Source organism: Tenrec ecaudatus, chromosome 2 (genome assembly GCF_050624435.1).
Source record: "Tenrec ecaudatus isolate mTenEca1 chromosome 2, mTenEca1.hap1, whole genome shotgun sequence".
Classification (NCBI taxonomy): Eukaryota; Metazoa; Chordata; class Mammalia; order Afrosoricida; family Tenrecidae; genus Tenrec; species Tenrec ecaudatus.
In genome coordinates this window covers 117,799,094-117,943,272 of record NC_134531.1, presented here as the reverse complement: position 1 = coordinate 117,943,272, position 144,179 = coordinate 117,799,094, and the positions used below count along the sequence as shown (strand labels likewise).

The 144,179-nt window shown below is 40.8% G+C and overlaps 3 protein-coding genes across 8 annotated transcripts; 2 read left to right on the top strand and 1 right to left on the bottom strand.

Annotated features, from left to right (window-relative positions):
* Positions 1 to 27,272: 27,272 nt before the first annotated feature.
* On the bottom strand, positions 27,273 to 96,924 carry AP3S1 (adaptor related protein complex 3 subunit sigma 1). Of its 3 annotated transcripts, XM_075541411.1 has the most exons (7): positions 96,729 to 96,924; positions 69,444 to 69,535; positions 65,352 to 65,463; positions 61,519 to 61,557; positions 48,200 to 48,271; positions 36,870 to 36,977; positions 27,273 to 27,991 (listed from the first exon to the last, which is right to left on the bottom strand). In XM_075541411.1, exons 1-7 carry the CDS (start codon positions 96,795 to 96,797, stop codon positions 27,863 to 27,865), a joined length of 621 nt encoding a protein of 206 aa, XP_075397526.1. In that variant the 5' UTR covers positions 96,798 to 96,924; the 3' UTR covers positions 27,273 to 27,862. The 3 variants fall into 3 exon arrangements, with proteins under 3 accessions (XP_075397526.1, XP_075397527.1, XP_075397528.1); XM_075541412.1 differs by lacking the exon at positions 61,519 to 61,557 and having other exon boundaries at positions 96,729 to 96,923; XM_075541413.1 differs by lacking the exons at positions 48,200 to 48,271; positions 61,519 to 61,557.
* Positions 96,925 to 97,022: 98 nt separating this feature from the next.
* On the top strand, positions 97,023 to 115,386 carry ATG12 (autophagy related 12). 4 transcript variants are annotated; one of them, XM_075541414.1, is made up of 4 exons: positions 97,047 to 97,430; positions 106,718 to 106,854; positions 112,391 to 112,453; positions 113,631 to 115,386. In XM_075541414.1, exons 1-4 carry the CDS (start codon positions 97,268 to 97,270, stop codon positions 113,757 to 113,759), a joined length of 492 nt encoding a protein of 163 aa, XP_075397529.1. In that variant the 5' UTR covers positions 97,047 to 97,267; the 3' UTR covers positions 113,760 to 115,386. The 4 variants fall into 4 exon arrangements, with proteins under 4 accessions (XP_075397532.1, XP_075397529.1, XP_075397531.1 ...); XM_075541416.1 differs by having other exon boundaries at positions 97,048 to 97,430; positions 113,672 to 115,386; XM_075541415.1 differs by having other exon boundaries at positions 97,054 to 97,430; positions 113,094 to 115,386.
* An 8,062-nt stretch (positions 115,387 to 123,448) lies between these two features.
* On the top strand, positions 123,449 to 136,789 carry CDO1 (cysteine dioxygenase type 1). Its single transcript, XM_075541410.1, has 5 exons — positions 123,449 to 123,927; positions 127,588 to 127,665; positions 131,820 to 131,974; positions 134,951 to 135,120; positions 136,057 to 136,789. Exons 1-5 carry the CDS (start codon positions 123,758 to 123,760, stop codon positions 136,084 to 136,086), a joined length of 603 nt encoding a protein of 200 aa, XP_075397525.1. The 5' UTR covers positions 123,449 to 123,757; the 3' UTR covers positions 136,087 to 136,789.
* Positions 136,790 to 144,179: the final 7,390 nt, after the last annotated feature.

Genomic DNA, 144,179 nt, shown 5'->3' with positions numbered 1-144,179 from the left:
CCCCTCCCACCGCTGCTCCATTCCCAATAGTCATTGCTTGGGAAATGGTTTCTCCTCCAGTGCCCTCCAGGATGTGGCTCTAAAATTAAAAGGAGAGAGGAAACTTGTTTAGCAAGACTGTGGTGAACATTTAGAAGAAGCAGGATTGGGGGGGAAAGTAAAATTTTAAAACTTAAAAAAAAATTTTCTTCAGTGGAAGCAGAGGAATAGCTCCCAGCAGAGATAAATTGTCAAAAACAGTTTGCCACTCTGAACAATGTTCCTTGAGAGGAAATTTGGCCACGTCTATTTTCTAACTACTGAATTGAATTGAAGTAATCTTGGTGACTAAAACCCACAATCCACTATAAAAGGTTTGTGGGTAAAGAACTGGAAAGGAGATGAGTATTTTGCAAAAACATTGCAGACTGTTTTAAAAAAAGAAATTATAAATGCATTATGGGGAAATCTTTGCCAGGGTGCGGTTCCTCTGCTTGCTTTACCAAAACACTGCTCACTTCTTCAGTTAAAAAACAAACAAATAACAGCTTACTACCATCACAGTGACCGTGCAGGACAGAGTAGAGCTGCCCCTGTGGGTTTCTGAGGCTGTAAATGTTTACTGGAGTAGAAAGTTTCATCTCTCTCCCATGGAGTGGCTGGTGGTGTTGAACTGCTGAACTTGAAATTAGTTTCCCAATGCATAACCCACTCCACTGCCATGGCTCCCTTCTTCAGTTGGGATTGGACATTATGTTTGGTTTCCTTTAAAGGCAACTCTTCGCGTACTTACTGTGGTAAGTACATAATTTCATGGCACATGAAGATATATAAAAGGGTATGGTTGGTATTCAACTTGTCAATCAGGTCACACAGCCTGATGGTACCTCCTTGTGGGCGTGACCTTCTCATAAGGAGGACCTGGAGAACCTCCCTGCCTGCCTGCTTTTCCCCTACTGCCTGTTGACCCTGAGAGTTGCTGGAGCCCTGCCAGGTTTCCATTGGCCTTGGATCCACTTGACTTGGCTTCCACAGGCCTGTGGTCTTCCTGCCTTCTGCATCATGGCATGTGGACACAGGAGTCTGAAGAGGGACTTATGGACTAGCATCAGACTTATGGACTTGAGTTGGACTCGGCTGGGCTATTTTCTCGATATGCAATTGCTTCTTGATATAAAGCTCTTTCCTATACATATGAGGCAGTATTAAAAAAAAACCTGCGCTGGACAGAGCAAAGTTCTTATGGTCAGTTCTCACTGTGAGGCGAGCATCGAGCAACTCCACAGAGTGGCATCAATTGGGAATGTTCTCTCTGGTCACAGTAAATTTTTTTTGTAAAAGGGGTTTCATTGAGCCTTGATTTTGGTGATGGCTAATTCAAGAGAACAGCGTGCAGCTGTGAAATGGTGCTTCCTGTCCGGGAAAAGTGCCACAGAAACTGTTGTGATGTTGAACACAGATTACAAGGACAGTGCTCTGAGAAAAACTCAAGTGTATGAGTGGTCTTCTCATTTCAAAGGTGAACATCTGTCCTGAATGGACGAAAATGTCCACTCATAGTGCATTTGGAGTTCATTCTACCAACTTAGACTGTGAATCAAGTTTTCTATTGAGAAGTTCTGAAAAGATTGCATAATGGTGTGTGACAAAAAGGGCCTGATTTGTGGCAGGCTGTGGACTGGGTTTGCCACTGGGACAATGCACCTGCTCACGCAGCCATCTCGGTGCACCAGTTTTGGGCCAAAAAACCCAGCATGGCTCTCTTACCCCATGCATCTTACTCACCCGGCCTTGCTCCGTGTGACTTCTTTTGTTTCCACGAATGAAGAGGGACATGAAAGGACAGCGATTTGATGACATAGAAAAGGTGAAAAAAATGAGGGCGATGCTGTCAGCCATCCAAACAGATGAGTTTGAAAAATGTTTCCAAGAATGGGATCAAAAATTGATAAATGTATTAAGTGTAATGGAGAGTACTTTGAGGTGTTAAGGTTGTTGTGTAAAAAAATTTTAAACTATGGATTGTGATAAGAGTTGTACAAGCCCCCAATAAAATGACTTTAAAATTTTTAAATACAAAGCTTTGGGGGGAAAATTCTGTGGGGTTTTTTTTGGGTGGTGGGGGGAGGGTATGTCCTCGTACATGAGTGGCTCTGGGTTTGTTTCTCTTGTCAACCCGGCCTAACACACTTATCCATTCAGTATTACTCTCAAGCATGTCAGACACTGACCAGGGGTATCAAGACAAACGAGGTAATACAAGAAAGAATGTGATATGTGTCATCACAGATGTGGGAACTATACTCAGTACCAAAGAAGGTATCCAGGTGCTCTGTGGAGAATGTTGATAAGCCCTGGTGGTGTCGGGGTTATGGGCTGGGCTGCCATTCACATGATCTGCAGTTCAAAGCCATCAGCCACTTCCTGAAGTTGGCATCGACTCGATGGCAGTGAGTTTGGGTTTGGTGTGTGTGTAATGTTAACTGGCTGCCAGAGACAGAGACCCAACTGAACAATAGCTAAGAGCACATACTGAATTCAACCTGGATCCCCTAATACTCAGCTGTGTCACCCTGGGGCAGGTTTCTTCGTTCTCCGAGATGTGGCTTCTTCAGGCAGAGGAAGGACACAGCACACTGCTCACGTCATAAAGACGAATGGAAATAAGCGAGGTGAAGAGTTGTGTAGTGTGCCTGTTCCATAGCAGCTGTTCCAGAAATATTCACACTAGTGTTGTTATGCTTGGTGTAACTTCTGGGGTTGTATAGTTTAATTAACCTGGTAATTTAGGAAGGAAGCGTACTGATGTAAAGAAGAGGTGAGGAGTCAGACTGTGAAGGGAATGGAATTAAACGCTGCATTGAGAATGAACCGGATAGAAATGAACAGAGAGTCTCTTCAGGAGACCACCATCATTTCTCAATCCTAATATCACTTCATTTATAGTCACATACCAGGCAGAGATTACAGTATTGGCTTACATCTTCGACACACAATTAGCCATCCACTTCTCAGGCAGGGTGAGAGGTGTAAAGAGTGAGAGAAGTCTTTTTGAAAGCAGTGTTTTTCTGTTTGTCTTTTGTGTCAAGGACAAGGGGGAAAGGGCCACTCACTAGGAGAGCCTTAGGCTGAGGAGGCTGAAGTGAGGCTTACTGATAGGAAGGTGAGACGAACGAACATGACAGCTTAGCCAAGGAGAAAGGATTTGTGCTGAAGTGGATAGTGAGGGCCAGATTTCCCAAAGCCGATTCGGGCTGGTGTGATAGGAATTTAAGAGACACTTAAAGAATCTGAGAATGGCTGGCCACGATGGCAAACATGTTTCTCCTACAGAACTTGGCAAAGCTGGGCAGAGAGCTCTGTGGTCTGGAAAGAGGAGAGACTGAAACCTGGGCGGTGAGGTGATGAAGTGCTAGACTGGGGTGGTTACATTTGGAAAGGAGAAACTGGTGCAGGTAAGGCCAAGTGTTGCCTTTTCTCAAAGAAAAATATTTTTTCAAAAGTCAACAGGATATGGTGGCTTAGTCTAAAGGGACATGAAGTGGAGGGAGAATACAAGTTGGTCCCAGGGCATCCTGTTTATATCAGTAAGAGAGGGCGGCAAGGCAGGGAAGCTGGTTGGGGGATACACACACACACACACACACACACACACACACACAATGGTACTACATGCTACATAAATTGAGTCTGCAGTGATGGCATTGTGAATCCATGAAATGATCTGGAAACAAAGGGCAGCGAGTGCTATTGGCCAGCTGTGGTCCCTGCTCTCTCCAGGGCCTGGCCTCCAATTAGAATAACAGAGACCCCAATTTCAAAGAGGCTATCAACTTCAAAAAGTTTTTAAGAGGTAGAAATAAAGTGTTCATTTGCTTCACAAGCCTTGATGACAGATTATTCATAATATGACTCTCTGGTTTTTACAGTCCTTTGTTGAATTCCATGTATTGATGACAGGTCTTAACTGGCTCATCTCAATGACCACATGCCCACACTCACACCCCACCTTTTTCTGAATCCACCTACAACTCTACAAAGGTATTTAGCTGCCTCTGCGAGTTTGCTTCCTCTACACCTTTTTCTCCTCCACTTACATGTCAGGGTCTCATACTGTGGTGGTTTGTGTGTTGCTGTGATACTGGTAGATATGTCACTGGTATTTCCAATGCCAGCAGGGTCAGCTAGAGTGAACAGGTCTCAGCAGAGCTTCCAGACTCTGAAGAAGAAATAGGCAGTTCACTTCTGAGGAATTAGCCATGGAAAACCTCATGGATGGAATCAAAACATCTCAGATACAGAAAAACTCATGAAAAGAAGCAGAACATTGTCACGGATGGAGACAGAAGACAAGCCCCTGAGGTTGGAAGACATTCAAAATATGACTAAAGGAGAGCTGGCTTCTCAAAATACAGTCAACCATAATGATGTAAATGGAGAAAAGCTGTGGAGCAAAGCCTTCAAGAACATCATTTGCGGGCAGGGCACTACCAAGAATCAGAAGAAACAACTTCTAATAGCCAATAATATCAGAACTTGGAACATATGTACCATGAGTCTAGGATAATTGGAAATCATAAAAAATGAAATAGAATACATAAAGATAGACATTCTAGGCATTGGTGAGATGAGGTTGACTGGTATTGGCCATTTTGAATCAGAAAATCATATTGCATCCTATGCCAGGAAGGACATAATCAAGAAGAATGGCATTGCATTCACAGTCAAAAAGGACATTTCAAGCTCAATCTTGAAGTACAATACTGTATGCGATGGAATTCTATGGTTTCACATTCAAGGAAATCCAATATGTTATGCACCAAACACTAACACTAGTGATGAAGAAAATGAAGAATTCTACCAAAGTCTTCTATCTGAAATTGAGCAAACATGCAATTAAGATGCATTGGGGGGGAAATAGGTGCAATGATAATTATTGGCAATTAGAATGCAGACATTGGAAACAAAGAGGAAGGAACAAGAGTTGATCAATATGGCCTGGTGATTGAAACACAGCTGGAGGTCACATGATAGAATTTTGCAAGACCAATGACTTCTTCACCCTAAACATCTTTTTTCAACAGCATAAGAAGTGACCATATATGTGGACTTCTCCAGATGAAATCCACAGAAATCAAATTGACTAGATCTATGGGAAGAGACAATGAAAAAGCTCACTATTAGCAGCTGAAACCAGGCCAGGGGCTGACTGTAGAACAGACCATCAATTGCTTGCAGATAAATTCAGATTAGGGAATAAAAAAAAAAATTAAGTCCATGAAAACCAAAATAAAACCTTAAGTCTATCCCACCTAATTTTGAGAACATCTCAGGAACAACAAATTTGATGCTGATGCCAAAAGACCCGATGAACTGCGGGAGGACAATCTTAGTATCGTACACGAAGAAAGCAAAAGATTATTTAAAAGAAAGAAAAGGTCAGCATAGATGTCAGAAGAGACTCCGAAACTTGCTCTTGATCTTTGAGCAGCTACAGCAAGTGGAAGACATGATGAAGTCAAGGAACTCAACAGAAATTTTCAAAGGGCAGCTTGAGAAGACAAAGTAACAGATTATAATCAAATGTGCAAAGATCTAGAGTTAGGAAATCAAAAAGAAGAACACACTCAGCATATCTGAAACTGAGGGAACTCAAGAAAAACTCCAAGCCTCAAAATGAAATACTGAGAGATTCCATGGGCAAAATACTGAACTATGCAGGAAACAACCAAGAGAAATAGGGAAAAAAACAGTCACTGTACCAAAAAGATCTAGTCAACATCCCACCATTTCAGAGGGCAGCATATGGGCAAGAATCAGTGGTGCTGCAGGAAGTTCAAGTTGTACTGAATGTATTAGCCAAAACCATGGCTCCAGGAAACGATGGAATACCAACCGAAATGTTTCAACAAGCAGATAAAGCATTGGAAGCACTCAGCTTTGCCAGGAAATTTGGAAGGCAAATTTAGTCAACTGACTTGAAGAGATCCAGATCTGTACCCATTCCAAAGAAAGTTGACCCAACAGAATGCTCAGATTATAAAGGAGCTTCATTAAGATCGCATGTAAATAAATCTTGCAAAAGATCTTCCAACAGTGGTGACATCAGTGAGTTGACAAGGAGCAATCACAAGTTCAGGCTGGCTTCAGAAAATTACACTGCTAATGTCAGACAGATCTGGGTTGAAAACAGAGAGTGTCAGAAAGAGGTTTTCTTGTGTTTCATTGACTGTGCAAAGGCACTTAACTGTGTGGACCGTAAAAAACTATGGACATTCTTGAGAAGAATGGGAATTCCAGAACACTTCACTGAGTTCATGTGGAGTCTGGATATGGAGCAAGAAGCTGGCCAAGGGAATTCTGCGTGATTTAAAATCAGGAAAGGTGTGCCTCAGGGCTTTATCCTCTCACCATAAATGCTCAATCTATATGGTGAGCAAATAAAGAAGCTGGATTGTATGAAGAATGTGGCATCAGGATCGGAGGAAGGCTTATTAACAACCTGCGATAGGCAGATGACGCAACCTTGCCTGCTGAAAGTGGGGAGAACTTGAGGCACTTGCCAATGAAGATTAAGGATTGCCGCCTTCACTATAAATGATAACTCAATGGAAAGAAAATCCAAATCTTCACAGCTGGACCAGTAGGTAACATCACGATAAATGGAGAAAAGATTGAAGTTGTCAAGGATTGAATCCGCAATCGAGGATCATGGAAGCAGCAGTCGAGACATTTTAACTGCACGGGGTTGATCTGCTGAAGAAGACCTCTTTAAAGTGTTGGAGAGCAAGGCTGTTCCTTTGAGGACTGAGGCGCACCCGAGTCAGGCCATGGGAGTTTCAATTTTCTCAGATGCATGTGAAAGTTGGACAGTGAATAAGGAAGACAGAAGAAAAGCCAATGCATGTGAACTGCCGAAGAACAATCTTTAAAATACTGAGGACTGCCAAAAGAACAAACAAATGCGTACTTGGAAGGTGTACAGCTATATTTCCTCTTAGAGGCAAGGGTGGTGACACTTAAGTCTCATGTACTTTGAACATGTTGTCAGGAGAGACCAGTCCTGGAGAAGGACAGCATGTTTGGTCAAGGAGAATGGCAGTGACAAAGAAGGCTGTATACAAGATGTCCTGCCTGATACACTGACTGCCTTGAAGGGCTCAAAGCGAAGAACGATTGGGAGGACAGCACAGGACGGGGCAGTGTTGATTCTGTTGTACACAGTGTTCCTGGGAGTCAGAATTGACTCAATGGCACCTAACAGCCACCACCAACTACAAAAACAGCACCACCTTTTTATTCATCCTGAGAGTTGTACCTGGGGAACAATATAAATGTGCCTACCTTTGGTTAACGGCATCCTTGGTGAGGCTGGTGCTTCTGTCCCTGTTTCTGGCGTGGCTTCTTGGTGAGATCTGAGTGATGAACCGTCACTCAGAAATGTCCGTGCGAGTAGGTGTGCCCCAGGGGGGAGTCCCCACGGTGGAGGAGTGAGTGGCGCCCATAGAAGTAACGTAACTACAGCGACTCTCTGCCACTTGGGGACCACAGGCTGTGTGCTCTGTCTTCTCGCTCAAATATATGATTGCTGACCAACCGCAAATGGAATACCGCCAAATAATCCACTCACGCTCTTCCCGATGAAGACTGCTCGTTTAAAAGGAAATGTAATCCATATGTTTCTGGGCTTCTTAGACTTGAATAATTAATAACACATTCTTTAGCAATCACTAGATGTCCAAATGCCTTTAAGACGTGTTTTTCTCCACTCCCCGCACCCCCCTGAGGACAGGAAGCTGCATTTGGAAAAGAGTAATCACCGAAAGGTTTGAGTTCACAACTTTAACATTCAAACCCATACGGTTTAAATTGCAAACATGCCCACTCCTTATCTTAAAAGCGCCCCAGGGAGCAATACTAGGAGGAGCTGGCAAGCTTTAATACATGAACAGCTGGAACAGGGGCAGAGGTTGAATGAGAGGACAGTGACCAATGGGGACACCACTGGGAAGCCAGGCCAGGCCACGGGTCCTTGAGGAAGCCAGGAGACATGGTGTCCTTGGCATTCCGGTGATCTCGGTGTGGAGCAGGAAATGCATAACAGCCCAAGAAACACTCCGGGGGCCCTGGGAATTTGGCGTTGGAAACAGAGCTAAGACTTCGATCCATATTTTATGTAAAACTGAAAATCTGAGGCAGAAGCCTCCATTTGCTCAAATGTCATATGAGAATATCGCAGTTCCGGCCGGCTATACAGCAAAGCCTGGGCTGGGCTGCAGAAAAAAGGTTTTAGAAATCTATTTTTCACAATGATAAGGGCAATGAATGTACAAATGTGCTTTACACAATTGATGTATGTATGGATTGTGATAAGAGTTGTATGTGCCCCTAATAAAATGATTTTTTAATTAAAAATAAATAGTATATTTAAAAAAGAAATCTATTTTTCATATCCAGCGGACTTGAGAGTAACTCCTTTGATGAGAAAGAAGTATGTAATGTGCTGTTTAATTATTTTAATCTTGATTTTAAAAGATATCATCACTTTTTTTCAGTTATAAGAAGCATCACAAAATGGAAATAAAATGTGGTTCATGTGAAAAAATAATATTCAGTTCTTAAAATTTTTGAAATGTAAATTTTTCTACCATTAACTGTAAATAATGGGGGCACTGAGTACTATATGAAATCCAACCAGATAGGCATTCCCCTGTAGAAAAATAAGTTACAGATTCAGTCAAAGGACTTGTTGTGGAGGTATATAAAGTAATGTAAAAATTTACAATGTGATTGAACTACCGAATTGTATGATATGTGAATTATATGTCAATAGGACTGCTAAAAATCTAATAAAATAAAATAAAAATATGCATATACAGTATAGGTTCCTCTATGACATCATGGGCTTCACAGAGATGTCAGTAAACATGATTATTTCAGACAAATTTCAAATTGGTATGTATTTCCTGCAGTCTCGTTTTATTCCCATTTGTCCAGTGCTACTTACTCTTGGACTCTTTTCCAAGGAAAAATGCAATGTGAGATAAGGATATGGGAGGTAGAGGAGAAGAGAAAGCTGAAGAGGTTCTAGTAAACAAGGAGACAGGTTAGGAAAACTACCTTTGGTGGGTTGAGTGGTTTCAGCATCACCTGTCTCAGGCCTGGCGATTTGTTCCCTTCTAGATTCCAATAACCCAATAGGATTCGCCTCTTGGCTTGGGCCTCACACTTCCTCAAGGCAAATGAGGTATGGGGCCATTCAGTGTCTACACATGTACAACCCGGAAGGGGGAGGTTAAGTGGATGGGCAGTTAATGTCCTACTTGGCAACTCTTTCCCAACAAAAGGCACAATATGAATCCTCCCATTTCTCTTGGAAAATAGTTTTGTAACTTGAGCATTTGACACCAAGCCATCATACACCCTCATGCTGGCTCTCCTAGGCCCCATCCCAATCCTCTTCCAATCACTCTTCCTTCCATGAACTGTCTAATAAACTATTAACACATAATCTTTGCCTGAAGCTATGTTGTGTAGGAAACCAAGTAGATATTGTTTACTTTTTAGGTTAGAATAAAATGTCTCAAGATTAAGATTTCCCATGCAGCAAAATAGCTGGTCATGTGAAAATGTTATGGCTAGCCCCATGTTCAAAGCAATTCCCTGCCCCACTCCCACCCATTAGAGGACAATATTGTGCCTTCTGATCATCCCATGTCCCCCCATTCCCCTTAAAATCTGAGTTTTAATGCATGCACATTTGCCCTGGTCTCTTAGGACCATGACTCTAAAAGTCTGTTGCCATAGTTATTGTTAGGAGCCAGTGAGCACATTCTGACTCATAACAATTTATGTACAACAGAACAAAACAGTGCCTGGCCCTGTGTCATCCTCACAGGGTTATGTTTGAGTCCATTGTTGTAGCCGTTGTCTCAATCCATCTGGTTAAAATCTTCCTCTTTTTCCGCTGCCCTTCTACTTGACCAAGCACGATGTCCTTCTCCAGGGACAGGTCTCTCCTGACAGGAGAAGTGCTGTACTTCGGGCTGGGTTGGGAATGGGGCTGCAGTCTTATTGTTGGGAAAGATAGAAGGATCAGCCCCTGGTGTCCAAAGTCGTCACATTCCAAGGACACCTAAGAACACCAACAGACACATGTGCTCCTGGACACCTAATGCATTGAAAGGTACTAATACCTTCAGTAGGCCAGTGAGGGTAACCTTCCTTGTCCACCCTCTAAGGATGAGTGTGGACCCGAAGGAGAGAGGGCAGGACTCATCAGAACTGTTGAAAGCAATGCTAACCTTCCGGTCTGTTATTACCTCATCCTCTTTTCCCTCGTCCCTCTAATATGCTGTTAGTCTGAGTAGTCTAGAGAAACAAATCCAGGGAGACTCATGTGTGTATAAGAAAGACCTTTACATACAAGAGCAGTAAAATATTGAGAAAACTCCCCAGCCCAGTCCAGATCAAGTCCATACATCCGATATTAACCCATATGTCCCATACCAATCTATAAGGTCCTCTTCAGACTCATGAAACACATGCAATGATGCCGAATGCAGGAAGATCACAGGCCAGTGGATGGGAAGTCTTGTGCATCCAGTGGTGTTGCAAGCATCTCAGCAATGGTAGGGGTCTCTACATGACAGATCTGGCTCTATCCGCCTCTCTCCATGTGTCTTCTCCACAGGGATGTCTCACAGGGAGTGAGTTGAGAGAGAGTGTGTGTCTCCCACCTCCAAGGAGGAAATACAGGCGTTCCAAGAATCCTCAGGAGAAGGCCATGCCCACACAGAGGCCTCATTGATTATATCCTGATTGACACACTAGACTCCACCCCTATACTCTTACTCCTCAAATTGACACCAGATTATGTAACTACAGCATACGCCAACATTACAGAAACAGGAATTTCACTGAAGAATTTAGCATGGAACTCTGAGGATGGAATAAGAGATTAGGAGAGCTTCCACAGTTTCAAGCTCTCTTTGTGAGGAGGCCCAAGCCAATAGCCTAGGGACATTTGGATGGGAGCCGCTCAGGACATTTGGATGTGAGCCTCTGCCTCACACGTGGGCATCTTCCTCACAGCACCGGAGCAGCCCCTACGCTTTGCACATGTGACGCCAATGTTCCTTTCACAGTTCTCCTGTGAAAGTCTCACTCTTGATATTTTAATTGACTGTACATTTCATTTTCGGCGAGTCTTTCTTGACTGTGAAATGTGAAGGTGACCAGTTTATGTGTCATTAACTTGATCTGCAAGCCTACCAAGAATCCTAGATTATTCAGGGCACGTGGAAATGGTCGTCAACTCGGGCTAAGCATTGCCTTAACAGAAGCCGAAGGGGGTTCTCTGTGAGGAAAACCTGTCTGAGTGACAGGAAGAGGGAGGGAATGGGAGAGGCTGAGATAGCAACATCAAGAGGTCTTTCCCGAAGTGGCAGGACTTGCCAAAGGACACAATAGGCTGCAAGACCTGCCAAGAATAGGGTCTTTCTCCCCTCCCCCTTTCCCTGTTTGCTGGGGGGGTGGGGGTTGGGGGGAGGGTATAGGTAGGGGAGCCCAGCCTCAGCACTGTCATCTTGGAATCATAAGGTCCATGAATTGAGAGGACAAGAACAAGTTCCAAATTCTTGGAGAATTACGTCTGGGGACCCTAACGGATTATATAAAGCTGCCTGTACAGATTGAGGAAGAAGCTCCAACATCCGCTCTATTTGTCTCGGGGCCTGGACTGGAATCTCAGGAGGCCAACTGGCAAAACTAGTGATTTCCCCTGGCCAGAAACATAACATCTTCAGAAATCTAAATTCACCTTGATTCCCTCTGCCTTTCATTAGTTGTTTTTATTGTTGGGCTTTGCTTTCCCTTCCGTCAGATTTTCTGCATTACTACTTCAACCCTTGAACTTGGACACACTCCGAAAGAACAGCGTTGCCCTGGCAGGTCAGTGAGCCTGGAAGATGGCAGTTTCAGGATGCAGGGAAGAGAATCGCAAACTAGCACGTTCTGAACATCTATTCTTTAAACACTGACCTAACTTTTATATATGCCTGAATTTAATCTCCACAGAACCCCCAATGGATATGTTTGGATCTACCTGCAACCTTGACTAGATTAGGGGTGACCCTGATCTGGCATCAGCAACACTCAACTTCCATTCAATCTACTCTTGTCCACTCTACTTTTCCCTACTTTCTTGCCAATGTGTGCATCCTTCATGAAAATTGCATGTAATCGCGCACAGCTACTTTGCTACCAAAATAAAGGATTTGGTTTTGTATCCTTTTCATTTTATTCCTACTCCTAGAGTTAAGTGATTGGCTTTGCAAACTTTCCAGGAAATGTAACCATCTGTGAGCAAATACCTTGCAGGAGGGTGGAGTGTCCCAAGACCCTGTTGACTGTGTTTAGCTGATGTCCAGTGCAGTGCAGAATACATTTCCCTTTTCTTCCAAGGAGCGTTTCCCTTCCTGGGAACATACTCCTTTGAAGAAGGCAAATGGGGGGCGGGGGTGGGAAACAAATCATAGAGAGTAATATTTAAACCCAGAATGTGTGATTTTCTGAAAAGTATGAGCCAGTCATCTGGGTTAATTTAGCATTAGGAGATGTACCACAATATAATAGAAATCCACACTCTCAGGGCAAATTAAAGAGCATATGAGAAAAAACCCTGCCGTCCTAGCTTCTAAGGAACTTCCTGGCTGTATTTCTTCTAAGACAGATCTCTTGGTTCTTTTGGCACTTCATGCTACTTTCAATATTCTTCACATACAAGCTGGCTTGCTGAAAGTGAGGAGGACTTGAAGCACTTGCTGATAAAATGAAGGGACGCAGGCTTCATGGTGGATTACAGCCCAATATAAAGAAAACCAAAATCTTGACAACTGGACTAGAAAGCAACACTATGGAAAAGCAGGAGAAATCAAGTCATCAAGGATTTCGTCTTGTTTAATGTGGCAGTTACATAATCCGTCCACTTGAGGAAGGGCTGCAGTCTGACCTGTGCATCAGGTCACCGATTGATGACTTCATTCGGAGGCGCGATGGATAATAAGCTCGCTGGAAGTGGACAGACACACTCTCTACTTGGTATCGAGCTATGCTCAAGCCCTGGAGCTGGGGGACCCATATGGAGACCCACGCCAGCGCTGAGATGCTTCCACCACCAGGGATCCGCAAGACTTTCCACCCACTGGCCTGTGATCTTCCTGCATTTAGCATCATTGCATGTGTTTTGTGAGTCTGAAGAAGAATTTATAGATTGGGATCAGACATATAGGCTAATATCAGACTTATGGTCTTGATCTAGACTGGGCTGGGATGTTTTTTCTCAATATGCAATTACTCTTTATATAAAGCTCTTTCTTATACACATATGAATGTGTCTATAAATTTATCTAGTCTACCCAAACTAACAAACTTGGATCCATAATCAAACCTCATGAAAGTAGCAGTCTTAAGAGATCCGGCAACACATTGCATTGGGTAAATCTGCTCTGCAACGGCTCTTTAAAGTGTTGAAAAGCAAGGACTAAAGTACTCCTAACCGAAGCGGTTTTTCAATTGCCTTAATGCATGTGAGAGTTGGACACTGAATAAAGAAAACCGAAACAAAATTGATGTATTTGAATTAGGATATCAGGGAAGAATGTTGAATACAAAGTTAATTTAGAATGCATTGCCATGAATCACAGAAACGATTATTAAACAAAACTATCAAAATATGAAGCTACTAAGGTGGTGTTTACATTTATCTAACCCCTCTCTGAAGAATCCTGCATTCCCTAATTTACATCATGTCAAAACATCAAAGGGCTCAAACTGAATTCCCTTTAAATGCCTTTTCAGTTTTCAGAGCAAGAGATCTGAAGGTGCAAGGCCAAAGTGATAGGATGAATGAGGCAAGGTTTCTCCATGACATTCTCCTAAGGAAGAAGTTCTTACTACTCAGAGTGAACAGGTACGTTGTTAGGATGGGCTGGCGGGTAGGGAGACTATAGTGCAGCTTTCTTACGAATGCAGGTTGTAGTTCTATTCACACTACTTCATAGCTCCCTGTGGTCACCCCGAACCCTTCAAGAAAATCTAACAAATGTGTCCCTTTGGAAATTCAAAAAGCAGCTGTCACCCTCTTCTAAGCTGACCTCTCTGCCTGGAATTTAACTGGCCCACCAGGCACCCTCAGAAGTCAGTGTTCTGACCGAACCTTTTTCTGAAGGTACCTTGACCAGACTAAAATTTGTATTACTGAGAGAATTCGTCTGCAAGCATCCACTGATCACAGAGAAGTTTACACATAAATCCTGTATGAACATAAAAACGGTCGTCTGCACTGGAACTTGAATAGCAAAAGCCTTGTGTATGATGGACTGCCAAGCGAACAAGAACAACAATAACAAATCTGTGTGGAAGCAGAGTCAGAATATCCCTGGGAAGCAAGGATGGTGAGGCTGTCCCCTTCACTCTTCACATACTATCAAGTGGGCCAGATCCTGCAGAAGAACTTTTGGTGAAGTACAGGGTCATCAAAACAGAGACAAACCCTCAACGAGATGGGTTGACAATGTGGCCGCAATAATAGGCTCAGACAGAGCGACACCTGTGAGGAGGACACAAGACTCGGAAATGTTTCCTTCTGTTGCGCAGTGCTGCTAGAGGCGTCGCTGACGTGGAAATGCAGAGCAACAGAACCAGATCTGACTCTGTGTAAAGTTCGGGGCCAATGTGATGCGTTCTTATGTCTACTGAGATAACCGCTTCAGTTGAGAGTAGGGTCGCGTTACTGTAAGACATTAGGAAGTCATTTTGTCTGTCTTAGCTGTTGGTTTGTTCAGGACAATTTGGTTGTCCCAAATGAGATCCTTACCTCTTCAACTGAGGTGAGCAGTAATAAACGGAGCGTGATGAATTCAGTAACAACACTCAACTTCAGCCAGAGCAGTTAAACTTCCATCACACTTACATATTGTAACACCAAATGAGATTATGTGTGAACAAAATGTTCAAGTATTTAGAAAACATCAGCAGCTTGAAAACCCTTGATTTAGCCCAAACTTCTCATTTTATAGATCATAAACTTAAGGCCCTTTCTCACTCAATGGCTTCACTTCTGGGATATGAGTTGAAAACCTTAATGGAGGAGTGGATCTGAATAGGTAGAGAAGAATTGGACATCTCACACTGGAGGACTGTGATGGTTAGGTGTTCTGTGCTAACATGGCTTCCATAGGAACATGTGGGCAGAGTTTAGACTGTTAATCAGGTCGCAGCTTGATTGGAGGGCAACTGAGACAAATGACTTTCTGAGCCCAGCCTTCCTTTCTCTTCTTTGATTATTGGACCAGGGTGCTGCTGCCTGAGTTAGCTCTTATGCGCTACCTGTGGGCTGAGCCAACCCATGAATCATGGTGGAGTGTGTCGCCACACTGTGCATCCCTACACCTTGAGAGTCCATCATGATCTGTTTTGCTACACTGTTGCTGCACTACTGGCCGCTGCTATGCCTGGACATCTCATCTTCCTGCATTCTCCATCACTGCATGGAGCTGCGTGAATCTGGAGAGGGATTCATGGACTAGCACCGGACTTACGGACTTGATTGGACTGGACTGGGATGTTTTCTTGATGTCCAATTACTTCTTGATATAAAGCTCTTTCTTACACGTATATGACTGTCAAATTTGTTTCTCTAGTCCATCCAGTCTAACACAAGGACCAAGGGCGGAGGCTTGTTAATTGAATACAGATAGTCCCCAACTTACAAGAGGGTTCCACTCGGTTTAATAAGTTGCTTCTCACCTAAATCTAATACCTTCATTTGATGTTTTAGTTTTCATTGCCTTTTATTGTAAATATGTTTATAAATCCATCTGTATTTGTTTAAAAGTTGGAAACATTACATATAAACTTCTGCAAGTGAACATCAGACTATGATAACATCAGTTAAGTATGTGCTCCAACACATAATTCAGTAAATTATGTAGTTGCAGCAAAGTGAATTCCGTGGTATGACTCTTCTACCAATCAGAGTTGTCCTATCACCAAATAACTGAATGCAAATTGGGTGAATGGAACTTTTTTGAGGAGATTGATTTGCTTGGCCATTCTGCTGGATATAAAGTAGCCGTCTCAGAAGCAAGAATGGAAAAATCTCACAACCATCAAGAAAGAAGAGCATATCCATGATCCCTGTGCAGAGAAATGGCCATCGCAGGAATGACCATGCGACAGTGTTGGGTTTCTGAAGGCTTCCTAGTCCACAGAACAAGTACGGTTGGTGCCTTCAGGAGAGAGACGAGCTTGCAGAGCGGGGTGCCCTCTGAGCATCTAGCAGCACTACCAAAGCTTTGGAACACTTGCCTCTGAGCAGGGCACAAGCAAGGAGCATGTTGCTGAGTGTGAGGCTAAGAGAGAGAGGGAATGAGAGAGAAGGGAGGGTGCCTGCTGGCAGAGTTAAAAGGTGGCACTTTGGGTAAAACAACTGTGTCCTTTTATAATTCCTAATCCTGACTTGTAGCCTGTTACATTCCTAAATTATTGCCCATAATCATGAGTATTGCCTGGGAACTTATGGGGCCATTGCAACGAACGATCAAACCCAGCAGAGTAGTGTTGTAAGAGGGACTGCTTGTATCAGAAAAGGTTAAAGAAGGCCAGAGGGTGAAAGTATGTCGGGCCTCTGCCTCACAGGAATAAAAACTGGATTTCCCTTTCCTCTTATGAAGTCAGATATTGTAGATGCATGAAAAACTAACTAAACAAACACACAAGTCTGTTAGCGATGATTCATCCTAATGCTAATATATTATAAATCAGGGATTAACTTTAATGGCTCTCAAATGCCCATGGCTTAATCTTTGGAATCCATCAATGCTATGTTTATTCCACAAGGGATTTTGCAGCTGTAACGAAATCAAAGATCTTGAGAAGTGGATTATTCCATATATTCAGATGGTGTCTATGTAATATCGGGTCCTTATAAGAAAGAGGCAAGAGATGAGACAGAAAACTTTGTGAAGAGAAGCAGACTGAGATTCGAAGATGCTAAACTGCTGACTTTAAAGGTTGACAAAGGGCCTGTGAGCCAGGCTATGTGGAGTGTGGCTCTAGAAACCGGAAAGTACCCTCTTGGGTGAATTATCATGGAAATACTGGGTGATAGATGCACTGGTTCTCAATCATCTTAACGCCGTGACCCTTTAAACAGTTCCTCATGTGCTGGTGACTCCCCCCCCCACCATAAAATTATTTTTGTTGCTACTTCATCACTGTCATTTTGCTACTGTTATGAATTGGGCAACCCCTGTGAAAGGGCCGTTCGACCCCCCAAGGGGTCGCGACCTCAGGTTGAGAACTGCTGTGGTAAAGTGAGTAGCACGGTCCTCTTTCTCCTGAGGCAGATGTGACTCACTGAGGCCAGCCAGCCCTGAGGGCACGCTGACTCTACTGCACTGAAACTGACCTTGGGCTTCTGGCCTCCTGGACTACAAAAGTCAACCTGGTTGTTTTCATTCACTAACTTTGTGATAGCTTGTTAGGCAGCAGAACATTAAGACGGGGCATCAGGAGAGAAACATGCTCCGGAGATACAGGAGACCGAATAGGGCTTCATAAGCTTTTGTTTGAAACTCATAAGACATCAGTGTAAGAGCTGGAAACACAGGGAACCCAGGACAGATATACCCCTCCAGACCAGTATTGAGAGCAGCCATACCAGGAGGAAAAGGGGAAAGGTGGGGGGAGAAAGGGGGAACCAATCACAATGATCTATCTATAATCCCAGGGGGATGGGCAACAGAAAAGTGGGTAAGACAAGACATCGGTCAGTGTAAGATATGAAAAAATAATAATAATTTATAAATTATCAAGGGCTCAGGAGGGAGGGAGGGTTGGGGAGGGGGGGGGGAAATGAGACGCTGATACAAAGAGCTCAAGTAGAAAGAAAATGTTTTGAAAATGATGATGGCAACAAATGTACAAATGTTCTTGGTATAATCGATGGGGTATGTGGATTATGATAAGAGTTGCACGAGCCCCCAATAAAACAATTAAAAAAGAAATAAATATATCAATGACATAAACTAGCATATATGCATATGTGTGTATACACCAGCAAACACACTAATTTTGTAGCAAAAAAAATTTAGGGATTTGAAAATCAATATTCCACAAAACATATTTTCATTTTTTCCATACTCCTTTATTCATTATTTTCTTTCCTTTTCAAAATATTGTTTTGAACCCACTAACTTCATTTCATAATCCCCTATTGATTATCTTGAAGGACAAGCTCACAAACGAGCTTGGTCCCTAAGAAGGGTAGAGAGGGATCCGATCTTAATGCCAACGAGGAACGGGGAAGTGCTTTAGTAGCTAACACGGGGCCCCAGGTCACCAGGACTCCAAACAAACTAGCTGATGCCGCGGAGTCTGTTGCTTGCTTTTCCTGGAACTCCGTATCATTCTTTCATTAGTTCTCAATTGTGAGGCAGGGGTGTGAGGCAGGCTGGGTAGTATGTGGAGACATGATTGACTGTCATGATTGGGAGTGAAGCATCTAGTTGGTGGAGCCCCGAGATACTGCTGTTACATGGTGCTGTAGTCAGCCATTGTGAAATCTCCCAGCCCGAGTATTAACAGGGCCAAGATTGAGAAATCCTGTTCTGTCTGTATCCTTCTGTCACTTACTGTTCAAAGTCTCTTTTGAAGCTCTTTCCAAGGATTGACCTCCCTTTGCAAGTTATTATGCTTTATGCTCCAAAAGCGTGCCTTTAGGACAGTGGTTCTCAACCTTCCGAATGCTGAGACCCTTTCATAGAGTTCCTCAGGTTGTGGGGATGCCCAGCCATAAAATTATTTTCATTGCTACTTCATAACTGTAATTTTGCTACTGTTATGAATTGTAATGTAAATATCTGATATGCAGGATGTATTAGGTGACCCTTGTGAAAGGGTCCTTTGACCCCCAAAAGGGTAGCGACCCACAGGTTGAGAACTGCTCCTCTAGAAAGTGCCTTGGTGGCACAGTGGATAAAGCACTTGGCTGCCAAACCAAAGGTGGGCAATTCAAACCTGCCAACCTCTCTGGGAGAAAGATGTGCTAATCTGCTCTCATATTTCAGCCTTGGGAACCATGTGGGGCAGTTCTACTCTGTGCGTTAAGATGGCTGTGTTTGGAATCTACTCAATGGGCAGAGAGTTTGGTTTTTAAGCTATCATTAAACATTCAGCTCTTATAAATTAAGCCTTTACAAGGGATGCTGTTGTAGTTGACTTAACTCTGAACGTAAACACTGTCCAGTCCTGCACCATCCTTACAATTGTTGCAGCTAAGTGTGATAGCTGTATTAGAAGAGGCAAATCTGACCGTGGAGACCAGTGGTCGGTGCAGCAGATCCCAGTGCACGGGGCCCTATTCTTGGTTGCTGCGGTCAGTGACCTCAACCACCACACCTGCACACTGCTTCAAGTTTCCAAAACAGGGAGAATGGCTTGGCACTCTCCCTCTGCAGAGTCGAATGACCTCTGGCATCGAAAAGCTGCTGCTGTAAGTTATTAGAGTTTGTCATACTCAAAGGACCCTGGAACAACATTTCAGCGGGGTGGAGGTAGGACTTATTGAAGAATGAAGCTAATGACTTCCACATGACTGAAGTCACTTGGGAGCCATTCTCACTCCAAAATAGCTGGGCCTCCAGTTCTGTAGGTTGCATTGTAGGGCACTAGAAAGCAGCTTACGTGGAGATGAAACAGATCATAAGCAGCTTGTTGTTTCTACAAATAACTTGCATAAAACCTACCATATGTTAAGGAAATTGTGTCTTGTTGAAGCCAACATGGGACAGCGAAGGGACGTTTAAGCTACATTCACAGAGCATGCGTGCTGGGGGACAGCGGTTAGTGACGATGCTTAGTGGGGAAAGGTGGAATATGAAAAGGACCTATTTTATCCAATGAGCTGAGAGCCTTTGGGGGGAAAATATCTCAGGTGTATTACTAATAATTCCAGAATAAATGGTTTTTAAGTTTGGGTACATTATCAACTCTTAGGCCTTTCATTTCAATCAACTAGTGGCATTATTATGTTAGCCATGCTGTGCACCCATCACCACTATCCATGTTCAAATTATTCGACAACCATTAACAGAAATTCAGACATCCCTAATCAATGACTTCTCAGCCCCTCTATTCCCACTCCTGTTAACCACTAATAAAATGATTTCTATATATCTGCCAATTCTATATATTTCATGTAAGTGGGATCATACAATATTAATCCTTTTGTGACTGACTTATTCCACTCATTATATAATGTTTTCAAGGTTCATCCATGTTGTATAGCAAGCATCAAAATTTCATTTCTCTTTATGGCTGAGTAATTTTCCACTGTATTTATATACCAGTTTTGCTTAGACATTTATCTGTAGATAGACATTTCAATTGTTTGAGTCTTTTGGCTACTGTGATGATTGCTACAATGAACATTATTGGTATAGAAGTTTTTGTTTAAATTCCTACTTCCAGAAGCACACTAACCTGTGAGATCACAGGCATCAAAGGGATCAGTTATCAAGCATCAAAAACAAAAAGAAAATATCAAAGCACTGTGAATGAGGGGTAGTGCTGGGTGGGGACCCAGTGTAGCAACGATGAAATATACAATTTTCCTCTAGTTCTTGAATGCTTCCTCCCCCCCACTATCACGATCCCAATTCTAACTTACATATCTGGCTGGACTGGAGGATGTACAGTGGCACAGATAGGAACTGGAAATATAGGGAATCCAGGGCAGATGAACCCCTAAGGGCCAGTGATGAGAGTAGTGATATGGGGAGGGTGGAGGGAAGGTAAGGGAGAACGGGGAAACAGATGACAAGGTCTACATATAACCTCCTCCCTGGGGGACGGGCAGCAGAGAAGTGGGTGAGGGGAGACATCGGATGATGTAAGATATTGATGGATGGTGTAAGATATTGATATGATAATTTATAAATTATCAAGGGTTCAGGAGGGAGGGCGGAGCAGGGAGGGAGGGGGGAAAATGAGGAGCTGATACCAAGGGCTCAAATGGAAAGCAGGTATTTTGAGAAGGATGATGGCAACATATGTACAAATGTGCTTGACACAAGTGATGTATGTATGGATTATAAGAGCTGTATGAGCCACTAATAAAAAGATTAAAAAGAATTCCTACTTCCAATTATTTTGTGTGTGTGTGTGTGTGTATATATATATATATATATATATATATATATATATATATATATATATATCTGAAATTGGGATTATTGGATTATAGGCTAGTTGTATGTTTAACTTTTTGAAGAACTACCAAACTGTCTTCCCAGAAGCAATTTCTGACATATCAACGGCCAAGTAAAATTACTTGGTATAGCTCTTCTATGCACAGCCTTTGTAATTCCCATCCAGTGAATTACTCATGCAAATAAGTTGTAGATAATTCTAACTCAGGAGTTGGCTAGTTTTAACATTCCACTGGATGGAAAAGTGAGTCATCTCAGAAACAGGAGAGAGAATCCTTAGACCACTAAGAAAGATGAGTCACCAGGGGGCAGCCAAGGAAAAAAGGACAGTCACCTGCAAAGGAAAACAGGTAAGGGTAAGCTTGGACTTCCCAGCAGAAATTATACCGGAAGAAAACAATGGAGTGATGTACATAAAATTCTGAAAGGAAAATCCTGCCAATGGACAGTCCTATACCCAGCAAAATTATCCCTCAAATACAAGGGAGAGCTAAGGCATTTAATATCCATTAATAACTTATGTTGTATGTGGAATGTGTGAAGTATGAATCTAGAAAAACTTGAAGTTTGTAAAAAATGTAATTGAATACATAAAAATTAATACCCTATGTATTGGTGAGCAGAAACGGACTGGTCTTGACCATTTAGAATGAGACAATCATATAGTTGACTGTGCCAGGAGTGAGTGACAGATTCAAGGGGAGTAGCATCAGAGTTGTCATCAAGAGTTATCTTGAAGTGCAATGCTATCTGCCATAGGAATAACATCTACACTTGTACAAGGAGATACAGTTAATACAATTATTGTAATTCATACACCAATCACTAAAGCTGATGGAGAAGAAAATGAAGAATGCACTAAACTACTTCAGTCAATCAAACAGGCAATTAAGATTATTAGAATTTGAAAGTTGTAACAATCGAGGAGGATCAGTGGTTGGAAAATACAGCACTGGTGATGTAAATAAAGCTTGAGATTGCATGATACAATCTTCTAAGACCAAAGACGACAAATGTTTTTTCAACAGTGTAAATCGTGACCAGATGAATCAAAAGGATTCATAGGAATCAAAAGTCCTTGGAGAACATCATGCTCGGTGAAAAAGAGGAAAACTTTTTGAGATGGACCACAACAATGGCCAAACATTATGGTGAGGATGGCACAGGGCCAGAGAGTTTTTAGTTCTGTGTTTATAGATAGGGTTGCTGAGTCAGAGATGACTTGACGGTACCTGACAATATTATGTACTATTTTGTCATGTGCTGGGGATTTAAAGAAACATTTTTGAAGATGAGTTAGATGCAGTAATCTCTACTTTCCCCTTCAGACCCACCTTGCTGAATAACTTTGGTGCAGTGGAGGCCTGGCCTGTCAATACCACATCCAAAGACTCCCCGGTCCCTTGGTTTGGGGTTGGTTCCCATCAGTGGTGGCACCATCATGAGATGAAAGGAAGGGTAGAAAGGGAGATCAGAGCATTTTTTCAATCCTTCTTTTCCTTGTATGGGGTTGTCAAGTGTTTGCTGTGTCCCTCCACCAAAAATCAGTCTCTGCTGGGCATTATTTTTTCTAGCCCATCCTCCACCCCTCTTTCTTCAGCTCCCTTCCCCTATACCTATCAGGCCCACGTGTGTTTCATGGTCTCCTCATACTGCACTAATCCTATACTAACTTAATGAATGTTCTATAACTTATCTCCAGGTTCTAATATCCATGGTAATGACTACCCAGAACTTGTGGACAAAATTCACAAGTAAAGGGTTTAAGGAAGTTAACACGTTGCAATGCCAGTGAGACATGCTCAGGGTTGAGTTGTTTTACCAGCATACGTTATAAAAGTGTTGCTAAGTCTGCTAACAAAGGGCATACCACTCTGATGGAGCCTCAATTCAAAGGAATTCAGCTTAGTTCTCCATGGGCCGGCAAAGCCCGATCCCTAATTAAGTGCCCAGAGACACCCCACTCAGCAAGCCAGCCTGCACCCAAACACTAATCTTTAGTTGGCCTGTAGGTTGGGAAGTCAATCACTCTGCCCCCCGAGGTCTGGCTCCTGGTTCTGCTGCTGCTCCTTTTCTGAATCCAGGAGGTTCACTGTGAAGGGATTTCGGGCCCAGCAGACATGGTCCTCTCCTGACTCTGGCTGGTCAAACGATCGCTGCTTTTGCTTTGCAGAGGGTTCGTTTTATACAGCAGCAGGCAAGCACTTCAGAGAACTCTTGTTCAAAATTGCTCATAGATGAATGCTTTAAGTATCTTCCCTCACCCTCCTACAAGACCCATGCAAAGAAAGAATTCTGATGGGAGTTACCGACTTTCGCTCCAACAGTCATCGGCAAACGTTTGCGATGAAGAGCCAATCCCATCCCTCACAATTTGAAAATTATCAAATATACATTTACAAACAAAATGAAATTACCATTATCTGAATAACACCCTTTACCATTTTTTTCAATTTTACTTTAGAGCCACATGTACCTACAGAAAGATCCGCATATGGCTTGGGAGCTGCCGTTTGCCAAACCTTGGGCAGGAAGAGCCTCATCAAACTCACTGCTCCTGCAATTCCCTCGATCCCCCCCCCCCCCGGAGTCCCCTCACACTTTTGCAAATAGTCTCTATATTAAACTCTCATCAACTGGCCTACACTGAAGGTCCTTATGTTTCCTGCCACCTGGACTCCATGTATTACTTGGCAAGGGTTCTGATGAAAGACAGTGCCTTATCTGGAGAAGTCCACAGTTGTAACAGAAAGAAAATAAAGATACCAACAAATAAAAGATTGAATAAAGGCAACATACTGCAACCTCCTTTCACCTGTCCAAGTTACTAGGAATGTTAGAAATAAAATTTTATTAGTGTTTGTGGTAGTTAAATGATTTTGTCAAGTTCAAGATGAAAGTCTACTTTGTCAATCAGACCACGGCCTGAGGGTACTTCCTTGGGGGTGCTGTCTTTTCATAAGATTCTGGGAACCTCCCTCTCTCTGCCTGCTGGGATTCAGGTGGCCACCGAGTTGCTGGTGCCCTGCCATGTTTCCACCAACCTTGGATCCACACAATTGTGGACCTACTAGACTGTGACTTTCCTGTATTCTGTCATTGCATGTGGCTATGAGTTTGAAGAGGGACTTACGGACCTATGGACTTGAGTCAGCCTGGGATGGGATGCCTTCTTGATGTAGTGTTGCTTCTTGATATCAAGTTCTTTCTTATAAAATAGATGAGTGTCACTGGATTTCTCTAGTCGACCCTGCCTAACATAATGTTGAAAAAGGAGAGAGGGAAAAAAAGAGGGGGATGGGAAGGAGAGAAGGAAGAAGAACAATGGAAGAAAGGAAGATGTGATTGGACAAACAAAATTGAAAAATCACAGCGTGGACCTGGCTGTTCTGCTTTGAATAAAAAGCAACATAACAAAGCCATTGCTGTAAAAAGGAGTCATAGTCACTGCAGGGCAGTGAATTGTTCCATATGGCTCTTTTAGCATAGTCTTTGCTACTCCCACCACTTTATAATTTCCTAATGAGCCTGGGGTAGGAGAAAGTGTGGAAAGACCAGCTCCTGTGACAGGACATCATGCTTGGTCAGTGAAACAAGAGGAAGATTGTCAAAGGAGATGGATTGACAGTGGCGGCAACCATGGGCTCAGTCACAATTGTGAAGATGGTGCAAGACCAGACATGGTTTCCTTCTGCTGTGCAGAGGGCCCTTCGGGTCAGAACTGACTTGATGACCTCTGGCACCACAACCAGCATTACCTAGGCTTCTTTACTTTTCATAGGATAAATTCTTTTAAAATGTTTGGTAATCTGCATAGTTTTCACAGGCCTTAACACATTGACTGGAAGCTTTGTGTGTAAAGGTTTCTCCAACAGAAGAGCTTCAGTGGAGAATGGTCTGGATGGTCCATTACAAATGAGTTTCCTTTACCCTTGCTAAAGGTCTTTGCTCAAATGCCACGGCATCAAAGACACCCTCCCCTACCTACTCTACGGAACACATCAGCAGTCCAGTTCACACCCTCCACTCCCTATTCCTTCTACCAGCTTTATTTTATTGTTTTCTGTTACACTTGTCCCATATGACATACACATACTATATCTTTATTGTTTATCCCCAACTGGAGTTTATGCTCCAATATAAAGTGATCCATTTGGCTCTCTGCTGTATCCCTTTCTCCAGAACAATGCCAGCAAATAACAGGAAGGGGGAAGGGAAGAAGGGAAAGAAGGATGATTGAGAGATTTCTTGTTTGGACATTGTATTTGGTAGAAAGTGAGGGCAGATGGAAGTCTTTTGTATGCTTTTAGAGGATGAAATAGAGTCCAGCACACACATTTCCTAATTTTGGTAACCAAACCCAAACAGAAAATTTCCCCTATTTCGTATCCCACACAATACAACCGGGGGGAAGTGGCGCTGCATGTAGGAAGCACCACGGGGAGAGGTCCTTACTCACCTGGCACACTCGGCCCTTAATAAACAGTTCCCGACTGTCTGAAGACAAGGGGAACGTCCTGCAGGTGCTTAGTTTGTACACCCTTCCTTGAGGGCTTTTCTACATCTCTGAGATGATGAAAGTTCTAACAATAACAGATTGGATCTCCTAACACTTCACAAGGATGGGCTTGAGTCAGATGCGTTTTATCTAGAAAAAACAAAGTGACCTTGTGCCTTATATGCCCAAGCTCATGGGATACATTTCAGGCATGCCACAAATCCAAGGAGGATTTCAGGAAGGATATTCGAGAAGTGGGAAGAAGCACTGTGAGGAGGGCCATGCTCTCCGTGGAACAGGAACCTCGCTCGGAGCTCACACCACCAAATAAGAAAATGGGGGCCATTGGTTTAGCTCTGCCTTTTGGACGGAACTGTGCCCAAAGCAGCCCTGAGTATTTTTGTGTTAAAATGAATCCAAGTATTTGTTGGCATGACTTTTTAATCACCGAATAATGAAGGGATGAGATAGCAATGCTTAAAACAATGTTCAGGGCTCAAGCAGAAAGCAAATGTTTGGAGAATGATGATGGCAACAAAAGTACAAATGTGCTCGACATAATGGATGGGTGGATTGTGATAAGAGTTGTAAGAGCCCCCAATAAAATGATTAAAAAAACAAACAAAACATTGTTGATAAAAGGATTTTACAATTACTGAATATATATAATGTACCGTCCAGGAGCCGGAATTCAACTGAACTGCCTTTCCTCCCGGGTCGCCCAGGTTTCCCACCTTTGCTAGCACGCTGTCACTATTCCTAAGTTCCGTGGAAAAGCACTGCGTTTTCTTTCTCTGATACTTTTCCTCCTTACACAGGTTCCACTTTTGCATGGTCCACTGCATACATTTTGAAAAGATTTGTTTCTCACTCCAGACTCCATTCTAGACAATATAGTCCGCCCTCCACATCCTTGGACCCCACGTTTGCAGATTCAGTCAACTGCAAATTGAACATATTCGGGGGTTGGGGGACTTGAATTCCAGAAGGGAAACTTGATTTTGCCGAGGCAGGCACTACATCCAACTCACGAGAATGCAGTGATGTGTAGGCAGTCTGCTGCAGCCTCCCACCTCGACACAGGTCTCTCTTCAGCACTCTTCTCCCGAGCTCTGTTCACCTCTTATCTCCTCGGTCACTACTGGTGTCAGGTGCATACACTAGGTCTGTGAAAAAAATGGCTCCCTGAAAGCAATTCTGAGGTCAAAGCAGTTCTCCCAAGGCGAAGAAGGACTGGGAAGCACTACTTACACAGCACTTACATTTTATTAGGTATTATAAAAAAAGCTCAGAGACAATTTAAATGCATGGGAGGATGTGCAGAGATAATATGTAAAGATAACACCATTTTATATGAAGGACGTGCACTAGAACTAACACCCCCTGGATATGGAGGTGAAATTATATGCTCTGACCTATACTACTTTTAATTTGTAAAATAACTGATTTTGGAGTAGTGTAGTGAGTTCCTGACTATTAAAAATGAGTTGAAGTCAAATAAATCAACACTAACAACTGTGTAACAGTGATAAAATATACTTTTATTTACTTTGTTGAATCAGAAGAGCATAAAAAAAATTATTGCTAAAGTAGGTATCAGGCAAACAGAAAGGTGCTTTATAGTCCAGTTACCTTGGCGTTTACTTAAACTAAGAATAAAGGTCACAATGTTTTCATGCAATACATACCCGGTTCTTTAAATAACAATGATGGCGAATAGCAGAAGAGTACAGGAATGCTGTACTTGTGGTCCATACAAAACACCAACACTTTGGGTTGTACATAATTAGGGAAATATCTCAAACACTTTGCAAAATACTGTAATAGCCAATACATAGAGGCATGCCTTCAGGTGGGCATAGGAATGCAGTTTAGAAAAGGAAAAACAACAAAAACACACAAAAACCATTCAATTTCTTTAAAATCAGGGAACAAGAAAAGCAACGTTGAATTTCACATACTGATTTTGTACAACTTCTATACAGTACCTTGACTTAAATCCAAGAACAAAAGTCAAGACTCTCCTCTTCTATTTTTGGTAAACAACTGCATGGTAAACTTGGATGACATTCCCCCCAGGATTTTACCTGGGAGTAGCCTTTTTATTTTGTCATTTAAAAGAGGGCAGGTTTGGCACTTTTATACTGATGTCACCAATGTTAATATTTCTTGGGATCTCAGGAAGATTCATATTCTTTACAGCTGATACCGCACGGGCTGGAGCTCCTGCTAAGCCAGCCTGTATGTAGAAGCAAATAAAAGAAAAAGAACATGTACGACTGAGGTGCTGCTCACCATCAAACATTTACCATGGCGGACAATGATCAAAAGTTTCAGACAATAAGCTTAGAGACCAGATGATAGTTTGAATTGATATGGGATGGTTACTTTGAAATACTAATCTATAAAAAGAACTCATTTGGCACATTAAAAAATATAGTGAACACATGCAATGATCAATGTAAAGATTTATATGCAAAATAACAGTTGTTACTAGGTATATAAAATATTAAAGTGATAAGAACTACAATTCACTTATATCTTGATCTAAGTAGGAAGAAAATGATAGATTTTTTTGGAGGGGGCTTTTAAAATGACATTATCAATATGTATTGTGAAATAAAAACAAAGTAAGAGATATTGCTTGTTTAGTTTCTTTACTCAGGGATAATCCCCTAAAATAATTATAAATAACAAAAATTTTTTTAAATTGTCCTTTTAAAAATCATTGGGTTCTTCCAAATTTCCTAAATCTAGAAGTTTCATGACATTTACAAAATATCAGGCCCGTAAATGTAAAAAGAGCAGTTCTGCCTACAACTGAACATACTAAAAGGGGATTCAATGCATCAGTAAAAATATAAAGACTAAAAATAGTTTATCATATAGATACAACAACATATGCTCAGTTCACAATGAACAAATTTGGAGGACAAAAAACATACATTCAAGAGGTGGTAATAAATAAATTCCAAATTCTTTGCTAAGTACCAGCCTGTATAATACTTAGCTTTCTTTTAACTAGGAAAAAAGATAATTTGTGAAGTAATACTGAAAGAATGTATAAAAGAAAATGCATCTCATTTGTCTCAATTAGCCACATCAATAGCTTTCACACTTAATAGTTTAATTTATAAACCAATCATGTCATCAGTTTCAATTTGGGGTATAAAAAAAAGCAAAGTCAACAAGCTCAGTGGCATCAACTTGCAAAAAACAGGTAGCAAAAGCAAATCTTCCAGTTCCATGTAATTAAGAAATACTAGTTTTAAAGTCACTTTTCATAATTTAAATGTTTTCTCTTATGTAACCCTACCTCATTTAGTAATTTAAAATAATAATAATAATAATAAATCTGTTACCTGAGAAAAATCTTGACTGATACAAAATAGGCCAGTGTAAACTATTTGCTGAATAAAGGATACAAACATTGTTAAGCAATGAAATAAAAGCCGTGAATTATCAAATCAGAATTGGAAGTAATAGAAAAATCAGTATAATGGTATTAATAATAAATATGGTTCACACAGGCAATGATAAGGGTGATATGGATGAAAACCTCCATAACCCATGAATGTGCGCTTAGTGCTAAAGAATGCCATTTCTATAATTTAATGGGGGATAATTATTTTTTATGTAGAACTGAAGATTTGAATGACTTGTACATTTATACCTACCTGAAGAAATGCAGTTTGGTTTAATATCCTACTTCCCCCCACTTCCCAAAAGATGTTGGAAATAAAACTGAATATTATTTAGTGTTGTATGTATCATATTCAAAAGTGTTTTTAATCTAACCATTTCAACTTCTAACTATGCAAAATTTTAAATAGTTTATGATCAAGAAAAGAATCCAGCTTAAACAGGCGTATCTCCTCATAGGCTCCCTTTTAGTGAGGAAGTATATTAACTGGCAAGTGAATACAAACTGCTTTAAAGATATCTTGGATTTTTCCAGGTAAAAGGACTTGGTGATTTTTCTAACCAAAAGACCAATTTACCACCATTTTTATTTCTGAATTTCTAAACAGGGTAACAAATGCATTGGAAGGTATTGATAAAATATGTAAATGTAAATACTTTAAAAGTCATGAACTTAATAAAGAATTTTTAATATTGACAAATAAATGATTGGAGAGAAAGAAAAGGTCAGTATATGCATGTGTATTTCTGGATGCCATGCTTTATGTTTACAAATAATCAATATCATGAACAGCTAAACTGAATTTCAGCAAATGACAACAGAAAGTGTATCTGGTGAAGTTTCTTTACATTAAGCTGTGTCTTTGTGACCAAAGATCATGTGGACTGTTGACTGTTAATGAGAATACATAAGATCATCACAGCAATTTATTTAAGTAACATATATGTGCCAAGTTCTTACTATGCAAAACCCAAAGAAGTTTCTAAGTGTAACAATTTGAAACATAAGCAGCAAACCATAGACATGCAAAGAATGATAACTATTCAGAACACGCAAATGAATTCAGAGAATCAAATTATTTCTCAAGCATGTTCAATACTTTTGTGAGGTATGTCATGAATTTACATGCTAGGAAATTTTAAAAGCTGTCACATGTACTTCAATTAGTTGAAGTAACATTCTAAGATATCAGGAATCACAGAGGAATAAAATTCTCAAAAAAACTACATGAAAAGCTGTTCATGAGTAGATGCTTCAATGAGCTATCAACGATTGTATACTCATATGTACATACTGGCTTTAAAAAGACCACAGTACTCAAGCAGTCAACACCAATACTGCTATAAAAAAGTTTCCGTCCCAGACCTTCATGAAGTGGAGCCTGAAACATTTTTATTAAAGTTTAAAATGTAAATGAGGTAACTTGCCATGAGGAAATTAGTTCACTAACAGAAGTTTAAAGAAAGTTTTACCTTGGTTTAGTTTTAGTGTTAGGGTTGTTGTGGGTTTGTTTTTTTTTAACTCCCAGAAAGGTAAAAAAGCAACAAGAAAGTTCTACTAACAATTTTTTGAGAACTAAAATTTATAGGTATTATGTTGATCTAACTTAATATTATGTACAAATTAAACAAAACAAAGCAAAAGGTGTTCCTGACAGAACAACATAGTCCTAAAGACTTCAGATTACAGAGTTGGCATACAGCAGAACGAAACAATGATTCCTACTGGAGAAATAACTTGTTTCCAACTATGTTACATTCGAGCACCACCAGGCAGGTAAACTGCAGCGACTCACTAAGAAAAACAAATAAGACTCCAAAGCAGTTAAGAATGTGAACTGGATGGAAGAATGAAGTACAGTATATAAAGCAATGATTGTGTTTTCTCTCCCATGAGATTAAATAAATTAACAGTTAAGAGAAAGAAAACAAAATGAAGTCTGCAAGTATACCAAAATGAGGCCAAACAGATAGAAGACTTATACAGACATACTCCTGGAAATTTCAAGCACTTGAATCACAAAGATAGTAATGGATGGATATGATTTGGTTTTTATTTCATTTTTAAATTGCCAGACCCAAAAATAAACAAAATATGTGCAAGCCAAACTTAAAAAAAGCAGCATTAATAAAATATATTTCAGAGAACCTGAGAGCTGCCCCACTTTTTCCATGCAAGGGCAATCAACTTTCTTGAAAGGAAAAGGAAAGCAGTAATCTAGAAAATTATTCTGTCTAGGTAAAATACCATTCTACCATCTAGAACTATCTTATTTCAAGCTTTAAATATAAGATGGTAGTTAAAATAATTTGCACTAACTGAAAACCTTTGTCTACCCCCTTCCTGCTGAAGTTGCTATATGCACATTCATAATTTTGATCTAACAGCAAAGTGATAAGAACACTAACATTAATAAACACTGTTCAATGGTTTCAGACTCAAAATCATTAACAAAATAAGGACAGACTCTGAAAGCACGTTTTTAAACAATACTAATAGTTTCAATATTTTAATGTGTGACTGTATGACAGAATAGCTTTCAGTCTGGGATTGGGGAACATATGGCAGATCTGGTTTCCACTTGGAAGGTAGCGCTTTGATACTGAAGTTATAAACAATCAGGTGAGCAATGCTGATGGTCATCAGCCACTGGGAAAGAACTACAGCATCTGAATGCTTGAAATGGAAAAATCTTTCAAATTACTAGACATCTTTTGTATACTGTCTTCTGTAATAGCATGAATTTTGAGCACAGGACTTGCCTGTAGCATATAAATACAGCAGATCAACTGTTGGAACTCATGGGATTTGGTATAACCAGTATTGTTCATTACAAGTGATGTCATAAATCCTTACCATTTTTCAAAAAGCACAAAATAACTTGGTAGGAGGGCAGAACCAATTGGTTAGTTGACCATACCACAGAAGTTTCTTCTGTTTCTGCTTCTTTTATTTTCTGCTCTTTGAAAATAGAGATTTGATTTTTTAAAGCCAAACATTAGTTCTAGTTATGTAAGTTAGTAGATCTACATGTTGATTTTTTTTGGGGGGGGGGCGCTAAACAAGACTCACCCAAATCAAAGCACCTGCCGTCCAGTTGAGTCAGACTCGTAGTGACAACTTCAACTGTCTCCCATGGAGTGGCTAGTGGGTCTGAATCACTGATACTGAGGTGAGTTTATCTGGCAGCACCACCAGGGTTACTTTAGATAATGGAAATGCAACATAAAGATTGACCCAAAGAAATTGGCAGTGATTTGGATCAATGAGGTGAATAAGGCCACAGTGTATTTTCTATATCAAAGGTAAGTACCAATATTGGTATTCCAGGTTCATGATATGGCATATAAGCTCATACGAGGAAAAGAAATTATAAAACCATCTCTGTACTACTGGTTCTCATATACATCTAGAGGACAATAAGTTAGTGGCTAAAAGAATCCATGCCAAAGTCTCACTTAATTTTCACTTATTGATTCAGATTGGGAATTTACCTTGTTTATAGATTTTGTTAGCTGCTGTTGAGAATTTAGTCAGCCTCCGGACTCATGGAGGCCTCGTTAGCAAAGGGAAGAGGCTCTCACTGGTAAGAGTTTCCGGGAGGCGCTCCTCAGTTGACAGAGCAGGGAGGCTCTGGTGAAAGCTGTTGAGCAGCCCGGCAACTTGACCGCCTGCAGTGACAGGTGAAGGCAGTGTTGTCTAGGCAGGAATGGAACTTGGGCCTCGGCGATCTAAAGTGAGAATTCTACCACTAAACCATGATTGGTCCTTTGCTAAGAGTGTTTTAAAACATTTTGGCATTTGTCAAAATGCTCTGTAAAAATGTCTAGGGTTTACAATGCAATATTTTTAATGAGCTGATTATGAGATGTTTAAATGTGAGGCAGGCTACAATAGAAATCTCTTATTTTGGTCAATGTACTTATTTGACTCAAGTTTTAAAACATTTAATTCAGGTTTTAGAATATTTCAAATTATTTGTTGACCAAGTTTAATATGCACCTGCTAGTCAAAACTTTAAAGATAATTCTGTTAAGACTTTGGAACTGAAAACCATTTGGGAAGAAAAAAAAACACCTTTTAACATGTCAACTATTTCAAGTTTTCACTACTTGCTACATTGTAGGCACCACTGTAAAGTTTCAGCTTTTTAATCTTTTAATTCATAGCTTACAAAACCCAGCAGGTAATTTTATGTTAAAATCTTGACTTAGAGTTGAGGGGAAAAAAAGAAAAGAAAATGCCTGTGAGAGTTAAGATCGGCTCTGCTGTAAAATGCTCAAACTCAAGTTATTATACACAAGGTAAATTGTCATTTCTACAAATGTGATTTGTCAGTTAAATGACAATGTTTTTAAAAAAAGGAAACTTGTATTTACAATGCAGGCAGACAAAACAGAACAAACATGACATCAATGATATGCTAGTAAAATACACTAAGTCCAATAAAAGATGAGGAAACCACAGGGAGGAACTAGAATGGAAAATAGGCTACAGGGACTATATGGGTTCATTAACACAAAGAATTTTTGAGTCTGGCCTAAATAATTAATTGTCTTTGACGTCATTTTGCTTTCCCTTTGTTAAAGCACATTTTTTTTTTCTCAAAGTCAGCAATACCTTGTCTACCTGTCCTGTCTGGGAGACTGAAAGATAAAGGTCTGTAAAAGAGAAGAATGGAAAGAGCTAGAAAGATCAGGATGTTCGGAAAAGGAGGACTGACTTTTAAAAAGTAGTGACTATGTTCAGACTCATTTACCCATCTTAAAAATAACACAAAATACATGAAAGCTATTAAGTCTCCCCAACACCCCAGTCTACACCCCCCCTCCACCCCCTCAAAGGGCCCTTTTAGTCGGCAAATTGTGGGCATTTCTTACACTTTCCCAAGCCCTACCAGCTTCCCAGCTTAAACCTTCCCGGGCCCAGAGTCCAACTGTTTCTTTCAAAGCAGAATAAATAAAAATGCACATCTTTGTTTCTCCTAGTACTAAAACTCTGGGAGATCTTGGCTTGTGCTCACCTATGGCCTGGGAATGAAACTGGTTCGCTATCATCTATCATGAGCAATTTACTCTCTTTAAGATAAAATAATAAAATCTCTGGATTTCTGGAAAATTTACATTGTACCTTAGTTGTACCCAGGTTGATTTTTAAAACATACATACTTTTCCTAAAACACACTTATATTAATTAAACATATATGTAATCAGTTATGATTATCAAGTATTACATTCTGGATCTTTCATGGGAAGTTTCTGCTTATATAATAAAATTTTAACTCAAATTTAATAAGAACCGGATTAACGAAACCTTGAATGTTGTTCTGAAATAATTTTGCATTACTCTGCACAGTCATATGTATCGATGAACTAACCAGTTACAGGACCAATACTAAATGGGCTCCAAGTGACATGGAACCCACGTTAAAACGTTTGAGCTCTCATTCTGTCTGAAATAAAGCTGCAGGCTTCCCAAGCACACCTCAAACAGACAAAAACTGCTTTGTTTAAAAAATGAACATAATTTCCACGACTTCTTAAAATATGATTAAGGCTACCTGCTGTGTGGGGACTCGGAATCCTATGTCATAGTTTGAATTTTAACACGTTACGTGCGCAGAAACACGCGATACATGCAAAATGCTGTGGTTTCCCTCCAATGAAAAGGATTCAACTCATACTTTCTGTAAAGGGCAAAAAGAAAGCTAATCTGGGAGCAGATACAGATGATCAGAGGATGAGTACTACCCCAGTATTCTAAACTACTTTAATGGTGCCGTTTATGTGAAAGGATTTTTTAAAAAGTAATTTTCATATAGTTAATAGTATTCTTATAACTGTTGCAATCCAGATGTAAATTCTGTATCTTACTGCTCTTTTTAGGTAACAAAACTGCCTCAGTAAACTTTTACTGAACAATCAAAAGGTAGAATCTATATTATGCAATTACTATAGATCCTTCATAATTTTGCCAATATATGTATCACACTAAGGAGCAAAAGAAAAGATTAAAAAGGACACCACTGATGAAATGAGCTAGTACCTGGCAATTTTTAAATCCCTGATAATATTTTTACATGATTTCACAGAAATCACAATTTATCACACATCTATTCATTTTACATCGATTATTAGTAAGTTAAGGCCCTTGGCACTTAAAACCTACAGCCACACACTTTTGTAAAGTTATATTACATTTATTATACATTCTTTAAGTTATTCATCTTTAAACTTTAAAAACCATAGGTTTATAATAAATCTTTTAATACTGTAAAACATTACAAAGCAATGATATGAAAATAATATATTGGAAATATTTGAATCCTTTTCCTTATCCTCAAACAACAGTTTTTCTATTCGCCTATTTTGTTTTCTCCACTTAAAACACTGGCCATAGACACATACATATATATAGAGAGAAGAGTTTTTCCCTTTAAGTTATAATTTTAGCTTCACCATTATGTGTCTCCCTTTGGGGAGCCAATAGGAACGCCAGATGGAGACATGCAGGACTAATTTAATTTTTTAAAAACTGGAGAAATTTTTATATAAAGTTTTAACTGCTTCTAAGCCTTAGATTTTTAATTTATTCATCATCCTGTGTTTCATTCAACCCAAATGAGTATTAGCATGTGCTCAAATTTATCTTTTAAAATGTCAACAAGACACAAATTCCTCAGAACTCACATGTAGTCGGTTAATTCTGATGTTATTTAGTACTATGCTCTTATATTAATATTTACTTTAAACAACCAAATACCTGCATCTAACATTATACTACTAAATTATTATAAGAATTACATATAAGATTCATCCTTCCAATCTAGGTTATGGCTATGAATTCCAAAGGTGGTAAGTGTGCTCAAGCTCGTACTGGATGGGACACTAAGGACTGTCTACCTTTCTTAACCTGTACTTTGGTCACTGGAAACCATCGAAATAATGTAAATTGAATGACTCAGCAACAGCACCTGTTGCTGATATTCAACCACTCTGGAGGACAAAGTCTCTACACTTCTAAAGGGTTTTACTCAATGTTTAAGCGCTAATTAGTTGGGTCATTTACCAGTTTAAGTTTCAATATAACAGTCAGTATAATCAAATTAACCAAATCTTCCAAATATAGAATTCAATAAAAGTCATGAACAGTATAAACTAAGAGTTCACTAACTCTGTCAGTGACCTTCCCACAGGATTCAAAATGGCAAATTAAAGCAGTGAAGTTCCATTTTCAAGGGTGTCCTTACTGCTAAGCACCTGCAATAGCGTTACTTCCGGATGCGCATGCCATCCCTCCAGAAGCAGTTTGTAACACTAAATTTATGTATCCTGAAATTACTTCTAGGATTTCCATGATAATGACTGACTAAAGTATTTTTATCAGCAAATATGGTTTTCATTATTCAAATACACTTTTGTAACACTAATAAAATTTGGGTTTGTACTTATTATCCAAGAAAATTAGGGTTGTACCTAAAAGACAAATACACAAAACTATCAAGTAGCCAGTCCTTACCAATTCCTAAAATTTTGCATGCTCAACTGCGTAAACTCCGTTTCCTTCAACAGAATAAGCCTGTCGGCTGTATGTAAAGGTGATGCTGAGGGACGAACAGTGAACACTACGAAATGACGCAGCATCTATGACCACGCCTGAAATCCTCGCCAATTAGAGCACCTTCCACTCTTACCTCAGATTTCTCCAGTTTATTTTGCGCATCAATTTGCGTAACAATCTCATTCATGTTGGTCTCCAATACCATTCCCCCCATCACCATTTCTGCAAGAATATTGTGAACCTAAAAGAAAAAAGGCAATGCACAACCATAAAACAATGAGAGCATTTTCATGATTCTAGTAGTTTTTGTTTCAAATAGGGCTGCACATTTCATTAACATGCTCTGTGAAAATTATTATGGCAAAAGCTTGTAATCTAGTGTAGGCAGTTATACAATCTTTTTAAGACTTAGTTTTGTTTTTTAAATCATTTTATTAGGCTCATACAACTCTTACCACAATCCATACATACATCAATTGTATGAAGCTTATTTGTACATTCATTGTCATCATTCCCAAAACATTTGCTCTCCACTTAAGCCCCTGGCACCAGCTCCTCGTCGCCCCCCCCTCCCTGCACCTCCCCCCTTATGAACCCTTGAAAATTAATAAATTATTATTTTGTCATATCTTACACCATCTGATGTCTCTCTTCACCCACTTTTATGTTGTCGTCCCCTAAGCAGGAGGTTATAGGTAGATCCTTTTAATTGGTTCCCCCTTTCCACCCCACCCTCCCTCCACCCACACAGTATCGCCACTCTCACCACTGGTCCTGAAAGGATCATCCACCCTGGATTCCGTTTCTAGTTCCTATCTGTACCAGTGTACATCCTCTGGTCTAGCCAGATTTGTAAGGTAGAATTGAGATCATGATAGTGGGGGGCAGGAAGATGGAGGAGGAAGCATTTAAGAACTAGAGGAAAGTTGTATGTTTCATTGTTGCTAGACAGATGGGCTTTGGGTCTCCACTCCGCACTCTCCCTTATTCACAATATGATTTTTTGTTCTGATGATACCTGATACCTGATCTCTTCGACACCTTGTGATCGCACAGGCTGGTGGGCTTCTTCCATGTGGGCTTTTTTGCTTCTCAGCTAGATAGCTGTTTGTTACTGCAAGCCTTTAAGACCCCAGTTGCTATATCTTCTGATAGCCGGACACCATCAGCTTGCTTCACCACATTTGCTTATGCACCCTTTTGTCTTCAGCGATCATATTGGGGAGGTGAGCACACAATGATATGATTTTTTATTCTTTGATGTCAAGTCTTAGTTTTATAGACTGTAAAATGGAGATAATATTAGTACCTCCATAATAGGTTTGTCCAAAGAATTAAATAAAGTAATCTACAAAAATGTCCAAAATAAACTACTTCTAAAAACATTAGCTACATTATTATTGTATCAAGTTTGACATTCAAAGAATAATCTTCAAGAGCTTTTAATACTGAATTCTTAGCTAATAATTATTTAAAATCAAATCTCGTATCATCAAGTTGATCCCAACTATGACCCCATAGGTGAAACTGTTCCACAGGGTTTTCTTACTGGACTCTTCATGAAAGAAAACTGCCAGTCCGTTCATCCATGGCACATACATGCGGATGGAAACTACCAACTCTGAGTTGAAAAGCTAATCAAGAGGCATTTCTGAAACCCAGGAAACTTGTCAACAATTATTAGAATGTTATGTTGTTACTCAAAGTACTTCATGAAACCATATGACACTTCCATAAACTTATTGAGAAAAGTAACCTTTTCTTTTTATTTTGAGTACTTTATGGTACTTTTAACCCAACAAAACTGATGATACACGAATATGTAATCTTCAGATTTCCTACAATCAAGCACATCTGAAAATGATTAAAAACAATGTCTTTCATTGTGGAAGGAAAAGATAACCCAGATGTTTTCCCCTAAGACACTTACTTAATTAAAAGTTACAATTCAGAGCTGAATTAGGTTTCACACTGAGCCCAATTCTTTGCTTTCTTCTATAACAACACTGAATGACACCAATACAGAAAATTCCATAAAAGGTCATGAATGATATTACATAACAATCTCAGCCCCCACTATTGCAATGTATTCAAGTTACAAACAAAACTTTGGGTACATGTCATCATACATGTCATCATTGTAATACATACTAAACACAATACTGCCACATATGATTTGCTGGTGCTGATATTATTCTCAGATATCCAATGCTATTATTCATAAAGCTATTGATAATGAAAGGCAATAATGGAACAATTTTTAAATGAAATATTCAACTTAATATCAATTGACTCACAAAGGAGTTGTACACACAAAATGCTCTAGTTAAGTAACAAACTATAACTATACATATATACATATATATATATATATACACACACACACACACATACACACACACATACTAGTTACTATGTTCAGAAACACCATGGCCAGAGGAGAGATGCATTAACTCTTTCAGAAAAAGAACCCCCTGTCTTTTAAAGGAAAATTCTCAGAAAAATGCAATTTGTATAGTTGATAAAAAGTTTAGCTCTGCCTCTCTTGTAAGATCATAATCTTCTGATCACAATGTACATGGTTTAGAAAATTTAGAAGGCTTTCCAGAAATTCTGTGGAAACACAATCTGTAGAGTATTACGTTGGCAAAAGTCATTGATTTAGTATTGTAAAAGTGTATCAAGTTTAGAGGTATCACAATATGGATGGCTTGCACATGTTGGTTATAGTCAAGAAATTTTAAGAGTGTATGACAATTCAGAGAAATTCAAGATAAAAATTTGTCCTCAAAGGGTGTAGGAGGCCTGGTAAGGCATGACCAAGGGTAATGTAACTGAGAGGAATTACTGAAACCCAAATGAAGGCTGAACATGATAGTGGGACAAGACGAAAATAAAAGGAACTAGAGGAAAGAACTAAGCTGCAAAGGGCATTTACAGAGGTCTAATTAAAGGCATGTACAGATGTAAATATATTTATATATCAGGATGTGGAAATAGATCTATGTGCATGTATAGGTTTAGTATTAAGGTAGCAGATAGACATCGGGCCTCCACGCAAGTACTCCCTTAATGCAAGAATACTTTATTCTATTAAACTGGCATTCTATGATGCTCACCTTCCCGACACAATTGCTGATAACAAAGTGAGTGAATAAGCAAATGTGCTGAAGAAAGCTGATGGTGCTGGCTATCAAAAGATATAGCAACTGAGGGCTTAAAGGCTTGTAGTAAACAAGCAGCTATCTAGCTGGGAAGCAACAAAGCCCACATGGAAGAAGCACACAGCCTGTGTGATCACGAAGTATCAAAGAGATCAGGTATCAGGCATCATCAGAACAAAAAAATCTTATCATTGTGAATAAGAGAGAGTGCGGAGTGGAGACCCAAAGCCCATCTGTAAGCAATTGGGCATCCCTTTATGGAAGGGTGGCAGGGAAGAGACGAGTCAGTTAGGGTGCAGTGTAGCAATGATGAAACATACAACTTTCTTCTAGTTCCTAAATGCTTCCTCCTCCATCCTTCTCATCCTGGCCCCACTCTCATGATCCCAATTCTACCTTACAAATCTGGCTAGACCAGTGGATGTGCACTGATAAAGATAGGAACTGGAAACACAGGGAACCCAGGGAGGATAATCCTTTCAGGACCAGTGATGAGAGTGGCGATACTGTGCGGGTGGAGGGAGGGTAGGGTGGGAAGGGGGAACCGATTACAGGGACCTACATGTGACCTCCTCCCTGGGGGATGACCATAGAGAAGTGTGTGAAGGGAGACGTTGGACAGTGTAAGATATGACAAAATAATTTATAAATTATCAAGGGTTCATGAGGGAGGGGGGTGCGGGAAAGGAGGGGGAAAATGAGGAGTTGATGCCATCAGGGGCTTAAGTAGAGAACAAATGTTTTGAGAATGATGAGGACCACGAATGTACAATTGTATTTTACACAACTGATGTATGTATGGATTGTGATAAGAGTTGGATGTGCCCCTATTAAAATGATTTTAAAAAATTGTCCTCAAATTAAAAATAATTCCCAGGAAAGCAAAGAAAGAATTCCAGAGGAGATAGAAAATACAAAAGAAGAAAGAGGCTTATGAATTAAATTCTTAAGGAATTACAACAAAAAACATAATCCCATTTGTCATAAAAGCAATAAATGCCTACAGTTTATTCTTGGTGATGAAGTATTACACATTACCTAGAAAATCTGGGAGATAAATCTGCATGTAAATGAGAATATCAAAGGTACTGGCATGCACTGTGGCTATGTCATATGAGGAAGGGAATTTGAGTGGCATAGTATGACCTATTCAGCAATAGAAGAATTAGTGTTCCAAGAATTATGACGGCTTTTTTTCAGCCTTCTCAACTCACTGCCAACTCAATTCAGACTCATCATGACCCAAAGGGTGGAAATGCCTCTGTGAGTTTCTGAGACCAACTTTTTACAGGAGTAGAAAGCACTGTCTTTCTCCCAAGGAGTAGCTGGTGATTTCGAACCACTAATCTTGTAGTTAGCAACGCAATGCATAACCACTCTGTCACCAAGGTTCTGACACCCTATTAAGATAAAAGCTTGGCTTCTAGCACAGCCTAACTTACATGGCTGACATAGTCCAGGATCTTTTAAATATTTTATTTTAAAGATTTTCATGTTAAAAATGGAAATGTTTTATTATAAATTTACTTACCACAATTTTAAAAAATTTTACTCAATTTTTAAAAAGGGGTAAACATGCTTAGAATATAATAAATCAAAAAAAGAATATAATAAATCTAATAACTACTTTGATGTTCACAAGAGTTCAATGGACAGTTGCCCTCTTGGTGGGAATTATTGACACTCAAGTGCTTAAGAAGGTCATAAATATCACATTAAAAAAATGTAGTTTTCCAGTTTTTAAATAAACATGCCTATCTAGTCACCCATGTAATTTCTTCTGGCATAGACTATGACTTCCAAAACAGCAGCCTTGCAAGCCATAAAGTTACGTATGATGAACAAATACCTTCTGCTATTGATTTTTATATCCAAAGATAACCAGGATTAACGGTATCTTATCATTTTTAACAGATCCATTTATACACACAGGTGTGTGTTGTAGCAGATGCTACTGTTGCTGTAAGTGCCGTCAACAGGAGAAACACAGCTGGTCCTACACTACCCTTACAATTTTTCCTATGTTTGCATCCAGGGTTGCAGTCCCCATGTCAATCTGTCCTTGAGAGTTTTTCTCTCTTTTTTTGCTAAGTTCCTACATTACCAATAATGAAGTCTTCACTAGGGATTGATCCCCCATGATACATATCAAAAGTCTATGAAAGGAAGTTAGAAAATCCTTGCTTTTAAGGCATATTCTGGAAATACTTCTTCTAAGACAAGCATGTGTGTCTTTTGACATTCCAAAGTATTTTCAATATTCTTCATCAATGGCACAATTCAAGTACATCAAACCTTTGTTCTTCCTTATTCACTGACCAGCTTTCCCATGCATAGTAGGCAATTGAAAATGTCATGGGTTGGGTCAGGTGCACCTGCGTCCTCAAGGTGATGTATTGCTCTTTAACACTTTAAAGAGGTCAATAGATTTTCCAATGCAATATGTCGCTTAATTGCTAGATTCCTGCTTCCATGGGTGTGGGGTGTGGGTCCAGGCAAAATGAAATTCTTGGAAATTTCCATCTTTGCTACATTTATCATGATGTTGTTTATTCATCCAGTTGTGAGGATTTTTGTTTTCTTTACACTGAGGTATAATACACACTAAAGGCTTTTATCAGTGGGTGCTTCAAGCCGTCCTCAATTGCAGCAAGCACAGTTGTACTTATAGCATATTTTTCAATGAGCCTTTCTCTAGTCCTAATGCCACACTGTTCACCAAGTGCAGCTTCTTAACTTACCATACTTTCTCAGTACAGATTGAGTAAGGATGGTGTGTTAGGGTTCTCTAGAGAGACAAAACTAGATTGCTAATATTTTATATATATATTTATACAGCTAGATATATATATATAACACAAGAAATAAACAGTTAAATTATAAAGCAGTACAAATGGCTCAGTGAAACTCACTCCCGTGAGACAGTTGTGAGACACTGACAGTTCTTCAAGTCTTGAGGGCCGCAGGGTAGTCCTCTGTAGAGCAATTCAGGCTATCTGGGCACAGGCAGCAAACAGCAAGGCAGGTCACCAACAGTCAGCCACATGACAGGGTCTAATAGTTCCCAACTCAAGAGATGTATACTCCAGTGGTGTGGCAAAGCAGGTCTTGAAGAAACCTCAAATTACAGCAACACAGTCCACGGGTTAGGTGTCCCACAGGTAGTGTAGCTTTCAAACTGAGGCACAGAACAAGTAAGGCAGCTGCACGCTGGTCCGATGATCAAAAAGCAAGAGACAAGAAAGGCGAGGCTCGCCGAGCCATTTATCTCTCCACCCTTCAATTAATCCCACATGTGTTTATCGGCCAGGATGGCACAATAAACTACCTCAGATGGTGACAAGAACACCCTGGTGCACAGCTCTAGTAATTTTAAATCCTTTGTTCTGTTTAAACAACTATCTCTTGAGATCAATCCATGAGCAGGCTTAGAAAGTCCCTGGAAAATAATCCATTTCATTCCATTTTCCCACAAACGTTTTGAAGCTCCCTCATACAGCTTTGCATAAGCACAATAAGGTGTTCTAAATCCTTGTTCTTTGCAATGTTATCCATAATGTGTATGATCCACACTATCAAATGCCTTTGCATAAAACTCATGTAAGTATCATTCTGGCATTCACCGCTTTTGGCTAAGCTCTACCTGACGTTGGTGATGTCATGTCCATGTCATGTCCTCTTTTGAATACAGTTTGAATATCTGGCAGCTCCCTGCCAATGTACTGCTACAATTGTTTTAAAATTATCTCTGGAAAAACTTTACTTGTTGGTAGTATTAATGATATTGAAAGATAATTTCCAAAGTGTGGTAAAGAGAGTAGGTGTTGCCGGCTATCAATTGGAAGTGACTGGGGTCATAAAGGTTTGTATTAAAATAAGCAGCAAACAAATGGATAGAAAGAGAAAATAAAACAAGCAGGCACCTAAGTGAGGTATTAACTAAGCCGATACAGAAGAAGCACACCAGCCTGTGTGATGCAAAGATGACAATAACAAAGTAGAAATATGAAGTATCAGAGCTTAAATTGTGAACACCCAAGTGATAGAAGGCGATGGAGGGCCGTGGGGGTCCAAAATCCATCTGCAGTATACTTATTAAATGAAGCCTCTGGCAGATCCCCTCTGACCACAGGTGAGGGGCTTGGACAGCTTTACTATCAGACCGAGACCATGGCAAACCTGGTTAAGGTGGACCAAACTGCGACATAAGACACTTGGCCAGCTGACCTCCCTCTTGATCCCATCTAAAGAGAAATTTCTTCTCTGGCTTTTCAGAAAATTATTAGTAGTCTTTTCATTCTTATACTTTATTATTATCTTTACATTATTATTTTCTTCTTGATGTTTTTGTTTCAATTATTTATATTAGTTTTCCCACTTTATGAAACACAGAATGGGAGACCAAATGATGCAGTGGTTTATTTATAGGTGATGGGGACTGGGAAGGGCGAGGGGAGTGAGGGAGCAAACTATGAATGCAGAAGGGGGAAGGGAACATTAGAATTGATTGTGATGATGTATATACAACTCTTTTAAAAAGTGACTTAACAATGGAGTGTATTTTTTATTAGGAAAACTACTGAGAAAAAAAAAGAATCCAAAGTTGACTAACGGCTACCATGGGTGAAGGAGGAAGAATTTTTGCTTAGGGAGCATCAAGTTTATGTTAATGGTGCTGGAATACGTTGGGAAAAAATAGCAATAATTGCTGTGTAAGAGAGTATAATCAATAGCACTGAAATATACATGCAGAAGGGATTGAGTTGGAGAATGCTTTCTTGTGTATATTTTTGCCAGTTAAAAATAATTACACTAAATATGAGTAAAAGAAGAAAATATGCTAAAATTGATAGTGGTAATGATTCTACAACCCTTCATGATATGACTTAACTACTTTATGTGGAAGAAGTGCCAATAAAATATAATGTATATATTTTTCAGTTAAATTTCCACATTCACTTGAGCAGTTCTTTGGAATGACACTAATTAACAGTGCTCTTCTAGTCAGTCGGCCCGGTCTTCCAAACTTCCTGACATGGACAGTGAGCACTTAACAGCACGGGATCTGCTTGCGGAATGTTTGCACTGCTGTTCTGTCAAGTCCTGGCGCTTTATTTTGTTCACCCATGCCGTCAATGGTCTGTTTCAGCTTTTTCACTTCCTTTCTTCCACGTGCCTTAGCTACTCTGCTACTAAGCGCATGTTTCCGAGTCTCTTGACTTATGTCTTGATCTTTTTTTTTCTCTCTTGGTTTTTAAATGACCTTTTGCTCTCCTTACGAAGATATTTGTATCATCCCACAACTCATCAGATCTCCCGCCATTAGTGTTCAATGTGTCAGCGCTGTTTCTGAGATAGTCTGGACATTCAGATGGCACAGACTCGAGATTGTATTTTGACTCTTGTGGGCTTGGTTTAATTCCTTCAGCTTCAACCTGATCTTACAAATGTGCAATTGATGGTCTGTTCCATGTTCAGCCCCTAGCCTGGTTTTAGCTGCTGATATTGAGCTTCTCCATCATCTCTTCCCACTTATGTAGTCAACTTGATTTCTGTGTATTCCATCAGAAGTCCATGTGTATAGTCACCATATAGTCAATGTTTGTATTCTTTGATCACCACAATCTGTATGCTGAGCAAATGATCAGAGAAGCTGGATTACATGAAGAATGTGGTCTCAAGACTGGAGGAAAGCTTATTAACAACCTGTGATATGCAGATGACACAACCTCACTTGCTTAAAGTGAGGAGGACTTGAAGCAGTTACTGATAATATCAAGAATTATAGCCTTTAGTATGAATTACAAACTCAATATAAAGAAAAATCAAAATTCCACATCGTAATAAATAGAAAAAAGACCGAAATTGTCAAAGATTTCAACTTGCTGGTATCCACAATCAGTGCTCATGGAATCAAGAGCTCAAACAACACACTGCATTAGGTAAATCTCCTGCACAAGACCTCTTTAAAGTGTTGAAAAGAAAAAACATTACTCTGCGGAATAAGTGGGGAACCTGGCCCAAGCCATGACATTTTTCAATTGGCTCATATGAATGTTGTACATGGATGAGGACAACCAAAGAAGAACAAACACACTTGAGTTATGGTGCTGGTCAAGAATACTGAAAGTACCATGGGTTGACAAAAGAACAAACAAAAGTCTTAGAAGTACAGCCAGAATGCTCCTGATGGCAAGGATGGTGAGGCTTGACCTCATGTACTTTGGACATGTTCCCAGGAGAGACTACACCCTGGAAAAGGGACATTCTGCTTGGAAAAGTAAAGGAGCAGCAAAAAAGAGGAAGGCCCGATAAAGATGGATTGACAAAGTTGCTACAGCAACAGGCTCAACCCTAAGAAGAGTTCAGAGACTGGTCCAAGACCAGGGGGCGTTTTCTTCACTTGTACACAGGGTTGCTGAGTCAGAATTGACCCGACGACACCTAAGAACATCAAAGGAGCTCCGATGGCATAATCATTGTGGATTGGGTTGCTAACCAAAAGGTCAGTAATTCAAAACCGTGTGTCACGCATCAGGCCAAGGTGACGTCATCTACCTCCACAATGAGTTACAGTCTTGGAAACCCACAGGGGCAGTTCTACCTTGTCCTACAGGATGGCTATGAGTCAACAGAGAAAAGGAAGTTGTGGCCCCAAAGTATGAGTGATCGGTATGAATAAATCTCTTTTGTTTTCCCAAAGACAAACTGAGCTGAATTAATTAGGAAATCCCTAATGGGAGGAAGGCTAGGACTGGCAGAAAGTTCAAACGAATATAACCATCATCAGGGGCTGAAAGCAAGGCTAACAATGTTTTGGACAGAGAATGGAAGGGCATGAAATAGTCATCTCATTGACTATTTCTGAGCCTTGGTTTCCTAGAACTTTTATTTTATGCAAAAAAAAAATTTTTTTTAAAACATGCTCCTAGTCCTGAGAGAACAGATACAGTTAATTTGGCTGATTCTAAAACAGTGAAAAAGGGACAGCCTATAAACCATAAGACATACTACCTGAGTCCGTATTTTTAGGATATGTACACAAAATCTAGAAATAGTTACATTCTAAATACTAATACGCAATATCGAGGACCAAACATTAGGGTGGTTTCTATTTATTTTTGCCATCCATGCTTTCTTTTTTTAAAAAAGTCATTTTATTGGGGGTTCTTATACACCTCTTATAACAATCCATACATCCATTGCGTCAAGCACATTTGTACATATGTTGCCATCATTCTTTTCAAAACATTTTCTTTCTACTTGAGCCCTCGGTATCAGTCCGTTTTTTCCTCCCTCCCCTATTCTCCCACACTCATGAACCCTTATTAAATTATAAATTATCATTATTTTCATATATTACACTGCCCACTGTCTCCCTTTACCTATGTTTCTGTTGTTCATCACCCTGGGTGAGGGTGAGTGTATGTGTGTGGGTGGGTGGGGGTTGTAGTTAATCACTGCGACTGGTTCCCCCTTTTCCCCCCACCTTACCTGTACCCCCATGGTATGGCTACTCTTTATTTTTCCTGGTCATCATTGAATGCATTTTATTTATAAAATAGAACATTTTAAAATATTGTATATTATATAAGGAATTTGTAAATGAATAGAACTCAATTTCTAAGAACATCAAGGGATGTTCTTTAATCTTTGTTCTTTAGGAAATCTTTAAGCCTCTAGTAGCAAATGGAAGAGCTTTACTTCATTTTCCAAGAGAGACCTTGATGGTCTTTAAAAATTACGAGAGGTATTACAAAGAAGCATCAAAAAGTTTATTAAGACATTCCATTATCTTTGAAGTTCATTTTCTGCAAATTTTTAAAATTCCCTTATATAAGCTAATAACCCTTGGGTTAAAGTTTTTATCATGTGCCAAAGTATCATTTTCAAGTATTAAGAACACTAATGCCCTCAAATAAATCTTCACATGTATAACAAAGCTTACATTTTATTTGTTACACATAAAAGCAATGCAATGCAAAAAACAAGACTCCTAAAAAAAAATCAAGTTTAAGTTCTTTGTCTAAAATCAGTTACTACATGAAACCAAATCACTTAGTAAATGAGAAATAGGATCTAGAGAACTGGGTATGAGAAATATATGTTCTTAATTATAAACCACTCTAATGGATGTCCTAAATTTTCTCTATAAGCATAGTACCTGGGTCACATAAAAATAACTTACAACTTGAATAATACATAAGAATGATATCATTAACATAAATTGACAATTAAAATTTAGTGGGTATTTTCTTAAATAAAAAGTTTAGAAGATCTGACAATATAGAAATAGTACCTTATCTACATGGAAAATTAAATCCAGTTCACAGACATTTTCAAAACACTTGTCTAATGTTTCCACGAATACCTATGGGAAAGGTAAAGAAAAAAGGTTAAAATCTTTTGAGAATTGTGTAACTTCATTTAACTCTATTATCTATCAATCAGACCATAGCTATGAACTAAGATATTTCTAGCTCTAATATCACATTACCCTTTATTAAAATTTTTTAAAATTGTGTAAAGTCTGAAAGGAGCAATTATAGATCATTCTTCATGGACACTAGTTTTTGATATATATGTAAAGTAAAATAAACTTTGCTGAAAATAACTAAGTACCAGAGATGTTTAGTGCCATTACTTTGGTCTTAAAAAAAAAATCCCTACCTTCATGTAAAGGAAATTTTTTAAAATCCTCATTAGAAATATTTATCAAGATAGGTGGTGTTTTCCTTTAAAAGTATACCTGTCATTCCAAAAGGTGAAATAAATATATGGCCCGGCATGGTCTAAATACCATAATAGACCTGAAGGAACCAGTCCTTGTAAAATAGCAATATTAGCATAACATTACTTGCAGACAGAGCGCAGGCTTGGAAAGGCTGACTCTATTGTCAACTCTGGGTGCTCAAACTAAGCGTACTCCCAATTCCTCCGAACTGAGCTCTGGGTTCCTGCCATATACTGTTAGGTAAGCTTCGGGCCTCTCTGTACCAGTCTAACCAGACAATTTATGCTAATAATTTGATTTATGGTGAACAGAACACCTGCTTTTACATGGTGTCAGAGGATTTTAGGTGTTTTCCTCTGTGAGTGTGAAACAAGTAACTGAAGCCAACTGCCCAAATGCTCCACGCTAAGGCGGGATTCTCTGGTTGAGGACACTTGCCACATGTCGTCAGTCCCTTCTCCTGGCTGAGGGAATTAAGCAAATTCCATGTGACTCCACTGGGAGGGGGCTTTTGAAAGTTTGCACTTGCTCTTCTTCAGACATAGTGCCTTTTCTCTTTGTTACTCCTTTCTGCAATAAATTGTGAATATGACAACTTCTGAATCCTATGATTCCTTCCAGGGAATCATAAAGGAGGTCTTGGGGATCCTTTATACCGACTTCAAAAAAATTTATCTTTTAAATTCTACCGTGCATGGCTGTGATTGAGTTTTATTAAAAAATCTATTTCTATTGCTACTACCCATCTCAGCAAAGTCCACACATAAAGTATTAAGAATAAAAAGAAGCTGGCTGTAGTGTTGCTCTTAGTTGCTATTGACGGACTATGATTCATGGCCACCTTACACTTGCGGATTAGAACGGCCTCATAAGGTATTCAAGACGGTGGCTCTTAAAATGCAGACTGCCAGACCTGCCTCCTTTCTGAAGACCTCAATAAATAGCAGAGCGCTCAACCATGTGTACTACCAGAAAACCCTAGTGCAAGGGAGCTACTCATCATTTTCATACTCTAATCGTGGCATATAAGGTTATATTTTAATAGGCAAGAACCTAAGTAAACCAGGATTGCCCCAGCACACTGAAATATTTAGTTGTCCTATTCATGGGTGATTTTATGGGGCAAGATATACAATCTAAACAGCACACTTCCCGTTAGACTGTATTTTTCTTAACAGTGCACTTCTGTAAATAACATGGGAGCATGTATAATGGGAAAACAACAAAATGATTTAAAAGGTGTTGCAGTGAGCCCACGCATACACCACACATTTTGTCACATTTTCAGAAGTGAATTTTAGCCTCATTCACACTCATTCAGTAGTTCAAAATTGCTACATTTGTTCATGTTTTTGTAAGTTAAGAGATAAGCCAGGGTGAAGAAGTCGTGATTGAGCTTGGGTACTACCCTACTAATCAGAAAATATGTGTTTGCCCTGAGCTAGTTCATGGCTGGGCTTGAGGGCAATGGAGTTCCTAATAGCCATTCTGTACGTACCCAGGTACATCACAATGAGCAAAAGGTCAGGTGGAGGTTACATGCAAGACTGCCACAGCCTGAGCTGTGGCCGATCCTGTGAGAGGTAGGGGCCAGTGCCTTTGCATCTACCATGCTAGGCCCATATGAAGTAGGGTGGCAGAAAACCATGGGGGCAGTAAAGTATTGCCCCAGCCTTCTGAGGCCCCCACGTGGCAAGGCAGATCCCCTCACGCAAGGGAGGAGAGTGCAGCTCCTCTATGCCCATGGTTCTTATGCAAACTCCAGTGACAGGAGAGGGGAGAGATCCAATGCCCTGCATGCAGTAGAATGTGCACGGTTACAGAACACTGGCCTTGCTGTGCCTACGTGGTCTCTCTGGCATGGAGTGCACAGACTGGGCTCCAGCTGCCCGGGCAAAGGCTGTCTCTGGGATAGAAAAGGGGGTTTCTTCCCACATTAGAGGACGCTCTTGGCAGGGCAGAAGGAACCCTGCTGAAGGAGGCGTAGAGATCTGAGTGTACGTTGGCAAGGTTGGCTGCTAGAAACCAAACACCACGACACCAGGTCCCAAATCGGGACTTAACATTAAATCCATGGTCAGTTAAAAGAGAGCAAATAAACTGAAGTCTGCACATTGCAAAAGGAATACTGGTATACTGAGTTCACGAAAATAATTCACATGGATCTGTGCGGTATGCCAAAAAACCTTGTAACATGCATGTTGTTATTTACAAAAAATATGATAATGTTTACATACTACATAAAATATGGTAATTATTCTAACCTCAAGCCAATTTACACAGATCTACCGTGACCCAAGGTTTCTGGAGAGGATTAATACAGTTATTCCTCATTTGTGGACTATGTCATGACCCGACAAGTGCATTTATGACAATTGTAAAAACCAAGGATCTATGCTGCACTCAATGCAGAACCCAGGGCAGTAACGGACACCAAGGTGCGGCTGATGCGATGCTGGCTATGTCAACGTGACTGGGCCATGAGTGTCAGTGGCGTGGCAGTCACACAAAGATAACCTTCGGCAGCTATGTAATAAGTAGTCATCTTCAATTTTGAGATCTGATATGGTTATTCCCCATTTTAATAGAAGGCTAGTTTTCAAATAACACCTGGTCTTTGGAATCTGTGTCAATAAGTGATTAAGATGACCACGAGTGGGACATATGAAGGTCAGCCTCAGGTGAATTTTTAGCTTACCTCAGTTTTGTGGGCAATAGTAAGTAATTACCTAGGGAGTTTACAGAGATGCATAATCTAAGGATCAATATTCACTCCCAACGTTATTTCTCCTTAAGCCCTAGTGATATAGTCCCTGAAATGACTTTAATCATTTTCCCAATTAATTTGATTATATTTTCTTTACTTTACACAATAGATGCTATTTGTTAGAATGGAATAAAAGACAATTATTAGAACACAGAGTAAACACAATACTAACATCTTAAGAAAAATAACAATGAAAGTGGAAAAGCAAATCTTTTTCTATGAAGAAAAAAAATTACCCTTGAAAGAACGTCTTTAACGGGTCTAAATACCTTTATATGAAATCATAATTGAAGTTTTGAGAGAGAAAGCCAGCCACATGAGTTCTAACTTTTTTAGTGAACTTTAATTGAACTATTATACATACAAAAACCAACAAAATGCATCGGAATCTATTACCTAATGAATTTTCACGAAGTAAATGTAAGAGCATCCAAATCATGTGAAATTACTAGCCCTTGAGAAGCTTCCCTAAGGCAACCTAGTCATTACCATCACAGGTAACTACTACACGCCTTTTTAACAGTACAGATATGTTTTGCCTATTTCTGAACTACAGACAATTCTCATTACTAATAGGTTTCATATTTATAAATTTACTTCCTAAAACTTATTTGAATTTACTTGCTAAAATGTACGTGCAACCCCATATTAGATTGTCGTTTGCAGATATGCTGTTTGAATCACCCAATGCACATCTTCCAACTGAGGTTGAGCCAAGCAACGCTCTTTTTTTCCAACTCTTATGCAAAAAAAAGTTCTTCATGCAATTTAAACAGTTCGATATTTTTCACATTTGTGTACTTTTTTGTGAATCCACTGTTTTAAATACTCCCAAGAGTACTACTGAGGGCTGTTTACTGTTTTTAAGAAGACTGTACTGTACCTTACAAAAACAAACACATATGTATTAGCTAAGCTTCATTCAACATGAGTTATATCATTTTGGCAGCTATGAGCTCAACATAAATAAAGCAACAATATATCTTCAATAAGGTGTTTTACAACAGAAAGGACAACAAAACCAAACTAAAACTAGAAAGGTACACAGAGCAGGGACACACTGATTGGCTGAAGTACACATTGTGTCCACAGGTTCACAGGAAACTAGTCATGTGTTTCCTGCAGAGTAATACTCACTAATTCAGTGTTCACAGTTTTTAGGGAATGAACCTACCATACATAATAAAATCAACTGGATATTTAAGTGGCACAGCAGGTACTCAAGTGAAATCTATTTTATTCTTTTTTTCATCATTACCTCTATCAGTTTTACCCATGTCCTTACACGATAGCGGAAACATTCTCACTGTATAGGATGTCACTGCATAAATGCACAAGGGGGAAACCAAGAAGAAACAAATCGTAATTGTGCTGGGCGGGGCAGCTTTCATATTATGCATTTTTACCACTAGGGGACAATCAAGCAACTCTGAGTTAGCACACCCAGTTGCATTGCCCAGGTGGTTCTCTCGAGTCACAGTGAATTTTTTTTTTATAAAAGCAGTTTTTTTGCTCACACTTAATTTTTGTGACAGTGAATTTAAGAGAACAGCACGTGGCTGTGAAATTTTGTTTCCTGCTCAGGAAAAATGCTCCAGAAACTGCTGTGATGTTGAACACAGCTTACACGGACAGCGCTACGGGAAAAAGTCAAGTGTACGAGTGTTTTCTCGTTTCAGAAAGGTAGTGATGACAAACGTCATTTTGGACATCCGTCCACTTCCCAAGCAGATGAAAATGTCGACTTGTAGTGCATTTGGCGTTCATTCCACCAGGTCAAACTGTTAATCACAAGCTTTCTATTCAGAGGTTCTGAAAAGATTGCCAAACAGTGTGTGAAAAAAAAGGCTTGATTTGTGGCAGGCAAGGGACTGGTTTTGCCACCAAGACAATGCACTTGCTCACACAGCCATCTCAGTGCGCCAGTTTTTGACCAAAAAAGCATGCCTCTCTTGTCCCATGCACTTAATTTACCTGACCTTGCTCCTTGTGACTTCTTGTTTCCACGAATGAAGAGGGACATGCTAGGGCAGAGATTTGATGACATATAAAGAGTTAAAAAAAATGATGGAGGTGCTGTCAGTCATCCAAGAAAATGAGTTTAAAAAATGTTTCCAAGAATGGAATTACAGACTTGACAAATATATTAAGTGTAATAGAGAATACTTTGAAGGTGATAAGGTTGTTTTGTAAAAAATTTTAAATATATAGCTTTAGGGAAACAGCCATTATATTCTTGAGAATAATTTGGGTTTTTTTCAGTTTGGGACCATTAAAATTAGTTCTGATAAGAATATTCTTATACATATTTTAGTACAGTATATATTGAGTATAACACCTCTGAGAATAAATACTGTATATACTCGTGTATAAGCTTAGTTTTTCAGTACACTTTTAATGCAGTTTTTGTGGTAAAATTAGGTGCCTTGGCTGATATTCAGGGCAGCTGATACTCGAGTATACATGGTAGTGGGTCATAAAGTAGTGTATGTCCAGTTATAGGAGATCCTGTCAATACATTTTCAAAGTTATTATACAAATTTAAGTAGCAGTATATGAAAGCTCTAGTGATTTATTTTAAATACCCTATAGCAAAATGTTTGTGAAAAATACTACTGGCTTTTCACTCACTTTTCCACAAACTTTTTGACAGTCATTATGACCACATGTTCTTAATTTATGAAAAGAATTCTTAAAATTTGAAACATTCAAATACTAAATTATTTCTGAGAGAAAAAAGCAAAGACTCAGGATAATTTCCTCCTGTAATTTGACAAGAAATAAAAACATTATTAGAAATTAAAGTTAATTAGAAATTGAGAGCTACACATAGCAAATTAAAACTATCTGTCACATGGTCAGGGCCAATAAAAAGCCAGTGATCTAAACATTGACGTAAAGAAATTGAAAGAAAATAAAATAAAAAGGCTTTCAAGGTTTGAGGCAGAACCAAAACAAACAGACCAATAAAGTTGCCGTTACAAACAGTTTTTTCACAAAAACTAAAGAGCCAAGAAACAGAAGTAACACGGTAAATAGCACCCCCTTCTGTTTCATTTTTGAAGTGATATCAAGTTTAAAAGCCAATTTCAACATGAAAGTATCTACTAAGAGGTGGCCCAGTTTGTGCTTAACTACTGAACTAAAGCTTAGTGGTTCCAACTCACCCAGTATCTGTGCAAGAGAAGGGCCGGGTGATCTGTTTTGTAAAGATTCGCGCTAAGGAAACTCCAAAGAGTACTTGTACCTTGTAACATGTGAGGTTACCATGAGTCCGAATTACTACATATATTCAAGTATAAACCGGTCCGAATAACAGCTTAGGCACCTAATTTTACTACAAAAACTGCATTAAAAATGTGCTGAAAATGTGGCTTATACACAAGTATATGCGGTAACTTGATGACAATATGTTTAGATTTTTTGTTTCTTTGTTTACTAAATTAGCTCCTGGGATAACAAGAATATAAAACCAAAGATGAATATCTTCTCTCAAGGAGTTCACAGGTTATTGAAAAATACTTTTCATTCATTAAAAGAATACCTTAAAGATTTTCTTCATTTTAATAATCACCTAGTTATTAAGAAATGAATCTAACCATGTAGATTAATTAATAATTCCATGTCAAAAGAGACACGAAAGCAGAGACACAGATACTTGCGCCCCGAGGTACAGCACTATTCTCAGTAGCCAAAAGCTGGAAACAACCCAAATGCCCACAACAGATGACTGGATAAACAAAATGTTATATACTCATAAAATGGAATACCATTCAGCAATACAAGAAAAAGAAGCTGAGATACATGCTTCAGCATGGATGATTCTTCAAAACACATCGAATGAAATTAGTCAGATATGAAAGGCAGAGTTTCGGTTTCTTATTATATTAAATATCTGGAATACACAGATAGTTTATGAATGGTTACTAGAGGTTAAGTGGGAAGAAGAAAAACGAATTATTGCCTAAGAGACACCAAATTTCAGGAGAAGTTCTAAGAATTCTTTAACTATAGTCTGAATGTACTTTCACACAAGGGGGTACCCAAAATAAAGCAGAAAAAAGCTCCACTGGGCAGAGCATTCATGGTATGCCTTAATCCCACTAGGCGAGCATCAAGCAACTCGCTCTTAGTGCACCCAGAGACAAGGCCTGGGACAGTACTCTCTGGTCCCAGTGGATTTTTTCATATAAGCAGTTTCACTTGAACCTCATTTGTTTTTTTTGCGATGGCCAATTTAAGAGAACAGTGTGTGGTTGTGAAATTTTGTTTCCAGCTCAGGAAAACTGCTGCAGAAATTGTTGTGATGTTGAACACAGCTTACAGACAGCGCTATGAGGAAAACCCAAGTGTACGAGTGCTTTTCTTGTTTCAAAAAAGGTGAAAAGTCAACTGATGACAAACCTCATTCTGGACATTGATCAACTTCCCAGGAGAAAATGTGGACTTTGGAGTTTGTTCCACCAGGTCAGATTGCTAATCAAGCTTTCTATTTAGAGGTTCTGAAAAGAGTGCGTGACGAAAAGGCCTGCCCTGTAGCAGACGGGGCTGGTTTTGCCACCATAGCAATGCACCTGCTCTCGCAGCCATCTCAGTGGGCCAGTTTTGGGCAAAAACCAGCATGCCTCTCTTGCCTCACGCACCTGACTCACCCGACCTCACTCCATGCTACTTCTTTTTGCTTCTGTGAATGAAGAGGGATATGAAAGGATAGCAATTTGAAAACAGAAGAGGTGAAGAAAAAAAACGAGATAGGTGCTGTCAGCCATCCAAACAGATGAGTTTGAAAAATATTTCCAAGAATGGAATAGCAGATTTGACAAATTTATTAAGTGTAATGGAAAGTGCTTTGAAGGTGCTAAGATTGTTTTGTAAAAAAGTTTAAATACACAGCTGTGGGGCATGTAGGGGGTGGGGGAGTGTTCCCCTCGTATACTGGTATAGAAGATTTTCACTACCTTTTATTCCACTTTTCCATGAACTTGTTGATGCTTATATACTATTCAAATAGCACTTGACCCACAGACTGCCAAGAGAACAAGCAGATCTGCCCTAGAAGTGCAGTCAGAATGCAGCTTACAAGCAGGGACGGTGAAACTTTGTCTCACATACTTTGAAAATGTTGTTAGGAGAGACCAGTCCCTGGAGAAAGATGTCCTGCTTAGTAAAGCGGTGGAGTAGAGGAAAAGAGGACGACTTTGACAAGAAGGACTGACACAGTGGCTGTCACAATGAGCTCAAACATAAGAACAGTTATGAAGAAGTGCTGGGTGGTGTTTTATTGGCTGTACGCAGGATCGCTTTCATGGAAACCAACTTCACAGCAACAATCTCTCAGGAGTGACGGCCTATTCTTCCTTCTCAGTCTGTGCTTAATCTCGAAGCTCCAAATACACTTATTCACCCTGGGTGACATTGCTGCTACCTGAAAAACTGGTGGCACAGTTTCTAGCATCACCGCAACACACAAGTCACCACAGTAGGAACAAGTGGTGGACGAAGCAGCACAGAAATAACAAAAGCTATGCCCATAATTTAAATAAATATTCAAACCCATGGTCAAAGCATTATCTTCCTAAGTCTCAAGAAAAGGTAAGCTGTTAATTGTCAATTTTTCTCTAACTACAACTTTGCAAGACTGATAACTGGAATTCAAAATTATCCAGTGAAATAGTATGCTTCCATTATCAGCTTGGCATAATAAATTAACTGAGGACAATAGTAATCCTTATAAATAACTCAAACACCCCAACATTAATATTTAATGACCTTGTATTCTCATTCTGTAAATATTTTAACACTTCCAATAAAGATATCCTACAACAGAAAGAACTCTAAAAATAACTTCAATATTACACTAAAAACAGTGCATGTTAGAATAAAAAGGCCCTTTTGCCCGACTTAAGGATTTTTTAAAATACAAAGATAATTATTCAATTGACATATTAACATAAATTTAAGAAATACTGATGATGTTTCCCTCACATTTTATATAAGATAGTTAACTCTGAGACAGCATATGTACATCTTTCATGTTGAATGGTTTCATTTTCAACACTTAAATATCAAAAGTAAACATTTAATAATTATATGTTGATTTTTTTTTCTTCTTAATTTGTTCCCTATAGAATATGCAAGGTTAAGAAGTTTTGGCCTACACTTTATTTATCATTTTCTTTTCCATTTTACTAACGTTATCTTCCTCAAAAGTAGAATTTGACAAATCAAGTAAATTAATTCTGAATAAACACTGAATGAATTGCTGTTTAATGAAAAACAAGCAGAATCAATATGCTTATTCACTTCCTTTTTGCTTTTCCATTTAATAAAAGTTCTTCAAGTGACTAGCTCATACATGCTCAGAGCCCTTTAATAAATTCCCTAACAATGCCAGCAAAACTACAGAACTTACTAACTGTAAGGTAAGTTTCAGAAATTTTCTTTATTTTTTAGTGACATGATAAACATGCAATAATTTCAAAGGGTTTCTTTAGTAATGGAAGATGGCTCAATTCTTCTGAAAGCCTCTTTCCTTATCTCTTATATCACATAATATTTGAACATCAATGGCAAAAAAAATGCAAAGCACAACAGATAACTTCCCATGAACACATAATAAAATTCACTTAATTCAGGTAATAAGTAGGTCAAGAAAACTTCTTTTTAAAAGGTGTGTTTTGGAATACAGTATATATATCTACCAGTTGTACTCTCAGTCATGAATAACTGAGAAAGTACAGGTCAATATATATATATATTTTTTAATTCTATAAAAATATAAGAGGTCTCTTGAAACAATATAATCAATTAACTACTCTCTCTAAGGGATAAAAGATATAGTTATAAACAAAGTTAAAAATTTGAAGTACCCCTCTACCACAACCAATCCATATTTTCCTAGAGAAGTCTTTGGTATCAACAAAACAGAATTCAGCAGTGCTTCTCACGCAGTCCCCAGGAGGAAAGTAAGTATTGGTATCTGATGTTGTGGGCTATGCACTGGGCTGCAAACCACAAGGACAGTCGGTATTCAAACCACCAGCCTATCTGAGAACGATGGCGTGTTCTGCTCCCGCAAGAGTTCACGTATCAGAAACCCACACGGGCTGATCTAGCCTGCCTGCAGGGTTACTCCATGAGTCAAAATTGAGTCGATGGCAATAAGTTTGTATTTTTGTTTGACTGATCTGTTTTTCCTTTTAATCATTTCATTGGGGGCTCTTACTACAATCCATATATGCAACCATTGTGTCAAGCACGTTTCCATCATCTTTATTTTTTGAGGTTTTTGAATTTTATTGATGTGGAGAAATGGTTGTAATATTAAATGGGAAGCTACACATAAAACATACACCATTCAATGTAAATTGTGTTATAAAAAGCATAACTCATACACATCCTCACACATGTGAAATTATAAAATGTCACTAGTGAATTTTTTGTGTAGTTGGCATTTTGCATCTGAGCATTGATGAACAGTTTTATTAATTTTCTCCCACATTTTCTATAATGAACGTGTCTTTTATAAAAACAAAATGTTATTTTAAAAAATATCCCATAAACTAAGTCCAAAATACGTACACTTACTAATTTTCATCATCACTGTCAAAAGGAAGGAAGCTACTATTTCTGATTTGCTTTTGTGAGCTCTTTTTAACTGAGTCCTGCTTATTTATCTCATCTCCATTCGTCGTCGTCTTCTTCTTGGAGCTTGCTGTCAGACCCGGGTATTTTTTCATCAGAGAACGCTTGACTGGTTTCTGGTACATGATTCTTCCATCGGCTGGCGCGGGGTCTTCCCCTGCTTGGGCTGCCTCATCTCTGCGTTGATTTTCATGACTTCTTCAGCTGACAGCTCCTTTTTTCAAAACCACGACTTGGGGCTGTTCGTCGTCCTTGTCGCCATCTTCTTCTGGGAGCTGAGGCTGGGTTCTCTTTGTGTCCACTGGGCCTTCTCTGTGGCCGACCTGATCCTGCAAGCGGGCCTGGACTGTCAGATCGACTGGCCGCAAAACGGCTCTGGGGAAAAACAAGCTCCCACGGCAGTCTGAGACGCTCCATCATAATTTTGAAAACATTTTTTCTACGTGAGCTCTTGGTAAAGCTCATTTTCCCCTTCTCCATTCTCCCTCCCTCATGTTCCCCTGATAATTTATCTATTTTTTCATGTCTTACACTAACTGATGTCTCCCTTCACCTACTTTTGGTTGTCCCTCCCACATCATTGTGATTGGTTTCCTCTCTCCCCCCCTTCCCCTTCCCCTCCTATTACTATTCTCATTATTGGTCCTGAGGGGTTTATCTGTCCTGGATTCCCTGTGTTTCCAGCTCTTCTCTGTACCAGTGTGCATGCTCTGGTCATTCCAGATTGGTAAGGTCGAATTGGGGGAAGAAAGCATCAAAGAACGAGAAGGAAGTTGTATGTTTCGTTAGTGCTATTCTGCACCCCAACTGTCTTGTCTTTTCCTTGTGACACCTTCTGTATGGGGATGTGTTTGAGCAATTTTAAAAGTTGCTATCTGGCACTGAATCAATTCCCACTTCAGGAGATTCTATGTGGCAGAGGAGAACGGCCCCACAGGACTTCCTAGGTTGTAATCTTCACAGTAGATCAATAGGCTTTCTCCAGCAGATCCCAAAGTGAGTTTTAATCACTGACCTTACACTTGGTAGACAAACATTTAGCAATTGCATTACCAGTGTATGACACACACACACACACACACAGAATGTTTATGATTGCATATGGCTTCGTGTACCTTTTAGATATGTAGCTCCTCCTTAAACCTCAGTTGAGAAAAAACTATGGATTTAAGAATATCTAGCACAGTAATGACTCCATTTTTCACATTTCTCTTTTAGTTTTTTTCATTAGCAATTTCAGCATCTGTCGTAATTGTCTAGTGCTATTGGAACATAAGTACTACCAGTGGATAGCTTTACCAAACAGAATTGGTGAAAATTATTATGTTGGCTCCAAAACATTTACTAAATTCTAAAGGCAGGTCCTACTTTCTTTTGAGATTCTATTCCCCAGAGATGTTCATACGGGTTGTCATCTATCTTCCTCCATCTCTGCTTATCTGCTCTATTATATCTCAAAATGATGATTTGACCTCTGAGCCCTTGTTATAACCTCAGAATAAGTTATAATTTTTTTAAGATTAAGACATCTTCTACACTGACAAGTTTCTCATTAAGAAAACCTATTCCCAAATGGGATTATAACCACAGGTATACCAAAACCCAAACCTGTTGTTATCAACTCAATTCTGACTTTTGATGACCTTATAGGACAAAATAGATCTGCCCCATAGGGTTTGCAAGGTTGTAATCTTACAGCAGACTGTCACATCGTTCTTCCTCAGAGTAGCTGTAGGCTTTCACAGGCAGCTCTTTGCTTAGTGCACCTCAAGGGTCCCTTAGTTACAGCTAGAGGCACTAGGATTTACGACAGATACACTCATTTTGGAGTGACACATCAATTCACAACACAGAGACCTTTACATTTAGCCACTTAGGACACATGTAATTTTGGGTACTAAGAATTTATTACTAAACCTTCTGCTGTGGTAAATTTTGCATTTCTTGCGTAACTCTAACAGAATCAAAACCGTGCCTCCTTCCTGCTTTCACAAATATAAAACTTGCTCGACAAAGAAAACTTCCTTTTTTCATGCAGCTTTCTCCAATTTACAACTTACCTACACCATGGCCCTATATTTTTGCACTGTCCAGGATCAAGAAAGAGAAAAAAAACATAAGTCCAGAGTATTCCCTCATGATAATCTTAACTCAATAAAGTTATTCATAACAACTACATTTTATTTTACTATGGCAGTGTACTTTGTTGCTTTGTATTGAAGTAATACGTACAAACAGAAAGGACAAAAGTTATAAATGTATATTAAATGTACAAATTTTCATAAATTAAAAGGCAATGTAGCCAACACTGAGATTTAAAAAATCATTAACAGCATGTAACAATGACTATAATTTATCTTTCTAATTAGGTCTTTCCTCTTTCTAATTAATCTCTGGGCTTTAACATCAGAGTCATTTTACATAGAACACTAACAATTAAAGCAGTAAATATATTCATTCATTCAACAATTACCTGTTGAGAACCCACTTGTTTTGGGTGTTGTTCCGGCCACTAGAAATAAATTGGTGGACAAAATATAAATAAAACCCTAGCCTCAATCAAGCTTATAATCCATTAGTGGTAGTGGTGATGGTATTAGTTGTCACCAAGTTGGTCCTCAACTATGAAGAGTTGGGTTGTTATGACCCACAGGGTTGACATTAGCTGATTTATCAAATGTAGATCACCAGGCCTTTCTTCCTAGTCTGTCTTAGTCTGCAAGATGGGCTAAAATCTCTTCAGCATCACATTAACACACGCCTGCAAGCATAGATGGGTAGTGGCCGTTCTTTAGGTGCACCGGTCAGGAATCAAACCAGGGTATCTCACATGAAGGTGAGAATTCTCCCACTAAACCACTGGTGCCCTCAACTCCCATTCTAGTTTGGGAAAATAACAAAATATAAAGAAATGTAGGTCAAATATAGAGTATGTCCGACGGTGGCTGGTGCTAACAAAATAGAGAAGTGCTGGGAAATGTCAGAGGTGAGAGAACTTTTTTAAAGAATGGCCAGGAAATATCATATCGGGGTGTCATCTTGGTCAAGACCTGAAAGGATGATTAAGGAAGCCAGGCAAACATCTACCATGTAAGAATCTTTTAGGTGCACATATCAGATCTCAGATAGAAAAATATTTCATAAACTTGAGGAACAAGCAAAAGAGAAAGGAGGGGCAGAAGAAAGATAAGTAATGGAGTGTGGGGGAGCAAGTCAAATCATAAAAGACTTCTTGGATTGTGGGAAAATCAACTTTCACTCTGAGTGAAAAGGGAAGCATCAGAATGGGAGATAGATCCAAAGTACATCAATAATATCACTCTATTGTACTAAGGAAAAACTGCTGCAATAATCCAGGAAGGAGCTGAGAATTACTTGGTCCAAGGTAGCGGCAGTGAAAAAATTAACAATGGTCAGCTTCTACATATCCAACAAGATTTGTCAAGAAGCACTTGTGAAATGAGAGAAGACTAATCAGGGAAGAATATTAGGTTTTGACTGGTTCAATTCCAAGGATGAAGTTGTCATTAAATGAGATGGGGAAGATTGTAGGAAGTACGATCTTTTGAGGAATTATCTGGATCTCAGTTTGGGACATGTTAAGTTTGAGAGCTTCATTAGATACCTAATCTGACCATTAAACAGGTAATCTGGTGATTAAAAGGGAAAGTCTGAGCAGAGATTCGAATTTGGAGTCATCAAAAATATTTATATAAAACCATGGAGTGAATAAACAGCAAGAAAATAAGAAAAAAAAATCAAGGATTGACCCCTAGGATATTATCAAAATTAGAAGTAGGATAAATGAGGAGAACTGGGCAAAGGATTCAAAGTGAAGTATCTAAACAGTTGAATGAACGTCACTTAAGTCACTAGAAGCCAAATGAACAAAGCATTTCATGGAGAAAGGTGTCATCAATTATATTAATTAAATAAGATAAACATTGAAATTTTACCCTTGGATTTACTTAGTGACCCTATATGGGATTTCGAGACTGACAACCTTTATGGAAGTAGACAACCTTAAAATTTTTTTTCCCCCTGAGGAGTAGCTAATTGATTTTAATCACTGACCTTGGGGTTAGCAGCCTAACCCAAAGCATCTCCAAGGCTCCTTGGATTTACCAATAGGAGGGCTGAATGTGAATGGAGTGGATTCAAGAGAGAACGGGAGAGAAAAAACTTGAGACAGTGTTTAAGACAATTTTTTAAAAAGCAGTTTGCTCTAACTATAGAAAAACATATTAGGCAGTAAGTGGTGAGGAAAATAGTAACAAGATATATTGTAGGCTTGTAAATACATATATATGTAAATATACATGTAAATATATATATGAACATGGGTATATATATGTATATATATATATATATGAATGAACATAGGTTGAGCTTTGCTGGGAGAGTGGTCAGTAGAATACATGGGCCCAGAAGTGGACCACTCTAGCAGACAGTAGAGGCCTGTGGAAGTTCTCTAGTGTCTCTTTTAATTTTCTTGGTGAACTAGACAGCAAAATGTTGGTTCTGCTCAAGGTCTGAGAAGAGGTATCACTGCCAGTAGTAACTGTCTGAGAGAGACTGGACCAGGAGAATATGACTACTGGACTTGCTGACGTTAGGGAAAAGACTTTTCTCGCGATCTAATTAGGTAACTCCATGGGTACAGGCAAGGAGCTGAGTAAACACAGAGCTAAGATAATTGTGGCTGACCATAGAATTTAAGTAATATAAAGGAGGGCCAGGAACTGAAAAAGACTCTTTATCCCAAAAAGCCTTGAACAATGATTAGAATAATGAAAGACTGATTACTGAAAGCTATGAAATGGTAAACAGAAAGCAGAGTATGTGCCCCTGAGAAGACTGCAGTTTGGATAACAATGTCCACAAATACGTAGAAATGAGGCATAGGATAAATTAGGATGAGAAGGGAAGTTCCAGGTTTGAAGGCACCACAGCAATGACAGACTTATCTACATGGACACTGAAACCATTAAGACGTATAGCAAGTATTTGCGTGACTGTTGGTAGAGTAGGAACTCAACCCGGTTAGGACACAACACTTCATGGCTCTGGCATTCCTATACATACTGTGAACAAAGGCACCAACTACTATATTTTTAAAGGATATATGTATGTTAAGCACTTTTGGAAAATAGCATTTTTCCCTCTAGGGCAGAGAAAAGGTTTGTTTACACCATTGAAAGAGAGTGTCTCTTTATGGGGCAAAAGAGAAAACATACTTAGTGTCTATTCTAAAAGATTTGAGATCACTAAGTGTGAAGTTCCTTTCCTGTAATCAACCCATTGTATATGAAAGATATCACCTGTTAAAAACTGAGACTTGGGGAACCATAACAAGCAAATGTTGTCACCCTGGCTACCGCTTCTGCCATTAGTCATGAAGTCCTTCGTCTCTGGTCAAGGAGGACACTCAAGTGTCCTGCCAGTCTCCATAAAACTGTGGAGGTTGGTTGGGCTGCAATTAAGGTAAAAATCTCGGAAACTTGACAACATTTTCAGTGAAAGGGAAGGGATGAGAGATGACTCAAACAGGGCAGGGAGAAGGCGGCATAGTTTATAACAAAAAGCAAACAAAAACGAACTCACTGCCATGAACTGATGCCAACCCACAGCGACCCTAGAGAGTGTAGCTCTGCCCCGATAAGATGCCGAAACTGTAACTCTCTACAGGAACTGACTTGTGGTCCACAGCCCAATGATTAACCACGGCATCGCCAGGGCCCCTGTAATACTTCTGAACTTGAGAGTCAAAATCGCAGGAATTTTAGAAGAGAAATGGTCTGGAAGAAGCAATGAGAACACCTCCAAATATGATGCAGAGGGAAGCAGGAGAGAACAAACGCTACTAGTTAAATGGTGGCAGATAGTATCACTAGGGAAGCCAGCTTTAAATCAGAGTCGCAAAGGCAATGTAGGAGAAGAAGGTGAACATAATGAGCATTTGTGATGACTGACCTTGAGTTCCAAGGTTATTATGAGGGATAGGTCGTGTGGTTATGGTATATAGAACCACATATAGTTGAAGACTCACTACTCCTGGGCTTCTTGTGACGACTTACACAAACAGGAAAGAAGGCCATGATGAAATTGTGATTAGTCTTAATTAAGATAATCTATTTGTGTCTACACCCACCCAGTACTTGTTAAGGAACACTGTACTTCTTATCTAAAATAATTATAGAAAATTTAGTACATTTTAAATGAAAATGCTAAATCGGTTATTTAAGAAGGAAAGAAAAAAATTAAAAATTGTAATAAAAAAAAAGAAAGAGGAATGTGTTAACTTACTTGAATTAGATCTAAAATGCCAAGTTCACTTTCTGAAGAATCCACACAGAAGACAAAATATAATGTTGCATAATGTCTATAGATGAGTTTGTTGTCAGATCCTCCTATTAACCTAAATGACAAAACAAAAACCTGAAATGTTATAGGGAACAAAATGCAAAAACATTTCAATTAGCTCAAGCAAACTGATAGCTTTTTAAAAACTCTTTTGTAAACTGTACGTTAACATTTAATGGCATTAAGCATTCATGTAAATGTACTTTAGAAACTAACTAAATAAAGATGCCCGTGCTACTCAGATAGTCCAGTAAAAGAAGCTGGTGCTTAGTTCATTTGTTTATTCAGCTATTTATTGAGTATTTACTATGTGCTATGCCCTGATAGTGGGTAAGAAATAATAAAGAAGAAAATTATCAAGTAGTATAGAATGCTCCATTAAGAAATAAAATAGGACAGATTTGCTACTTCAGAAGAGGTAAGAAATTAATAACATTTAGGCTCATATCTAATGTAAGAAGTCAGGCACGATAATATGTAGAGGACATTTCAGATAAAGGTAGTAATCAATTACAAGGCCATTACATCAAAAGTAAATATGTATGTTCAAGGAACAGAAGGACGCCAGTGTAAATGGAAAGAACAGTAAACAGTGAGTTCAAAGAAACAAGCAGAAATCAGATCATGGGGCATTTGTAAGTGCCCACTAGATTTTACTCTGTAAGTTATAGTAAGTTACGTGGCATATGAGTGATTATCAACTAGGGGTAAAAAAGACTGACAATATTTCTTAAGTTTTAGATAGGTTTATCATCAAGAGTTCCTGAAAAGATATTTTATTTTACAATACAAATGCACAGACACTGAATTAAGACATATTATAATTTAGGGAAAATTGCAAACATTTTCTCTTATTCTAAATATATTCCAGTAATTTCATAGTTAAGCCTATAATAATTCAGAGTCCCAAATGACCCTTTAAACACTAACATAGTTTAAAAATCAAATATAATTGTAATAAAATGAACTGAATATTCAAATAGGACCTAAAAAAATAGAATCCATTTTCTACTCAGAAAAATAACACTAAACTTAAAAACTGCTGAAATCAAACAACTTCTCTAAATATGTTTAAGTACTCAAGAAGCAAAAATAGAAATTAATTTTGACAGTAATTTATAACAAGATAACTGTTTTCGTATAAAAGATTTCACTAAAAGTGTGTGCATGTGCTTTAAATATTCCCTGGAACTGTACTTATAGGCTATGATTTTCATGTTTCTGCGACAGAAAGCACATACACAGTAGGCTTTGGGGCATCCCAAATCTAACAAGCTGTTTCGGTTCCTTTCAAAGGAGAGGGCAAATTTTTTTGTTTCAGACAGCAAAGATATCAATATGGCAAGTACATGTTTGGCCTTTAAAAAGACCTTTTTTTTTAAAAAAAAAAAAAGAGGACCTGATGCAAGTGGAGAGCAAATGCTTTGAAAATGATGAGGGCAAAGAATGTACGGATGTGCTTTATACAACTGATGTATGTACATGTATGGATTGTGATAAGACTTGTATGAGCTCCTAATAAAATGTTTTTAAAATATTAAACTCATCTATAGAACACTAAAAAAAGACCTTTTTAAAAGTTTTTTGGGGGTGATTTTAATGAATATTTACAGAGTAAATTGGTTTTCTATTCAATAATTCATACACATTTTACTTCATGACATTGTCTGCAGTAACTACAAGGTAAAAGCACTCCCCACTTCTTTTTTGTGTTAAACTATTTTCATTTGTCCTTCTTCTCTACCAATTCCTGCTTTCTAAGGTTTATCCTAGGGAAATACCATCTTTAACTTACTATAAATATGGACAATAAATACTGACATTATTCTTGTATGGTATGTAATATACCACACACAACATAGAATTTTAGAAATCCTCTTAGCCCAACATTCTCGTTGTACAGAGGAGAAGATGGAAACCCAAGAATGTGTGATCTGACCAAGGAAATCAGCCCATTAGTGATTAAACCACAATTAGACTAGATTCTGATACAACATTTATGTTCCACTTTTAATAAGATTGGAAATAAAGATCACACATTCCAGTCATAAATTCAAACAGTGCCCTATTTAGATCAATTAAGTCTTGCATTCTATTACACACACTATAATATGCTGAATGTTGTTACCTATGAGATAAGATACTGCTAACAGGCTAAACTTAAGATGACCAAACTCCTATAGAAGTATGGGAAAGAAGTAAAGTACAATTACAATATAAAACTGAAAGTTTGCACACTTATCTCAACTACTAATTGGAAGCCTTGAACTAAGGGCAGAATTTACAAATTGTAAGTGTTATATTTTATATCGGGGCTGCAAAAACAGATACCTATACTTTATGCTATATTATTAACTACATTACAAAAGATTTTAATTGATGAGGGTTGAGAATGATGAGAGTTAATGACTGTACAAATGTGCTTTATACAATTGATGTATGTATGGATTGTGATAAGTGTTGTATGAGTCCCCAATAAAATTATCAAAAAAGATTTTATTTGTGCAAAGGTGTGGGGGAAGAGATGAGTATTTTTATTTCTAAAAAGGGAGTGGTATAAGCTAAATAAGTTTGGGAACCTATGATTTATACATTTAAAATGCAACATGACATACCTTTTAAGAAATTAAACTTTCTACTGGGTAAGAAGTAACCTGTGGCTATTTAAGAATGAATCCTGTTATCTGAGCTCTTTCATTAACACGGCACAAATTCTGCAAACAGACCACAATGAAGTTCATTGCCGTCAAGTCGATTCTAATCTGAGACAACCCTAGAGGACAGGAGAAACTGCCCCCCTGAATCTCGGAGCTTTTAGCTCTTGGCAAGAACACACAGCCTCTTTCTCTGACCAACCTGCAATACATGCAGATCAGCACAGTTTTTAAACGATCTTATTAGGAATGTTAATCATATAAACATAGGAGAGGAAATTGATTCATCAAGTAGAGTAAACTGTTTTCACAGTATTCATTAATTTATAATAGTTTTATAGTATTTAGAATAGTTAGGATTGTTTTAAACCGGTACATGCATTCCATGGAACACACTAGTCGTTAGAAAAAATGCTATTGCTCTATTGTGTCTATATGCAAAAATTTAAACAACATTAAGTGAAACAAGCAATATACAAACCAGCACATATAGTCAATTATACATATACATTACCATAGGTAAAAATGTTTTCAAGTTATATTTTTATATGCAAGTCAATGCAAAGTTAATATTCTATCAGGAAATGTAAGAAACTAAGAATTTAAGGACTAAGATTGAGAGAGGGAGAATTATTTTATATTTATACTTCCCTGTAATGATTGAATTTTTATTACCTGAATATATTTCCCTTATATAAATGCCATTATAAAATTTGTATGAGACAAAAAAAGACCGCATATCTGAAAAAGATATGCCTAAGTTACATTGCAACTCACTAAGAGAGACCCCATATGGCGGGTTCTAAGGCTATAAATCTTTACAGGGCAGACAAGCTCCTCTTTCTCCTGTGGCGCCATGTAGTAACAGAGCCTGTGTGGATGAGACAGAACCGCCCCCAGGAGTTTTTGAAGCTGTGTATCTTAGGGGAGCAGAAAGCCTCAGCTTTCTTCCAGGGAGCAACTGGTGGGGGCTTCAAATTGCTAACCTTGTAGTTAGCATCCCAGAGCACAACCCACTATGCCGCCATGATGACTTCTTATATTATTTCATCTACTCAAAACAATCAAAATTAGGAAACTTTTACTTCAAACTGATTAAATAGTACCCATCTTAACCATCAGAGAGGCAGCCTGGTGGTGTAGTGGTTAAGCATTGGGCTGCTAACAGCAAGATCAGCAGTTCAAAACCACCAGTCAGTTATGCAGGAGAAAGAAGAGCTCCTGTAGAGAGTTCTGGTCTTGGAAACCCACAGGGACAGTTCTACCCAGTCTTATGGGGTCACTATGAGTTTGTATCAACTCGATGGCAGTGAATTTGGGTTTTAGTTTATCTTAATCATATAGTCAAAGACTAGAAATATCTATGAAATGCTTTACTTACAATCCTCCTTCTAGGAAATTACAAACATTTTCATCTCTTTTAGATACCAAATGGAATGTCTCCCTGATGATTTGTTGTTGTGTATCTTCACTCTGAGAAAAAATATTTCATACAAATTAGGATTGAGTTTATAAAACTTGACAGTATTGAAAATTCTTTAAATAAAAGGTAACAATATCATTCTAGGAAGAGAAGTCATTTAAGTAACACTAAGGTATTGAATAACTACCCCTTACGAGAAGTAGATCTAACAGTTTTTCATGAAATGAAAAAAAAATCATTGCTTCAATTACCACCACAATAAAACCACTTTCTCTCTAGTTTCAGAAAAACAGAAAATATTGAAGGGATGAATTCCAAAACTTGGCTTAATTACAAATCCTCTGCCACTAAGTCGAGTCCCACTCACAGCGATTCTATGAGACAGAGGAGAAATGTTCCTCAAGTTTCCAAGACTAACTACTGATGGCAGCAGATTACCCTCTTCTTTCACCCCAGAAGCAGCTGGTTTTAACTGCCGACCTTACAGTTTGCAGCTCAATGTTTATTCCGCAGCACCATGCGGAATCATTAAACGGAATATATTACCTAATCCAAGGTCTCTTGTTTAATAAGAAAGCAGAGAGGTAAAGTTAAAAATTATTATGTAGCTAATCTATATTTGAATGGAAGAGAGAGATTTGGAGCTCCAATTAAGTATGTTTAACCATATTAAGGAGCTGGGTGGGGGGCCTATGGCTAAATAGTTGGCTGCCTTTGGAAAGTTTGTCTATTTTAATTCACCCAGTGGCGCTACAAAAGAATGACATGGCAATCTGCTCCCATAATGAAGGCAGCTAGGAAGACCTTGTGGAGCACTTCTTCTGTCACATGGGTGTTATGAGTCAAAATTAACCCAAAGGCACACAATAACAATCACTTTTACTAAATGCAAATTAAACTCAAGGTTATACATCTTATTCACCTTTACATAAGCATGCCCTAAAACCCAGAACAGACTCAAATATTTAATTCAACCATGAAATTAACAACCTAGTTTGTTTTTTAAAAGTCACTTTCCCAAATATCACAACAAAAAATGAGCAACAATCATGAACAGGAATTTCACAGGAATGGATATATGAAGAAGCTTCAAAACATTTGTGGGAAAAAAAGATACCTTTTAATTCCATTTTTCCTGAAGCCCCCTCATAAAACGGTCCAGAAAAAAAGAAGAGATTCTCAGCTTTGTCACTAACAAGTGAAATAACAAATAAAAATAATCATGATAAAGTGCCATGTGTGACCAAGATGTGGACCACTGATTGTGGATCCAAGCAAAATAAATCTTTGACAACTTCAATCTTTTCAGTTTATCATGAGGTTGAAACTTAGTGTATTGGTGAGGATTTGGGTTTCTTTACAGTGAGTTGAAATCCATACTGAAGACTGCAATCCTTGATTTTCAACTGCTTCCAGTTTTCTATGCTTTCAGCAAGCAAGGTTGTGTCATCTGCATATTGCAGGCTATTAATAAGCCTTCCTACAACCATGACGGCAAGTTTGAGCTCTTCTTCATATTGACCAGGTTCTCATCTTATTTGTTCTAGTCATACAATTGCCTCCTGTTCTATGAACCAGCCCCACATGAGCACAATGGAATTTCTATTCTTCTCAATATAATCCACAGTTTGTTATGATTCACATAGTTGAGTGCGTTCGCATTGTCAATAAAACACAAAAGCATCTTCCTAGTATTTTCTGCTTTCAACAAAGGTCCGCCAGACAGCAGTCATGATAAACCACTACTTTACAGGTCCTCTTCTGAGTCTAATTTAAATTTCAGGTAGATCCCTATCAATGCACCACTTCAGTCACTGTTGAACCATCTTCAGCAAAACTCTACTTGCATGTGATATTAATGATCTTGCTCAATAATTTTCACATCTTGCTTATTAGTCATCTGGATGTGAGTCTCAGCATGATTTTGGGCTTGGCTAAGCAAGCGAGGATCCCTGGTGGCATAGTAGTGAGCTATGTCTTAGGCTACTAACCCCAAAGTCAGTAGTTTGAAACCACCAGCCACTCTGTGGCAGAAAGATGAAGCCTTCCACTCCCATGAAGACTTAGTCTTGGAAATCCACAGGGTTAGTTCCTCCAGACAGCAGTGTGGTTGTTTTAAAGCAAGCTAGACCTGCTTTCACTTCCAGGTGTTTTGCTCCCTTGCTCTGGATCTTGCATCTGGCTGGCCTGTGCCTGACCTGTGGTTCTTCAGGCGTGCGTGTATGCATAGTTTAATGAGGATAGTGATTAATTTAATTTGGATTTTCTAGCTAAAATCTCCTTAACTCCCACCACATAACCTTCTCCTACATGGGTCTGGGTAAAAAGGCAGAGGAAAACACTGATAGGATTCACCTGTGGGCAACTGCAAACAGAAAACATTGTGATGGGCAACTGCTGGTTATCAAATGAGCCCTCTGAGAAGCAGGAGGGAATCTTGTTACCAGCAAGAACCAGGAGTGAATATCATCCTCTAGACCCCAAGATCTCTATGAAGTGAACTTCCTAACATCCAGAAGACAGGTGTGGTACCAAACAGGTGTGGTACCAAAGGAGGAGCAGCCGAACCAAGAGCTAGAGCATGAAACAGAGTGGAGGACTTCCTAGCCCACAAAGCAAGCAGACTGCGTGATTTGGAGCGGGAGGCTGGTATATGGAATGGGGATCCCTGGGTACTTAACTGAGGATGCTGGGTTTGCTGACCCACTGGCTTGAGCTGAATGCCTTCGGGTTGAGGCGTACAGCACAGTGGTGTGCTCTCTGAGCGTTTTAGCATCCCCGAGTAGACTTTGAAACATGTCCTGATGAACAACTGTTTGTTACGTTCCTTAATAAACCACTTAATCATGACTATTGTCTGAGTTCTGTGTGACCACTGCAACAAATCTTAGAACGTAGGGGAAAAAGTAAGAGTGCGACAGAGCACATGAGGGGGGTGCCCCAAAAAACCTCGAAAATCATTCCTCACCCCTGCATTAAATGGTTTTACAAAACCATATCATCATCAAAGTACTCTCCATTACACTTAATACTTTGGTCAAATCTGCAATTCCATTCTTGGAAACATTAATTAATTTTAATACATCATTTTAGTGGGGGCTCTTACAGCTCTTATAACAATCCATATATCCATTGTATCATGCATATTTATACATGTTGCCATCATCCTTTTCAAAACTTTCTGTCTACTTGAGTCCTTGGTATCTACTCCTTTTTACCTCCCGCCCCCTACCCTACCACCCTTGTGAACCCTTGATAAATTACAAATTATTATTATTTTCATATCTTACACCACTGTCTCCCTTCACCCAAGTTTCTGTTGTTCTATGCTCATGGTATCACTACTCCTATTACTGTTCCTGAGGGGTTTATCCGTCCTGGATTCCCAGTGTTTCCAGCTCTTATCTGTACCAGTGTACATGCTCTGGTCCAGCTGGATTTGTAAGACAGAATGTGAGTCATGATAGTTGGGTGGGTGGGAAGCATTAAAGAACTAGAGAAATGCTGTATGTTTCATCAGTGCTAAACAGCACTATGGCTAACTCGTCCCTTCCTTGTGACCCTTCTTTGAGGGGATGTCCAAATGTCTACAGGTGGGCTTTGGGTCTCCACTCTAGCCCCCCTCTTTCACATCAAAATGATTGTTTTGAATCTTCTGATGCCTGGTACCTGACCCTGTGGGCACCTGTGATCACACAGGCTGGAGTGCTTCTTCCATGTGGGCTTTGTTGCTTCTCAGCTGGATGGCTGCTTGTTTATTTTCAAGCCTGTAAGACCCCAGATGCTGTATCTTTTGATAGCTACATCTGCTTTCTTCACCACATTTGCTTATGAACCCATTTGTCTTCAGTGATTGTGTTGGGAAGGTGAGCATCACAGAATGCCAGGTTATGAGAACAAAGTGTCCTTGCAGTGAGGCAGCACTTGAGTAGAGGCCCAATGTTCATCTGCTACCTTACTACTTAACATAAATATATGTACCTAGGCCGATATCCCTATCATTATACATATTTACATGTGTGCATGCCTGTATTTACACCTCGATACATGTCTTTTGCCTCCTAGTTCTTGATTTCCTTTTACTTCCCTCCTGTCCCTCTATTACATTCGACCTTCATTTGGCTCTCAGGAATTCCTCTCAGATACACTGCCCATCAGGCATCAAGCGCCCTCCACGCCATCAATTTTAGATCAATTGTTGTTCCCTTGTTCCCGGATTTGTTGGCTCCCTCCTTCTTCCTTTACTCCCCCCTCCCCCTCATCCCCCTGGAACCATTGGTCCTACTGTTTTCTCCTGGGGATTGTTTATCTTGTCTATTTTAATAGAGATAGACATGAAAAAAATTTTAAATCCTAAAAATAGTTCTAGGCCTGTTGAGCCTTATGAATGTTTTCCGATTTAGTCTGATGAGGTGTCAAGTCCTGTCCCCCAAAGTCTAATTTTGGGATTCCTCAGGGACTTCATTGCTTTCTCCCCTTGTTGCTCTGCTGCACTCCCTTCATGGTTTCTCCTTGGTGGGGGTAGGGTCAGACCAGGGCATAATTTCCATACTGTGTCACTTGGAAACATTTTTCAAACTCAGCTGTTTAGAAGGCTGACAGCACCTCCCTGGTTTTTGTCCTCATCTCCTCTATATCTCCAATCACAGTCCTTTCATTTGCAGAAATAAAAAGAAGTCACATGAAGCAAGGTCAGGTGATTAAGGTAAATGGAGCAAGAGAGGCAGGCTTTTTTTTTTTTTTTTTTGCTAAAACTGGCACACTGCGAGGGCTATGTGAGCAGGTGTATTTTTGTGGTTGCAAAATCAGTCCCATCTGCCACAAATCAGACTTGTTGCACACTGCTAAGCAATCTTTTCAGAACATCTACATAAAAAGCTGGGTTAACAGTCTGATGACCTGGTGGAACAAACTCCAAATGCACAACACGTTGATATTTTCATTTGTTTGGGAAGTTGACAGACATCCAGAATGGGTTTTATCTTCAATTAACATTTCATCTTTGTTGAAACGAGAAAACCACTCGTACACTTGAGTTTTTCCTATAGCACTGACCTTTTAAGATGTGTTCAAATCACAAGTTTCTGCAGCATTTTTTAGAGTAGGAAACACAATTTCATAGCCACATGCTGTTCTCTTAAATTACCATCACACTCACACAAAGTTCAGAAAATCTGCTTTTATGAAAAACTTCACTGTGACCAAGAGAGAACTTTCCAGGCAATGCCACTGGGTGCACTAACTCAGCAAGTTGCTTGATGCTCTCCTAGTGGGATATGTACTACTATGAAAGCTCTGCCCAGTGTAGCTTTTATTTTTTTTTTCATTTTGGGGGGAGGAGTAACCCCTTGTATATGCATAAGCCCACAAGAATCTGGAGACTGGAAAAGACAATAAAATTTTGTGTAAAGACAATAAAATTTTGAAGGCAGATGAATGAGTGGTAAATTGCTATGCAGACCTCAGAAAATTGAATATTGACAACAGGGAAATCCAAGAATAAACGCAATTCATAAAATACCCAATGGCTTCAAGTTTTGGTGCTTTCAGGTACTTAAGAAGTGAGGTTGAAGAAAAGAGTGTAAAGGATCCCTGGTGGTATAGTGGTACACACCGAGCTGCTCACTTCAAGGTTGGCAGTTTGAATCTGCCATGCATTCCTTGGGAGAAAGGTGAGATATCCTGCTCCCATGGGCAGTTCTTCTCTGTTCTGTAGCAATGCTAAGTTAGAATCGAGTTGGGAGTGATTGACAAAGTAAAAAATGAGGGTCCTTGGCTAGTGGTGGTGCTGAAGAAGGAGAAAGGTATTATAACAATATGTCAATATCCTAACCCTGAGAAAATCTATGACTATAAGGGATGTTGCAGTTATGATTAAATTTAGGATTCAGATAAGGACATTATGCCAAAATTTCTGGATCAGCACAATCTAATCACATGGGTCTTTAAAACTGGAGAGGCTTTCTAGACTGTGGTCAGAGGGAAAGTGAGATGTTACTATGGGGGAAGGTCTAGAGAGATGCTAAACTCTAGAATTCTCATGATAGTTTAAAGTCCTTATAAGAAGTTTTCTTTTGAAGAACATTCTCTTTATGTATTTTACTGTTATTGATCAACAAATAGCAAATTATAAATGCTAATTATAACTGTTTCATATGCTAACTATGAAAAGAATTTCTAAAATAACTTAAAGACTGCTTCCTAGAATCATCAATCTTAGAATACTAGCAATAGTAAACTAATATAGGAAAGAATGTCTTAAATTTTTAATCAAATATCCAACAGTCGCAGCTATGATTAAATAAATCAAATCTCTGCTGACATAAGACAATTTTCCTTTCCTTAATAACCACTTTAATGGCTTTCATACAGAAGTCTGGAGCTTGCTTCAGGCTGATCAGATTCCTAATGTTATAGCTTTGTAACAGAAGGCAAGAGAGATGATTTTATCGGTCCACAGGTTACTACAGGGTTACACAAAACAGCTACCTTTATTATTTTAAACACTTTTAAGTGTCTAATAAAATATTAAAATCTGTTAACCCATTCATTAAATGTTATCTTTTGCTATGTGCTTCGCTCGTACTCATTAATGTATCATACTTGAAAATTAAAATTCTAGTCAGTAACTGTATTGTCCTCCTCCTTTCCCCTTCTCCCAGACATACACAGTATTAAGCTTTAATCTTAAAAAGCATTAATCATGCCTTGGATTAGTGCACATGGGTTGACCAAAATAAACAAGAAGGCAGATTGTTTTCTCTAAAAACATATGATGTAATAGGAGACAAAATGCACATAATTAATTTTTTCTGTAGTGTTTTAAATTTTGCCTGTTTTATATTCCAAAAAGAAATCAATGTCTTTACAATAAAAGTTAAAGGCCAGTCCCTCCACACAAGAACAGTACAAATAACAATATAAGAAGTCAAGGGTGCAATTATTTTCAGCAGCCAAATAAATCATCTTCAATATGAAGGAAAATATATCTGGGAAATTCCTAAAAATATATAGACTTCAGAAGAAATATAGAGAATAGGTAAGAATGAGTGTGAGCTTGGATAAAATAACCTTTCAATCAGGTTGAAAGACATCAGGAAAAACTGAGTAAAAAGCATGAAAGCTGAAAAGCAGGAAATGTGGGAAACTGAGAACTTGGAATGAGTGTATGCAAAACAATTCTCTGTGCTCATATTTAAGGAGTCTGGGAGGCGGATTCTTCTGGTAGAGGATGCCTTCATGATACATGAGCTGGAGATGTATCCCAGTCATATTCTCCTAAGTACAAGTTATCCCCCATGGCCCCCTCTATATACTCTAAAAAATTTTTTTTATTAAAAGATCATTTTATTGGGGGCTCTTACCTCTCATAACAATCCATACAGCAATTGTATCAAGCATATTTGTACATATATTATCATCATTTCTTAAACCATCATTATTTTCTAAACATTTACTATCTATTGAGTCCTTGGTATCAGCTCCTCTTCCCCACCCCTCGTGACCCCTTCATAAAATATAAATATTATTATTTTCATGTCTTATATCGACTATAGTTTCTGTTGTTAGTCGCGTGTGTGTGTGTGTGTGTGTGTGTGTGTGTGAATCATTGCAATCGGTTCCCCCTTCCTCCCTCTACTTACCTTCCCCCTGCCCTCCTGGTATCACTACTCCCATTCTTGTTCCTGTATTCTCTGTGACCTGAGCTCTTATATCTGTACCAGTGCACATGCTCTGGCCTAGCCAACAGTGAAGAGCAAAACTGGGGCCATTATAATAGGGTGTGAGGAAGCCTCAAGGAACCAGAGGAATGTTGTGTGTTTCATTGGTGCTGTACTATGCTCTGGTTGACTCATCCCTTCCTTGTGACCCTTCTATGAGGGGATGTTCCATTGTCTATAGATGGGTTTTCTCTGACCACCACCCCCCGCCTCGTTCTCAACAATGTTTTTTGTTTGTGGCCTTCTGACACCTCATGATGGCACAGACTGGTGTGCTTCTTTCATGTGGGCTTGCTGCTTCTCTACTAGACAGCCGCTTGTTTAATTCAAGACGTTATCTATATCTTTTGGTAGCCAGGCGTCATCTGCTTTCTTCATTACTTTTGCTTATGCTCCTGCTTTGTCTTCAGTGCTCTGGCCCGGAGGATAACTATCACAGAACGGCAAGTTATTAGAACAAAGAGTTCCTGGGTCGAGGCAGGGATTGAGCAGAAGCCCAATGTTACCATATAAATATGTACATAGGCCAATACCTCTTTTTATGAATTAATGTATTTACATATGTACACACCTATATTTATACCACTATACAAAGCGTTGCTTCCTAGATCTTTCCCATTTCCTTTTACCTTCCTCCTGCCCCACAATCATACTCGCTCTTCTGCTGCCCCTTAGTAATTCCTTTCACCTATATTGCTGTTGCCCCAATACCACCACCACCCCATCCCCCAGGATCTCTACGTCCTCCTCATTGTTGATTTTAATTCCCTGTGTATGGCGTTGTTGTCTCACCACTCCATTCCCCGGCCTCCTCCTTTCCCAAGTCCCTCTTGAACCATGGGTCCTGCCTCAAGCTTGCTTCCCATGCCTATCCTACTACTCTTGGTTTGCTACTAATATACTCTTGATGGTTAACTACTTGAAAGCTATTTGCCTGAAGGTTGTCTGCCATTAGACAATCAGACCCTATTTTCTGTCCCACTCTAAGTAGGGCTCACTCCCTTCTGATACAGATCATAGATTGTTCCCCAGGAGAAGAGCTCAGAGACACTTAACGTCAAGCCAGCTCAGAGACGACCAAGGTTAAGTTGCCATCTTAACTCTATATATACCTTCCTGTCACTTGCACACCCCTAACTCATCCCCTTCCTGTTACATATATGCTTCTACTACAACCCCTTCCTATTACATATATGTATAATGTGGTTTGCATGGCTAGGATTATGTACGCTTATGAGAGAATATAGTTGACCCTCTCTCTGGTTCTGGTCATCCTGGAAGAGGTGCGCCTTTGAATGCCTATCTGATGTTTCTTTAATTTACCCCTCAATTATACAACTGCCCCTTAGTACCCATTCAGTTTTGGAGGCTGGTCCCCCACAAGAGAATAACAATTATGAGGAATGATAACTAAGTCATTCTGTATTAAAACAAAAAAGTCTGAAGACTAATGCTGTAGAGCAATGGAAGCTTTGGTGTTGATTCTGTTGTGTACTACTGACTCTATTGCAACTCATAGTAGTAACCCCATAGGACAGAGCTTTTCTTAGGCTACAATCTTTAGGGAGTATAGTACCAATCCTTCTCCTGTGGAGTCACTGTATGTTCAAGTTGTCAACCTCTGGGTTAACAGCCAAGCCCTTAACCTTAGAGTCACCAAGTATGAAAAAAAAACAAAAAACTAATGCAGTAAAGAAAATTACCCACATCATAGAGCTATTTGAGATTCAAAGGGACTCTAAATAGGGTTTCCAAAACTTTGTATAACTTTATGGAAGCAGACAACCTAATTTTCCTCCCTCAGAGAAGTTGCAGAATTATAACTATTCACCCTGCACTTAGCCGTTCAGTGCATAGAGAAAATCGAATGGGGAGGACTTCCAGGAACATGGTGACTGAGTAAAACATGCCATACGGACCACGCAGAAATCAGCGCAGGAGAGTTGCTAAGAGGGAAAGTCCACACTGCGGCTGGGTCACAGGAGGAGCTCATAAAGATAAGTAGACACAAATCCACTAGGTTTGGAGGAGCTGGGGCTGTTGCCTTACCACAGTGGAGGCCAGCTTGGGTTTGACCTTAGCCCTGCCACTGTCTCAGCCAGAGCAGGGACCAATTGGAGCTGGTGCAGGGGCTCTACCTCAACAGAGCCACAGAGTGCACTGCCTCGGAGCAGGGCTTAAACCCTTCTAGGCCCACGGTGAGGGATCAAGGCTCAGCTACATTGTTACTTTTGTTTCCCTCTCTTCTCTCATCATCCCACAGTCCCAGTGGGTTAGGTTTTGCTTTTATTCTTTTCATTTTTCCCTTTTCTCTCACACGCCACTGCAGACCTCCAGACCACTCTCCTTAGCCTAGGGCATTTACGCCTGCCCTCCACCTAGCTGGGAGTCCTCTACCCTTCACCAGGGGATATCCTGCCCAACTTCTTCCTGGGGAAATCCCGTCCATCTTCTTCCCGGGAAATTCCACCTGCCTGACCTCTGCAGGGCTTAACATGTGATTGGGAAAATCCCACCCACCTTCTTGCGTCGAAATCTTGCCTGCGTAGCTGGAGGAGATACTGTCCTTCCTCTGTGGTCGCACATAAGTAAAGGACCTTCCTCCTGCCTGCCGTAGTGCCTCACATGGCCTAAAGCAGCTCAGGCAACACTCGCCAACATTCAACACTGCTGCGGGAACCTCTGCCCGACCTACCCAGCGATCTACCTGACCAGGGCAATTCCGCCCACTATTCACGGAACTCGACACCACAGCAAGAAATCCACAAGTCTTCTCCGGCATTCCCATTGCAGTGGGCACCCCCTGACGCACTCTGCATTGCCCCAAGATTTTGTGGCGAGACCATCACGAGTTCTTGTGAGATCACCCAGTACATCACTTACCCTCCAAATATCAGGATACTGGTTGACGACGGAAAGAGGACACAGGAGGACAAAATGTTAGGCCAATTCATTAATGAAAGTACCTGCAGGCAGTTTGAAGAAGCATTCCTATGAGTCTCCCACAGAGAACCAATGCTCTTCACTTCCGGGGGAAAAGACACCTGGCTCTTCTAAAACAATGCAACGCAAACAGCAATCAGCCTCAACTACAGCAACAAAAAATCAGGAGAAACAAAAGGTAATGGCAGAAGATGTCCTGAACCTAACTTGCAAAGAAGAAGCAGATATTGATATGCCACAGAAAACAATTTTCAGAATGCTGCTTGGAATCATACAGAATATGAGGGAAACCATACAGAAAAAAAGGGATACAGGAGATATACACCAAAAGAAAATATAAGAGTTTAGGGACGAGATAACAAAAGCCAGCAGCAGACTCATAGATGTTGCCAATCGACTGGAGGAGGGAGAGTACTGCACCAGTGACCTAGAGGACAGCCAAGCAGACTTTAAGAAATGCAAGCAAAAATCTAATAAGATCATCAGAGGGGGAAAAATAGATCATCAGAGAAGCTGAAGAAAACCTAAGTGCTATGTCTGATGCTAGGAAGAGTAGCAACATCAGAATAATTGGATTACTGGAGGAAGACACAGAAAAGAAATCAACTGCAAAAATAGTGAGAGAATTGTTGGAGAAAAATTTCCCCGGCTTAATGAACGAAAACCAGGCAACCATTCAGGAGGCTGGAAGGACACAAGCTAGACTGAATCCCAAGTAGTCACCAAGGCATATAATAAACTATCCAACTCTGAGGAAAAGGGGAAAATGATGACAGCAGCTACGAAAAACAAGTAATTACATATAAAGGATCCCAAATAAGAATATGCTCAGACCTATCAGCAGAAACTATGAAGAGGAGAGAGTGGAGTAAGCTATTCCAAGATAATCAAGATAGGTGGAGAAGTAAGAGTCTTCCCAGAGAAGAAAAAACTCAAAAAATACGTTAGAAGAAACCCAACCCTACAAAAGATCCTTGCTGATCCAATATGGGAAGAATAACAGCACTCACCAAGCATAAATAAAAGACCTCCAAAGAGAAATCAGCCCCCAAGATAGCATTGGCTTAAAGGTAGAAAGAAGTAAGGAATGAAACCCGCACATACTCATGCACAGCAGACTGATAAAAAAGGAAGGTAGGAAAACACAAAAGCTATAAGATGATATCACAGAGTCCACAGATGGAGATAATAACCCTGAATATCAATGCAATGAACACAGGCATTAAAAGACTGAGGGCAAGCATACTAGCTTAGAAAACACAACCGATCAATCTGCTTCCTACAGGAGACACATCTGAAAACTATGGACAAGACTGGGCTGAGAATCAAAGACTGGAGAAAGGCATACCAAGCAAAGAGGAATTCAAGGAAAGCAGTCGTTGCAATCCTAATCTCGGATAAAATTGACCTCAAACTGCAAACCACAAAAAGAGATAAGGAGGGACTCTATATAATGCTCCAGGAAACAGTAGACAAGGAATCGCTAAGCTTTTTAAACATATTCCCTGAATGAGAAACCCGCTGAACACGTCAACCAAACACGCCAAAAGATGAACAAAGAAATCACAGCCACAGCAATTATAGTAGGTGACTCCAATACACTGCTCTCTGATAAAGATAGCTCACAGGGACAGAAACTCAGCAAGGAGAATAGAGATCTAACCACTACAATGAGACAATTTGACCTGATATTTACAGAGCTTTTCAACGAAATACAAGAAAATTCACATTCTTTTCAAGCGCACATGGCACATATTCGAAGATAGAGCACATGACTGGGGCGTAAGGTGAATCTGCATAAATTTAATCACATTGATATCATACAAACCTCTCTGACCACTGTGCTATAAGGCTGGAAATCAACAAAAGGAAGATGAAGAAAGTAAGAGCAAACACCTGGAAGATGAATAACTCTCTATTGCAAAGGGGTGTGTACTGGCCCAGAGGAGAGATGAAAGTAGGAAATTTCTAGAAACCAAAAAGAATGAAAACACAACATACCAAACTTGTAAGACACGACAAAGGCAGTTATCAGTTTCATAGCAATATATGCACACATGAAAAATGAAGGGTGAATGGGCGTGGTGGCGCGCGCCTATAGTCCCAGCTACTCGGGAGGCTGAGGCTGGAGGATCGCTTGAGTCCAGGAGTTCTGGGCTGCAGTGCGCTATGCCGATCGGGTGTCCGCACTAAGTTCGGCATCAATATGGTGACCTCCCGGGAGCGGGGGGCCACCAGGTTGCCTAAGGAGGGGTGAACCGGCCCAGGTCAGAAACGGAGCAGGTCGAAAAATGAAGGGTGACTTATGACTGATAAGCTGGCACAAAATTTACAACAACTAGAGCAAAGCCAACAGGACAATCCTATTAATAGCAAAAGAAAAGAAATAATAAAAATCAGGGCTGAGATTCAGGAGAGGGAAAATAAGAAAACTATGGAAAAATTAAAGCTACTAAAAATTGATTCTTTGAAAGGAGAAACACAATCAAGAGACTGCTGGCAAACCTAACCAAAGAAAGGAGGAAACAAATTTCAATAGCAAGGATGAGGGATGAAAGAGGGGACCATTAAAATGGACCCTAATGAAATAAAAAGGATAATTACACAGTACTATGAAGGACTGTACTCCAAAGAATTCAATAATTTGGAATACACGGAAAAATTCTTGGAAAAACAATCCCTCCCTAGACTATCCCCAATGGACTTCAAGAATCTCAACAGGCCCATAGCAATAGTAGAAATAGACAAGGTTAGCAAGGGATTACCAACAGAAAAATCCTCTGGACCAGATGGCTTCACAGGAGAATTCTACCAAGCATTCAGGGAAGAGGTGATACCAATCCTACACAAACTCTTCTAGAACATAGAAAAAGACGGCAAATTCCTGATCTCCTTCTATGAAGCTGTTAATATCTCTGACACCAAACATGGGCATGCAATCCCACAAGAATCGAGAAGTACAGACCAATATCCGTAATGAATACTGACACGTTCAGTCCTTAATAAAATACTGGCCAATAGAATAAAAAGTATAAAAAACAAATAATTCACCATGACCAAGTGGGATTCATACCAGGGATGCAGGGATATTCAACATATGAAAGTGGATTAGTTGTTTTTTTAAAAAAAGAAAGTGGATTAGTGTCATTCGTCACATAGACATAAAAAAAACTAAGAACCACAAGAAGATATCGATAGATGTGGAAAAAGTGTTTGACAACATCCAACACCCATTCCTGTTTAAGACACTCAAGAAGGTAAGAATGGAAGGAAAATTCCTCAAGATAATACTCGCTATATATGAAAAACAAACAGCCAGCGTGGTAGTCAATGGAGAAAAGACCAAAGGGGACCAGACAAGGATGTCCCTTGTCCCCACTCTTATTTAACATCATAGTGGAGGTTTTAGCTAACACCATAGGCAAAGAAAAGACATCAAAGATATTCACCTACGGAAGGAAGAGATGAAACTATCATTATTTGCAGATGATATGATTTTATATATGGAAAATTCCAAAAGCTCCACAAGGGAAGCACTGGAAGCAATAGAGGAATATGGCAGACTGGCAGGATACAAAATCAATCAACAGAAGTCTATACATCTGATAAGACCACAGAAAAGGAGATCAAAAAGGTGGTACCCTTCACAATAGCCAAGCACAAATGGAAATATCTAGGGATATATACCTGACTAAAAAGAACAAAAGATCGATATGAGGAAAACTACAGAACACTATTAGAAGAAACCAAAACTGACCTCAACATATGGAAGAATATCCCATGCTCGTGGATTGGAAAACTCAATATAGTAATGATGTCAGTTCTGCCTAAGGCACTATATAAGTTTAATGCCATCCTCATCTTTCTTCAAAGAAATGAAAAAACCGATTGCCAACTTCATATGGAGAGGGAAGAAGTCCCAAATGAGCAGAGAACTCCTCAAGAAGAAGGACACAGTGGGAGGACTTGCTTTACCTGACTTTAACACATATTATACAGCCACAGTGGTCAAAACCGCATGGTATTAGTAGAATGACAGATACTCAGATGAATGGAAAAGAACTGAAACCGCAGAATTAAAATCATCAGCATACAGACAAATGATCTTTGATGAGGGTCCCCAAAATATCAAATGCGAAGCAGATGCCTTCCTCAACAAGTAGTGCTTGAAAAAAATGGTTATCTACCTGCAGAAAAATGAAGCAAGACCCTTATCTCACTCCGTGCACATGAATAAACTCAAGGTGGATCACAGACCTTGAGGTAAAAGCCCAAACTATTAGGGCCATCGATGAGGGAACTGGGATAAACCTGAGAACTTTGGCGCAGGGAATACATAGGCTATCAGATATGGGGAAGGACACAAACACAGAGGAGTCACAAACTAACAAGTGGGGTCTACTGAAGATAAAACACCTGCGTACAACGAAAGAATTCACCAAGAGAGTAATAAGAGAGCTCACTGACTGGGAAAACATCTTTAGGAAAGACACATCAGACAAAGGCCTTATTACTAAAATCTACAATACTCTGCTAGCTTCTAAAAAGAAAAAAACTAATTGCCCACTTAAGAGGTGGTCAAAGGACTTGAACAGAAGTTTCACAGGGGCAGAAATCCGAATGGCCAACAAACATGAGAACATGTTCCTGATCTTTAGCCATAGGAAAAATGCAAATTAAAACAACAATGAGGTACCACCTAACACCCTTAAGGTAGCCCAATTCAAAAAATCAGAAAGCAACAAGTGTTGAGGGGCTGTGGGGAGGCAGGAACTCTCATCCACTACTGGTGGACTTGTATGTATGTACGACCACTATGGGAATATCTAAAACAGATGGAAATTGAGCTACCATACGACCCAGCAATCCCCCTCGTGGGCATATACCCAGAAGAGGCAAGAAACAAACCACGGCCAGACATCTGTGCTCCAATGTTCATTGCGGCAGAGTTCACATTTGCAAGGAGATGGAAACAACCCAAATTTCCATCAACAGACAAATGGATTAAAAAATTGTGATACATATATACATACAATGGAATATTATGCATCACTAAAAATAGTGATGAACACACAAAGCACATCTCCGCATGGGAAGAACTGGAGGAAATTATGCTAAGTGAAGTAAGCCAAGCACTAAAGGGCAAGTACAACAAGAGTCCGCTAAGGTAAGCTTTTTAAAAAAGGCAAAAAGGACATAGGGAAAAAGCTACTGTATACAAACATTAAAGGAGTGAGGTACAGGTAGTATGGCAGGGGCCAGACCAAATCCAGGGATACATATGGTAGCCAACTAAAAAGGAGGGGCTAAAAAAGAAAGAAATGGGGAACAGGGGAGCAGGGCAGTGACTCACCCAAGGGGAGAGTATTGTTTATCTCCACAGGGAAAGAGGAACCAGACTTCAACCCTTTGCTCCAAAATGTGAATGCAACATACTAGCATGAAGCAAGACTCCCATAGAGAGGTCTGAGGGGCTGGCCCCAATCCCAGCTAGGTGGACAGCCGCCCCTCCCCCCGAAATATTTAATTCAAAGGACAACACTGAAGTTACAGTTCAGTGAGAAGGACATGTCTGATCAGAGTGCATGGGAGCAAATGAAGAGGGAGGAAGAAGGTGGAACACATTCTGGCCCACAGAGCCTTGAGAACAATATCCCCACTCAGAGTAGACAATGAACAGAGAGACCATATGGCCGGCCCTACTATGACAGGGCATCCCTCACTGACCCATAACCCTACAGGGGACAACTCTGGAGACATAATTTGGGAATTGCGCCAGATGTGACCCTCACCTCTCTGAGGCAAAACACTAAGGGTGTGCAACAGAACAGCAAGGGCAACAGAGCAACAAAGTCCTGAGGAAATCCAAAATAGACTTTGGGACCAGAGTGTGGCACCTCAGCACACTTGACCAGAAAACACTCCTAAAAGTCAACAAACAGATCTTGAACTATTTGTAGGCTTTTCTTTTTCGTGTCATTGGTTTGTTGTTCTTGTTGCTTTGTTTTGCTCTGTCTTCTTTTCGTGCATATTATTATCTGGAGGAGAAAACAATGGGACCTATGGTTTCAAGGGGGGACAAGAAAAGATGGGGAGGTGGAGGAAAGGAAGTGCTGTTAACAACCCCAGGGACAAGGAAACAAGGATACAAAATTGTGGTAGGGGGGTGTGAGAGGCCTGATAAGGATTGATCAAGGGCAATGTCATATAACCGAGTGGAATTACTGTAACTCAAATGAAGGCTGAGCATGATAGTGGGACAAAAGGAAAGTAAAAGGAAACAGAGTAAAGAACTAGGTGGCAAAGGACATTTATAGAGGCATAAATACAGGCATGTGCATATGCAAATATATTTATATATGAGGATGGGGAAATAGATCTAAGTGCATATATTTATAGGTTTAGTATTAAGGTAGCAGATGGACATTGGGCCTCCACTCAAGTACCTCCTAAATGCAAGAACACTTTGTTCTATTAAATTGGCATTCCATGATGCTCATCTTCTGGACATGATTGCTGAAGACAAAGCAGGTACATAAGCAAATGTGGTTAAGAAAGCTGATGGTGCCCACCTTTCAAAAGATATAGTGTCTGAAGTCTTAAAGGTTTGAAGATAAACAAGCGGCCATCTAGCTCAGAAGCAACAAAGCCCACATAGAAGAAGCACACCAGCCTGTGTGATCACGAGGTGTCGATGGGATCAGTTACCAGGCATCAAAGAACAAAAAATCATATCATTCTGAACGAGAGGGAGCTCGGAGTGGGGACCCAAAGCCCATCTGCAGGCAACTGGACATCCCCTTACAGAGGGTCGCAGGAGGAAACGAGCAAGCAGAAGGATACAAGCCAGTCAGGGTGCAGTGTAACAACGATGAAACATACAACTTTCCTCTTCTTCTTAAATGCTTCCTTCCCCCCACTATTATGATCCCAATTCTACCTTATAAATCCAGCTAGACCAGAGGATGTACACTGGTACAGATAGAAACTGGAAACACAGGGAATCCAGGACAGATGACCCCTTCAGGACCAGTGGTGAGAATGGCAATACCGGGAGGGGTTAGGGAAGATGGCATAGAAAGGAGGAACCAATCACAAGGATCTACATATAATCCCTCCCTGGGGAACAGACAACAGTAAAGTAGGTGAAGGGAGATGTCATACAGTTTAAGACATGACAAAATAATAATAATTTATAAATTATCAAGGGTACATGAGGGAGGGGGACAAGGTGGGATGGGAAGAAATGAGGAGCTGATACCAAAGGCGCAAGTAGAAGCCAAATGTTTTGAGAATGATGATGGCAACAATGTACAAATATGCCTGACACAATAGATGTATGTATGGATTGTGTTAAGAGTTGTACCAGCCCCCAATAAAATGATTTTTTTTAAATCCTTGTTACCAAAGGATTTCTTTGAAAACTAAAGACATCTTCTCATTTAAAAAAAAGAAAGAAAAGAAAATTGAATGGATGGTTTTTGCCAGGCTTCTCCCACGCCTGGCTACGTCATTTTAGTCTAAGTACATAAAGAACCAGCAAATTGGGGTAGGGCACTCTTAATGCCTAATGTTGACAGAAGGTAGCGACAACAGTAACTCTATCAGCATTCCCTCATAATATTTCATTGAATGGCTTTAAAAACGAATCCTCCAGTATTTCTACTGTGACGTATAAAAAGTGCATTAGCACAGAGAAAGCACCCAATAAAGCCCACCGGCATCTAGTCGATTCTGACCATAGCAGCCTTACAAGACAGAGCAGAAGTACTGTGTAGACTTGAGTATAAGCTGACCCAAATATCAGCCGAGGCACCTAACTGTAACACAAAAAATGCATTAAATGTGCTGAAAAACTCTGCTTATACACGAATATCTATGGTACTTCCCAGGTTGCATGTCTTTAAATTGTTACCAGAGTACCATACCACCGCTTCCTCCCTGAGAACACAGGTGGCGAGTTCCAACTGCCCACCTTCGGTTAGCAGCAGCCCAGCACTTAAAACACTGCCTGACCAGGGCTCTTTACCCGACAGAATCAGGCTATTGTATTTAATTACATGACATACACTAATAATACTACATAATGGTATCATAACATAAAGAAATTGGAGATTGTTACCAACTTTGGAATTCTGAAATCGATCACACATTTAATCCAGATGCATTGATAATTACAGGTGATTAAAACATGCCAGTGGGAAACAGAGAAGGGCCAGTAGTTAAAATATGTGGCCACGGTGTTAAGAATGACTCAGGGCAGCCCATGACAAAGTTGCGCAAGCCCAACTACCTATTCATGGAAATGCCTTGAAGCACTATTAACAGCAACTGTGTGTGTGCGCGCGCGCGCGCGCGCGTGCACGCACTCACGGATGAGGGGGGGAGGCAAGCCTTGGTGACGCTGCATTATGGTCAGCTGTTCAAATCCTCCAGCCACTCCATAGGAGAAAGATAAGGCTGTCTACTCTGGCGAGATCTGAAACCTCAGGAACCCTATATATGCAGGGTGGGGGGGAGAGCAGCGGGACACACTGGAATACCAGAATGATCCAAGGGAGCTACAAAAGCAGGTATGTGCACTTTTTCTTTAGTTATGGGTTACGGTACAAAGGTTTTCATTGCTAGGGGGCACTGATTTTTTTTTTTCTGAAAAGGGGTTGGTAGGCCAATAAATTTGGGAACCTATATTAAATAGGGTCACTGAGTTGGAATAATTTGCTGATAGTAGAGGCTTTATTTTCATATATATGGAACTCACTGGCTAGAATTCAGAGGCATCAAATCAACTACATGTGTGGAAACATGTACAGTGTGGAAACACTGTTACTGTTGTGACTGTCAAGCCCCATGGGGGTGGGGGGGCTCCAACTCATAAGGACCTTAACTGAGACAGGTTAACCCAACAGGTAGAGTAAGAGGCTCAAACCTAACAGTTGTGAGGACTGCCCAGGCCCAGGCAGGGTTTCATTCTGTTGCATATCAACAGAACAGGGTTCCTATGAGTCAGACCCCACATGGTGGCACCTAGCAACAATAATCTCCCTTGTTTCTCAGTTTGGTGGCAGAGACTTTACTACTTCATTTAAGTCACAAACACCTAAGCAGGAGATAAGACCTAAGTTTCAAAAAATCATGGGAAGCTGACTCATGTTGACACCTGAAAAGACTGACAATTCTAACATGGTAGTAAAATTGGATTATGGAGGAGTTGGGGTAAAGTACCAAAACAATCCAATGGTGAATGAATAAGCTTTTCAGCAAAAGATGCTGAGACAAATGAATGTCCACATTTAAAAGAATGAAGTTGAACACCTCACCTACCTTTAATGAATATCTAAAACTACAAAAATTTTGGAAGGAAGTTTAGGCATAAATCTTTGTGGCTTCGGCAATGTGTTCTTACATATATCACCAAAAGTATAAGCACACAAAAATAAATTTTGGAACATCAAAAAGCTTTGTGTTACAAATGACAATCAAGGAAGTAAAAAGACAATCCACCAAATGGGAGAAAAGATTTTCAAATCATCTATTTGATTTATATTTACAAGAACTCTTATAATTGAACAACAGAAAGACAGACTGATTTAAAATGGAACAAAGCAGATATTTCTCCCAAAGAAGTTATACAAATGGCCAATAACCTCAAGGAAAGATATGCCATATCATCAGCCAGATGACAACACAAATTAAAACTGAAACAAGATACTGTGCTTCACACCCATATTATTAAAAATATATAAAATCAGTACTGGTGGGGAGGTAAAGAAATTGAGATCTTCATTCACTGTTTATGGAAATGTAAAATGGTACAAAATTTGGAGGTTTCGCAAAAAGTCCATGACCCAGAAACTCCACTCTCACGTATGTATATACCTAAGAAATGCTAGGAGTCAAAGGGCATTTATGGAGGTCTAGACAAAGACATGTATATTCAAATATATATAGGAGGATGGGGAAATAGATCTGTGTGTCTATATTTATAGGTTAAATATTAAGGTGGCGGAAGGACCTTGGGCCTCTACTCAAACATTCCCTCAATGCATGAATACTTTCTTTTATTAAATTGGAACTCTATGATGCTCACTCTCCCGACACAACGGCTGGAGCCAAAGTGGGTGAACAAGTAAATGTGGTGAAGAAAGCTGATGGTGCCCGGCTATCAAAAGAGATAGTGGCTGGGGTCTTAAAGGCTTGAAGATAAACAAGCGGCCATCTAGCTCAGAAGCAACAAAGTCCACATGGAAGAACACACCAGCCTGTGTGATCAAGTGGTCCCGAAGGGATCAGTTACCAGGCATCAAAGAACAAAAAATCATATCATTGACTGCACACCTCCATGATAGGATCGCTGAAGACAAATGGGTGCATAAGCAAATGTGGTGAAGAAAGCTGATGGTGCCCGGCTATCAAAAAAGATAGTGTCTGGGGTCTTAAAGGCTTGAAGGTGAACAAGCGGCCATCTAACTCAGAAGCAAAAAGCCCACAAGGAAGAAGCACACCGGCCAGTGCGATCACGAGGTGGCAAGGGACCAGGTATAAGGCATCATGCAAAAAAAAAACAAAACGATATAAGTGTGTGTATGTATGTGTATATATGTGTATACCATATTAAATGAAGGGGGAAGTGCAGAGTGGAGACCCAAGGCCCAAGTGTCGGCCACTGGAGATCCCCTCATAGAGGGGTTTAGGAGAGGAGATGGGTTAATTAGGGTGCGAGGTAATACCGATGAAGAACACAGCTTTCCCCCAGATCCTGGATGCTTCCTCCCCCCAACTACCATGATCCGAATTCTACCTTGCAGGGCTGGATAGAGCAGAGGCTGTACACTGGTACATATGAGGGATGGAGGCACAGGGAATCCAGGGTAGATGATACCTTCAGGACCAAGGGTGTGAGGGGCGATGCTGGGAGAGTGGAGGGTGAGTGGGTTGGAAAGGGGGAAATGATTACAAGGATCCACATGTGACCTCTTCCCTGGGAGAGGGACAGCAGAGAAGGGGGGAAGGGAGACTCCGGATAGGGCAAGATATGACAAAATAACGATGTATAAATTACCAAGGGCACATGAGGGAGGGGGGAGAGGGGAGGGAGGGGAAAAAAAAAAGAGGACCTGATGCAAAGGGCTTAAGTGGAGAGCAAATGCTTTGAGAATGATTGGGGCAGGGAATGTATGGATGTGCTTTATACAATTGATGTATGTATACGTATGGATTGTGATAAGAGTTGTATGAGTCCCTAATAAAATATAAAAAAAGAAGAGGAAAAATGATTAGGGCAAAGAATGTACAGATGTGCTTTATACAATTGATGTATGTATATGTATGAACTGTGATAAGAGTTGTATGAGCCCCTAATAGTTTTAAAAAAAAAGAAATGAAAATATGTACATGAGTATTCCCAGAAGCATTATTCATAGTAACCAAAAAACGGAAATCACCCAAATGTCCATCCACTGATGAATAAACAAAATGTGGCATTATCTAGATAATAAAAATACAGACGAACTTGAAATCATTATGTTAAATCAAGTCACTCAGTCACAGGAGGCCATAATTGCATGATTCCATTGATATGAAATGTTCAGAAAAGGAAACCGTAGGAATCCCTGGGGTTTCTGAAGCTGTAAATCTTTCAAAAGACAAAAAGCCTCATCTTCTTCCTGCCAAGTGGCTGGTGGGTTCAAACTGCTGACCTTGTAGTAGCAAGCAGCCCAATATGTATTCCAAGGCTCCTATCAGCTAAAAAATACTGAGTATTATAAGTTTTACAAGTATTTTTAAATCGAATGTTTTAGATTTTAAAAATTCCACTTCCACACCCCCCTCAAAAACTTTACTCAAAATAATAGTTCACAGAAGACTGGTTAAATATGGCACAGAGCACAATGAATAAGGAAACCTGGAGGTGGTTAAGTGCTTGCCTACCAGCTAAACGGCGGGCTCAAACCCACCAGTGGCTCTGCAGTGGAACCGCATGGCAGTCAGCTTCGGTAAAGACTCCGCCTTGGTAACCTTACAGAGCAGCTACACTCTGTTGTTGCCATGAGTCTGCGTCAACTCCATGGCACCAGGCTTGGTTGAGGTGTATACATGAATTATTAAGTAGCCATTGAAATGTTTCTAAGATACACTAATGACAGAGAATAGAAGGGTATCCCTGTGCTGCATGCACTATCTCCTCCACTTAACTAGATAGCAGAGAGGAATCAAAATAATTCAATAGGTCTGGCACATTGAAAAAGAACCTTTTCCTTTGGGGAAACAAAGAGAACAAAGATTGACAGCTTGTGATTCTTATAATTGCAACAGGATTCCAGCAAGGCAAGAAAGATGTAAATGCTTCTCAAAACAATAATGGAGGTAAGTCTAGAGGGCTTCACGTATAATTAAGTCGGTGTGACATCTGGGGAAAATAAATGCTTATCTTCTCGGGGCATGGAAGAAAATAACAGAGCAAAGGAGAGTATAATTGCAGAAGCCAGAGGCATGGTTCAACTTTACAAAACATGGAAATAAAATTCAAGAAGAAATATTTCTTCCTGTGAGGAGTATGTGGAGGATGGCATCACCAGACCCCAAGACATGAAGGGGCTGCATGGAGGCAGGTGTCTCTCTCCGACCTCATCTTCTGCCTGTGATCACTCAGATGCCTTATTGTTATTCCTTAGTTTATGAAGCTGAGTCTCATTTGAGAGATTCCACCCTTTCTACCTAAAACATTCTTGCCCCTGTAGTCCTCACACAGTTCTCCATTGTTACATCCTAAAAGGTCTCCCTGACAGTTCTAATACAGCCTCTCCCGCATCATTCTTCATCTGTTTAACACGTTTCTTGTTCTTCAAACGCTAAATACAAACCTTAATGATTTGTTTATTGTTTACCTTCCATCACTAGACAAACTCACAATGTAGAGATGATGCCTGTCTTATTCACCACTATATTGTCAGCACCTGGGCCACACAAACAACAACATTTGTTCAAGAAATATAAGCAGAGAGAAGAGTGTGCAACAACAGAGACAGATATGATAGTATCCAGTAAGGCCTAGCAAAAGCCGAAATCTAGAAGCATCTCCTCTGGAGATTTTAATTCCACTTACATTGCACTAACCTGAGAGTTTGCTGACCCTTCAATAAAGAATGCCTTTGATCTACAATGCAGTCCAGAGGGTTTGTCAAGGGTCTGAAAAGTCAAACAAGCTGGGGAAGATCCGTAATTTATCCCAATCCCTTGGGTTTTATGTAACAAGGGGGTGGAAAGGAGATTGGCCCCTCTAGGTGATCTACAGCTCAGAACCACCAGGGATTATCATAAATCACAACGACAAGGATGATTCCAAATGGTGACGATAAGAAGCAACTCCCGCTTTCCAACAAAAGCGGGGGAAGCACTCGCTGATGAAGATCAAAGATGACAGACAGCCTTCAGTAAGGATTACTGTGCAATGTAAAGAAGACCAAAATCCTCCCAATAGGTGACATCACGATAAACAAAGATTGAAGTTGTCAAGGATTTTGCCTTGGTTGGATCCACAATTAATACACATGGAAGCAGCTGTGGATATCAAATGACTTATAATCGTGGTTCTCAACTTGTGGGTCAAGACCCCTTTGGGGGTCCAACGGCTCTTTCACAGGGGTCACCCAATTCAGAACAGTAGCAAAATTAGAGTTATGAAGTAGCAATGAAAATAATTTTATGTTTTGAGGGGCGGGGTCACCACATGAGGAACTGTATTAAAGGGTCGCGGCATTAGAAGATTGAGAACCACTGACTTACAGGGTCACCTAATTACCAGACACTTGCAAGAAAAGGGAGTTAGAAAAGGTGGGAGTTAGAAACTTTGCCTAGGCCCTAGAAGAACTGCATTAAATAACTTACTCCCCTGCAGGGGCCTAATTACCACCAAGGAAACAGAGCAAAGCACACTTTGTCTTTTGAACCCAAAGTCCCTGAACTGAGAACCTCCTAGACTCAGGAAACAGCTACATAATAAATACAGTGCACGAGGGGAGACAAGACAAGAAGTGACAGCGAAACGGTATCAGCAGAGGCAGCAGCACAAGGAGACTGGCAGGAGAAGGTGCACTGGGATTCCCACCACACAGACCAAGAAAGCTGAAGACCTTCTGGGGAGACTTCCTGGCAAAGTGGGGTGCTAACATTTGGAGCACGTGGATTTCAGGCTGAGGCACTGAGAGCCAGAGAAAGATATGCCTGCAGGCACGAGTGAGAAGGGGGTATCCTGAGCAAAGAACTGTGTTTTGAGCTTTCCTGAACCTGAATTGTAATCTGTAATGGTATGTGCTTGTTTGGGTGGTGGGGGTGGGGAGCAGGAGTGTAGCCTTAGGATATCAACTTTGTGGTGAGTAGGGCAGAGAAAGAGAAAGATGAAATTACTGAATTATTAAAACAAATAATTTGTGGAATCTATCTACTTCTCAGCACTTCCAATGATGTACTTTAAGATAGTTATTGAATTGTTTAAGCAAATCTGAGTCAGGCTACATAAAACACAAATTATGCAGCCGAGAACATCTTAACCAATATCGAAGGAAGCCAAATCATTTCCAAGTATTTTAACAAAAAAGCTCAAATCACCTGGGTCCACAGCTTAACATTGTGGGCTGTTGATAATTAAATCTTAATCACAGAGATAAATTTAACTATCCCATCCTCCACAGTACCTTAAACTGCCATTTAAAAAAGAAAAAAAAAGATAAATACATTTTTCAAATAATGTTTTATAAAAGAGAAAAATATATATATACTTTCAATATTTGTATGTTGTTTAACTTTTTCTGTTAACAAATTTTAAAACAAGGAAAAACAACCTTACAGCTTCTTCTAGGGTTTGCAATTTGTTGTCAAACAATAGCCTACTAGTGTATAAGACTCAGCAGTTTATAACAAAATTGAGACAACTCGCCTACTTTACAGTTTTTGAAAGTTCCACAGATAATTTATATAATTTACCTAAAGGAAGAATGTGTGCACCTAATTAGTTTACTAAAGGATATGCTATAATTCATTTATAAACCAATCATAATCTATGGTTTTCTTTTTTCCTTATTTAATGGATAAAGACACTTTGTTTATATAATAGTATATTACAACATAGAACAAGGAAATGTCTCCTGAGTCCTTTATGGAAACATGTATACATATATTGCCCCTGTAAGATGGGGTAGATCCACCCCTCTGGGCTGTGACCTTTTGAAAGCAGTTGCCAGGCCTTTCACATGAGGCACCACTGGGTGAGTTACAACCACCAACCTGTAGGCTAGTGGCCAAGTGATTTTGTGCCATTCAAGGGTTCCGCACGGAACGCTGGCACTTATACTAAATTACAACGAGAGAGGAGGAGCAGAAACGATCATTTTACCTCTAACAACGCTACTTAAGGAAATAAGAAGCTCCAGATTTCTCACTTCAGCTAGCACCTACACAGATGGCATCAGTGCAGGCAGACTGATGACACTTCCACATTTCATTTCTACTGGCAGCAATGAGTCCCATCTGGGACTTGACTGCATAAAGTGTTAGCTTGGCACAATGTCAAGATTTAATGGAAAGTTCACTTCTAGTTATAAGCAAAAAGCCTCAATAAAACACAATCGTTACCTCTTTATGATAATCCTATCCTATTGTGTTTTGCTATCTGGTGAATTTAGCCTTCAGCTAGCTGTGTACATCTAGGATCCTCGCTCCATCATTAATAAACGACTTATCCTTACTATTTGAAAGCCTCCTGCATGTCTCAACGCTAGTGACACAAAGAGAAGTTTTATGAATATTACTAATCCCCGAACGTAAAAGAATAAACTCTTTGTTAGGGCAAATTCCATCTGAAAGAAAAATGCCACATCAGCAGCGACAGTAAGAACTTTGGGGTTACAGACTCACTTCTAATCTGAAAACCGCAAATGTCACCGGCGGTTCAGGGGTGGGAAGTCGTATAAAACTACGGGGCTCACGCTTATCTTTTTCTTTAATCAGGTGGTGCCCGACAGCCATTCCTGGGCAGCGGGTCGTTTAATAAGGAAACAGGATGGACTGGGCACAGGACCGAAACGCTGCCGGAAGCCCAAGTTCCTGCGCTTCCAGAGGATTACCGGGAAAACAGAAGCCCAGCAGTCCAACGGGAAAGGCTGTTTGGGAGTCAGGGGGAGATGGAGCAATCGGAAGAGCCAGCTCCGCGCGGCCGGCCCCGGAGGCTAAGCGAAGCCGCGGGCAGCGGCGCAGGGCTGGTTCTCGGGACGGGTCGGGGCGCCGGGGGGCTGCGGGCGGGGGCGCGAGGGCCAGGCGCCGGGAAGTCGCGAGGGCCTCGCCCGCTCGGCCGGTCACCACCCTGCCCACAGACGGGTGGGGCAGCCGCCTGGGCAGCGCCACGTCGGAGAAGGGACCTCCAGGCGGAGGTGGGCGTCCGCACACCCGCCGGCAGGCTGACAGCCCGGGCGCGCGGAGGCCCGCAGAGCGCCCGAGGGGGTCGCCCGGAGGACAGCCGCTGGGCGCAGCCCGCCGCCAACGACCGCCTCCCCCTCACTGCCCTCGGCGGCGGCTGGCTACTCACGTAGGGCTGGTAGAACTTGGAGAGCCGGGGCTTGCCGTGGTTGTTGAAGATGAGGATAGCCTTGATCATGGCTGGGCCGGGCCGCCCGGGTGGGCGCTAGGGGGCCAGGGCGGGGGCGGGCGCGCGAGCCTAGCCTCGGGATCCTGCCGGGGTTCCTTCCCCACCCGCCCCCTCCCGCGCGCGCTCGCGCTCTCGCGCGCTCCCGAGCCGATGGGCGGGGCCGGGGCGGGGGGCGGGGCGAGCGCGGAGGGAAGCGGAAGGAGCGCCTGCGCCGACGGCGGTGCGTCAGGGCGTGCGTGAGGACCTCCCCTCTCCGGAAGCTCGAGCTGCAGGGGACGCTAGCCCTGCGTTCTTAGCACTCCGACGTCTGCGACAGGCTCTCCCTAGAGGCCTACCTCAGAAGTCCACCTTCCGCTGTTGAGTCCGGTTGTACGCTTGCTCCCGGCACCTCCTTCGTGACGCGCCCCCCCGCCCCGCGTAAAGCCCGCCCACTGCACGTGTTCAGCGGCCACTTCCGCCGTCGCCTCTCCCGGAGCAAGATGGCAGAGGAGCCGGAGTCGGTCCTGCAGCTCCCAGTCCCCGCTGCTGCTGGCGGCGAAGGACTTACGGAGGTCTCCCCAGACACCGTCACCCCTGAACCCCCTTCTTCCGCTGCAGTCTCCCCGGGGACAGAGGAACCTGCCGGAGACACCAAGAAAAAAAGTAAATTTTGAGCTAGAGCTTCTGGGCAGAATGGGAGGTTTAGTTTGCATCCGACTGGATGTGGCGGCCAGTGAAGTAAATTTCGGCGAGGGTCCGTCCCAGATTTGCTTTCCGAGGGAGGAGAGGGACTCTGGCGGCGTAGCGGGTTACGCGTTAGGCTGCGAACCAGCAAGAAGGCCAGCAGTTCAAGTCCACGGCGTACACTGCAGGTTTTCTTTCTGTCCCGGTAACCATCTATTCTGCCTGTTATCAGGTCGCTATGATTCGGAATCAACGCAATGGCAGTGGGTTTTGATTTGGTAGAGAGAAAGTGTATTTGGTACTACATTTGATCTTAGCCAAAAGGCCGAGAAGTGATGTGTCTTAAGTATTTGAATAATGATTTAGGGCTACAGGGATGGTCAGTGACCCAGTGTGGATGGAAATCTACATCTTTCCATTGTGTTTTCTTTCTGTTGCTGTAAGATTACTAAACCCAAAGCTTGGAATGCTACCCAATATGAAGAATGCCAAGGAAAAACTAAACGCACGGGCCCTGCTCGTTTTTAGAGTTAATTCCTAACATTTTCAAGTCTCTATGACTTACTTGTTTGAACGATGCGTTCTCCACCATTATTGTTTTTGAAAAATTGGTAAGATTGCCTGTGAGAAAAGCAGCAAACAAACATCTGAGGTAGGAAGACCTTGACCATCTAAATTTTGTCTGACCACAGTCCTTAAATGTAGTTACGGCCTGTTTTCTGCCGCGTCTCCCTGCCTTTGGGGTACATTGCTGCTAATTCCCACAAAGTCCATTCGGATTCGTGGTGATGCAGCACATTTGGCGCGCGCGCGTACACACACACACAGCCCCCTTGGTTAAACCGATTTAATAGAGCCCATAGTCCAGGAACGCACTCAAGAGCCATGGGTTTGCTTTGCCACACTACTACTTAGAGATTATAATGTTTTTTTTAACCTGCCTGGTGAAAGAAACTTAAGTATTTCATAGGTGACACCTTCGGTTTAATTTGGAAAAGAAAGGGATTCTTGAAACACTGAGTTTTTGCTTTAATTTACTTTGGCTGCTAATTAGGGCCCTTTGAGGATCTTCTGAAACTGTCACTGTCAAGACATCACCACTTCTAGGGATGCTGGACACAACTTCCAGTTGATGTGGACACAACGTTCTTGTAAATGTTCCTGTAAATGTAGCCAGGATTGAGAACTACAAGCAAATTCCGTTAGATTTAAAGAAATTAAAGGCTATAGCTACAATTTTCCCTCTAGATTAATTCCATTTTGCTCTCCCTCAGTTGCACAAGTTGTAATATATTTTGAATTTTCTGATTTTTTTTTTTTTACTTATTGGTCCCCAAAATTTCAGACTCACTGCCACCGACTTGATTCCCACTCACAGTGATTCTGTCGGGCAGGTGAGAACTGCCCCGGTGATTTTCCAAGGCAAGGAATTGAAGAAGCAAAGAAGGGAGATGTATTAGAGTTTAAATTCTGTGCACTGGGTTTGCTGAAGTCTCCTATAAAGCCACAAATCCTTTTTTTTTCTTAATCATTTTATTGAGGGGCTCTTACAAATCTTTCATCAATCCATCAATTAGTTGTATTAAGCACACAAATGTTGCCATTAATAGTTCCTACACGGCTTCCCCAAGTTCCAAAACATTTTCTTTCTACTTGAGCTCTTGGTATCAGCTCCTCGTTTTTCCCCGCCCTTTCCCACTCTTGTGAATCCTTTAACAATTATATGTGGTGATGATGATGATGTATCTTACAACTGTGCATTGTCTCCATTCACCCACGTTTCTGTTATTCAGCCCAGGGGTGTGGGGGGTGATGGGAACTGTATATCCAACCTGTGATGGGTTCATCTTTTCCCCCCTCCACCATCCCCGAACCCTCATGATATCCCTACTCCAACTACTGTTCCTGAGGGTTTTATATGTCCTGAATTCCATGTGTGGAGAGCTCTTGTCTGTACCAATGTGTGTACTCCAGTTTAGCTGATATGTAAGGTAGACCTGTGTCTTGGTAGTGTTGGGGGAAGCATTCAGAAACTAAAGGAATGATGCTTCATTGGTGCTATACTGCACCAGGCTTACTTCTTTTTTTTTTTTTAAGCAATTTATTGGGGCTCATACAATTCTTATCACAATTCATACATATACATACATCAATTGTATAAAGCACATCTGTACAGTCTTTGCCCTAATCATTTTTTCTCCTCTTTTCTTTTTTTATATTTTATTAGGGACTCATACAACTCTTATCACCATCCATACATATACATACATCAATTGTATAAAGCACATCCATACATTCCCTCCCCCAATCATTCTCAAGGCATTTGCTCTCCACTTAAGCCCCTTGCATCAGGTCCTCTTTTTTTTTTTTTCCCTCCCTCCCCTTTCCCCCCCTCCCTCATGTGCCCTTGGTAATTTATACATCGTTATTTTGTCATATCTTGCCCTATCCGGAGTCTCCCTTCCCCCCTTCTCTGCTGTCCCTCTCCCAGGGAAGAGGTCACATGTGGATCCTTGTAATCATTTCCCCCTTTCCAACCCACTCACCCTCCACTCTCCCAGCATCGCCCCTCACACCCTTGGTCCTGAAGGTATCATCCACCCTGGATTCCCTGTACCTCCAGCCCTCATATGTACCAGTGTACAGCCTCTGTCCTATCCAGCCCTGCAAGGTAGAATTCGGATCATGGTAGTTGGGGGGAGGAAGCATCCAGGATCTGGGGGAAAGCTGTGTTCCTCATCGGTACTACATCACACCCTAATTAACCCATCTCCTCTCCTAAACCCTTCTATGAGGGGATCTCCAGTGGCCGACACTTGCGCCTTGGGTCTCCACTCTGCACTTCCCCCTTCATTTAATATGTTATATATATACATATATACATATACACATATATACACATACATACACACATATCTTTTTTTTGCATGATGCCTTATACCTGGTCCCTTGGCACCTCGTGATCGCACTGGCCGGTGTGCTTCTTCCATGTGGGCTTATTTGCTTCTGAGCTAGATGGCCGCTTGTTCACCTTCAAGCCTTTAAGACCCCAGTCACTATCTCTTTTGATAGTCGGGCACCATCAGCTTTCTTCACCACAATTGCTTATGCACCCATTTGTCTTCAGCGATCCTATCATGGAGGTGTGTAATCAATGATATGATTTTTTGTTCTTTGATGCCTGGTAACTGATCCCTTTGGGACCACTCGATCACACAGGCTGGTGTGTTCTTCCATGTGGACTTTGTTGCTTCTGAACTAGATGGCCGCTTGTTTATCTTCAAGCCTTTAAGACCCCAGCCACTATCTCTTTTGATAGCCGGGCACCATCAGCTTTCTTCACCACATTTACTTGTTCACCCACTTTGGCTCCAGCCGTTGTGTTGGGAGAGTGAGCATCATAGAGTTCCAATTTAATAAAAGAAGGTATTCATGCATTGAGGGAATGTTTGAGTAGAGGCCCAAGGTCCTTCCGCCACCTTAATACTTGACCTATAAATATAGACACATAGATCTATTTCCCCATCCTCCTATATATATTTGCATGTACATGTCTTTGTCTAGACCTCCATGAATGCCCTTTGACTCCTAGCTCTTTCCTCCATCTCCCTTGACTTTCCTCCTCCCAGGCTTACTTGTTGTAACCCTTCTGTGTGGGGGGATATCCAGTTGTCTACAGATGAGCTTTGGGTTTCCATTCCACTCTTTCACATGGATATAATTGTTTTGGATCTTTTAAAACCTGATCCCAGCGACACTTTATCATCACACAGGCTGGTGTGCTTCCTTCGTGTGGGCTTTGTTGCTTCTCTGCTAGATGACCACTTGTTTAACTTCAAGCCTTTAAGACCCCAAGTGCTATATCTTTTGATAGCCAGGCACCATTCTACTTTGTTCACCACATTTGCTTATGCACCCATTTTGTCTTGTGTTGGGAGGGTGAGTACCAAAGAGTGCCAGGTTATTAGAACAGTGTTCTTATGTTGAAGGAGGCCTTGAGTAGAGGCCCAAAGTCCATCTGCTATCTTAATACTTAACATGTAAATATATGTTTATTTTCTCCATCCCTTTCATTATAAATGAATATATTTACATATAGAGATACCTATAGCTATACCTCTATAAATAGCTTTGCCTCCTATTTCCTCTATTTCCTTTCACCTTCCTCCTGTCCCACTAGCATACTCACCCTCCATTCAACTCTCAGTAATTCTTCTTGGATAAATTGCGCTTTATCAAACCCCACCAGGCATTATACGCCCTCATTGCCATCAATTTTAGCCCTTTCAGAAGTGTATTTTCAGGATTATATATTCATTACTTTGCACCCCACCAAAACCCATTTTTGAGTCTCTGCCAAAATTCACCGTCCATTGACTTTTTTTATGGTCATTAGCTGGCAGTGTGAATGCTCTTGCCCTCAAGCAGGGCCCTGTATGTACTCGTGTATAAGCCGAGTTTTCCAGCACATTTTTAATGGAGTTTTTGTGGTAAAATTAGTTGCCTCGGCTGATATTCGGGTCGGCTTATACTTGCATATATATGGTATATTTAGAAAGTGGATTATTGCCACTCTCTTTGGCCAGGGAGGGGCAGTCTAGCCCACAGGGACTTGTCCGAGTGTGTCCTTGCTAGAATTTGTGGATCTAGTGTCCCCCGTAATAGTCATATCCTGACTGATTTGATCAGAGGGCCCTCAACCAATCTTGAAAGATCTGTCTAGTATAGTGTATGTGTCCTACATTTTTGTTATCTCACCTGTGATGTGTGTACCTGATGTCAGTCATGCTTTGTGATAGCTTCCCTTGTACTCCCATTCTCTATATCAGGGGTGTCAAACTGGCGGGTCGCATGCGGCCCCCAAGGTAATTTTTTTGTGGCCCACAATGCTCTAAAATAAAATGAAAGTAGAAAAAGTTGTTATGAAGAAAATAGTGCTTAGGGGAGATCGAGGCAATACCGTACATACAATTCCCGCATTACATCTTATTTCAGAGCATCGTGGGCCCAAAAAATTACCTTGGGGGCTGCATACGGACTGCGGGCCACCAGTTTGACATCCTGCCCTGGTGACTCTGTTAATCCTCAGACACCATTATGGCCACGTCCCAAAGGTATCATTCATCCAGGTGAATTGTCATTGTCTTGTTTTTGTCATATTTAAGAACTGTAAGTGAAGTTAGCAAAAAAACAAAAAACAAACTTCAGTAATCTCCAATTCTGTTCTTTCCTAGTCCCAAGGAGGGAGCCCTAGTAATTTCATGGTTATGCAGTGGGCTGCTTATCACAAGGTCAGCAGTTTGAAGCCATCATCTGTGTAGTTAGTTTGAAGACGTCCAGTCACAGAAATCCACAGGGCAGTTCTAAACTGTCCTATAGGGTCACTATGAGTCAGGATTGATTTGATGGCATTCAGTTTGAGTCACAATATAAGGGTCTTGGTGGCATAGTGGTTATGCATTAGGCTGCTAACCACAAGGTCAGCAGTTCAAAACCCCCAGAAACTCACAGGAACATTTCTGCCCTGCCTAGCATGTCACTGTGAGTTGGCAGTAAGTGTGGTTTGGAGTTTGAGTCACAGTATAAGTAGAGCAGGGATATTTTGAGGTAGTTCTTCAGAAGGAAGACAGAACTGTACTCAATGACTTCATTCCAGGAGTAGACTTGAATCGATGTGTTACCTCCAAATGTTGGCTCCTTGCCATGGGGCTGGTCACTAGTCAAACAGGACACACAAACTCCGTGCCATCAAGTTGTTGCCAACTCATAGCACTCTATAGAATCAGTTGTTCTCAACCTTCTGAATGCCACGACCCTTTCTTTATACAGTTCCTCATGTCCCCCAACCATAAAATTATTTTCCTTGCTACTTCATAACTGTAATTTTGCTGTTATAAATCAGGCGACCCCTTTGAAAGGGTCGTTTGACACCCCCCTCATCCCCAAAGGAGTCGCGACCCACAGGTTGAGAACCGCTGCTATAGAAGGACACATGAACTAAATTTATTAGAGGCTCGCCGTGGGGGTACCTCACAAGATGGCTGTTCGGTGAGCACTTCCTCCCCCACCCTACCCCTCATTATAGTTATCCATAAAGTACTCATACTTGGTTTCTTCTCTACGGCTTACATATAGCAATGAATGGCAAGTTGTAGACAACAGACCAGAAGAATGCTGCAGGAGGATTCTACCAGGTTAAGTGCCCCAGGCGCTGCTCCTGAGTTCCTGGGCCAGTCTGTGAAGCAGCCCATCTCAGTGGCCGCCGCCTCTTTAGACAAGGATCTTAATTGTGCTCCTCCCAAGCCCTCGGGGTTTCTCCTCATGCTGCCACTGATGCAGATGTGGCTCATCCTTTTAGCCCTTTAGGAAAATTGGCCAATCCCCTCTGTTAGTGTTACACAGACCCGCCCAATCCTTTGGTGGGAGTTAGAGCCATACTGAGTTATCACTCCACACAGAAAGTGGAAGAAAGGTGTACAGCTCTCCCGCACTTTTCAAGAGTGTCCACTGCATCACTTTGTTCTTATGCAAGACCTGCATAAGTACTTGTTTTCCCTAACTGAAAGAAATCTGGACATCATTTGCGCTTTCAAGAAAAAGGGAAGAAGTAAAACTAGTATACAGTGAGAACTTACCTGGGAATTCAGCATCTGAGCAACATGCGGCCATAGCTTTGAACTCTGTGAACAAAAGGGGTGTATGTGATATTTAGTATGATTTGACAGGTTATTTTGGGGTCTGAATGGTCAAAGTGTTTTCCATATAATAATTGGTTTCCTTTAAACATTGTTTCACAAATGTGCTTTACACGATTGATGTATGTATGGATTGTAATAAGAGTTGTTTGAGCCCTTAATAAAATGATTTTTTTTTTTTAAAACAAACAGTTTCAGCTTACAAAAAATTTCATAGTAGCTCTATGCTTTCACATAGCGGAAGAAAACAGAGGTAACTTTAGGGGGCAGTATTGCGCTATTTTGCTTTCAGTCTTACTATTTTAATTTTGTCCCATGTATGAATCTTTTTTTTCCCTCCAAGCAAAGTAACGTCTTTAAAGAAAGAGATGCATAGTGTTTGGGTTTGCATCTCTGCATGTTGGCTCTCCGAAACTGTACAGCTGCTCTGAAACTGTTTTAGCCCCCTGGTTATGTTTTATTTTTATAAGTTTTATTGTTTTCACTTATTTAATAGTGTTGTAGAAAATTTAGTAGTTATATAAAGCATGAGTAAGGTAAAATAATAATTGCCTGATTTGCCATTATTGAGAGATGGTATTTGGTTCTTACCCTTTCATATTTATGTGAATATGTAGTTCTGTGTTTTTAAATTGACATTTAGATTATATTGTCTCATTTATAGTATTTTGGTCACTTTATCATGCTGTGAAATATGCTTCTATAACATGCTTTCTAATGATTGTTTCATAATAATTTCAATAATGTACACTATATGTTATTTGCTCTTTGAACCGCTCTACTTGTGTTAGATCCTATGTATGTTCCTCACAACACTATGAGGTAGGTGCTGTTGTCCTTACTTTAAATGTGGGGGCACTGGGGCTCAGAGATTAAGAAGTTTATATAGTTACATATATATGTGCAAGTTATGATTTGAACCTGGATTGTTTAGAATGTATGCATTGTACTATTTATTGTATTTGGGTAAGTCAAAAAGTCTTGCAAATAGGGTTCTAGTTCATATGTGTGCCATTTTACTTAGCCACCGCTCCCCCCCCCCCTGAAAAGCATGCTCTAACATGCTCTAACCAATGAATGCTGTGGCCAGTTCTCACAGTGATGGACTAGTCTTTTTCCTCGTCTTAGGATACCTAAACGCATTGTACAAAGATCCCATTACTCAAAGAGTTCATCTATCCATTGGCCCTTTAAGCAAGTTCAAGGTTATTGACAATTTTATGGAGCAAAGCAAATTGTGACAAGAGACACGCTCTGGTTCACCAGTAGAATTCAGGGAGCCAAAGCTAATGAAAACCATGGCTTCTGAGGAGGATCTGACTTTGTGGGAATTCCCAAGGGGTCATCTTGATAGTTAGTTTTGAAGGACACAGGGCCATCACTGGGGGCTTCTTGGGAAGAAGTTTTAAGAAAATTGAAAACTGGATTTGTACGAAAAGGGCAGGAAAGTTGCACAGAATTTTCTCCCAACATGACGATGTACCTGCTTATTCATTCACTGGGAAACCTCCATCCTCCAGCTCTGGTGTTGTCCTTCTGACTTCATTTCACTCCCCAAAACATTGAAAAGGAACACAGTGTGTATCCCTCAAGGATACCAAACTGCCATTGGACTTGGTGTAACGTGCACAGAATTCTGAGGAAGGGGTAGAGAAACGTGCCCACCACCTTCAGAAGTCCCTAGAGCTAGGTGGAGAATGTGTCAAGAAACAGTCGCCTCATATTTTGATACTTTTGGTTTTAGAACGGTGTCTGATTTTGTAACAATACTTTTTGGCTTCGCTTTGTATAACTTCTAAGTAAGTAATAATGTATGGTGTATAATTTTCTGTTGTAGATTATAGTCTTCTCTCATTGGATATTTAATCAGTCGGGGAGTTGGTCTTCAATAAACAAAATGCATCCCTGAAGGTGACATCCTTCTAGAGCAGCGGTGCTCACCCTTCCTCCTGCCATGGCCCTTTCATACATGCTCCTCATGTGGTGGGGACCCCAACCATGCTTGATTTCCCTTGCTACTTCATAACTGTAATTTTGCTACTGTTGTGAATCAGGCGACCCCTGTGAAAGGGTGGTTTGACCCCCCCAAAGGTGTTAAACTGCTGTTATAAGTGAACCTTTACACATATTTTCTTTGACTAGAATCTAGAACTACTGACTCAAATTATATCTTTAAAATATTTAGATATGATTAGACTCCAAACAATTTAAATAATGCTTCCAGTAGTATCATCCTCATTGTTGTTATACTCTGTCCCACTTTGGTAGATGGAAAAGGCTATGATGTCATTTTACTTTGTTGTTTTTAATGTGTTTTGCTACTTATGTTGTCTTTGGAATTGCCTGTTATATTAAAAGGTATTTTAAAGATCATTCCTATAGTCTGACTTTTTACAGAACTGGGAAATCAAAAGACACATCACAAAAAAAAATTAGGATGAATTTTTATACCTCGACTCTATCTCCAGTATCAGAAACACAAATGTTTTAAGGTTTGGGAAGGTCATCGGTGTTCACTCTGGTTGGATGTTTCCGTTTAACTGTGAGTAATTCTTGTTTTCCTTTTGACAGTTGACATCCTTCTCAAGGCTGTGGGAGATACCCCGATTATGAAGACGAAGAAGTGGGCTGTAGAGCGCACCCGAACCATCCAAGGACTCATTGATTTCATCAAAAAGTTCCTTAAACTAGTGGCCTCTGAGCAGTTGGTATGAGATCAATATTGAGCATGTCCTTGCAAAAATGTGCAATAGTTCTGAACTCTCTAGGAACCACATGCTATTTCTGAGTGTCCTTTTGTGTGTTTTCCTGGAGGAATCTGTTTTTCTTTGAACTCTGGGAAACCCTGGAATGACACTAATTTTAGATTTGCTTTAAAAACCTTTTTAAAATTTTCCTATTTATAGTTTGTTTGCCACAGAAGTCCCTGAATATCCAGGAGGAAGAGCTGTCATAGAATATTAGTACGGACAGGTTTTCATTTGTTTAATAATTCATGTTTCTTTCCAGTCTCCCGGAGGCTAACGATATATTTGAGGGATGTGTTGCCTCGGACGTCTTAATTGCGTTTTAGTGAGGCCGCAGTAGTAGTTAAAGGGCTAACGCGAATGCTGTTGGTTTTACTGTGACACAGGCGCTCCCACTTTTCACAAGTTTAGTTTTTGCCACTTGGCATTTATGCAAGGCCTACATTAGTTCCTGTGTTATTAACCGAAAGAAATGCAAAGGATGGTTCCTTGTTGGAGGACCGACACTGGCGCTCAGCATCGGTCAGCAAGGGAGAAAGTTGGGGCTTTCTACTCGTGTCAGGACTTAGAGTCTCAGAAACTCACAAAGGCATTTTACCCCGTGCTGCAGGGCTGCTGTGAGTTGGTATCCGCTTGATGGCAGTAAAGTTGGAGTTCTTTTGTTTGCTTGCTTATTTGTTCTTCCCAGGCAAGTGTGGGAAAGGTGTCAAGGTTATTGAGTGTTACAGGTGACAATCTCCATTTGTGATTGAAGTTGGAAAAACACCTGTAAGCATACATCAAATTTAATTCAAGCAGAAATGTCAGAAATTGGCAAGATCTTGGTGTCATCCATGTGCATGTGATAACTAAAATCTAAGGCACAGAGGACCTTGCCCATAGTCCATGTCGAGGTGAAAAGATCAGGAGTGTGAAGTACATGCACTCACTTGAAAGAAATAGGGCAGGGACCATATTTCTACTAAAAATGCAGCATGAGCAGTTGGTAAGGAGGAGCAGTGAACAGCATGGGATGGCCGATTCTGACCTCCTCTGACTTCCCTATTTCCATGAGTCAGTATTCAGAAATACCTCCATTCTCCATCCTTGACCCTATTCTGGCACCAGCCATTCCTCCCATGGCACTCTACATCTGTGTTGGTTTGAGAGTTTGTTAGAGTGGCCACAGAGAATCAGACAGTCCTCACAATTAAGGGAGTTAACAGTTTACCACAGACCAGGATCAGAAACAGTAAGGACATGGCCGTTGCTTCGCAGCAGCACAGTTTCTCATCCAGTAGCCTAGCCGCTCTAAGCCGTAGTAGCATTTCAGCCATGTAGCCTTGTGGCCTCTGCCTCTGTAGGTCTGAAGCCAACCCTCTGCTCTACTTGGTCTCCTCGTCTCAGCGTTGCTCCTCTGTTCTCTCATGGTCTCCTTGCTTCGGCCTTTGGTGCATCTGGTTGCAGCATCCGCAACTTCAGACAGATCTAAAGCAGGCTCTACTAACCACTGTGCTGGGATTTCTCTCTGTGCTGACGCTTAGACTTAGGAGTGGCTTTGATATACCCTCAAGGAAACAAAGGGTGCTTTTGTTCGGCCCCCAGTCTCCATTCCACACTCTGTTGTGCCTCTGGTCGCAGCCTCCACCACTTCGAGATCTCAAGTGTGCCCTTCCTGTGGTCCTGGGCCTTCTCTCTGTATCCAAACTGGCTTTCACACACAACAGGACTGGCTTTGATGGAGGTGTGGCTTTGTCTTTTAGCAGACCATATCCCCAAGGGAACAAAGGCTGTGACTTTAAAGATAACTTCCCACTCTAATCCTACAACAGAGACAACAATTTAACTCCCTACCTTCTTATTAGAGATTATAGCCACAGGCATAGAGTTCAGATTTATAATATACCACATAATTATGGCTAGAAGGGTCACATTAATTGAGTATATCTCAATATAAATCTCTGCACCAAAAATCAACTAGACTGCAATAAACAATATAACAACTAGGTGATCTGACAAGTTACCCTAAACTCCAAAATAGAAATTGGTAGGGATAAACCATTAATAAACCGGGTTCTTCATTATGTCAGCATACATGTTGGAAAAAACTAGCAAATAGCTGGATTGAAAAAGAACATGTGAACGTGTCCTACAGCTATTCACTGGAAAGAAGATTAGACCAATCTGAAAACAGTTGCCAAGAGCAGGTCATTAGAATATGACTGCAGTGGGGAGGACTGGAGAGCTGATGTGCTGCGCTCCCTTCTGTTGCCCTGGGGACAGTGCTAGTATTTGAAATAGTAGTGGCCTAGCTTCCAGCATCCCAGCAACACTGAAAAGCCAGCACTGATCCGCACACTGACAGAGGAGTCATGGAGAAGAACTTTAGAACAACGGCCATCACTGGGGAGAAAGTAACATCAGAAATAGTGGTTTAATGCAAAAATCATTATTCAGTGAAACCAAAAATAATTTTCCTAAGTTCTAACATTTAGCAAAGACTGCATTTGGCTCACATGATTAAATTCATGTGTCTGGGCACATGCCCTGAAAGTGACAGATTACACTAAAGGTCATTTCCTTCCTCAGAAGGAGTGGCAGTGTTTACTCCTATAGGGTCGCTGAGAGTTGGCAATGACTGAGTTTGATTTGGTTTTACAGTACACAAACACATTTGTGTGTTTTTTAAACTACCTAGACTGCCTTTTTTTTTTCCCTCTCATTTGCTGACTGCTAAACAATCACCTTGAGATTCAGTAAATGTAGACTCCCACCTTTGTCACCCTGGAAACCGTGTCATCACACTTGGTCCTCTTTTCTTACAAAGTCCTCCCTAATGACTACTCTGTCTGGTTAAATCCTGCTTATTCCTTAAGTCTTGGCTCTTCATCTCTTCCAGGAAGCCTTCTCAAGCCTGTTTCTTCAGCCACACTAATGGCCCAGCTTTCTTGGCCACGTGCCCCATTAGATGCACTGTTCTTACCCATCACATCTATTCCCATCATGTCATCGCGTGTCTGCCCCTCTAATAAGCTCATTAAGACAGATCAAGTTAATTTTTGTAAACACTCTGAGAATCTTTGCTGGATTAGACTATAAACTGTTTCCCAGAGTCCCCTTCCCCTTATTTGAAGATGTATCCAGAAGGGAAAAACTGTTCACATCTACAAACTGCCAAGAGGGAAACAATTTATATCATCCATCTTAATAGGGAATTCATACGAAATTACACAATGAATTTTGTTAATATTTCCAAGTGTTTTAATGTTAGAAGCCTATTCAATCTAATCTATTTTAAAATTACAGCAATAGCTGATGTTCATTGAATGATTACATACTATAAGTGAGACATACTTAGTAGATTTCCTCTCGCAATATTCTTCCTAGCAGCACCAAGAGGCATAAATCAAAACCCACTGCTTTCCGATCAAATTCAGAGTCATAATAGCCCATAGGACAGAGTAGAACTGCCTTGTAAAGCATCCAAGATATAAGTCTGCGTCACAACAAGCTGTCCTCTGTAGTTACTGGCAAGTGGAGTCCAGTCACTGAGCACATACATACATACCCACTGCACCGTCAGGCCTCTCCCAGGAGGCATTGCTGCTTGCTCTCTCTCACAAATCAGGAAACAAGTTGAGAAAAAGTTACTCTTTGACATTAGTTTTCAAACCCAGATCTTTATCTGTAGAGCTGTCTGCATCTTTAACCATGTTCTTGGCTTTAAGGGAAAAGGTCAGCTATGTTTTTTCTTGTTATTGTTGACGGCCTAAATGGTGTCTGTCAGCCAACTATTCTGATAGACCTTTCTTTCAAAAATGAGACTTTACTAAGCACTGGACATTTTTGTCTTTGTTCTGGTTAATTTGGCTGCAGGTGAAGTGAAATTCTGAAATCCAATGTATTTAAGATTTCTAAGAGGCCAGAAAGGTCAGAAACAACCAAGATAAATGTAAAGATTACATTTCCTGAAATTTGGCTGTAGGTAGTGTTTTAGTAGGAATTCTATTTTTAATATGGGTAAATGGGGGGGAAAGATTTTGTTTAATGTTAAGTTTCTCAGTTATAGAAAGTTGGGCCCACTCTTAGGAATAAAATTTTGTTGTTTTTGTGCTGTCTTCTGAAGGAAGATGTGATTCTTATAAAGATGTCATTAATTTTTTAATCGTTTTATTAGGGGTTCATACAACTCATCACAATCCATACATACATCAGTTGTATAAAGCACATCTGTACAGTCATTGCCCTCATCCTCAAAGCATCTGCTCTCCACCTGAACCCCTGGCATCAGCTCCTCAATTTTTCCCCTCCCTCCCCGCTCCTCCCTTCCTCATGAACCCTTGATAATGTATAAATTATTATTTTGTGATGTCTTACACTGTCCAACGTCTCCCTCCCTTCACCCACTTTTCTGTTGTACGTCCCCAGGGAGGTTACGTGTAGATCCTTGTAATTGGTTCCCCCTTTCCAGCCCACCCTTCTGGTATCACCACTCTCACCACTGGTCCTTAAGGGATCATCTGTCCTGGGTTCTCTGTGTTTCCAGTTCCTATCTGTACCAGTTTACATCCTTGGGTCTAGCCAGGTATGTAAGGTAGAATTGGGATCATAATAATGGGGTGGGGGGTAGGGGAAGCATTTATGAACTAGAGGAAAGTTGTATCTTTCATCATTGCTGTGTCGCACCCTGACTGGCTCGTCTCCTCCCCGAGACCCTTCTGTAAGATGTCCAGTGGCCTACAAATGGGCTTTGGGTCTCCACTCCGCACTCATTCACAAAGATATGATTTTTTGTTCTGATGATACCTGATCCCTTCAAGACCTCGTGATCACACAGACTGGTGTGCTTCTTCCATGTGGGCTTTGTTGCTTCTGAGCTAGATGGCCGCTTGTTCACCTTCAAGCCTTTAAGAACCTAGACATTATCTCTTTTGATAGCCGGGCACCATCAACTTTCTAAGCCACATTTGCTTATGCACCCATTTGTCCTCGGCGATCATATCATGGAGGTGTGTGCACCCAGTGATAGGATTTTTTGTTCTTTGATGCCTGATAACTGATCCCTTTGGCACCTGTGATCACACAGCCTGGTGTGCTTCTTCCTTGGGGGCTTTGTTGCTTCTGAGCTAGATGGCCGCTTGTTTACCTTCAAGCCTTTAAGACCCCAGATGCTATATCTTTTGATAGCTGGGCACAATCTGCTTTCTTCACATTTGCGTATTCACTCTCTTTGTCTTTAGAGGTTGTGTTGGAAAGGTAAGCATCATAGAATGCCAATTTAACAAAACAAAGTATTCTTGAATTGAGGGAGTACTTGAGTTGAGGTCCAATGCCCATCTACTACCTTAACACTAGACCTATAAGTATATACACATAGCTCTCTTTCCCCATCCTCGTATATTAATTTGTAAGAATCAAGTGTTTAGGAATGTTGTCTGGAGCTCAGAAGAAGTACAGCTTAATCATGGTGCCACTAAATATGAATCTCCCTAATTTCTTCTTTTTTTCTTTTTCATAGTTTATTTATGTGAATCAGTCTTTTGCCCCTTCCCCAGACCAAGAAGTTGGAACACTCTATGAGGTACCTGTTTTTTTTTTTCCTTAATGGAGTATGCACATCTGTGTATAGTATGATCATTAATTCCCAGCTTATTACATGCTGTTCTTACATATAGAGGAAGAAACAACAGTTGTCGTCATCTGTTTCTCACCATCTTAAATGTAGCAGATTATCAATAAACCATATAAAGAATGGGGGATTAAAAAATATCACAAAAGATAGCTTTGAAGTATATACTCAAGGTTTGTCCTTTACCTACAATCCAGATCTACCTCCAAGGAGATTGAAAAGGTTACATGAAACCATGACTTTGCTTAACAATGTAGTGGTATTAATCATTAATGAGTACGCATCAGGACCACTGTTTAAGTACAGAAGAGGTATCTGTACTACAGATGGAGATGGAGAGAAGTCATAACGATTTTGTAAGCTTGTCCATGCCTCAGATAATTAAAGAGCGGGCTTTACGAAATATTTATGATTATTGATGTGATTTCCTTCAAGAGATGGATGATAGCAGTAAATGTCTCTTAGAAGAAATAACTGAATTTTTTCGACAATATTTTTGGAACATTGGTTTGGCTTGTTACTGCCTTTCATCTAAGAATAACAAGTTGAATTTAATTATTGTCCTGTTTTTATTGTTGTGTTTTTCTGGTAGTGTTTTGGTAGTGATGGTAAACTGGTCTTACATTACTGCAAGTCCCAGGCATGGGGATGAACCACAAAGAAAACACCTTGCAACGGAATCATCCCAAAGGAAAAGGGCCTGAAAAGCTTTGGTGTTTGTGGCAAAAGATTTTAAGGATAATTACCTGCTATCAGCTTGTATCTACTGTGACCAATTGTTTATGCACAAGAAATCATCCAGAGTAGATGCCCCGATGAAACTTGTATTAATATGCACCACGTCATGGAAGAGTAGGGTATACCAACTGCTGCTACAATCAGTGACCAGACCTGCCTCCAAGGAACTGAAGAGGAGATTAAATATAAAGCTTCCATATTACAAGTTCTCAAAATGACAGCTTGCTTCTGCAGTAATAGCATTCTTTTGTTTTGGGTTGTTTTCCATCAAAAAATTTATTTACTAAAGAGTTGGTGTTCTAGTTTCTGTTTGTTTGTATCTATTCCAAGAAATTTGGTTTGGCTGTCTTGTCTCATTTTTATTTCTATCTACTGTGTTACCTTATTGTAGAACAAAGTCGTGTTCAACTGCTGCGTTTATACCTTTCCTAGACCAAGCAGACAAGGTTGGGCAGCATCGTTTCACTTCTTTGCTGGCAACGATGAGGGAGAGGAAAAGGAACCCCCTTCTTTCCAATAAACAGGAGAGCAGCTTTGGCAAGTTCAAAGAATGCTGTGGAGAATGTCTAATGTTTAAAATGAAGTCTTTTCTTGAGAAACAATTTAGAAATTCTCGAAAAATAAATCTCTGGGTTCTTTTCAGTTCTACCATGTCATGATTCTTGATGGTACTGTAAGTACTCAGTAATCTTAGCAACATATTTTGAGTTTTGCATGGTGTATTTTCCAGCCTGAAAGCCCTCAAAGAATAAAAATAGCCCTATGTTTTATATTTTTGTATGTATTTCATCCTATGACTAAGACTCAAAGTACCTTTGTACTAATAGGACTAGATAGTTGTTTAAGGGCAATTTGACTTGCTCCTTTATTCTGTGTTATGCTTATAATACAAGTTTTAAAAATTCCCATTCAAATAAACAGATAACAGAAAATAACATCACTTGTGAGTACCGTGCTTGTTTAAAAAAATGATCCATGTGTGACCACTCAGCATTTACCCTAAATCAAAGATAAGAGAACAAACAGATGTCACGTGGAAGAAATACAACTGGACTGCTCCTTAGAGGCAAAGATGGTGACATTTCATAGCACCTCCATTGGACATGACATCAGGAAAGACCAGTCCCTGGAGAAGGACATCCTGCTGCTTGCTAAAGCGGAACAGCAGCAAGAAGGAAGGCTCGACCAGATGGGTTTACGAGGTGTCTCCAACAATGGGTCCCGACAGAAACAATTGTGTGGGGGGCGCAGGGCTGAGTGGTGTTTTGTTCTGTGTTATAGAGAGTCACTGTGTGTCCAAACCAGCTGATGGCATTAACAACGAAGAGAAGAGAAGATGGAGGCAGGAAAGCCAAACTGATGGAACAACCAGAACAGAACTGAGAATGGTGGCATGTCATATCACTGAGCAGTATGTGTAGAACTTGTTCGATAGACATCTAATTTGCTACATAAATTTTTACCAAAACACGATAAAATATAATGAAACAACCAGACAAAATCCCAATAAATTGAACAGACCATCCAAACAATATCAATCCATTCCAGCTTATAGCTACCCACCTTATAGGACAGAGTAGAACTGCTCCGATGGGTATCTGAGACTAAACTTTTAAAGCAAGGAGTACAAAGTTTCATCCTTTTCCTACACATCAGCTCATAGTTTCAATCTGCTGACCTTGTGGTTAGCAGCCCATTGAGTAACCCACTATACGACTATGGCTCCATAGGGCCCTTAGATCCCAGTGTGCATTTTAGATTCGCGCCCTGTCATACTTTAGCATTAGGGGAGCCTAAGAAATAATGTCCTATATAATGTTGAAATTGTTATTTCTCATTCTCCACTTAAGAGTGAATTCTTGCATCCCCTTATGTTGGTATCCCTGTTTAAAGAATAATAGAGATTATAATTAGCCCTAGAATAATAATGACAAGTTGAATTTTACAGACGTGCACTGCTCGGTAGGTAATATTTAAAGGTTGGGTAGCGTTAAATGTGTTAAATGCTTGACACTGGGAAAGCATGTATTGCAATCTTGCCATTTGGATCTAGAAATAACCTGTTTTCTTTGCCTACCTACAGTTTATTGAATTGCGTGTATGTATTCATGTACATATTGAATAATAAAATGTGAATTTATGTATTATGTTTGCTTCTAAAGGTTTTGGATGATTTACTACCGCGGCAATCAAAAGTTCCTTGAGCTTAAATTTGTAACATCAGTTTTTTAAGTAATTTAATACATTAAACCTAAAGCTAAATGTGTGCTTGTTCACCCCCCCCCCAACTTCTTAGGGTATAGAAACGTACCACATTCGGGCAAATCCAACTGCATATAGGTGATGGTTAAATTTTTAAATCCTCGAAAATAAACAAATAAATAAATAGCCTCATTAGGAGAACTGGGTGTAATTAACATGATAGCTCACATGTGTGCCATGTCTTATAATCAAAGCAGTCGTTCTGCCAGACACATAATGGAATAATACTTATATAACCTCTAATGCATATCTTTGATAATTATAAACACAAGTTAGTGGCTTATTATGTACTTTAATTTCTATCATTTTAATGTGAATTTTCCCTACTTCTAAATTTTAAAAGTACTGTATAACTGCATGCTTCGATTCCTAGGAAGCAGCATCAAATCTCATCTAATTAATCACCACCAGAGTGGTGGTGTGTTCTCAATACACGTTAAGTGCATCATGGCTCCCCAAGGCAGTAAAACTGGTGCTAGCAGTATGATTTGGAAATGAAACAAGGTTATTAGCACAAAGGTGGCTACTCAGTACAATTTAGGCATGTTTATATAATATCCAAGTCACACAAACTGTGTTTATATTATTATCTTTCATTCCTTACCCAAATAATAAAATTGGACTACTAACAACAAGGTCAGCAGTTCGAAACCACCAGCTGCTCCTTGGAAGAAAGACGAGTCTTTCTACTCCAATAAAGATTTAGTCTCTGAAACCCTCAGGGGCAGTTCTACTCTGTCCAGGGATCACTGTGAGTCAGTATTTAGTTAATGGCAGTGAATGAATGAGTGAGTTTTACTTAGTTCCTAGCTTAGATCAATCACGGAAGCTGCTGAGTGACTTGAAGTTAGAGCACATTTCTGTCCACATCTGGTTCCAATCACCTTAATGTTAATTGGGTTGTGGAGGGTGGAGTGGCTAGACCAAGGCTATGTTTTAATTTTTCCATATTTGAGAAAATGGATGCCAATGTAATCTAATCATGCTTTATTTTATAAAGCAAAAGTGACCCAGCTTACAAAGTATACACAGAATGAGGGTGTTGTATATCTTCAAAGGGACCTCCACACGTGTTTGGGTAGATAATAAGACTGTTTGTTTGTAGACAGATGATTAAGGCTTGATATATCCTTGGAATATATCATTTTCTAGAAGTTTTAACCCTAAAGAGATCTTACATATCACCTAATTAAATTAGTGGAAATATGCAGGATCTGCCTCACATTGTGTGTGGTTACTTTCTGTGAGCTTCAGAAGTAAAGTTCCAGGCCTTTTGTATGGATGTGACCCACCAACCTTTTTTTTTTTTTTTGATATTTTTTTTTGTATTTTATTTTATTAAAAAAACATTTTATTAGGGGCTCATACAACTCTTATCACAATCCATACATATACATACATCAATTGTATAAAACACATCTGTACATTCTTTGCCCTAATCATTTTCTTTTTTCTTATCTTTTTTTTTAAATTTTGTTTTAATTTTAACAATTTATTAGGGGCTCATACAATTCTTATCACAGTTCATACATTTACATACATCAATTGTATAAAGCACATCTGTACAGTCCCTGCCCTAATCATTTTTTTCTCTTCTTTTTTTACATTTTATTAGGGACCCATACAACTCATCACCATCCATACATATACATACATCAATTGTATAAAGCACATCCATACATTCCCTCCCCCAATCATTCTCAAAGCATTTGCTCTCCACTTAAGCCCCTTGCATCAGGTCCTCTTTTTTTTTTCCCCTCCCTCCCCTTTCCCCCTCCCTCATGTGCCCTTGGTAATTTATACCTCGTTATTTTGTCATATCTTGCCCTATCCGGAGTCTCCCTTCCCCCCTTCTCTGCTGTCCCTCTCCCAGGGAAGAGGTCACATGTGGATCCTTGTAATCAGTTCCCCCCTTCCAACCCACTCACCCTCCACTCTCCCAGCATCGCCCCTCATACCCTTGGTCCTGAAGGTATCATCCACCCTGGATTCCCTGTACCTCCAGCCCTCATATGTACCAGTGTACAGCCTCTGCCCTATCCAGTCCTGCAAGGTAGAATTCGGATCATGGTAGTTGGGGGGAGGAAGCATCCAGGATCTGGGGGAAAGCTGTGTTCTTCATCGGTACTACCTCGCACCCTAATTAACCCATCTCCTCTCCTAAACCCCTCTATGAGGGGATCTCCTTTGGCTGACACTTGGGCCTTGGGTCTCCACTCTGCACTTCACCCTTCATTTAATATGGTATATATATACATATACACATATATACACACACTTATATTGTTGTTGTTTTTTGCATGATGCCTTATACCTGGTCCCTTGGCACCTCGTGATCGCACTGGCCGCTGTGCTTCTTCCATGTGGGCTTTTTTGCTTCTGAGCTAGATGGCCGCTTGTTCACCTTCAAGCCTTTAAGACCCCAGACACTATCTCTTTTGATAGCCGGGCACCATCAGCTTTCTTCACCACATTTGCTTATGCACCCATTTGTCTTCAGCGATCCTATCATGGAGGTGTGCAGTCAATGATATGATTTTTTGTTCTTTGATGCCTGGTAACTGATCCCTTTGGGACCACTCGATCACACAGGCTGGTGTGTTCTTCCATGTGGACTTTGTTGCTTCTGAGCTAGATGGCCGCTTGTTTATCTTCAAGCCTTTAAGACCCCAGTCACTATCTCTTTTGATAGCCGGGCACCATCAGCTTTCTTCACCACATTTACTTGTTCACCCACTTTGGCTCCAGCCGTTGTGTCGGGAGAGTGAGCATCATAGAGTTCCAATTTAATAGAAGAAGGTATTCATGCATTGGAGCCCACCAACCTTTAAGTTAGTAGTCAGGCACTTTACCATTTGTACCACTGTGCATCTGCTTTAGCCAAAAACTATCATTATCGATCGTTCGAATCATAATACTACCTAATTGGCTTCGTTGTATCTGCTCATGCCCTCCTATTTAAGGGAACTTAAAGTTTGTGGGAAAATGGAATAGAAAGACAATAGAAAAGATAAGTAAATAAAAGATTAGCATGGTTACAAATTTCTGAAGTACCTTATATACTCGTGTATAAGCTGTGTTTTTCAGCACATGTTTTATGCAGTTTCTGTGGTAAAATTAGGTGCGTCAGCTGATAGTAGGGTTGGTTTATACTCCAGTATATCTGGTACCTCATGTTGTCAACACAGCAACCTGAACCAAAATTCTGGAATGACATCCTTAACTTTTGCCTGTAATGAATGACTTCTAATTCATAGTCCCTGCCTCCAGACCCTGCCACTCACATCAAGGTAAGAAGGGAGTGACTTGGTTCATACCTTCTACTTTAAAAAGCAATCTTATAGTGACCCAGTTAGGACAGAATAGACCTGTCCCCTTAGTTCACAACCTAATACACACACACAAGGTTCTGACTCACAGTGACCTAGTGAGAGCAGAGTAGACCTGTCCCCCTTAGTTCACAACCTAACACACACACATGAAGTTCTGACCCTGACCCTGTCAGGCAGCATAGACCTGTCCCCCCTGAGTTCACAACCTAACACACACACAAGAAGTTCTGAGACTGACCCTGTCGGGCAGCGTAGACCTGCCCCTGGGGAGCACCGTTTCTTTCATGGAGCAGTGGTGGTCCCTGTCTGGCCCTGCAGGGTACAGTTTCATGTAGAACCCGCCATACCGCCATTGCTCTTGCCTCTACTAAAGGCAGGACTTAATCCTGCGCATCAGTATTCAGAGAACTCCCTCCAAACTGGGAGGGTAGGCATAGAATCTAGAATTAGATAAGGAATTGTGGCTAAAAGGGTCATGTTAATTGACTACATCTTACCCTCAAAACAACACCGTCTGCTCCCATTCTGCTTTATTTTTGTCCATTGTGTTTACAGTTCTTGTGTCTGCATTTCTCCATTTTAAGATGTATTTGTGGCATATCCTCTTCTTCCATGCGAATGGAAATCCTTTGAAGGTGACGACTTTGGGGCGGGGGGGGGGGTTGTTTTGCACTATAGTGCTTGCTACACAACATGCTTTTTAAAATGTATGGATATTCCCCGACCTCTAATCATTCTAGTTACTCCCAGGTATCTATTGATGGACATGAACTGTCTTACAATGCAGAGTATAGCAAACCTACCACTCTGGCATTCTGTTGGCATCAATAGTCTGTAATTTCATTTAACTTCTTGAACTTGGCAGTTAAGAGGTAAGTAGTGAGCAACTGTCTTGAAAAATTCAGGCATCTTTTCTAGAGAAACCGAGAAGGGCTAAGAGAAGAAATGTCTGGATTTGAACGCAACCCCAGGACCCTTGAAGAAAAACCAGTAATTGAAGTGCTCTGTCCAATTAGAAATATGCTTTTCCCCATATCAGCATTCCTGTATGCACTCAGCTCTTGAGCACAGACCCTGTACAAGGCACCACGTGCTGGGCATGGAGAGCAATGTGAAAATGAAGTTTTGAATGATGGTGGCTGTTCTTAATATGTTCACTGCCCAGACGACTGGCGTAACTGCAGTGCATGCTGAGAAATGGTGCCGTTACTGCTCTTGTTTAGAAGAGGGGGGAGGAAAAAGTCATTTGAGGGCAAAGCAGTTGAGCAGAATGTTAAGGTAGATTTACTCTCATGTGAATTCCAAGTAATAGTGTTTCCAAGCTTGTAAATCTGTGGGGACAGAGAGCCTCCTCTTTCTCCCATGGAGCAGCTGGTAGGCTTGAGCGGCTGACCTTGTGGTTGTTAGCAGCCCAGTTGGTGAAGGTGCACCACTAGTGCTCCTGAAGTAGGATTTGGATGTGGTGCAATGGCTGAGAATTGAAGCAAACGGAATGGGTTTGTAAAGCATAAGAAAAGGTAGTTTAACAGGGAATCCAGGATGGATGATCCCTTCCGGACCAGTGGTGAGGATGGTGATACCGGGAGGGTGGGATGGAAAGGGGGAACCCATTACAAGGATCTACGTATGACCTCTTCCCTGAGGGGATAGACAACAGAAAAGTGGGTGAAGAGAGACATCAGACAGTGTAAGATATAGCAAAATAATTTATAAATTATCCAGGGTTTGTGAGGGTGGGAGGAGGGGGAGAAATGAGCTGATGCCAGGGGCTTAAGTGAGAACGATGAGGGCAATGAATGTACAACTGCTTTACCCAGTTGATGTATGTGTGGATTGTGATGAGTTATATGAGACACCAATAAAATGATTAAAAAGCAAAATGGCAGTATAGCAAAAGGAATTATTACCATATGCACTAGATACACAAATAAGATGAGAAAATACTAGTGAATAATATATCCATCTACTGGTGCTTTTTATTTCTGTCATTCATCAAAAATATACCTCAAAAAGAAAAGGTGGTTTAGAGCAAAAACATGAACTTCAATACTAGAATGACAAAGCTACTACCCTGAAGACATCAGTACTGTGCTTTGGCAGCTGTGAATAAAGGATTAACATGGAAAAGCTGGGACTAGGAAGTCCAGTAAGTCAGCCAAGATGGTGCAGGTGGAGCAGCAATAGGGAAGGAAAGGGGGGATGGCATGAAAGATGATGGGTTGTCAAAACTTAGTCATTGGTTAAGAGAGTTCAGGGGGAAAGCAAGCAAAAAAGAGTAGGCAGTGTTGAAAGATGTTTGAGCCTGGGTCATTTGCTGCTGAAACAGAACCTCCAGAAGTGGGAAACTGTCCTGACGAAATTTCAAACATGCTGCATTTGGGTGCCAATACAGATAGCTCTTGGCAAGGCAAATTGTGAACTGTTAGGTGCTAATGAGCCCCCGCTGACCGACCTTGTGAGAGATGCAGGAGAAGAGTTAGGAAAAGTGGTCAGGAAAATGTAAAGAGGAAGGATCTATTGTTGGGAATTTAGGTGTGCTCCACCACCCCCTGCCCAAATGTGTGTTGGAATCAGCCATATTCCTATGGCTGACAACTCATTTGGGGATATGGTTTTCTTTGTTATGCTGTTGAGGTCACACTAGTGTAGAGTAGGTCTTAAGATTTTAAACATACTCAAAGTCAGTTCGAGGTGATGGTGACCCTAGGTATAACAGAACAAAGCACCGCCCAGTTCTGTGCCATCCCCACAATTGTGCTTATGTTTGAGCCCATTGTTGCAGCGATTGTGTCAATCATCTTTGTGAAGGCCTCCCCCTCGCTGCCCAAGCATGATGTTCTTTTCCAAGGACTGGTCTCTCCTGACAGCATGTCCAAAGTACTGGAGATGAAATCATCCTTGCCTCTGAGAAGCATTCTGCGTGTACTTCTCCCAAGATAGATTTGTTTGTTCTTTTGGCAGTCTGTAGAACTTAGAGATAGCAAGTGCGGAGGGAGCAAGATAGATGTTGGGGACTAGAGAGGCTAAGACAAAGATTTCAGAACACACAGCCCTCCCATAGAGCCGCTGTCCTGAATTTGGACTTGGAGCTTCCAGACTAAAAATAAATGTTCCATAAAGCCACCTATTGGTGAGATTTGTTAAAGCATTGTTAAGAAACTAAGACACCGCTTCATGAGGTGCAGAGGAGACACCTTAAGCTTGCATTTGGATTTTTGTTCACTCAAAATAATGACAAGGAACTTTATATTTGAAATGAACTGAATGGGAGACCCTTTAGAAAATAATGACAATAATAAAAAGCAAACGAGGTAAACAATGAAAAGTGTATAAGCTACTCTACCTAAATATTTTAATTAACCACCCCTCCCTGCAACACACAGAAGGGCGTGGAGTGGTTTCTTTCTCTAATCCTTTTTTAACGATGATGGACTCATTTTCTCCTTCCTTGTTTGCTTTCAGTTTAGAAGGCAAGGATTTGATTCCCAGCAATGTACATTGTGCACAGCCACTACCCATCTGGTAGTGGGGTGTGTGTGTGTGTGTGTGTGTGTGTGTGTGTGTGTGTGTGTGTGTCGCTATGAAGCCAGAAACACTTTCACTGGTATTTCATGGTCACCTTGGTGTATAGGTGTGGGAGATCTTCCAGACTAAGACTTATGTATGAGAAGCAGCCAGAGCACAAAGGCAGTGTGGTCTGTTGTGAGGGCTCACGGTGTGGCAGCTACCAAAACCATAGTTCGAATGCAGTGTAATCAACTAGGGATGGGTAAAACAACAGCTGTGACTCAAACGCATGATAGTTTTATCACCTAGGACGCTAAATCGCTAATACCCTCAAAGCCAAGTAATCTATCTGGTTTATGTCCAGTCCAAGAAAACACATACTTCACATTTCTTCTACCTGCTAATGGTTTCCCCCCAATTTTCAACCATGCTCTTTAGGGCTTTAATCAGATTAGAATTCTTAAAACCTGCATTAAAAAACATGTTTCGCCATTCTTTAAAACACCTAGCCCTTTGCATTGTATGGATTATGTTTCCCAAGTGTTGGGATTTAAAAGAAGGAATCAGGAATACCTCGCCTCCCATCATTTCACTAGCCTTACAGTCGTACCCGAGTCTCTAGCCAAGCTGTAATTAGTGTAAAAAATTTATTAACAAGGAAGATTTCCCATTGATTTTCTCCCAGGGTAAGGTCATTCGAGTACAAAACAGTTACTTCCCAGCTTGGGAGGGGAGCCCATCTCTGTTCACGGTTCCCTCGTGATTGCGCTCCTTCGGAAGGAAGGGTAGCGCTCCTTCCTCTTCCCCAACGTCCTCGCAGACCTTTTCTGGTCCTTGGGTCTGTGGCCCAGCATTGCGAGCAAACCCAGCGGCGAAAGGCGGCCAGAGGAGTGGGGCTGGGATGGGCGCCAAGATCGGTCTCTAGGATGGGGGGAGGGTGCGCAAAACCCACTGCCAGCGAAATCCAACAGAAGAGAAGGAGGCTTCAGCGAGAGTGCAAAGGGCTCCCGAAGCCTAGGCTGCGTGCCGGGGCCCTACCCTGAAGTTCTCCCCGCCTCCAACACCTCGCTCGGACCGCTGCCCGCCTCTGTCCACCCCGGTGGCCGTTGGTACATTCCCGCTGCCTCCGAGAGCTTAAAAGGGGCCCGGGAGAACCAACGAACGTTGCAGATCGCATCTCCGTTGGTGTGCACTGGCCGCTCGGTGGCAATCCCGGAGTCGCCGCGCTGCGGAGGGCGGCTCTGAGCGTTGAAGGACTCCTTTACATTTTGGCTCTCGAGCGTTGGGTAGGGGGGCGTGCGCGCGCGCGCACGACGGTAGCTGACAGCTCGGGTCCCTCTCCGAGGCCCGCGCCGCGTCCAGCGCCTCCGCCACAGCCCGCCCAGCCAGGAGACGCGCACTACCGGCTCCGCGCGAGATGGAACAGACCGAGGTGCTAAAGCCCCGAACCCTGGCGGACCTGATCCGCATCCTCCACCAGCTGTTCGCCGGCGACGACGTCCAGGTAGAGGAGGTGCAAGCCGTCATGGAAGCCTACGAAAGCCAGCCCGGCGAGTGGGAAAAGTACGCCAAGTTCGACCAGTACAGGTGAGCGCGCCCTAGCTGGCCCACGCTGCCTCTCTGGGCTCCGGCCCCCGCCTCACGGCGCGACCCGCTCCCGCAGTCGGAGGAGCGCGCGTGGGGGGTGCCGACGCGGGCGATGGTCCCGGGGAGCCCTGCGCCCCGGTGCATCCGCACTCGTCCGGGAGCCTCGGCGTTGGCACCGCTAGCTTTGGTTTCCGCGGCCGCTGCGCGCGAGAGGGGTTCCACGGGCCTGGTCCGCCCGGGAAACCATAGTGCGGCTGCGAGATTGTCTCTTTTCCTTTCCCTCGCCCTTCCGCTTCCAGATCGCTACCCCTCCGCTGCAGCCCCCGGCCGCCTGAGCAAATGCTCTGCTCGCCGAAGCAATTGCTTCCCAGCTTGGCGCGGCTCCGGCTCAGCTGGCTGTGGTGGGGCACCCGCTGACCTTGGGCGCGGGGGTCTGGGGAGGCCCCTGGGGCCTGACCACACAGACTGGGCCCCCGCCCACCTGACCTTCGTAGGGAAAGGAGCGAGGGGTGCCCGCGGGTGAAAGCTGCATCGCCCCCCAGGAAGAGCGTGAGGGCACAATTCCCCAACGCTGTTTCTTCATCACTTACCCTTGGTAATCGGGCACCTGCCAATAGCCATTTTGAGTTGTCCTTGGACCCTTTAATTCCTGCTGCCCCCTCTCCCACCCAAACAATTTAACGGACACACACAGAGAGGGGGGGGATATTTATCAAACTCTTTATCCGATTTTGCTCATTAATTTGCTACTTGAAGCCGCAATTCTCTCCCCTCTCTTTCAGCTCCCAATCTGTCTTCTGTTATCCTTGGTTCTGAGGTTCTGGAAGGCAACGGGTTCCCAGATATGGCCCTTTGCAGTGCTGGCTTGGTGATTATGTAAAAATTAGTCTCTCCTCCAATCCTTGTGAGTTAGAAATAGTAGTTACTCAACCTAAAGAATAAATGATTGCCAAAGATTTTTCAAAAGGCAACCAGAGACTCAGACCGTTTAGCTTGAAGGAGGGGGGGAGATGGAGAGGGGAGAGGGGAGTGGGGGCGGGGGGGGGCACGGGAGGAGGGCCGGAGTGTAGACTGGAAGGGAAACGCTACCAGAGTAACTTTGTTTTCCTTGAGAACCATTTCGGTTTCCTCACAAAACAAATTTTGTAGGCAAGAACTGTTTCAACTCGATTTTATGATTTAAAATAGAACAAATGAAGCCTGCTTCGTTTTTTTTCCATTTGCAAGTGGCTTTCAGGATTTTTTTTACATTCCCAGCAGCTCGGTTCATGGTAAAGTTCTTCTAGTGCTCTCAGTAAAAGGTTTTTGATGGCTGGTTTTCAAAAGTAGGTCCCCAGGTAGCTAGCTAGCTCCACATAACAGAGTGCTTCCTGTGGGGAACCATCAAGATTGGAAAACCTGCCAAAGGCCCTGCTTCTATCCAATATCCCCTCTGGGAGTGAAAGTTAGCATGATAGTCCCAGAACCCACATTCTACTACGAAAACCCTCCAAACATGTTGCAGGATCATTTTCTCTATTTTGAGAGCAGTGGTAAAATTCCCCCTTTCATGTGGGAGATTCAGATTTGATACCCTGCCAAATGTAGCCACCACTCCTTTGTCGTTAGAGGCTTATGTGTTGCCATGGTGTTCAACAGATTTCCATGGGATTTCCAGATGGAAGCAAACTAGGGAGAAAAGCTGTCAGTACCAAAGAACAGCCAGTCCAAACCCACTGGATCATAGGGGTCTGCTCTTATTGCACATGGGGATGCCCAGGACTCTTGGAACCCAACAGGAGAGCAACTAGCAACGGATATATGATTAGTCAAGTAAAATTAATTGACAAGGGTCAACTGTAACTGCTCAAGTTTTGAAACAAAGGGATTAAGGGTGGGACTTGAATTAGTCTAAAGCAATCCAGGAGGCACTGAGGGTCAAGAGTAACAATATGGTCAGTGGTTTGAACTCACCAATCACTCTGAGAAAGAAAGGTGAGGCTGCCTGCTCCCCCAACAATTTATGGTCCCTCAACCTATTTAAGATCGCTTATAAGTGTGAATTGACTTGTTGGCAGTGGGTGTAAACTAGTCTGGTATCCATGTTGGCACAGTGGTTAACCACTCAGGTGCTAACTTATACCCACTTTCAGGAGAAAGATGTGACAGGGTGCTTCTGTAAAGATTATAGCCTGGGAAACTAGGGGGCAGTTCTACTCTGCCATATTGCCTTGGTATGAATTGAAACTGATTCAAAGGCAAGGAGTTTGGTGTTTGCTTAGGCTGAATTCATCTTAGTAGACAAGCGCTAAGCCTTTTGAAGCACAACCAATTCTATTGCCTGATCTCTTCTCAAGATACCTGTAGATGGTGAGTGTAATCTTGTGTGGGCAATGTAGGGTGTAGGGATGTACAGAAGGAAAGAGATGGGAGGGCATCATTCAATTGAATCATGCCTCTATGTATAAAAGTATCCTAACACTGAGGAATTGTGATATCTGACCTGGGAAGAGCCAATGTGGAAGAAGAACCAAGACTTGTGTGTTTCTATGGGGCCCGGTTAGTAAGCTCTAACAAGAGGATGATATTAAGTGAGAGGAAGGGAGAAGTCGAATCCTGGTACAGGAACAGCTTGCTGGGAGTTGATGGCTATGGGCAGTGCCCCTTGCTAAGTCATAAGGGGATACAAAGTAAGAAGATGGAGAACTGCAAAGTACACGCTAGGCAACTCCCTCAGAGATAATGTTGTGCAAGCAGCTGGCCTGGAGCCTGCGGGTGAGGGAGGGACAAATAACCCACAAGTAAGCATGACCAAGCCAACAAATATTCAAAAAAGGGAGGGGGGCTGCTGGTGGTGGTAATGTAAAAATCCCTTTCCATAAAACTACCAATCCCTAATTATGTATATGCATATCACTAATTAGCAACATTTGCTGATTAGATGGTGACAGTATTAACAGGAGAGACATTATCTTTTATTGTTCTGGAAATTTGGTTTTTGTTTTTGTTTCATTTTCAAACCAATGACTGGTTTCTCTTAAGTATTGAAAGTTGTAGAGTCTTATTGACTTCCTTAATACAGTTTCCTTTATTCTGTTACTCTGGTGAATCCGATTCCATTACGCGTGCTTTCGAATGTGGTTGGTGTCTGAGCGAGAGTCCAACTGAGGAGAATTCTAGAATAGCTGGTGAATGAAATTTTGTACTTTAAATCTTGGCTTAGCTACCAGGAGGGGTGTGGAAGAGGCGTGTGAGGTGAGTCGGTGGCAAATAACAGCTTTTAAAACCAAAGAAAAGTTGATAACAGTTTTGCCTAGAATAGTATTGCATTTGTACAAATACCTTCTATGAGAAACTCTTGGTCTTTATCAGTTTGAGGCTGTCAGACTAAGTATGATGGTTTGGTTTTTCTTTTACCTATTGCCTTTTTTCATGCTGTTAACTCAAACTGAGCAGCTGCCTCAAAAACTGAAGTGACTCAAAGCATAAAAATGTCCAGAAGAACTAACTGTGGGAACAATGGTTTTCCTTGGCTCTGGATTTCTCCTTGGAACACCACCATTCAATAACGTTTAGAGGCAGAAACAGTATCCTTTGTTACTGAACAAGACTTTGTGACTTTTTTTTCTCCCAGTGCTTGCTTTGTCAACCACCTTCAAACTTGTGATTCTGTGTTTCCAGGTATACCAGAAATCTTGTGGATCAAGGAAATGGAAAATTTAACCTAATGATTCTGTGTTGGGGTGAAGGACATGGCAGGTAATACAACAATTCAGTATGTATTCCAGAACTTGAAAAATGCCATGCCGGGCTAATTACAAGTCTTGAGAACATTAGCAAGCCTCCTCTTATAATTATTTGTTCACAGTGCCACCCCCCACCCCCAACTAACACCGCCAATCCAAGCAAAACAATCTCCTATAAAATAGTATAGGGTGTTTATCCAAACTAGTTCCCCAAAATAAAGAGTAAATCAAAGGAGGTTTTAATAACCAGTTAAACTTAACCTCTGCTTGTCTTCCACGGGAGTTAAACTTTACATAGAATTGTTCTAAAATTTGACCTTTCTGGTGCTTTGAGGTGTGTGTAAACAATCACAGGACCAAAGACCAAAGCATCTAGCTGCCGGAGCTAGAAAAAGCAATTCACAGATTCAGAAAGGTGTTTTTTTCGACTCAAAATGATTTTTTTCCCCCTCTAAGGCAACCTTAATACTGGTACTGGGTGGAAGGGGGTGTGCCATGGAGAGCTGATACCAAGGACTCAATAGAAAGTAAATGTCTAGAAAATAATGATGGTAACATATGTACAACTATGCTTGATCCAAATGATGTATGGATTGTCATAAGAACTATAAGATCCCCCCAATAAACTGATCTTTTAATAAAAAAGAAAAAAAATACTGGTACTCCCCCCCCCTTTTTTTACTTTGATCATAAATTAGATGGAGGTTTACAGCGCGGATCATGATTTTACATGAACAATCCATGCACACTCAGAGGTCATCCATTCGCTGCAGTCCTCACTGTACCATGACTTGCTCGTCTCACTTCCGCCCTGTGTTTCCAGTAACCGGATACCCACTCCTCCTTCTTTCCCAACTCTCTGAACTTTATCCTTCAGTCAACATGGCCCTTTGATCTGAAATGGTTGATTATTGTAAGTCAGAGGTGAGTTCAGCTCTTGACCTGAAGGGACTCCCACCAGTCGCTAGCTGACCAGTAGGCCTGGCCTCTTTTTTTTTTTTTTAATTTATTGGGGGCTCTTACATCTCTTATCACAATCCATACATTCCTCCAATGTGTCAAGCACATATGCCGCCATCATCATTTTCAAAGCATGCTCTTCCCACTTGAGCCCCTGATATCAGCTTCCCATTTCTTCCCGTTCCCTCCCCTACCCACCTTCCCTCACAAACCCTTGATAAATTATAGATTATTTTTTCCATATCTTACATTGTCTTCCATCACCCCTCACCCACTTTTCTGTTATTCGTACCCCTGGGAGGGGGTTCTAGATTGATCCTTGGAATCGGTTCCCTCTTTCTCCCACCCTCCCCTAATCCTCTTGGTATCTCTACTCTCCTTGTTGGCCCTTAGGAGTTTATCTATCCTGGATTCCCTGTGTTGTGGGCTCTTATCTCTATCAGCGTGCATGTTCTGGTCTAATCTGATTTATAAGGTAGAATTGAGGTCATGATAGTGGGGGGAAGGAAGCACCAAAGAACTAGAGAAAAGTTGTGTGTTTCATCAGTGTTATACTGTACCCTGACTTGTTCATCTCTGCCCTGTGACCTCTCTGTGAGGGGATGTCCAATTGTCTACAGATGGGCATTGGGTCTCCACTCCATACTCCCTGCCCCCATTCACCTTGGGTATGGTTTTATTCTGGGTCTTTGATGCCTGATACCTGATCCCATTGACACCTCATGATCACCCAGGCTGATGTGCTTCTTCCATGTGGGCTTTGTTGCTTCTGAGCTTAAGGGCCACTTGTTTATCTTCAAGCCTTTAAGAACCAAGATGCTATATCATTTGATAGCTAAGCACCATCAGCTTTCTTCACCACATTTTCTTATGCACCCATTTTGTCTTCAGGGATTATGTCAGGAAGGCGAACATCACAGAATGTCAGATTGTTAGAACAAAGTGTTCATATGTTGAGGGAGTATTTGAGTGGAGGTTCAATGTCCATCTTAGTTCTTAACATATAGTTATGAGTACATAGTTATATTCCCCTCTAATTATTATATATATTTACACATGTACATACCTATATTTAGACCTCTATAAATGTCCTTTGCCTCCTGGTTCTTTCCTCTATTTCCTTTTTACTTCCGTCTTGTCCCACCATCATGTTCGACCTTCATTAGGGTTTAGTAATTCCTCGCTGCTACATTGTCCTTGATTGAGCCCCACTAGGCATCCTCATAGGGTGACCTTCCTTCCATTGATTTTATTTTACTTGTTCCCTTGTTCCTGGATTGGTTCCCCCTCTCCTTCCTTCCTCCCACCTCCCCTTCTCCCGTTTCCCCCGGAACCATCGGTCCCATTCTCTTCATCTCTGAATTGTTTATCCCACCTATCTTATCTAGATAGGCATGTGGATACACTAATAAGTGCAAAAACCAAGGCCTGGCCTCTTTTATGACTTTGAGTTCTATTCCACATTTTCCCCCACACCAGCAATGATTATCTAATATAGCAAGCCTTTGAAACTTGCTTTTTTTTTTTTGAAACTTGCTTCTTAACCTATGTGAGTTTATACTTTTGCCAGTCTTAAAACAATCAGAATGTTATCATGAGAATTAAATTTTTCTCAGTCTGTTGAGAGTGGTAACACCAATCACCTTCGTCCCATGTTTGATGGAAGAAGGGAAACTTGAATTCACAAGCCTTTGGAAAGCTGAATGCCACCTCTGTTTCTCTCCGTGTGCACTGTTAGCAGCAGGAGGCCCCGCATTCTCTTCTCAGGAGCAGCTGATGGGTTTCAACCACGGACCTGGTCGTTAGCAGCCCAGTGCCCAACCTACAGCACGACTTATTCAAAAAGCACTGCCACCAAGTAGATTCTTAGCCGTAACAACCCTATGAGGACAGAGTCGAACTGCTCCTGTGGGTTTTTAAGACTAAATCTGTAGGGTACAGAAGCACCCGAGTAGCAACCTAACTAACACATTTCCCACTATACCACCGGGGCTCCATAGAGTGCATTTATTGGCACATATGGAATGGAGTCGTTTTCATGCATTCAGTGTTTGTTGGAAGCAGAATGAATGTGTGTCCGGAATGGGACTAGACTCTTAAGAATTTAGGAAACATATCTGCTTGTAATACATATATGAGTTAGTTAATAGGGTTCAGCATATAAAGTAAATGCCAGAAGTTATACAGATTTTTATATTTTAACCAGCTCTATGTCTAGTGACTATCTAGTTGGTATGTTAATGATGTCATTGTTGTTGTTATAAATAGCTATCGAGTCAATGCCAACTCATAATGACCCCACATTCCCAGAGCAGAACAGCTCCTTGGGGGTTTCTTTATTTCTTTGTTCTAGTAAATAAGCTTTTAATGTTTTTATCATGTGAAGAACTCCAGATCAAAATAAGGGTGCTTCATTAATATATTATGTTTCTGCAACATCAAAAAGGAAATGTAGTCAACTCAAATTATAGCCATGGTAAACTAGAAATATTTTATTAAATAATGCCCCACACCTGTATTATCATTTGGTGGTTGAAGTTCTAAAGTGTAGGATCCACCTTGTGTGACGGTTACCCATTCTAGGCCTGTCTTATTGTTTGGTCAAAACTTGAGCCTCAGGCTAAGCTCCATTTCAGACCTGAAGGGTGACTCAGGCCCTGGTCTCAGGGGCACCTTGTCAAACCGGCCTGATGGTCTGCTGTGCTTCTGAAAGGTCACGGTTGTCAGAGTTTATAAGTGATGGCTGATGCAGAGGGGAGGAGGGCAGTCTTCTTCCCCAAAGGAGAGAGAAAAGGGTGGGGGGACTGAGCTATGAAGTGTTTTCTCAGAGGCACAGTTATTGTAGATGATATCCTCTTCAAAGTTCTTCTACTGTAGTTCGATAAGGTCTAACCCAGGTAAACACTCTGTCTTCGGGGAGAATTAAAGGCATACTTTATTTTATTTTTATCAAAGTAGTGTTATAACTGGGTTTTAAAAAGCAAAACTTTTCTTAGTAGGGGTATGCATCCCAGCTGGACTTCATTTATGTGATTTTGCCAGGAGCAATAGAGATTGTAAATTGATAACAACTCTATAACCCAGCTCTACTAGTTCGGGCCTGAGAGACAGGTGTTAGACTGGCATTTGTGACTGGGAGTAGACTGTTATTGTGACCTAGATAATGGACCATCTTCTGAATTCAGTTGTCCTTTTCCACATATATAGCAGTATCCATGACCACACCGACTCCCACTGCTTTTTGAAGATGCTACAGGGAAACCTAAAGGAGACACTATTTGCCTGGCCTGACAAGAAGTCCAATGAGATGATCAAGAAGTCAGAACGAATCTTGAAGGAAAACCAGTGTGCCTACATCAATGGTAAGATCCTGTACCACTTTCTATGGACAGGAGGAAATCACCTCCATCTCCTCTCTGAACTATTAGTTACAAGTAACCTGGACCAGGGAGTTAGGATTTCAAGTTGTGTAACAATGTCCTGAAAGTGGTAGGATTTTTTTGTTTGTTTTTTTCAGGCTTTATATCTGGATTAGGCTCTCCACCACCATCACCACCCACAAACATACGCGTGTAGATTGGTGTCCACTGAAGAGTGACTTACCTACCAAGACTTAGGACAGTTAGTCAAACATGAGTTACAAACAGAATCTCTTAACAAAAGAGTCAGGGTAAGTTTGGAATATTATCTGTTTTAGAAAACTTTTCAAATAGTGTGAAAGTAATTAACAATGCTAACTAGGGACCACTACACACACACACACACACACACAGAGGGAGAGAGTTGTTGTTGTTGTTTTTTAAGTTAATGTATGTACTCACTGCCATCCAGTTAACTCCAGCTCATAGGAGAATGGGCCCTAAGACATTTGAAGTTCTGAATCTTTACAGAAGCCGAAGGCCTCATCTATATTCTGCAGAGTGGCTGGCAGGGCCAAACTGCTGACTGGCAGTAACTCCTAAACCACTAGGCACGCTACCGGGGCTCCGAAATGCGTATAACTAGTGGAAAAGCATTATCCCGTGACAAAGAACAGTATTGAGCAGCGAGTATAGATATCTTAGACAGTCAACTACTTTTCAGGTGAAGCAGTGGGTAACCTCTGTGTTCCTAAAGGGAATAGTAACTTTGCAAAAAAAAAATTCATTAGAGTTTATAAGGGATAAGGTTTTTATCCCAATTAACTGATAAGGATTCCCACACAGGGCAACTGAACAGTAGCTCCAAGTTCTTGCAGCTCTTAAGAGGCAGATAACGTGACTCTAAAATGGATACTCTTCATCAGGATGCTGTCCTGCTTCCATGGAATAAAGATTCTAGAGGGCTTTGTCTGGTAAAGCAGCTGTCTTTGGGGCTTTGTTGGTGTGCTTTATTTGTCACATTTCTTTAAAAGCACAATATCGGCATTAGAACTTGGTCTGCATTCATCACATCTTTAGTTTGGGAATGCAGATGCTTGCGGAGGCCGCATAGGAAGTTTCCCCATCATTCCCACAGCACAAGTGTGTGGGGCTTCGGGTGCATTCTCCTCACGTATTTAATACAGAAGGCCGGCTTGATCCCCAAGAAGAGTTTGGAGGCTTGCATCACTTATGATGAAACCAAAGGCTCTCGGAATAATTGCTTTCAGCTAGAATAATTGAGCTTTGCAAAACCAGATTAGATTTTTTAAGACCAGATAAGCTTTTTCAAGGGTATGGAATTCAAAATTCGATAGCAGCCAGTCATGTAAGATAAGGCATGGTACAAGCCCGGGATAAGGCTAGGTTGAGCGCTGTGATAAAACTGCAGTGCGGGGCGGGGCAGGGGCGGGTCAGGCCACATGATTTAAGCGGGTAGCAGTGGCCATTCAGCTCCAATGAGATAGTCCCTGATTTCTTTTCCATAGATGTTGGAACTTCTGAGTTTGATATGAAATTGTGCCGATCTGAACAACGTTGGGTAGGATCAATGAAGTATGTAGACAAGTAACTCGACACCAGAAAAGCCAATGGCCTTGGAATCAGCTGACGGTAGCTCCAGGTGTCTTAGTCGAACTGTGCTCTGTGGGGTTTTCCATGATTGCTTTTTCAAAGTAGATAGGCATTTTGTGCAGGATTGTTCTGGCTAGAAGGAAGAGGGAGCAGCCTTAAATAGGGAAGTGTTACCCACTGTTGAGTCTACTCCAGACTCTTGGTAACCCCACATAGGACTTCTGACAAGAATGGTGCATAGGTTTAACGGGCTGGTTTTCTCACAAGTGGGTTGCTTGCCTTTTCCCATCATCTCGGGTTCTACTGAACCTGTTCAGCACCCTAGCAAACATGCAGGCCGTCACTGGCAGACAGGTAGGTGGTGGCGGTGCATGAAGGGCAGAAATGCAAAGGAAGCAACTCCCAAAGAGGAAAAAAGTGGTCATAGTAATAATGTAGGATGCCATGGCAATAGGTCCCATACACAAGCCGGGGGACTTCTCAAAGGATGACGACCGCTTTAAAGAGGATTTGTTTTATCGAACAAGATCCTGTCCAGCAGTATTCTGGCAGCTAGGTTACAAACAAAATGGGATTCTTCAATATATAAATTCTCTCTTTCATTCATCTGTTTTCATGACTAATATCATGCTGTTCACCATTCCTGATGATGATTTAATGTTCTGCTATAAAGTAGGCTAGAAAGAATAGGATAAAAGTAATAATTGTCCCTTATATCTTTGCTTTGAATAAATGAAAAGTCACTGCCATTGAGTCGATGCCAATTCATAGTGATGCTATAGGACAGAGTACAACTTCCCCTGTGAGGTTTTCAAGAGTAGAAAGCCCTGTCTTTTTCCTGAGGCTGGTAGTTTTGAACTGCTGACCTTGAAGTTAGCAGCCCAATACACATCCACTACGCCACCAGGGCTCGTGTTGCTTTAGAAAGGCTATGCCTAAGTCAAATTCAGTAATCGTCCTTTGTGTGAGCACTCGGTAGTCGGTCCTTTCTGAGTGTAAACTGCCTCTCCCCATTTCCCCAGGTTTCCCGTGGTTATTTCGGCAGCTCAGCGGTCAAAAGTGTAGAACGTGCTCAAGATGGCTGTTACACTTGTGTCATGTCACCAGATCCTTCTGAAAGCCAAATACAGGCCTTTACATTTCAGGCTCTAGTGAACTTTGGGCATAATAATTGATTCATGAAAATAAGTAATTAACAAGAATAATTGTTTAATTGGCAGTTAATACATATATCATTCCATAATTCAATCACATCAAGCAGTATTGTACAATTGCTACCACAGTTTCCAAACTTAAAAAAAAATGTTGGTCTTCATATATTATCTAAGCTGTTACTTCGGTTCCTTCCTCGATGATATTGTTTAGATTCCATTGGCTTACATCGGGTAGAGAATACCAGCCACACAGAGCCTGCGGTGAGCCTTCACCTGTACAGCCCACCTTTTAACACGTGCCATGCCTTTGATCAAAGGACAGGACATAAAAACAAAGTCACCATGACATTTCATAGCAAATTTGGAATCAGGACTCCATTTGTAAGTATCATTTCCTCCTTTCGCTTGCAGTCCTCTCCTAGGTGGGTTGGCAGTGTTCCACATGTTACTTGAATGTTTTAAGTATTCTTGAATTGAAGGATGAGATTAACTGTAAATCTGGAAGAGAGGGCTATCTCGTAATTATCTCTAATTTGGTGGATATTTTCAATTTATAAATATTTAAGCAGATGCAAATAATTGTTTTTTGAACAACTTCAAAATGTGTCTTCATGCCCAAAGAAAATGTTGTACCTTCATTTACTGGGGAAATATGAGCACAATAAAAGTTTGGACAAAGCAGTTATTGCTATGACTTCGCATCCATAGACCTAATTGGCGGAGACAACACAAACAACATGCAGCATGAACCTTTGCCACGTTCCAACCGCAGCGTGATCCCGTAACTAAAAACGACTGCTTCCATCATCAAGTGTGCTTTGGCTTAGAGTAATGATACTATTTAGACCTCAAATTCATATGAAGAGGCCATAATGACAGGTTCCCCTGTGAAGAACCAGAGTGTGCACCTCATAATAGGAAGGCGACAACACAAATATGATTATGCTTGGGCACACGCTGTGGCGGTCTTCCACTCCGAGCGAAATAAGCTGGCCCTTGAAGGGAACAGTCTCTCCTGGTCTCTAATTAGAAATTGCAATGCTCACAAAGAGACAATATATCTGAAACCAATCCTCATGAATCCTACCAAAACATAGCCTTTGAGAGCAGGGTTTGGTCAAGTTACTGCTCTGCTTTATCTTCCTGCATGAAGTCCCTGAGAGATTCTTATCACAGGAACAGCATAGTCATGATCCATGGTCAGCTGAGTTCATACATGGGGGGAAATGATGACAACTCTTGTGGCAGATCTTTATAGTGCTTATGTCAAAGGTTCTTACACAGCTTTCTTGCTCTTTTTTCCCCTGTTCCTTAAAGACAACTTCCGGATCACTGGAGAACAACTAAGGAGCACCAGCTCTTATGTGGTTTTCTTTAAGGTCCACTGAACATTTTGCCTTGAACAGGAAGATCTCCTGCCACTTGCTATCCAGTAATATCCTTAACTAAGCCGATATTTGATCTACTGTAGGGCGAGTGCCGATTGGAAGGCGTTAAGTATGCAAATAGTATCTTGAACTACTGCATAAGAAAATCCCGTTAAAGAACAAAAATCTTTTGTGATTGTAAAGGTCCAAATCAACTGCTCTCCTGGTTCTAGCCTTTAATTGTATTGGCTGTAGACTGAGAATGTCAGTGTAGGTTTTTTTATCAGGTTGGGAAATTCTTTGGTCTCTGGACTATAATTAGCAATAAGTAAAAACGAGAAACTACAGCTAGCCTGCCACACTACCAGGAGGGATAAATGTAGGTGTCTTTGATGTGCTTTGTATGTTCTTAATATTTGGAGAGAATATTTTGAAATCTGTGGATTTTATTTTTTCAATCTTATTTTACAAATTCCTTTTCTATGGATCATAGGTGGTTGTAGATAGGGAAATGTAAGGCATTATGCTATTTGTTAATGAAACACTAATGGTAGGGAATCTTAGGAAAATATGTGTGTCTAAACTCACAAGAAACCAAAAATAAATTCATGTCTAATGTACCTGGCAGCCACAGTCAAAGACTTCTTAATGCTACCAAAATTTCCAAGTACTTTTAATAAACCTGGATTTCAACACATCTTGTCTTTCTGATTCATGTGATTTCATATAAATAAATTCTCTCAGGTTGGGTATACTACCCAAAGCACTTCTGGAAAAGATTTTATGACATAAGAAGGTGAGAAAGGGCTAAACAAAAAAGTGCATGAAAAGGTCATTTACCTTTTAAAGTTTTAGATGTGTCCACCAAGGAGGCCACAAATACCAATCTGAAGTGCTCTGGCCCAAATGTGACTTACAGATATAATCAGATAAGTCTGCGACTGTGTGTGTGTGTGTGTGTGTGTGTGTGTGTGTGTGTGTGTGTGTGTGTGAAAGAGAGAGAGAGAGAGAGAGAGAGAGAGAGAATTGGTTTGCAACATGCAGAAACTGAAGATTTCCATAGAAAAGAGTCTTGTTTCTTCCCTGCAAAGCCCAAAGAGGCACATGAGAGAACACGGGCCCCATTTTGGCCCCAGGACAAGTAGAACTGGTCCACAGGTTTCAGGCTGTACATCTTTCTCCCTCAGGACCTCTGGTGCTTTCGAACTCCTGACATGCATTTGCAGCTACAGTTTATCAGCCTGTTTTCTACTGTAGAATGCTGGGGGTCTAACAGCCTATCGTTTCATTTTCTCTATTGCCCCCAAGTCAAAGCTGTGGTTTCTGCTGAAATAAAGTTCTCGTGTGTATGGCGGGATCCACTCCATTAGACAAGAGGTTTCTCCACACATATATCCTGGATGGTCTGTTTGGTTTTTGTGCAGATGGCTGAGAGAGACTATTCTTAAACTTCCTAGATCCAGATGTTCCCTAGTTTGCTTAAGAGAAGCTTTGACTCACACCTTAATCTCTTCCAAGAGCCTTTACTCTGACCTTTTGATCGTTCTGAGATAATAGCCAAAGGTTACTGTGGGGCTTTCCTGGCTGAACCTTAACCTTTTTTGCAATCTGAGAATTTCAAATAATCAAGTCTTGGTTCTTTTCCACTTAATAGTCCTTCCCTCAAGTTCTCCCTCCCCTTACATATCAACATAAACAAATAGAAGAAACCAGGCTACACCCTAACAACGTCCTTGGAAATCCCAGATAAATACAGGATTTCCATCTTGACAAGTTCTGTTTTCCACACAACACCAGGATGCAATTCCATGATGTTGTCTTTCATTATATACCTGTTGCTGGTGACGTCCCATCGGTCCCAACCCATAGTGACTCAGTGCACAGCAGAGCCAGTCACTGCCTGGGCCTGCACCATCCTCACAATTGTCCTTTTTTTCCGTACAATTTTTGTTATTAAAGATCATTTTATTGGGGGCACCTTTAACAATCCATACATCATTTGCATCGAGCGTGTTTGTACATATGTTTCCATCATTATTTCCTAAACCTTTACTTTCTATTGAGCCCGTAGTTTCACAATTGTCCTTGTGCTTGAGCCCAGTGCTGCAGCCACTCACTTCAATGAGCCAATCCATCTCATTGAAGCCTTCCTTTTTCACTGGCCCTTTGCTTTACCAAGCCTGATATCCTTCTCCAGGGACTGGTCTCTCCTGACAATGCGTCTGAAGAATTCAAGATTTCTCACCATCTAGGCTTCTAAGGAGCAGTCTGGCCCTACTTCCTCCTAGACAGATTTGGATGTCCTTTCGGCAATATTCTTCACCAGCATGACAATTCAAATACATCGATTCTTCTCTCTTTGTTCAGTGTCCAACTTTCACATGCATGAGTCAAAAACCACACCAAATGACTCATAGTAACCCTACAGAACAGAGTAGGACGGCTCGTGGCAGAGACTTTCTACTACTGGAGTAACATGCATGAACTTTATGTGGTTTTATCATCTTTGTGCAACACTAGGAGTTCTTTGCATATTATACTTCTAATTAGCAAGCTCCCTATGAAGAAGGTTCTATTATCATTCCTTTAAAGATACTGACGCTCAGCACAGTTAAGAAACTTGCTAAAACTTATCCAACCAACATATTATAGAGGTGTATTAGGCTGGGGTATCGACAGAATCATTATATATATATATATATATATATATATATATAGTGTTAGACTGGGTTAACTAGAGAAACAAACCTAGTGCCACTCATGTGTAAGAAACAGCTTTATATCAAGAAGTAATTGTAGATCAGGAAAGCATCCCAGCCAAGTCTCACTCAAGTCCATAAGTCCCTCTTCAGACTCACACAGCCACAAGCAGTGATGCAAAATGAAGGAAGGTCACAGGATGGTGGGCACAAAGTCTTGTGGATCCAATGGTGGAAATGCATCTCCAGGGCTCCTGCAGGTCTTAACGTGACTTATCAATAGGAAGGTAAAGGCAGAGAGAGAGAGTGGCCCACCTCCAGAGAACCTAATTGACAGGCTCAACTCCATCTATACACTTTTATATAGCCAAGTTGACACAAAATTATGGAACTAATATATATACATATATGTGTGTGTATACATCTAAACACTCAAATCTATTTATACTCAAGTATGTATGTGTATGTGTGTGTGTGTGTGTGTGTAGATATACTCAAATAGTTCTAAAAGCAGATAAAACCTGTCCTGTTCAATTCTGTGAGTAAGATGTTAAACTGGAGACTTTTCCAGACTCATATAGCATCTGGGGCTGACAAACCAAGAAGCAGAAGACTAAGCAGGAAGACCGCAGGCTGGTGGTGGCAATGGCAGGTGAATCCAAGGTCAGCAGCCAATCTGTCAGGCCACTGATAGCTCTCGGGAAGGAACTATCTATAAGACAGATGTGCTGTTTCTGTAGGAGCTCCTGAGATATATGTGTGCATTGCAATGGTGGCATCTAGGGCTCCAATGGACTTCAACGAACGGAAAGAGAACACTGAGGACTGTGGTCATGCAGGCGGGCTGGTGAAGGATGGAGGATGCAAAAGATAGAAGAGGATGAAGAACTGGGATTATAACAGGAAATGGGCTGAGCTCCTTGCACATGAGACAGCGAAAAGCTGGGCTGGAGCTGGGCTCACACATCTTGCTACCCTGTGCTGAAGCTTTTATGTTGCTGTTCTTTCTACCTCAAATGCCTTGTTGAAAGGCACTTTACATGGTGCGTTATTGCCCTCCAGAGTTCAGCTCACATACTTTCTCCAGAGAGATTTCCGGAGGACCCAATCTGAAATAAACCTCTAGGCACTCTATCCCATTTCTCCAAAGCATTGATCACTACCTGAAAGGTGTTTGGTTTTCTTTCCATCCTTTACTCCGTACATGTTGTACTGTGCGTCAACCTCATAGAGTTGACACCAGGCTCCCAGGGAACATTGGAGGCATCAGCTGCTTGCCAGAGGCACGTCCACTGATTTCACAAGACCTGTCCTCTCTTGCTGAAGTCGGGAAAAACACCTCAGCCTTTCACAACTTTGTCCAGTTGGTAGGTGTTTTCTTTTAAAAATGTGTCTATATTCACACATGCATATTAGAATCCATAAGACTGAGCTAAGAAATGCAAAATGTGGGTAAACCATAAGGGCAGAAAGTAAACTGTCTCTCCTTCTTTCCTATTTCTAAGCACTCATTTTCTTCTCTAAACCCAAAATGTAACCTTTTGCCCCTGAATCTATTCCAACGCAAAGTGACCCTATAGAGCGAGTCGAGCTACCCCACAGGGTGTTCAAGGCTGTGAGTCTTTCTGGAGGGAGACAGCCACATCCTCTCCCAGGGGGCTTCTGGTGGGGTCAAAGCACCAACTTCTCAGGTAGGAGTCCAACACTTCACCCACGGCACCACCTGGGCCCCTGTTTTCTCTTAGCCGAGGTAACCAGTATTTACAATGTTCTTGCGTGTTCTCACACAGCACTCCCCCTGTGCTTCATCCACAGGGTGGCATCCAGCAGTATGCACTTGTAAGGCGGTCTTTCCATACTACAGTGCAGACAGTGTCTTCCTTCCACTAGACAGAGAGCTACGTAATAGTCTACTAAAAGACTGCACATAGTCGGTATCCAGGCTGCTTTAATGGGCTTGAAGGTTATTCCTCAAAAGGCGTATGAGTATAAACAGTCCCGCACGAAGTCACCTTGTACTAAATATCATTTTGCACACAACATACTGGTCCCTAAACAAGAGAACTCTGCCCCAGAAAGTAGAAAGCCACAGAAGTTGTCCCTCTCTGAAGATCCAGCCCACCCGCTTGTTGTAGAGCCTGCTACCCACTACCCTCTCTCTTTAACTCTGGCCCTTCTCAGCTCATTGGTCGGTCACATTCATGAGCCTCCAGTACTCTGTCTGATGTTTACTCATGGAGCGATTACATAATGCAACACGAAAGCCCAAGGAATGTCCACTTGGGAGTAAATTCTAATAATCTCATCATGGTCAGTAGAATCCTGTCCCAATCTCAACGAGAGAGTTGGCGTATTCTGGCCTGTGTTTGTCCCTCTTATCCCTGAGCTTTTTGTGTGGTTGAAGATGTGCTCAGGCAACATTTTAGTTACTTTTCAAGTAATTCACAGAGACTTAAAGGGACTGAGAGAGACCACGAGCTACTACTGTATATGACTGAATAGGATTCAAGTCCCAGTCAGTAATCTGAGGGGCATTCTTATAAAACCTCAAGAGAATGACCGACTGTTTTACATATCCATGTTTATAAAGACACAATATGATGATGTACAATATTTACCTAAAAGTGCCATCTGCAACAATGGACTCAAATGGAGGAAGGATTTCGAGATGGCACAGCCCTGGGCAGCATTTCCCTCTATTGTGTATAGGACCGCCATGAGTAGGAAGCGATCCAAATGCACCTAACAATAGCAACGAGAACGAAGGCACCATCAGGAGAGTTGCTTGCACATGGTGGGTGGAAATAGAATGCAGCCGGAATCTAATGCAACTGAGATCGATCAGCCTTTGATGACCTTAAAAGTCTTCCTGTGCATGCCATAAACCAAAAAATCACAAGGTCAAGTCAACTCTAATTTAAAGTGGCTCTATAAGACAGAGTAGAAATGCTCATTAGGATCTGTGAGGCTGTAATCCTTTCTGAAGCACACTGCTCATGTCTCCTGTGGAGCAGATGGTTGCAGCACCACAAGTAACCCACGGAGCCCGGGAGCTCCACAGTCAAAGAAAACAATGGGTCCGTTTCAGTGCATCTTTTAGTGATAGCTGTATGGTGACAAAGAGTTTTTAATAAGATTCTTTTGACTGATAAAGATGAGATAATAACACTCATGGAATCCAGAAGATGAAAAGGACTTGCATGACCATTCTGGACATGGATCTTTTAATAGATGAAGAGACCGAGATAAGTGAAGTTAGCCAATGTATCTAAGCAATGTTGTATAGGCCAATGGCTACTGATGGGTAATTGTCAAGCATTTTTCAAGCTTTAAATTGGCTGTGGGGATGAAAATCGGTAAGTGCTACCGATCAGGACTTTTTTGCCCTCCCCCATAGAGCAGAGCCTGTGTCAAACATTGGCCAGCAAACCACTGCATCTGAGATTATTGAATCAACTCAAAGATTTGTCTGGACTATTCAAATACTATATATTTTGAATCTGTTCATTTTTATTGAACTAAATAAAAATTGATTCCGTGGCAGTGAGTTTTAGAGGTTTGGGCATATATGGATATGTTATCAATACGTCAGAGAACTTCTTTAAAATGAAATGAGAATATCATTTACCCCTGTCCATTTCAAAGATGAGGACATTTAGACACACATGGATGACATGTTTTGCTGAAAGGCACAAAGTTAAGTAATGGAGTAATCAAAATAGACATGGGTTCTGTCCAGGACACAGCGAACCTTTTTCAAAAGAGAAAACTATTAAGCAGGGACACAGAGTCAACAATGTGGTCAAAGCAATAGTGACTTTCTTGTCTAAATCTGTCAACTGGTTTCTGACCTCACCGTTTACAAAAAATAAACAAACACACGAGGTACTCAGGCTGGATTAGGCATTGGGGAGTCTTATTTTTCCTGAGAAAATACAATAAATTATTATGACATGTCAAAAGCTAGGGCTGGGCCAAGACTCATTCCACTTATTTCACAGGACACAAATGATAAACGTTGGGACTGCATTCCTAATTCTGCCCAATGGCACTCTATCAGTATTCCAGATTGTTTCCATGATGCCTCTTGTCGGTTCCAAGTGTCCTAATAGGAGCAAAACAAGCTTGTGCAACTGTCAGACCAGGGCAGATCCAAGGATTCAAACAATTCACTTAGCACTCAAACCTCCCCTCCTGCTGTTGAATGACTCGCAACACCTCTGGGTTTATGACTCCATTTCAGTGTTGGCTCAATTTATATCTCAATTTCAGTGTTGGCTGGTTGATGGATAGATTGTTTAGTCAATACCTTAACATAGAAGTTAAGGCATTTCATTGTTTGGGCTCCGAGTTGCAGTCCCAGAATTGACCCAAACATTACGATCTGGCCTAAACCACATGTTCATCCCTGGAATCAAGAGTGAGACCACTACACCAAACTACATGGTTTGGGTAGGGAGTAGGGGTCACCAAGGTAAATAACATTCTGTTATGAGAAGGAATGTGGAAGAGGGAACCAGATGCTGGGCACACAGAATCAACAGATTTCTACTACGTGGGAGTTCCATAGCTATTTCTTCATTTAATGAATCAATCGCTGAATGAAGATTATAACCAGGAAATCATGTTATGTAACAGAATAACCAAAATAAACATGGTTTCTGCCCAGGATACATTGTACCTTTCATAAAAGAAAACAACTCTTAAACAAGGACACAGAGGCAACACTGTAGACTTGAAATCAACTCAATGGCAGTGAGTTTGTGGTTGGTTTCAACACTAATCTTTAAAATGCAAACCTAGTTGTTTTCCATGCCCTTGTTTTACAGGAAAATTGCTAAGACACTCCATCAAGCCAAAGACAGAGTACAGATAGTCTCGTCAGTGTGCCTCAAGAAACACTTCAATATCTAAACATCCTCCATCAAGCCTAACTGATATTACAGGTCTGTGTCCTAGGGTATAGTAGGATTTTTCTGATGTCTCAGAACCTAGCTAAGGTCTAAGACAAAAACCCACCCACTAACCCACTACTGTAGAGGTGATTCTAATTCAGTGATCCTACAGGAATCCGATAGTATGACCCCATGGGGTTTCCAATTCTGTGATCTTTATCGAAGTAGACTGCCACATCTTTCTCCAGCAGAGTGGCTGGCGAGTTCAAATGGTAGACCTTTTAGTTAGAAGCTGAGAACAAATGATTTATTAACTTTTTTTAAGAAAGAAGAAGAAAAAGCTGAGAGCACTTTAACTACTGTGCCAACCGAGTTAAATCAGGGTGAAAATTCAAGCCCAAAAACAAAGCTAAACAAACCCTGCCGCTGCTGAGTCTATTCCAATTCATAGTGATCCTACAGATGATTTCCAAGACTAA

Excerpts from the sequence above, each read along its gene's own strand:
- CDO1 (XM_075541410.1), top strand. The coding sequence starts at position 123,758 with ATGGAACAGACCGAGGTGCTAAAGCCCCGAACCCTGGCGGACCTGATC. Across the intron at positions 123,928-127,587 it reads GCCAAGTTCGACCAGTACAG|GTATACCAGAAATCTTGTGG; the intron begins GTGAGCGCGCCC and ends CTGTGTTTCCAG. Across the intron at positions 135,121-136,056 it reads TTGGAATCAGGACTCCATTT|ACAACTTCCGGATCACTGGA; the intron begins GTAAGTATCATT and ends TGTTCCTTAAAG.
- AP3S1 (XM_075541411.1), bottom strand. The coding sequence starts at position 96,797 with ATGATCAAGGCTATCCTCATCTTCAACAACCACGGCAAGCCCCGGCTC. Across the intron at positions 48,272-61,518 it reads AACAAGTGGGTTCTCAACAG|GTATTCGTGGAAACATTAGA; the intron begins GTAATTGTTGAA and ends CCTTTCCCATAG. Across the intron at positions 27,992-36,869 it reads ATAAACTGGAGAAATCTGAG|GCTGGCTTAGCAGGAGCTCC; the intron begins GTAAGAGTGGAA and ends TTCTACATACAG.
- ATG12 (XM_075541414.1), top strand. The coding sequence starts at position 97,268 with ATGGCAGAGGAGCCGGAGTCGGTCCTGCAGCTCCCAGTCCCCGCTGCT. Across the intron at positions 106,855-112,390 it reads TAGTGGCCTCTGAGCAGTTG|TTTATTTATGTGAATCAGTC; the intron begins GTATGAGATCAA and ends TCTTTTTCATAG. Across the intron at positions 112,454-113,630 it reads AAGTTGGAACACTCTATGAG|AACAAAGTCGTGTTCAACTG; the intron begins GTACCTGTTTTT and ends ACCTTATTGTAG.